Below are 143579 nucleotides of genomic sequence, written 5' to 3' on the forward strand. Positions count from 1 at the left end.
TATATTCATGGTATCAGTATATAGACAGAGTATATTTGTATGCAAAATATAAAAATATCCCCTAAAAATCAATGATACAAAGATAACCAATTTAAAAATGGGCAGAAGATTTAAATAGTCCCTTAAGAAAAAAAAGATACATGAGTGGCCAATAAGCCCATGAAAACGTGCTCAATGTGATCAAGGAAATACTAATTAATACCACAATGAGACAACAGTTCCTTTACACTAGAATGGCTTAATCAGAGACTGGCTACACCAAATATTGGTGTGGATGTGGAGTAGCCAGAACAATCACGTTGCTGGTGGATATGCAAAATGCTACAACTACTTTGGAGAACTCTCTGGTAGTTTCTTAGAAAGGTAAATACATATTTACCTATGAGCTGGTAACTCCACTCCTAGGTATTTACCAAAGAGAAGCAAAGTCTCAAAGTTTGTTCACACACACACACACACACACACACACACACACACACTTTTTTTTTTTTTTTTTTAAAGCTTATTGCCGGCACATTACATTCCCCCCCCGCCCCATCCGTGGGTGGCTGATGGCCCTCCTTGCCAGCATTCTCTTCAACGTTTTTTTTTTTTTTTTTTTTTTTAATTTATTTTTGGGACAGAGAGAGACATAGCATGAACGGGGGAGGGGCAGAGAGAGAGGGAGACACAGAATCGGAAGCAGGCTCCAGGCTCCAGGCTCCGAGCCATCAGCCCAGAGCCCGACGTGGGGCTCGAACTCACGGACCGCGAGATCGTGACCTGGCTGAAGTCGGACGCTTAACCGACTGCGCCACCCAGGCGCCCCCACACACTTTTATAAGAATGTTTATAGAAACCTTACTTATAACAGCCAAATACTGGAAACAAATCCATCAACAGAAAAATACAAAAACAAGTTGTGGCATATGTATACAATGGAATAGTACTCAGAAATAAAAAGGAGCAAGTACCGATACAGCAATTACAAATATGAATCTCACAGACATGATGTTGAGTGAAAGAAACCAGACACAACAGAATGCATACTGTGTGTGTATCCATTTAAACAACACCAAAGGCAGGAAAAACCAATCAGTTGGTATCCAAGTCAAAAAGTGGATGCCTCTGGGAAAGGGTGGAATTGACTGGAAAGGGTTATGAGGGAATTTTATGAGATCACGGTAACATTCTATACCTTACTTTGGGTGGTGGTTAAGTGAGTAAATGCAATTGTCAAAACTCAACGAACTGAACCCTTAAGATTTGTGCATGGCACTATATGTACATTGTGTAGCAATTTTTTAAACGTGACTTTTTTAAAAAAAGAAAAAAGAATGCTAGGATAAAACTGGAAGAAAACTTCCTTTACTTGGTGGAGAGTATGTTCCTGCAATGCACAGCAAACAGCATACTTAATTGAGAAATATTGGAAGCATTTCCATTAAATTCAAACATAAAGCAAGGATTTTTTTTTTTTTAATTTTTTTCAACGTTTTTTATTTATTTTTGGGACAGAGAGAGACAGAGCATGAACGGGGGAGGGGCAGAGAGAGAGGGAGACACAGAATCGGAAACAGGCTCCAGGCTCCGAGCCATCAGCCCAGAGCCTGACGCGGGGCTCGAACTCACGGACCGCGAGATCGTGACCTGGCTGAAGTCGGACTGCGCCACCCAGGCGCCCCAAAGCAAGGATTTTTAATACCATTGTTATTTAACATTATCCTGGAGTTGTTTGTCAAATAATATTGCAAAAAAAAGAAAGAAAGAAGATGTATAAATATTGTAAAAGAAAAGACAAACTTCCCATTTGCCAATGATTGTCTGTCTAAAAAATTAAAGAGAGTCAACTGAAAACCTATTAAAACTAACGGAAATTTTAGTAGGAGAGTCAGATATAAGATCAATATATATAAAAACCAATTTTATTTCTAGCTCCTTAATAATTTCACAACATAATGAAAAACTATCCATTCACAATAGAATCAAAACCGTAAAGTAGCTATGAGAAAACCTGTCAAGAAAAACAAAAGAAAACGATGAAGAAATATTAAGAAAGAAGGATTTTTTAAAAAAGACCAAAATAAAAAACATCGTAAGTTTCTGGATGGAAAAACTCAAAGTTGAAATTGAAAAAATGCCCATTTTCCCCAATTAATCCATAAATTTAACATAATACAGGATAAAGCTTCAGAAAGAATTTCATAAATCTTAACTTTACTGCTAAATTTCATATGATAAAGAAAATAATTACAATCGCCAAGATTAAAAAAAAAAAAAGAATTGTAAGAGGATAGGTGTCTCCTAGATTATTCTCTGAAATATTTGGAAGCCATAGTGATTACATTAATGTGATTTGGATGTAGAAATATATAGATAAATAAAACAGAATAAAACAGAAACAGACTCACATATAAAAAGAACTTCAAAATATTCCATAAAGGTGGCATCAGAATCAGTTAGGAGAGGATATACTCACTGAACAAATGGCCTGAGGATAAATATCTGTATTTGGAAAAAATAAAATAAAACTAGACCCTTATTTCAAATTATACATAGAAAGTAACAGCAAATGTAATAGAGAGCTTAAAGGTGAAAAACAAATTTAAATATTACAATAAAACAACAACAACAACAACAACAACAACAACAACAACAAAAAATAAGGGCCTCCTGGGTGGTTCAATCAGTTAAGCATCTGACTCTTGATTTCAGCTCAGGTCATGGTCTCATGGTTCATGGGATCCAGCCCCACTGATTGTTCAGAACCTGCTTAGGATTCTCTCTGTCCCTCCACCTGCTCATTCTCTCTCTCTCTCTCTCTCTCTCTCTCTCTCTCTCTCTCTCTCTCTCTCAAAATAAATAAGCATTAAAAAAAAAAATCAGGGGCACCTGGGTGGCTCAGTCGGTTAAGCGTCCCACTTGGGCTCAGGTCATGATCTCACAGTTCGTGGGTTTGAGCCCCACGTCGGGCTCTGTGCTGACAGCTCAGAGCCTGGAGCCTGTTTCGGATTCTGTGTCTCCCTCTCTCTCTGCCCCGCCCCTGTTCACGCTGTGTCTCTGTCTCGAAAGTAAATAAACATTAAAAAAAAAATCAGATTTGTAATCTCAAAACTGAAAAGACTTCCTAAGTGATAAACACAAGAATTCAAAATGGGAAAGATTGATTTAATTAAATAAAGTTTAAAAACTTCTTAATGATGACATTGACCATAAATAAAGTAAAAAGACAGTAGTGGTAGAAAATAATAGAACACAAAACACATAGAGAATTACTATCCAATACTGGCAGAAAAGCTATAAATGGCCCATCAAAACCTATCAAAAGGTGTCTAACCAGTAATAATCAAGGAAATACATATTAATATAATATCGTATTTCCACCATCAGTTAATAAGAATTTAAAAGATTTATACTACCGGCTACAAGCAAGGATGCAGGAAACTCGGCACTATTAGTAGATAAATTGGTAAACTCTTTTGAAGGGAATTTGATGGCACTTAATGAAATTTTAAACGCACCTACCTCTGGTCTAGCTATTACATTTCTAGGAATTTATTTTGCAAAAATTTTGCCCATGTGTACAGATAAATATGCATTAGAATCTTCAGGACTATCCAAAACATTTAAAAATAGAACTACCTATTAATAAGGGAATTAATAAGTGAACGGTTAAATAAACCACGAAACAATCATATGGAACTACTTAGTGTGCTATCACCAGAATGAGGCAGACCAAATTTTTTGACACGCAAAAATCTCACACGTATGATGCGATTTGTAGAGCGATGTATACAGAATGAGTCTATTTACACATTAAAATAAATATGTGTGTGTGTGTGTGTATAATATAAATGTTCAGAAGAAGACTGGCGAATATGCTTCAAATTGTTATTTTTATTTTTAAGTGAAAGCAGAGTTTATTGAAGATGTATCTAATAGAGACAGAGATACAGACAGAGAGTCCAGGAGACTCAGAAAGGAAAAGAGCATGTCTTGAGGTCTGGGGTTTTTTACTGGCAATCGTAGTCTGGGGTACGTGTCCTCTTAGACATCCAGCTACTGGTCAGAACAAGGACAGGGTCCAGGTGTCCTCGATAAGTCATGCATTCCCTCAAGTCAGGGGTCTTTGCATCAAGGTGTTTGGAGTCCACGTTCTTGGAGACCATTTATGACAACCTCGCTCAGTCATTCTTTGGATGTTATCTCTTGCGCTGGAAGATTCCAAAGATATCATTATCTCTTTGTCCCTTACACAGAGGTCGTATGCTATTTGCATGACAAGTCACGTGTCGGGTTGGGGATGCCCTGGCAAGAATAGAAGCTGGAGCAAAGTGGGGGAGGGGGAGCCTTTTTAATGGGATCCCTTTAGTTTCCCTGTCTCATTCCCCCGTGGGATTTTTATCCTCTTTACTCTTGAGCTGTTTAGAGATTACTTCCGGGAAGGGTAATGGGAGTAAGTATGGATAGAGAGCTTTTAACATTTTGTTCTGTATAGGGTCTATTGTTTGAACCTTTAGTTAGGTTACACCTCTTTTATTAGATTGGACTATTTGAAATGGCTGGTGTTCTACCATTTTGACTTACAAAAGTAAAAGCTTCATAAAATTCAGCTTAAGCGAGGAAGAATTTTTTATGTGTTGCCTCTGTAATCTGTATAAGTGGATAAGAGGGGCACCTGGGTGGCTCAGTGAGTTAAACATCTGACTCTTGATTCCGGCTCAGGTCATGATCTCATGGTTTGTGAGTTTGAGCCCCACATGGGCTCCATGCTGACAGTGCAGAGCCTGCTTGGGATTCTCTCTCTCCCTCTCTCTCTGCCCCTGCCTGGCTTGTGTTCTCTCTCTCTCTCTCTCTCTCCCTCTCTCTCTCTGTCATAATAAATAAGTAAATATTTTTTAAAAATAAGTGGTTAGGAAAAGGAGTGAAAGACAGAGTATGTGCATGCTTCCTTGGGACTGAGTTAATGAACAGCCTTAAACAGAACTCTAAGAATTGAGGAGGAACTGTCCAGAAAGAGGGCAGTGTTCAGTCCGTGATCACTTAAAACGGCTGCCCATTGCCCTGCTGTCCTTTCTGCTGTTTTGTCCAGGAGTTTTTTGACCTCAGCATTGAGGAGACAGGCCCTCTTGCCTCCTGCAGGCCTGTAACGCTGGCTGCTGAGTGTGACGGTGGTCTCAGCAGCGCCTTCCTGTTTGGACACATCTTGACAGTTCTGCACGCTATAAATAGAAATGCCACATTTTACAAGAAGGTCTGAGAAAGGTGATAGTCGCTATTTCTACGTCTCCATTAGTAATTCTCTAAAATCATCCCAAGTTCCGTGGCAGTTTACTGTAAAAACAATGACCCAGGCATCCTATTTTTTTTTTTTTTGCCATTACCGAAAACCCCATTAGCAATCCCGTTTGAACAGACTTTTTTCCCATAACCACTGCAAACAATTCTAAATCAATCCACTTTTGTTCTTAATAGAATGTGTAGTTGTCAAAAGCCTCATTTATTTGCCTTTAAAAAAAAAAGCATGCTTTTTCATTTTCCTTGCACTAATATACTGAGAATATATAATCTTAGTTTTAGAAAAGGAATCTCTTCTAGTCTCTTCAAAGATGACAGGTATAATAATTCACTTTTTAAAATTTTACCAAAGTAAATTTGTGTCAGGTCTATAGGTTGGTTACATGATCGTATCGGAGTGGTGTTGATTTCCTAATTTTAATAATTGTTCTGTGGCCATGTGGCAGCAATGTTCTTGTTTTTAGGAAATACACATCCAAGTATTTAAAGGTCAAGAATCATTGTATCTTCAACTTACTCTTAAAGATGTCAGGGAAAAAAATTATGCACACGCACATAGAGAACTGTAAAATCAATAGTAAAGAAGGGCAATGCCATGTCAACATGAAATTATATTAGAATAAAGCTCTTTTAAAAACATTTTTTTACTGTTTATTTTTGAGAGAAACAGAGCATAAGCAGGGGAGGGGCAGGGAGAATCAGAAGCAGGCTCCAGGCTCTGAGCTGTGGGCGCAGAGCCCCATGCAAGGCTCAAACTCATGAACCGTGCGATCATGACCTGAGCTGAGGTCAGACGCTTAACCGACTGAGCCACTCAGACGCCCCTAGGATAAAAATTTTTTTAATCTGTATTTTCTCCCTAAGTGATTCATAGGTTATGATGATAACAATTCCTACTGCCCCAAGGCCTCCATGTACCAGACGCTGGGGTGGGCCTTTACAAAGACTGTCTGTTCCAGTCCCTGTGAGGTGATCTGTTATCCCCCCACTGCAGAACGTGTGAGGTTACTGGTCCCCGACGCCTGTGGTCGACCCCCGATCCAGGGCCTTAGCGGCCGTTCTAATCCTTCACCACTCTCTTCGAGCCCCACCACGTGCTCCACCCCCTGAGTGCATTGATTCATTCTTTCGTTCATCATGTAATTATTTCTTTTGTCTTCTATATATTTGGAATCACTGCCTCTCGTTGAAAAGAAAATACATGTGCAAAATGGCATCACTTAAGTTCAGGCCCCAAGTCAGGAAACCAACACTTAATACGTAACCTAACTGCAGTTTCAAACCCCGCACCCCCAATGTAACCTTTAACTGGTCAACATGGAATTTCCTGGCCAATAGTAGGAAGTTTACTGATAGAGACTTCCACCCCACCTTAGGAGAGGCACCCTGCCTCAACAACGCATTCCTTGCTAATAAGTCCTTTTCTTTCGGGGCGCCCAGTGGCTCAGTCATTCGCGAGTCTGACTTTGACTTCAGCTCAGGTCGTGATCTCATGGCTCATGGGATCCAGCCCCGAGTCAGGCTCTGCGCTCACGGTGCGGAGTCTGCTTGGGATTCTCTCTCTCCCTCTCTTTGCCCCTCCCCTGCCCCCATCTCTTGGAACGCTCTCTCTCTCTCCCTTTCTCTCTTTCAAAACAAATACATATTTAAAAAACTCTTTTCTTCTTTTTTTAATGCTCTCTCTCTGCCTTTAAGTGTTTTAAAATTCTTTTCTTCTTTTTTTAATGCTCTCTCGCTCTCTCTCTCTCTGCCTTTAAAAACCATTCATTCTCTGGTTTAGCTCACCAGAGCTTCCCTCTACTTGTGAGGTGCGATACTACCCAATTCATGAATTGTTCCACAAAGCCAACTTTACCCAGTTGAATTTTATTTTGTGACGCTCTCCACTGCCTCCCCTCAGGCCACATATGCATGGTGAAGTTCCTTCCATCCTATTTAAAAAGTTCACCCTGTGGGCCACCTGGGCAGCTCAGTTGGTTAATCATCTGACTTCGGCTCAAGTCATGATCTCCCCCACTTGCGCTCTCTCTCTCTTTCAAAAACAAATAAACAATAAAAAAGCAAAAGTCCACCCTTTGCTCAGTGTCCTTCTCTGGCTTCACCTCAGTCTCTGGCTTCCATTCACAATCAGGTTTTTGGCAATAATGACGTGTGTCTCCCCCTCTCCCTTCCATCCACACAAGTGAAGAGAGGGAATCTACACCTACCATGTGATTGGTGTTTGCCAATTTTTTTTTTTTTTTTTTTTGTATAGGCTTCTAGAAAACAGAGGAACACTGAATTTAGAAAAAGATAAGGATGGGGAGCCTGGGTGGCACAGTTGGTTAAGCATCTGACTTCAGCTCAGGTCATGATCTCATGGTTCGTGGGCTTGAGCCCCGCGTGGGGCTCTGTGCTGACAGCTCGGAGCCTGGAGCCTGCTTCGGATTCTGTGTCTCCCTCTCTCTCTGCCCCTCCCCTGCTTGTGCTCTCTCTCTCTCTCTCTCTCTCTTTCTCTCTCTCTCTCTCTCTCTCTCTCTCAAAACTAAGTAAACATTGAAAAAGAAAAGAAATTGCTGCCAGGTGAATTCGACCCCTGATTCTTTTTTCATCAAAGGAGAGTCAGATAACAGCCTCACTTAAAGAAGGCTTAACCCCCAGGACAGCTGGGGGCTTTGCTCGTTCCTTTGGGCTCACAGTATTCCATGGCACAGGTGGGGCTCCGGTGGACCCCAGCCTCGAGTTGCATGAGCCCCTCTCAGGAGAAGGTTGTGAACAGTCTCCTCCCCATTCCCCAAGGCCATGTCCCCACTCCCGGCGTCTGGACACTTACCACTACTATAGAGACAAGTCAGAGCTGCGGGAACAGGGGGCAACATTCAGCATGGTTGAATAAAAGGATGAATGAGTGGATTGTATCCTCAGTGGCCAGCGCATAGATGAAATGTTATGAATATTTCTCAGATGAGAATTAACAAACGTGATCCAACACATAAAAAGCCGGGGCAGAATGACTGGCCTTTCGCTTATGATCCCAACCTTTCCCCACTGCTCTCCCCGGCCCACCACCACCCCCCTCCCCAGGCTCACTGCATCATTTGGAAATATTTGAGGGGTCAACTGAGGCTGAAGACCGCAAGTTAGTTACATTTTCATCGAAGACTATTTCTGAGCCCAATGCAGGTAAAAGCAGAGGCCACATGCAGCCACCTCAGAGGCGCTGCAGCTTGCAAGGGTTGCCCTGTGCCATGAGACGGTGGAAAAACAGAACATAACAAAGGAAATAAGTAACTCACACAGTATATTGGAACGTGATAAACCCAGGGGGCGGTTAGAGAGAATGGACAAGGAATGCAATTTTAAGTAAGGTGGTCAACGTAGAAGTCGCTGAGAAAGTGATATGGGGGCAGAGTCCTACAGGAAGTGAGGCAGCAGAAGGTCTGGGGAAGAACATTCCAGGCAGCAGGAAACAAACATAAAAGCCCAGGGTTGGGAACGCTCTTGGCGTGTCCAGGAAACAGCAAAGAGCTCGATACGGCCGAAGCAGGACGAATAAGGAGAAAGGGGAAGAGGCGGGTTGAGAGAAAAGGATCCTGAGCCCCGCTGGTTGTTCTACGAGCTTTGTCCTTTCCTCTGACTGAGATAGGAATCTGTCAGGTGGTTTCTAACACGTGTGACTCAGGTCTTTACAGGATCCCTCTGGCTGCTGAAGTAAGAAGAACAGGCTGGAGGGAGGCCGGGGAAGTGGCCTGACAGCCGTGGGGGGTTGTAGGTTGGTGGGAAGGCTCTAGTGGAAACACAGAAAGGGAAGCTGCGAGGAAAAGAGGGGGTAATTGCTAGAGGGACGTCCTTGAGGAGGCAAGGGGGGCGTGGCTCTTGTGCCCAAGGGAAGGGTCACCGAGAGTCACGGAGGAGGGCAGAGCCAAAGGCGGTAGGTGAACACGAGTAAGTAGACGCGGGAGCTGGTGTCATTTCTCTCGCATTTGCCTCAGTGTTTCCGCCAACTGAGACTCAAGACCCGCAACGGAGACTGACGATGAAGCAAGAGGTATTGCAAAGCTGAGGAGAAAAAGGGATCATCCCTGCTTGAACGCAGCTTTAGATAATCCCTTGAAAAACTCGTAAAACAATACACAGAAAAATTTGGCTATAGATGTGGTTCCAGAAAAAAAAAAAAAAAAAAGACCAGAAAATATTTTTACACATACAGCATATGTAAAGCCATCTGAGTACAACCACATGTACAGACGAAGTGACACGATTTGGCACATTTCCATGAAGCAAGGAAAACTGTAAGTCACTTCTCTAAACTCCACGGAGATTTGAGTCAGGCTCAACCATCTCTTCATTACTGGAAGTCTCTGAAATGTAGGTCACTGCGTTAGGAGCTAAACACCGTAGGGTAAAACACGTGTCCAGAGGGAAGCAAGTGAGAAACACCACCGAGGAGCATACTCGGAGGCTCCGTTTCACGCCCCACACTGAATTCCAACTGTCTTTCTCACCGAGTTCCGAGCTGTACCTCCCCCAGAGACGGGGAACCCGGGATTCCCAGGATTTTTTCAACCGTCTTCTCTGGTAATAGCTCAACCCACAGTTCCACTACGGAAGAACATGCTAGAACACACACGGTGCGACTACGAGATTTCAGCCACGGGGCCCGACGGCTTCACAGTGCGACACACAAAGAGTTCAGGCGAATTGAAAAAACCCAAACACAGCTACTACATCTTGTTAAACCGGGAACATGTTAAAGCATTATATGCGCTTTCTTGGTACCTCGGGAGGCTGTCTTCCAGCTCAAACGCTGACGACGTGGCTCGGCACCCAAGGCTGGTTTTTGGTGCTCCAGGCTGGACTTCACACAGCCGCTGTCTAGGGTAGACGGGCACAGCCGTCCCGCAGCACAGAGGACATTTGACCAAGCGGACAAGTGGGCACAGGGGTGGGGGCGGTACGAGCAGTGCCAGGGGCAGGCAGGAGGCTGTACAACCTCGGGCTTGGTCTTCGGCAGTCTGGGGCCCCACCTTGGAAGCAAGTGTCCTCATCTTGGAAGCTTTGGAGGTACGTCCGCGTGTGGAGATGTGAGCCCTGGAGTTGGTATCTCTGACCCATTTGTACTTTCATTGTTAATTCCATGGATTTTAGCTTTTTCAATTTTGCAATCTCTTGGCTTCGTTACATTCTTCTAACATAGGATTATTTTTATCTTTTAAATATCTTCTTTGCCTATAATGGCTTTCTTGTACCTTAGTCATATTTAGCCCATCTGGTCTTCCTTACTGTTTAATGTTTACGTTTGAATGTTTTTCACAATAGTCAAAAGCATATATTTTATCTAATTTTCTAGCCACTTTCAACTCTCTGACCGCTTTTTATGATACCTATACTTGGGGTGCCTGAGCGGCTCAGTCAGTTAAGCCTCGGCTCTTGATTTCGGCTCAGGTCATGATCCCAGGGTCAGGGGATTGAGCCCCACGTCTGGCTTTGTGCCAAGCATGGAGCCTGCTTGGGATTCTCTCTCCCTCCCTCTCCCCATCCCCCGCCACTCTCCCAAACTCCCAGCTAAAGCCTTTCACAGTTCAGGAGATCCCACCACCACTCCTTCCCTGGAAAACAAATTTCCCCTTAGAGCCGCACATACTCGCACATTGGGAATGGGGTTTGTTGTGATGTCCTTCTAGAGCCTGCTGTCTCTCCTGTACAGATTGACAGACAACAGGAACAGGACCTGTAGAGAATCCCCACTCGGCTGCAGGGGGAGGGAGGTGCCAGCTTTCTTTCCTAGAGGAACCGGGACAGGCTGTCCCCAGGGGAGGGGGCGGGGGGGGGCCTATTTTAACGAGGGGGTTGGGTCTCCAACCTTGTAACATCTCTCCAGAGAAGGAGCCGCATCAAGACCAACAAAACCTTCAAAATATAAACTCCCGAATTAATAGGGAGTTTCATTTCAAAGTTTGCTGTTTTTCAAATCTTGCCGTCAAAACTTCTGCTCTGGGGTAGATCTTCCACCCTCCTCCCCCATATTTAAGTTTCCAGGAGAAATGAGCTCTGGCAGGAATTATTCTGAACAGGGTTTGGCTTTGGGTTTTGGTTTCGGTTTCGGTTTGGTATTTCATAAGTATATAAATCTATGTGTGTGTGCACGTATATTCGACTCAGCTGCTCTTTTCTTTGACTCTGAATCACTTCAAGTCCAGAATCTTAGGAAGCAGCCTGGGGCCCCGTGAATCCCAGAGCCCCACAAGAGTGTATAATCTGCTCCTTTCCTTGATGAAAAATGAGTCATTCTTCAACAAAGGAGGGACTAAGGCAAGATGCTTATGTACCAGGGCTTAGTTCCCTGAAAGAAAGCGGGATGCCATCTTGATGGGATTCGACTTTCTAAACACCACCTGATTTATCACCAGGGCCTAGCCCACGTCCACGATTGCCGTAAACTAAGGGAAATGTCACCTGTTAATTTTCTCCTTACATTGCCCGAAGAATATGTTTAAGTAAGAGTCCCTCTATCATGAATCCAACCATTCGTGCTGTTATTGTATTTCCTTTCCTTGCAAAATTTCATTTTTGGGCTTACGGCTCAGCCTTCTTAGAGCCTCAGTCCCCTCTACTGCCCTGGTTTGTAGTGCTATGATTCTTCTCCACCGGCTGGTTCAGGGCAGAGGGACCCCTGCGTGCCTGCTAAATTTCCACTGGTCCCTGGTCTTCACCTCAGTGAGCTGTTCATTGATGCTCTGCTTTACGGACCTCAGGAGAGATAAGCCAAGTCTAGCCAGTTCTGGTTCCCATCTTAGCCAGCAATAAAAGGTCTGTTCAGCCCTTTGCTTTGTTTTTATTTTTTAAGTTTATTTTTATTTACTTTGAGGGAGAGAGAGCAAGTGGGGGAGGGGAAGAGAGAGAGGGAGACAGAATCCCAAGCAGGCTTCATGCTGTCAGCACAGAGCCCAATGCGGGGCTCGAACTCACAGACCGCGAGATCGTGACCTGGCTGAAGTTGGACGCTTAACCGACTGCGCCACCCAGGCACCCCAAGAGTCTCTGCAATTTAAAGCCATGTTAAAGGGTCTGTCACTCATGTCCCAGGATCACATGATAGCAACCCGTTTATCCACACCTGCTCCTGCTTTTCAATAAGATGAGTGTAATAGGCCTTCGGGTTTGCTCTCCTGCCAGGATGCACGCCAATCGCTCAGGTATATGGCCTCTGAGAGATGGGAATTTACCTCCAAAGGCTGCAACGTCAAGATTTCCTCCACGCGCGGCAAAATCTTTCCAGAAGATGGCTTGGACCAAAAGGATTGTTTCCACATGGCATGGAGAGAGTTATTTTAACCTAAATGAAAAAAAAAAAAAAATCCCCTAGAAAGTGTGTAAATTCCACCAAATACTACTGAAGGGCAGTCTCTGGTAATGAGTTTAGTATAAATCTCACTTTATTCTCAATTCTCTTGCATTTGGGGAGGAAGAAGGGCAAAGTACTAAAATCAATGGCAGGTGAAATTTGAAGCACCACAGACTTTTCTGGAAAGCCATCTGGCAATATCTTTAAAAATTAAAATCATATATACTCTTCAATTCATCAGTTCCATTTCCAGGAATCTACCCATTGGACACAAAAGTGCCTGTATAAAAGGATGCTTATGTGAGAGCCAAGAACTGAAAACAAAGAGGAAATCCCGTAGGGTGGCTGAATAAGCGTGGCGCTCGTGGAACACCACACAGCCACGGAAAAGAAGGAGGTAGGGCAATACAAGATGATCTGGGAGGGTCCCGTAAGCAGCTTCTGAAGGAGAAAAGCCAGAACCACAAAAAACAAAGACAGGGAAAAAAAAATGTGTACGGTATAATTTGTTCCCATTAAAAAAAAATTACTCAAATAATCTGTATGCGATAGATATATATAGATAGATCTAATACACCCATATAGAATTATATAAAAGTTGATAAAAATATAAAAAGACGGGGTGCCTCGGTGGCTCAGTTGATTGCGTGTCCAACCTCGGCTCAGATCGTGATCTCGCGGTTCATGAGTTTGACCCCACATGGGGCTCGCTGCTCTCAGCACAGAGTGCACTTCAGATCCTCTGTCTCCCTCTCTCTCTTGCCCCTCCCCTGCTTGGCACACACACTTGTTCTCTCCCTCAAAAATAATAAGTAAACGTTATATATATACATATGCATATGTGTATATATATAGAGAGAGAGAGAGAGACAGAGAGAGACAATCGCTAAGGATTAACATGGGTCACTTGGGATGGACAGTGATCAGAAGTGGGATATGAAAGTCTAGACAGGGTGGGATGATAAGTGTCCATGAGAAGAGCAATTACTGTTCGTGTAAAGTCATACATATATTTTTTAATTTTTATTTTTATATATAATCTTAAAATAAGACATAAAACAATGATCATCAAAGGTTAATGATGGTTACCTCAGAGTAGTAGAATCTTAGATGAACTTGAGTTCCTTTTTTTTTTTTTTTTTTGAAGATTTTTAAGTAATCTTTACACCCAATGTCGGGCTTGAACTTACAACCCAGAGATGAAGAGTCACACGCTCCATGGACTCCAACCAGGCACCCCCCCCCTTTTTTTTTTTGTTTTTACATGTCGTTTGAACTCTTTAAAAAGAGCATGTGCTACTTGGGGCACCTGGGTGACTCAGTCGGTTAAGCATCTGACTTCAGCTCAGGTCCTGCTCTCATGGTTGGTGAGTTCAAGCCCTACATCAGGCTCTGTGCTGACAGCATGGAGCCTGGAGCCTGCTTTGGATCCTATGTCTCCCTCCCTCCCGGTCCCTCCACAGCTTGTGTTCACCCTCTCCCTCTATCTCTCAAAAATAAGTAAACATTAAAAAATTTAAAAAGAAAGAAAGAGCACGTGCTACTTATAGTTTATATAAATGTATTTATATATTATATCTGTGGAAATAAAGACCAACCAAAATAGAAAAGCAAAGCCTACATGTTCAGAGCTTGCTACAGCAAGGGAGACAGCCACTATCCAGAGAATTCTGGCAGAGTCAAAGGCAGGCAGAGGAATGGGAAAGCTTGGTAGTGGACAAAAGGAGTCATCAGGCATGCCCTGATTGAAGGCTGGTGGCGTGGGGGCGGGGCGGGGACAGTAGGCGGGGTGCATCCTATGTGATTGGTTAGGAGTGCACATTTGGCTTTCTCTGATTGGCCCTAAGTTGGAAGCGGAGACAATCAGGGAAGCTGTTACTTCCTAATCAAATTCTGCCCATTTTGGAGTGATTGTTGCATGGTATTGTTTAGCTTACCCGATCGTTTCTAGAGAGAGCCATCTGGCCTCCTGAAAGTGTGGCTTACAGCAGGCTGGCTTCCCGGGCTGATTTCGTAGGTAAATGGGCTGCTTCTCTGGAAAGGTTGCTTCAGGTTGTGCGTCAGAGTTCTGGTTTTATAGATGGTCTGGGCATTGTCCGTTTGTATATTCAGTCTCCACTATTTTATTATATTTATAAGTAAATATATTTTATGTATTGACAAATATATTTTACATTACCTAATTTGTATTTTGTATAAAATGCCAAATTTCCGGGGCGCCGGGGGGGCTGAGTCGGTTGAGCGTCTGACTTCGGCTCAGGTCATGATCTCACAATCAGAGGGTTCGGGCCCCGCGTCGGGCTCTGTGCTGACAGCTCAGAGCCTGGAGCCTGCTTCAGATTCTGTGTTTCCCCCTCTCTCTGCCGCTCCCCTGCTCATGCTGTCTCTCTATGTCTCAAAAAAAAAAAAAAAAAAAACATTAAAAAATATTTTTAATGCCAAATTTCCATTTTATGTAAATATAAAGCTATTTAACTGTGAAAAACAGAACAAAATTTTTTTTAATTAAGGAGGCTAATGAATGATGTAAGAGAAAACAGGTCCTGTCTTCTAGGCCCTGTCATTATATGGTAGTGGTTCCTAAACCTGTTTGTACACATTGTTGCACCTTTTAAAACAGGAGTTTGTTAAACTGCAATGGAAGAATGTTCCTATTTCTGTAGGAATCTTTCCCTTGTAACTTAGAAGAGCTTCTAAATCCCTGTTGCAGTTGCCCTGCCAACTTCCCGCTGCTGGATTGTTAACTGTATCACTTCTCTCTATGGGAGTTTGTGGGGACTGTTAGTCGTGAGCACCAGCCTGGCTTGGTTAGCAAGGTAAAGGGGAACACGCCATCGTGTGCCCATGTGCCAAGCTGGTCTAGAAGCACCATGATCAATTATCCCAGTCAGTTGCCTCCGGTCCTCTCACTGGGGAAGTTAAAGGTGTAAAACACCCCACATGGGGGGAGGCTGGGGCAAAGGAGTTAACAGACAAGAGAGCCAAGCCCCAGAGTGGGGCTGCTACTGGCTCCTTAAATCGACTGGGGCCACACTAGAATGTATCATTTCTTTGCAACCTGAGAGAGTCCAGCTATCACATGTGGGCACTCAAGAAATAATTCTATTTCATTGAAAAATATTAAAAATATGCACATATAAAATAATACAGAAATACATAAAATATTTTTTTTTCAACGTTTTTTATTTATTTTTGGGACAGAGAGAGACAGAGCATGAACGGGGGAGGGGCAGAGAGAGAGGGAGACACAGAATCTGAAACAGGCTCCAGGCTGAGCCATCAGCCCAGAGCCCGACGCGGGGCTCGAACTCACGGACCGCGAGATCGTGACCTGGCTGAAGTCGGACGCTTAACAGACTGCGCCACCCAGGCGCCCCCAGAAATACATAAAATAGGGGTGCCTGGATGGCTCAGTCAGTTTTGCATCCAACTTTGGCTCAGGTGATGATTTCCTTGGTTCATGAGTTCGAGTCCCGCGTCGGGCTCTGCGCTGACAGTTCAGAGTCTGGAGCCTGCTTCTGGTTCTGTGTCTCCTTTTCTCTGCCCCTCCCCCACTAACACTCTGTCTCTGCTTTGTCTCTCTGTCTCTCTCTCTCTCAAAAATAAACATTTTTTACAAGAAATATATACCATAAATATATATAAAATAAATGTAATAAATCAAGACAGGAGACCCTATGCTTGGTTTGCATAATTATAAAGATCTATTTATTGACAGTCTTCCAATGTACAGCTTTCAGAAAAAAAAAAAAAAGAAAATCAGAAAAGAAAAATTTAAGATTGTGGACTGAATGCCTGCTTGAGACACGTTTGTTATCGTTTCCCTTCTCGTTCTCCCTGAAGACGCCCCCTGAGAAGGGACAGGATAGGGATTTAGTGCGGCCATCCTCAGACCCAGCGCAGGACTGCAGGGTTTAGATTGGGCCACCTTGAAAGGAATATGTGAGGATTTAGGGAACTACTCCTCCGGGGGGGACATGGGTAGTTAGGGTGGCCACCTTTAGAAGGGAGGACAGAGCACTGTGATCTGGAAAAGAGGGTGGGAGGAAGGAGGTGAGGTCACCGGAACTAGAAGTGGAGGACAAAACAGTCGTGTCTGGGGATTGGATGCCTGAACCTCATTCCCAGCAAGGTCCTAATTCTACCTGAATTAGCCCAAGAGAACTATGGTGTGGGGCACCGTGGGTGAGCTCTAATGCTGCGGCAGGCTGTTTAAAAGAAGCAATATTAGACCTCCCCCAGCCATCACCAGGATGTGTTTTGAGTCCACACACACCAAGATGATCTGGACACATTCAGGCAACCCCACACCTCACTCCAGGACACATAGAAACCACTGGATACCCGGTGGGGCAAGAAAGGAGAGGCTGTCACATCTGGATTTGGGAACCTGACAGTGGTTCGCTTGAACAACTCTCTCCGGCCAGGAGAGGCAAGAGGGGGCACCTTCACTGCTACCGCCCACAACTTTTAGTGCCCTGTCTCAGCCCTCTTCCTGTGGAGTCAGGAAGTGGCCCTGGGCCTAGCTGAAGGAACTCTGCTTACCCACATTCACACAAAATGAGGGTAGGCACAAGAGACCTCCTGATAAGTCAGACGATAACCACTAGCCGTATACATTCTGGCCCCACATTCATAATTCAGAATTACTTTAGATGATGGGGAGGGTGTCCTCTCTCATATATAACAAGAAGACAAGTATCCTCCTTCTTGCAATTAATAATGTTTTATGATGAGCCAGGGGGTGGATTCACAAACAACTGGGCCTTGAATCTATTGCCAGAAAGAGAAGCTCAGTATTAATTATGCAAAAGCTAAAAATATTGTCTTTGATAGTCTCCAAGATTAAACTCCAAAATTTGACATAGAAAAAGAAAAATACTTACCATAAACTAATGTGATTTGCTATCTGGAGATACATTTTGCCATCAATCAACCCTGGAAAATACCCCAGGAAGGCAACTGAAAAGCTCTAACATCCACCTTCCTCTTCATCAGCTGTGCCACTCTCTTGTCCTTTAATGTTTGACTGGACAACTCTACCGAGTTCTAACGAGTCTCTATGCTTCTGGTCTGTTTCATCCTGGGTACTTCCAATGAACCCATTCTGCCCACAGAAATGTGTGAAAATATGTAGCTGTGCCACAGAAATGTGTGAAAATATAAAAGTCCCACCATATAACAGGGCCTCTGCAGTCCTGGCTTCCATCCTTGGAATTACACATGCTATCTCCTGTTCCACGTATCCCAATCTGGTACTCTCTACTCCTGTCTCTTCTGCACCCCTGACCCCAACCTTGATGGTTCCCATTGGACTTTCCACTCCAACTCAACCCAGCATCTCTGTCAGACAGAATCCTGATACTTGCCTTCCACATTCGCCACCGAGTATTTGGATAAGAGATACTCCTAACCCTCCCCACACCAGTCTTTCAGCAGCTATGCCAAGGGAACCTGGAAAGTTTCCAGCTTTATCTCCTTCTAATCTATCCTCACTGAAGCCAAATTCATCGCTCTAAAATAAAATTTTTATACTGTTTCTCTCCTGCTTATAATTCTTCAATGGTTCCCTGTGGCCTTCAAGATGAAGTCCAAACTCCCCATGGCAAACATAGCGGGCAAAATCCTGCTTGACATTGCTCCAACCACTCTTTCTAGATTCTTACGCTCAACTCCTCAACCACTCTTTCCAGACTCTTACTCTCAATCCTTCTCTACCCAGTTTTCATCTTAACCATCATAATATGCTTGCAGCTCCCACAGTACACCATGATTTCCTGCCTCTGATATCCCCCCTTTCTAGAATGTTCTTTCCTACACTGTTTATCAAGTGAACTCTCACTCAGTATTCAAATATAAATGCTTTCTTTTTCAGAAAGCTTTTTTTTTTAATTCTCAGAAAAGAGCTTAACATGTCATTCTTGGAGGTCCTATAATGCTCTTTACTAAAATTGTTATATATCACTGTAATCATTTGGGGTTTTTCTGTTTGTTTTTGAAGTTAATTTATTTATTTTGAATGAGAGAGCAAGAGCAAATGGGACAGGGGCAGAGAGAGAGAGAGAGAGGGAGAGAGAGAATCCCAAGTAGGCTCCTCACTGTCAGTGTGGAGCCCAACGTGGGGCTGGAACTCACGTACCATGAGATCATGACCTGAGCTGAAGTCGGATGCTCAACCAACTGAGCCACCCAGGCACCCCTGTTATGATTTGTTTTTAATGTTTGTCTCCCCACTTAACTGTCTTTGAAGTCCTAGTCCCTTGTGTAATATCTGACCCATATTTTTTCTTGAGTGAAAGAACAAACAAATGAATTAAGAAATGTTAGAGTGCCTCCAAAGCACGTTCTTGAGAAAATTTTAACATGACTTTTGGATGTCAATCTCTACCAGAGTTGGATAATATCACTGATTTTTTTTATTGTTATTATTATGGTGAAAGAGAAGAAGGAAAAGCCTGTCCTTTATAGCTTGAGCCATATGTTGTGACAGTTTCTCTGTGACCCCGGTGATTCCTGACCATTCGCCAGGAATTCTGACAAGGAAGAAGTTGTGTTGAGAAAGGAAGGAAGTAGAAGGAAGAAATTTAAAAAGAGAGCAGCTAATGGTTCTGCCAGGTTAAAAATGGGAAAATAGGAGCTTTTGCTTTGATAACATTTTCAAATATATGAGCTACCAGGTAAGACACCAGAACAAACCAATTTTGGACAAGTTGAGAGAGAAGGAAAATTTGCACCCAGAGATGTGAGTCTGTAATCAATTCTGCGAGGAAGCGTGCCGGTGGGCAGACAGGACATCTGCTCAGAAGAGATGGAACCGTAGGATTGTTCCTAGTAGTTTAAATTTTTGTTATTGCTGTCTATGGTAATGAAAGAAAAATAAGATTTTGGTACGTGTGGCATCAGAGAATAAATAGAACCCTGAGATCTGTCTTAAACTGACATAGCTGATTATATATGCTTTGGTGGTTCTATTAAATATTTAATTTTTTTTTTAATTCTGAACAGTTGGGTGGGGAGGAAGAACAAATTCTACCCTGTCCCATGTCTCATAGATGCTGTGCTCATGATTCTCTGATTCATTTCCACGTAGGGCAGAAATGATTATCCAAGAGTGTAGTGAACGAGCTTATATATTAATAATAGGATGGCAATCTGGCCTCTCTGCTGTTTTTACTTTCAAAGCACATATTGATCTCACCAGCCACAGAGACCATTGACTTATCAGGCCCTGGACAGAGAAGGCAATCTCTGCTTTGTCTACCTCTTAGCCAACTCCCATCAAGAGCCTCTGGGAAAATGGTATTTTATATAAATATATAAATTTATGTAAATAGATAATATATATTAATATATAATCTATTTTATGTATTTATATAAATATATATAATTATATAAATAATAATTATTTAGATAGTATCTCTTATGATACACAATCTCTCTGCTCTTTTATGTACTATATAAAATTGTTGAATAGAATCAAATGAGATGTTCATCTAGAAAGCCTGCAAGAAACAGTCATACCATTTCCTATTTTTTTTTTAATTTTTTTTTCAACGTTTTTTACTTATTTTTGGGACAGAGAGAGACAGAGCATGAACGGGGGAGGGGCAGAGAGAGAGGGAGACACAGAATCGGAAACAGGCTCCAGGCTCCGAGCCATCAGCCCAGAGCCTGACGCGGGGCTCGAACTCACGGACCGCGAGATTGTGACCTGGCTGAAGTCGAACGCTTAACCGACTGCGCCACCCAGGCGCCCCATACCATTTCCTATTTTAAAAAATCACTGGGATTATTAATGACCATCCCTTAACAGAAAGTTTCATGTGTCATAGGGGTGCCTGGGTGGCTCAGTCGGTTGAACGACCGACTTCAACTCAGGTCATGATCTCACAGCTTGTGAGTTCGAGCCCCACATTGGGCTCTGTGCTGACAGCTCGGAGCCTGGAGCCTGCTTCAGATTCTGTGTCTCCCTCTCTGTCGCCCCTAACCCACTTGCATTCTGTCTCTGTCTCTCTCAAAAATAAATAAACATTAAAAAAATAAATTAAAAAAAAGAAAGTTTCATGTGTAATATTTCTTTAAAATACAGGGAAAAGAGGGGCGCCTGGCTGACTCTGTAGGTAGAGCATGTGACTCTTTTTTTTTTTTTTAATTTTTTTTTTCAACGTTTTTTATTTATTTTGGGGACAGAGAGAGAGACAGAGCATGAACGGGAGAGGGGCAGAGAGAGAGGGAGACACAGAATCGGAAACAGGCTCCAGGCTCCGAGCCATCAGCCCGGAGCCTGACGTGGGGCTCGAACCCACGGACCGCGAGATCGTGACCTGGCTGAAGTCGGACGCTTAACCGACTGCGCCACCCAGGCGCCCCGAGCATGTGACTCTTGATCTCAGGGTTTTCAGTCCGAGCCCCACTTTGGAGGAGGGATTACTAAAAAAATAAAATCTTTAAAAGTAAATAAAATAAAGGAAAAAGAAACAAAACAGGACTCAGACAGTTTTAGCTACTCTGCTTCCTCCTTTTTCAAGTCAAAATCGCAATGCAGTAGCTGACTTCTTTGGGTGCTCTGAGCCCAGTTCGCAGGAAAAGCTAGATTGAGCCACACCAAGTAACACGGCCATACCAGCCCTTCCTTGCTATCTCTTGAGCTTACAAGCCGCCTTCTCTATCTCCTCTGCTTTTCCTCTATTTTCCTTAAGAATAAGCCTTTTCTAGTGGTAAATTCCCGGCCCTATTCTCTTATTTATTCATTCAACAAAATGTATTGATATAGTGAGAGCCCACTATTTGCCAAATACCGTGTCATATATTGCAGGTTATGGAGGAGACAGAACCAGTCATGGAGTTGATAAGCTAAGGTAAGAATCAACCCAGGCTAAGTTATCCTTAGCTCTTTGACAACCCCACGATTCCTCTGGCAAAAAGCGCAAGCTCTTGGCTACCTTCTCGGCCGTCGGATGCCAGGGGTGGTCTTTGTGGGCTGGAGGACTCTGCAGACATCACCAGACACGTGCACATTAAGAAGCACCAGTGGGGCGCCTGGGTGGCGCAGTCGGTTAAGCGTCCGACTTCAGCCAGGTCACGATCTCGCGGTCCGTGAGTTCGAGCCCCGCGTCAGGCTCTGGGCCGATGGCTCGGAGCCTGGAGCCCGTTTCCGATTCTGTGTCTCCCTCTCTCTCTGCCCCTCCCCTGTTCATGCTCTGTCTCTGTCTGTCCCAAAAATAAATAAAAAACATTAATAAAAAAAAAAAAAAATTAAAAAAAAAAAAAAAAAGAAGCACCAGGCGATGAAACATTCCATTTGCAACCCCAGGCCCCACGTTCATAAGGACTTTGGAGGGAGATGCAGTTTAACTAAGGTGCAGATTCTTTTTTTTTTTTTTTTATGGAATTTATTGCCAAATTGGTTTCCATACAACACCCAGTGCTCATCCCAACAGGTGCCCTCCTCAGTGCCCATCCCCCACTTTTCCCTCCCTCCTACCCCCCATCAACCCTCAGTTTGTTCTCAGTTTTATAGAGCCTCTTATGGTTTGCCTCCCTCCCCTCTAGCTTTTTTTCCCCTTCCCCTCCCCCATGGTCTTATGTTAAGTTTCTCAGGATCCACATAAGAGTGAAAACATATGGTATCTGTCTTCCTCTGTATGACTTATTTCACTTAACATCACACTCTCCACTTCCATCCACGTTACTACAAAAGGCCAGATTTCATTCTTTCTCATTGCCAAGTAGTATTCCATTGTGTATATAAACCACAATTTCTTTATCCATTTGTCAGTTGATGGACATTTGGGCTCTTTCCATAATTTGGCTATTGTTGAAAGTGCTGCTATAAACGTTGGGGTACAAGTGCCCCTATGCATCAGCACTCCTGTATCCCTTGGGTAATTTCCTAGCAGTGCTACTCCTGGGTCATAGGATAGGTCTATTTTTTAATTTTTTGAGGAACCTCCACACTGTTTTCCAGAGTGGCTGCCCCAGTTTGCATTTCCACCAACAGTGCAAGAGGGTTCCCGTGTCTCCACATCCTCTCCAGCATCTATAGTCTCCTGATTTGTTCATTTTAGCCACTCTGACCGGCTTGAGGTGGTATCTCAGTGTGGTTTTGATTTATATTTCCCTGATGAGGAGTAACGTTGAGCATCTTTGCATGTGCCTGTTGGCCATCCGGATGTCTTCTTTAGAGAAGTGTCTATTAATGTCCTGTGCCCATTTCTTCTCTGGATTATTTGTTTTTCAGGTGTGGAGTTTGGTGAGTTCTTTAATTTTTTTTTTTTTAAGTTTATTTATTTCTCAGACAGAGAGAGACAAAGCATGAGCAGGGGAGGGGCAGAGAGAGAGGGAGACACAGAATCAGAAGCAGGCTCCAGGCTCTGAGTTGTCAGCACAGAGCCCGACACAGAGCTCGAACTCACAGACCGTGAGATCATGACCTGAGTTGAAGTCGGTCGCTCAACCGACTGAGCCACCCAGGCGCCCCGGTGAGTTCTTTATATATTTTAGATACTAGCCTACAAAAGTGCAGATTCTGCCAGAGGCTACTGACTTTTGAGACTGTTCTGATTCCCATGATACAATCCCTGTCTGCCCCTTACACCCCCTCCCTCCCTTGCACACTATGCTTAACTGATAGTAAACTACTCCAGTTCCCTGAACCCACTGTGTCTTTCAATTCTCCGCATCTTTGCAAACTCTGCCTCTCGTCCTTCCTTTGCCAACCTGTTCATCTGCCATATTCCTATCTGTCATTCAAGTCATTGCTTAAGGAAGACCCCCTCCCTAATGCCTGCTGGCTTCCCTTCTCCCTTCCCCTTCTCCTTTCCCAAAGTAATCCCTCCCTCTTCTGTACTGGAGATGGATGATGCAAAGTTTTCTAGCTGACTCTCTGAATTCTAGTTAATCTGAGTTCATCTCCTGGCCCTACCGCTTAGCAATGGCAATCTTGGACAATTTACTTAACCTTTCTGCGTCTCCATTTCCTGACCTGCAGAAGGGGGCAATAATACTATCCACCTCGTAGAGCTGTTAGAGCTAAACAATGTAAAGAAATACAAGTGCTTGGAGCAGGTTCTGACGCATAGTGAACCCTTCTACCATTGATCATATCACATTGGGGTAGCTACACATTCGGTTTCACTTCACCCCACTGGACTGGCAGCTTCCTAAGAGCAAGAATCATGTCTAATTTATCACCGGGCCCGGCATATGGTAAACGCACAACAAGTGGGCTTTTAGCTGAACCTAATAGTGGTGTAAAATATGAATGTCAGAACTCCTTGCAATTCAATGCAATTCAAATGCAAGGGATTTCAAGTGGCTCATGCTGTACTAACTGCAGTGAGAGATCCTCCTTCCCTATGCTCTCTTTATAACTGCCTTTTCCTTTATGACTTCACCTGAGCCGTTCATCCATCAAGTGCCTGCTTTGGGCCAAGCACTGTGCTAAGACAGTTAAGATTTCTTAGTGAACAGAAGGCAGTCCTAAGCCTCTAGAAAGACACAGACAAGTAAACGAGCGTAGGAACCAGGTCCTGTGAGAGTCACAATGAACTAGCACACAAATGCCAAAGGAAAATCTGAGGAAAAGCAACCATCTGATTTTTGATGTCAGAGGAATGAAATCTGGCTGAAGGTAGGAGAGTGGAGTCTTTGGGAGGTATAGTCTTCACCCACTAAGTTAATAACTGACCAACCAGCTGCCCAGGGGCACCCTTCTCGTGTTGTTAACGGCAGCCCGGAGCAACCCTAGCTTCCTTGCAACACTACTTCCTAAAGAAGACGCCACCCTTAGAAGTGGGTAGAGTTGAAGGCACAATATGTTGTGAGATGCCTGGGGCCATATCCTAGCTCTCCTAGAATTCGCTGCAATAAATCTTCCTGCTTTATGCAACTACGTCTCTTCTTGGAAGGATCCAGGTGTTTTCAAAGCACCAGTTAAAATTATACAGGCATCAATGATTTTTATTATGGTCAGAAAGACCTTGATTCTCTTTGCATGTAACGTGTGCTCCACATCTAAGACATTCGGAGACAATCTCTAAGTTCTTGCATTAGTGAAACATTTATTGGACATCTACTGGGGCACTGTGCGTATTACCGCTACCCCCAAGGGCCAGCATCTCTTGACTTTTTAAATTCTTCATTTCCTTTCTCCATGATCTCACACTCCGTTTCCCCACACCTGTGGGTTCGTTGATGCAATGCAGTAAGTTGAGGGAAGTGTAAATACATGGGAGACATGAAAGTCAACAGAATCCCTCATCGAGTTTTGAGTGGCTTCTGGCCTTAGCTACAGGGACTCCATTCTGGGACTTCCAGTCTGGTTAGCAGGGAGTGCCTTCCTTTATCTGAGCATCACCGTGGAGCAGTCCTCTTTAATTCACACTTTTCCCTCCCCATGTCAAGTACAGCTCTCCCCCTCTCCTATTAGCAACAGAATATAATTCTACATGTTGAATTTGAGTTCATTGGGAAAGGTTAAGGGTTCTGGCGTCAGGCAGAGCTGGGTTTGAATGCTGCTGGCTCCCAACCAGTAAAGTCACTGTGTGCTTTTGGGTAAGTTACTTAACATCTCTGGACCCAGCTTTCTCATCTGAATAGAGTTGTTGTAAAGATTAAATGAGATAACATATAAAAAGTTTAATCATTGTTCTAAGTGCTTTATTGTATGAACCCATTTGTCTTTTACAAGGAGCTCATCCCATAGGGAACTTAAGGGTAAATGTCACCATTTTATAGCGATTTCTGCCAGCCCACACCTCCCTTACATGCCACATTCTGTACTTCCTAGGCACAAAATATAGGCAGCTTTCCTGCTGCGGCTGGCCTTGAGATGTTACTAGCCCCAGGCATCCAGCCCTTGAGCCCTTCTGAAGGGGACCTCTGGCATGCCCACTGTGGCCGCTGGGCTCAGACAGCCTTCAGCACTTTGCACTAGCTGCAAATACATCTTGCATTTTAATCCAAGAGAGCGGGCTTTGCTGACATTAAGGACATGGTGCAAAGCTCAGCTCTTTAGTTTCCAAATGAATGAAAATGACACATTGAAAGCGAGGCTGGCCACAGCATCTCGCTGGAAAACAATAATGACTCACAGGAAAGACAAAGACTGAGTAAGCACTAACGAAAGGCCACTCATCCCTTCATTAGCATCACATGGGACAATATGGTCTTGCTATGGAACAACCAGAAGCATATGGACAAAAATCTCCCAGGCTTTTGAGGACAGTCTCATTCCCATCTGGCTTGTCAACTGCCTGTCTTCCAAGGGAGTTACACTAGGAGTTGACAGAGGATATACAGGGGTCACGGATATACAAATGTTTGCATGTGGCATGCATCTGCATCAGGACTGGCATTGCTAATCAATTGTGAAATGACTATTAGATAGCTTTAAAAAGCAAGCTTATTATTTACAGTCGAGATGTTGGACCACAAAAACATTCCACTGGTGACAAAGAGAGATTGACGTTTCTTTCTGTAAGTATATACTGTCAGAGGTCTGGGCAGAAAAAGAAAAAAATCTAAGCATAAATCAAACATTTAATGTGTGACCCTCTCCTTGTTTATTATTATTACTGTCATTATCATCACCTTGTAATGCATATCTTAAGCACAAAAGCATCTTATAACACGTAAGCTTTTCTTTCAACCTATTCATTATTTTTATAGGTGATCACTTATTCGCTATATTAATAATTATCTTTGTGCAACAACAACAAAAAAACACATCTTGATTTTTAATGCTAGTAAATGTTCACAATTTTGAAGTAAAAAAATTATCTACATACCATCCCACAGGGAAAAAAATTACCTAGGGAAAAGGGTCTCATGAATCGCTGTTGCCTTCACTTTCTTGGGGCCTTCTCAGGAGTTACCAGCAAGGATTGGGAGCTAAAAGGAGATGTCTAGAATCTTTTTTTTTCCCTTAATTTTTTAATGTTTATTTATTTATTTTGAGAGACAGACAGAGCATGAGTGGAGGAGGGGCAGAGAGAGAGGGAGACACAAATCTGAAGCAGGCTCCAGGCTCTGAGCTGTCAGCACAGAGCCCGACCTGGGGCTTGAACTCACAGACCGTGAGATCATGACCTGAGCTGAAGTCAGAAGCTTATCCAACTGAGTCACCCAGGCGCCCCAATGTCTAGAATCTTGTATTAACTAAATCAAGTGTTTGGTTACCAACATCAAGCATTCTTAGAAGACACACTTCATATATATTTTTAATGGTTTTGGTTCCCCAGCATCTAAAACTCTTTGTTTGGCTTGAGAAACCTAATGAGGCAGAGCCCGCCCCTCACTGCAGAAGCTGAACATTCCAGGTGCCAGTCTGCCCAGCTGCCCTTGCAGCTATAGCACTGGCACATGGTCTAAACTGATTGGATGCACTCACATCAGAATTTGAACCAGGAGCTAGTGACCGAAGAAAGAGAGCCCTCATGGGCTACCTTCTGGCAAGAATCATAACAGGGCCAGAAGCTACACTTGTTTTCCAGAGGTGGAGCAATCCTCGAGGCCCCTTCTGGTACCAGCATGGGGTGGTGATAGGAAAGCTGTGGTGTCTGCACCTGTCACCAGAGACATGGCTTCTAGGTCAGCTTTCTTACTCCATGGGACTTTCCCTCATTTTCTTCATTGTCTTTCTACTTGCTCGTCAGAATGGCAGGAAATTGTGCATGTGTAGACTGCTCTTGCTATACTATCTCTCATCAGCTTTAAGGAATTTCTTCTTCCTACACCTCTGAAAGAATAGAAAATCTTTTGTGGGAATTATATCTTTATCCTACTCCCAGAGAGTACTGCTACTTAAGAAAGTTTTCAGCAATTAGCTTAACCCTTCAATTAAAACCTAAGTGGTCTCCTACTAAGCCACCAGGCTGCTTGGGACCTAAGTGATTCAAGGTGGTTACAGTTCACATAGAGCTTTCCAAAGCAAACATCTATGAAATTCTAAACATGTCCACTTGATAAAGGAGATGGTAAGCATTAGAAAAATATACTAACTCGCCCAACACACAGAACTGGTTGAAAGTGGGACTAGATTTCTGAGACTCAAAACCCAGGCTTCAAACTTCATACTTTTCCTCTATGTGACTGTATCTCTCAGCTGTGTCGTTCATGGTGGCCCTCACACTCAGACCCCAGAGTCATTTCCAAGGGAAATTGCTCCGTGCTGAGCCCCTGCTGACAGGATGGCTATTCACACCCCTCTCTGGCTTCTATTGATTGAACAAGGGCAGACAGCTGACCCCAAAGAAAGGCAATCCACAGACTGGTCAGCAGTCTCTGAGGTGGCCTGACACAAGAAGTTTTGACTCAACAGAGGTGACCTGAGTCAACCAGATTCTAGCTGATTCTTATTGCTTCTAACCGGGAGACCATAATTGACTCAACCTTTCTGTAGATAGTTGCTGTAAATGCTATTCTGATAAACGGATTGTGTAGAACAAACTTGTTCAACTTTCTATTTTACCACTTTTACATAAACATGTCCTACAGGACCTCACATGTTTGAAACCTCCCAGTCTTCTTCTTCTCCGATAACTACTTTCCTTTTAGAGATTCTGTTCTGTGGGCTCCTCAGTCCCACACAGTCTCGATCCTTTCTCTGCATGATAGGCAGCACTTTGAGTGTTTTACATAAATTATCTTCTTTTAAGGCTCACAGCAACCCCATAAAGTAAATACTATTCATGTCTCCATTTTACAGATGAAAACACAGAGGGGTGGTGGTGGTCTGGGTCCAGGTGGTGATAGAGGAGAAAAGGGGGCAGATTAACAGATATATTTCGAAAGCAGAACCAACAAAGCCTGACTGCTGAATTAGACGTGGAAGCCAGGGAGGAGAAGAATCAGGGATGATGCTTAAGTAACAGAGGGAATTATGCAGCCATTTGCCCAACCGACTGGTCATCTCTAATTGGATGTTCCAGAAGCCCTTCCAGAAGACAAGTTCACCATGTCTAAAACCGAAGTGTATCATTTTTCCGTAAGACCTGCTCTTGCTTTTAATATTTTCTTTTTCAAAGAGCATCACCACCACGATTATTAAGTGGCAGGTACTTTGCAGAAAGGATTGCAAATGAGAGAAGCCGTTTAAGACTACAGTCCAGATCCTTCTAGATAGTCAAAGTTTTCTCCAACTTACCCATCTGTTTACTAGACTTTTAGCTTCATTGTTTGACCATACACTTCTCAGGGGCGGAGATTGTGTGTATAATTAGAGCTAACAGTTACTGAATATTTGCCAAAGGTCAGGGCTTATGTTAAGCACTTTGCAGGCATCATCCCATATAGTTCTCCCAACCGCCTTGGGAGACAGGGCCCAGGGCACCATGGTTAACAGCCCGGGTTCAAATCCTGCCTCTGGAGCATGCTTTGGGGGAAGTTACTCAACTTTTCTGTGCTGTGGTTATCACACGGGACCCTGGTAGAATAGAGGGGGGACCTCTAACTCAGAGAGACAAGATCAAAGAAGGCTTTCTAGAATGGAATGAATTGCTGTGCTGAATCTTTGTTCACAAAGTATTAGGGGAAATGTGTTGCCAGCAGAAAGAGCACACCAGGTGGAGGCCCAGGAATAAACCAGAGCATGGAACCTTCTGAGAACTGCCAAGGCACTTTACCAAGAGCAAGGAAGGGGGACAAACTCAAGTGCCTACAAGAGCCAGGCAGGTAAGGTAAGTGAGAGGGGCTGGCCAGGGATATGATAATGGGAAGGTGTGAGATCGGGGCAAACTGGAGAGCAAGGGACCATCCACTGGTGCCAGCTTCTACTCCCAATACAGGCTTCATTCTCTTCCCTGACCCACCTGGCTTACACTGCCCTGGGGCTCCTGCACTTGCTATGGCCTCTATCTGGAATGTGCTTTGCGTAGGCTGGCTCCTTTGCATCATTTCAGCTCAGATGGGAGTTTTTAAAAAATTTTTTTAGTTTATTTATTTTGAGAGAGAGAGAGAGAGATTGAGCGAGCACAGGTGGGGCAGGGGTACAAAGAGAAGGAGAGAATTCCAAGTAGGACCCACACTGTCAGTGCAGAGCCCAAGGTGGGGCTCGAACCCACGAGCTGTGGGATCACGACCTGAGCCTAAGTTGAAAATCAGACGCTTAACTGACTGAGCTACCCAGGTGCCCTAGCTAGATGGGATTTAAAGGAATCCTTCCCTGATCACTGCCCACAGCCACCACTGACCTGCTATGCTAGTACTCCGCTCTGATTTCTTCAGAGCATTTGCTAGTATGTGAAATTATTTTCCATTTATTTGTGCCTTTCATCTGTTGATTTAATTGTATATTTTTAAATACAAGTTCTACCAGAGCGGGAAAGTTTTCCAGCACCTACAACAATGGTTGACGTAGTGGGAGCCCCCAAAAGGCCATCTATTCATTTTGAGTAAACAGAAAGTGCGTTTACTGTGCACCTACTCACTGCCAGATACTCTGGGCTGCAGAGATAGATTTGATAATCACCAGAATATAGGTGGCACTTCATGCCACAGGAATGGGTGAGAAAACCCGGGACAGGCATGTGGAGCCAAAATATAATGGGTCAGAGAGGAATTCTATGTAGGAGTAGACAGAACAAAACCCCAAAGAGACGGATCTGGGGAGGTGAAAGGGAAGCAGGAGAGATGTGGTATCACAGAAACCAAGGGAGAACAGAGCCCATGATATAAATTACCACTTGATTAGATAATCTGCTTCTGGCTGATGATTCTGTGCAGTAGCTTCTTGGGATGTGGCTGAGACTTGTTGACTGTGTTGTATTTGTGTTGTGTGCCCATTGGGGACTTCTGAAGAAAGCCTTATCTACCTATCTACTTTCTGTCTGGGTTTCCTGGGATATAGCTCACTAGTGATGTCATATCTGTTCTCCTTTCACCTTAATTCAAGTGAACTTTCCAGAATTCTCCTCTTCGGATAAACAAATGTCCATTTATGTAGGCATCCTAGCTGGAAATAGATATCTGTATCTATATATCTCTGGTATCTGTCTATCTAAATCTGGATCTGGATCTGGATCCGGATCTGGATTTGTACCTCTCTCAGGTGATTATAAGGGCTTTAAAAAAAAAAAGGCAGGGTTAGGGGATGGAGAGTGACCAGAATATACATGAAGGGAGGCTATGTGTGATATTCCAGATAAGAGTGTTGAGGGATGACTTTGCCAATAAGGTGACATTTGAGCAGAAGCCTGAAGGAATTAAGGAGCAAGCCTTGTGGATATTTGGGGAAGAATGTTCCAGAGAGAAGGAATGGGCAGAACAGCAAGAAGGCCACTGTGGCAGGTGGAGAATGAGCAGGGGAGAGTAGGAGAGACAGGGGGTTGGCCATGTACAGGGTGGACTGAAGGCAGCAGCCTTGGCCTTCAGCTTAGGAATTCTCCAAGGCTGCTTTAGGAAATAGGGGGACATCCCAATGGTGCCCAGAATAGAGCAGGTGCCCAAAAAGCACTTGTTAAATGAATGAATCCCTAAGGCGGACAGAGAATTATTTTGAGATCTGCATCCTGGGGTTCACAGCTAACTGAGTGAGTCCCTAACTCAGGCAAGTTTAGCATTTGATTATATTTAATTTAGTGTTTTCCCTGGATTCCCCCCCCCCCACTGCCCCCACTGTATGTCTTAATGTTTCCTTTAAAAATTTGGTGTAGGGTCAGGGTACCTGGATCGCTCAGTCAGTTGAGTATCTGGCTTTGGCTCAGGTCATGATTGCACAGTTCATGGGTTTGAGCCCTTGTCAGTCAGGCTTTACATAGGCAGCCCAGAGCCTGCCTCAGATTCTCTATCCCCCTCTCTCTCTGCCCTTCCTCACTTGTGCTCTCTCTCTCAAAAATAAATAAACATTTAAAAAAAACTTTATTTAAAAAATTGGTTTAGGGGCACCTGGGTGGCTCAGTTGATTGAAAGTCTGAATCTTGGTTTGAGCTCAGGTCCCCATGCTGGGCTCTGCGCTGTAGCATGGAGTGTGCTTGGGATTCTCACTCTCTCTGCAACCCCCCCCCCCCGCTCACATGTTTTCTCCTTCCCTCCACCCCCACTTTCAAAATAAATAAATGAACTTTTAAAAATAAATAATAAAAAACAAAAATTTAGTTTATTTAGGACATAGACCATGTCTTTTATTTTATGATGGAAAGTCCAGTGCTGGAATTCAACACTTGCTTGGCTTAATTAAATCAAGAAAGGTAGTGGAATATAGATACAGAAGTTTAAAAAAAATAATTAGTGTTTATTTACTTATCGGGGGGGGTGGGGGGCTCAAACCCACAAACCGCAAGATCATGACCTGGCCCAAAATAAAGAGACGCTTCACAGACTGAGCCACCCAGGCATCCTCAGCAGTTCCTACTTTTTACTGGAAACCTTTCTAGAGAAATTCAGGAACTTATTTTATTTTGGATAGCTCCAAGAGGCAGTTAAATGTTCAGTAAGTTTTGGCAAGGACAACTTGTTTACTAGAAGGCATGTCCAGATAAAATATATTGTCATCACTTTCTGTATTTACTTTGCTAAACTACGTGTTTGTAACAACATTTTAGAGTGTTGGTAGGATTGAGTCTATACAATAACTTGTATTGTCTTGGGTGGTCAATTCTTTATATACAAAAGCAATAGCTAGGATTTACCAAGGCTCTTTTATATATGCAGCTGGCCGATAGTGAAACTGAGGGTCAAGTACTCCTGCCTCATGGATCTTGAACACGGTTAACCACGGAAATGGTTTTCACTGGCTTTTCTAGTACCGGGTAGTATTCCGATGTATTATTTTAAATTATCACGAGAATACATGTTCATGGCAGAAAGTTTTTAAGACACGTAAAAACACAAGTTTTCAGAAATAACAAATTATCCCTCATCCCATCACCCAGAGATAAACAGCCACCCTTACAATTTAAAAAAATGTGGGAGCGCCTGTGTGGCTCAGTCGGTTACGAGTCTGACTCTTGGTTTCCACTCAGGCCATGATCTCACAGCTCATGAGTTCAGGCCCCACATTGGGCTCTGCACTGACAGCATGGAGTCTGCTGGGGATTCTCTCTCCCTCCCCCCCTCTCTCTGCCCTTCCGCCATTCATGCTGTCTCTGTCTCTCTCAAAATAAATAAATAAACTTTAAAAAAATAAAAAACTGGAGGAGGTCACATGATAACTAAAGAGCTAGAGAAACATTTCAGGGGAATACTGATGTTGTTTCAAATAAGGTAACTGTTGTGACCAAAATGAAGGACCATGAGGGATAGGAATCAATACATGGCTGAACCCTAGGCTAAGGTATTGCCTGACTCTGCCTCTGCTTGTCAAGTGTAAACCTGTATGCTCTGGTCTGACCACAGGATCAGCAAGACAGAACACAAATCGCTCCTCTATGATCAGAGCTCACCTCCACCAAACTCCTGACTGTGATCAGTGACTTCCCAAAACCACGAAAAGCCATCAGATATTTGTATCAGATTTCTCTCTTGAGCCTCGGTCACCTACCTAGGCTTGTGGCACTCACTTAGGGGACCCATAGAGATGTGCTTAATGCTTCCTGCCTGGCGGGACTCCTCGAATCCTCATTTCGGACTCCTGGATGCTCTTTGACCTAATATCCCCTGGAATGTCTACATTCAGACCCAAAGAGCCGAGAGTGGAAATTTCCCTGTGACTTCCACTCTTAAGGTTACAAGTAAATACCCAGAAGCCTGTAGGTTGGCTGTTTTCCCTGTCTCCCTCTGACCTCAGCCACTAGGCTCACTTACCTGTCCCCCATCCTAGACTCTGAAGCCAGCCTAGACCCTACATCAAGGTGACTTTCCCAACCTAACCACCCAACTCTCCAGCAGCACAGTGACTCAGCAGCAAACCCGCTTTGCTTCCTGTGAACTGCAGCCCTAATTATAGGGCTCTCGCTTCCATTTTATTGTTGTGCTACTCGTATGTGTTTGGGGAAGCTGTCTTGTTCTAATTCGTTTGTGACTGGTTATCTTTCTTTTTCCCTTCCTTCCTTCCTTCCTTTTTCTTTCCTTCTATCTTTACCAAGCCCCTACCTGGTTCTGCTATTCAGTAGTTGGCTCCTTGCCCTATTCCTCTATGCATAAATAGTTTTCTACCTCCCCAGTTCTTCTGAGATTTGAATTCTGCTTTGCCCATGCTCCCAGATGCTGGAGGCCTGAGGCCTGGCTCCCCTGGCCATGTCTGTACTGCCTTCTGGCAGATTAATGCCTAAAGAGGCAGCCACGGGCTAGAGAGTCATGGGGTGCTGTGGTCCCCAGAACGGAGCCAGCTTGAGTGCTTTCTACACGTTGGGCACAGAAGAACTGAGGACACTGCAGAGAGCAGGACAGACAGAGCTCCCACCTTCCAGGAGCTTACCTGCTGATGTGAGGAGACACAGTAAAACAGATAAGCAAATACAATTCTAGGAGTGAATACTGTGGAGAGAAAAGAAACATGTTCGTGGGCGCCAGGCCTCCCGCTGATTTTCTGTGATGCCAGCCGCTTACGTGAACTGGGCCTGTATCTGCTCGTGAGAACTTCCCTGAAGGCTCCTTTAAGGTAAAGCAGTTCCCATCAAAAATCCTCATAGAATCTGAGTTTGAAGCTTTCGACAATTAAGTTGTGAAAACAGCGGCTAATCCCACTCATGCTGGCTGGGAATCCTTTAGCAATTATGGGACCTCCCCTTCCACATGACCATAGGAATCTTTCCCTTCACTGGGAAGCCCCAGAACCCACACATGCAACTCACAGGACTCTCAACTTCCTCTTCCTTGTGGCTGGGGTACTCTTTGCAAAAATAATATCTGCCTATCTATAAAATCCAATAGAAAAGGGCAGACAGTAGCACATATCACCAATAAAGGTAGACTTAAAAATTTTGGGGGGAGAGCTAAATCAAGCACCCCATTTAAAATTCAAAAGTTATAAATGGTTATAGAATAAAAAGGGAATCTCTTTTCCACGCATCCTTTGAATAATCATCCAGTCCCCCTGCCCAGGACAACCACCATGACCAGCTTCTTGTGTGTCCTTCCAGAGATAATGCAGGCACGTGTAAGCACATGTAGAAATATTCTGTTTTTCACACAAATGGTAGAATATTATATACACTGGTATTGACATCACTTTTTCAAAAACAATTCCAAATGCATGAAGCCACTTCATTCTCTTTAATAGGTGAATGACAGTCTAATGGATGCAGATACCACAATTCATATAGTCTCCTATGAATAGATATTTAGGTTTATTCCAGTTTTTTTTTTTTTTGCCTCTGCCAATAATGCTACAATTAATATTCTCGTGATACAGCCTTTTAACACCGGCTATACTTTAACCAGAAAATTCCATCATTCTCTTTCCAACTGGCTCAGTTATGTGCGTTTGTAATTCTGTATACCAGTTTCCTTTTAAAACAAGGGAAGCTTGCAGAGGTGACGAGGATGTTTCTGGTACACTTAAAATTGCACAAAAAAGATTTTGTGCAATTTTTACAACAAAAAGTCTTTCAACTTCTGGGCAAGGTGAACTGTCATGACACATGTTGGTCCTTGTCAAAATGGCAACGTGCCACCTTAGGAGCAGTTTTAAATTCAATAGTAAACGTTCGTGATTCTCAAAATTCCTATGTTGACCAAATGTGGTAAATTAGGGCAGCCACGCTGTCTGGTTCAGGTAGAAAACCAAGCACATGACTGTATGACACAGCATATTGAAAACCTTGTGTTCTGCTCTCTGGGGGCCACCCACAAATGCTGGAGAAAAAAAAGAAAAAAAACAAGGAGTCATGCTGCTGATATAGAATCTTGTGGTAACTCCATCAAGAGAAAGAAGTCCTGGGATTGGTCAACAGCACGTATCTCGTGCCCTCTAGTTTCCTTTCCCTACGAACTCAGCATTAAAAAGCAACTCTAAGCAGTCCCTGAAGGACCTGGGCAAGGATGTGTTTTTTTCCCTCTGTGTCTGTCTTATACAGATCATGCTGTTTAGGGGAATGATATTATTAAGAAAACTTTACATTTTGTGGATGGTTGGAATTAACCAGAATTGTCTGGGAGACATGAACCAAATGAAAAGTCACAGCAGTCGTCCGGCTATGGGTGCAAAGCTCTTCAACCAGAGGAAGTCGAGTGCTGGCCAAAGGGCTGGCGCTGAATGAAGTGCATGGACATTGTCTCAGCTGAGTAAGGTAAGTGCTTTGGTGGAAAAGGTGGAGGCAGGAGAGAGAGTTGTCTTGCGTCCTCAAGCATATCCATTGTATACACACATTTTCAAAGAGGAAACTTCGAAGGACATCACTAGGAAAGTTCTGGATAGAATAGAAGCAGTTGCTGAGGGACTGTGACACTTTTCAGTCTGAGAGTGGCTCATGGGCCCTCACTTTTTAAGTCCCTGGAGGTCTTAGAAAAGGCGGCTGGCAATTGGAAGTTCCAGGCTGAGGGTAGTCAGGTGGGAGGTGATGGCCATCTCAAACTGTCTTTTGAAGTTCAAATGTGAATATAAGTGTGCAGCAGTCTACTTGGGAGCTATAGTTTAGAAAGAAGCCCTGCTCTTTTTTTTTTTTTTTTTTTTTTTTTTGGTTTATTTATTTATTTTGAGAAGGAGAGAGAGAGCACAAACAGAGTAGGGGCAGTGAGAGAGAGAGGAGAGGGAGAATCCCAAGCAGGTTCCATGCTGTCAGCACAGAGCCCGATGCGGGGCTCAAACTCACGAGCCACGAGATCATGACCTGAGCCAAAAGCAGACACTTAACCGACTGAACCACCCAGGTGCCCCACGAAGTGCTGTTCTTGTATCCATTCTCTCCACCCTGACCAACCCCCTGTCCCTAATCTGTTCTTTCCAAAGCATTTGCTTTTGACTAGTGACGCTGTCCCAAGGCTTTAACTTCTGTGGAGCTGTGGCCACTCAAATTCTTTTCATTATGTGCAATTCAAAGTCACAGCTCGAGGTCCAAGCTTGATTTTATAACTAAAATACAGATTGGTTGTCTCTCCAGAATTGGTCATGGCAAATGTGCCATAGTTGCCAAATGCCTATTTTGAAATTTTATTGTCAAGACATTCAAAGTTTGATCCTCAATTTCACCATCTGCAAAACGAAAAGTCGGATCAGGCCAAATGAGCTCTTAATTTTCTCTCATCAGTCTTTTTTTTTTTTTTTTAACTTTTTTTTTTCCAACGTTTTTTATTTATTTTTGGGACAGAGAGAGACAGACAGAGCATGAACGGGGGAGGGGCAGAGAGAGGGAGACACAGAATCGGAAACAGTCTCCAGGCTCCGAGCCATCAGCCCAGAGCCCGACGCGGGGCTCGAACTCACGGACCGCGAGATCGTGACCTGGCTGAAGTCGGACGCTTAACCGACTGCGCCACCCAGGCGCCCCTCTCATCAGTCTTATATTCTCTGAACTCATGGATTTTCTTTCCTGTATATTCTTTTGCTTCTAAGTTAATATAATCTGGACTCAAAAAGAGAGACATTCCCTAATACTTATTTGTCTCAGGGGCACAGAAGCATTTTATTTTTGTTAGAGATTTTCTTTCAACTCTTGTTGACTTAAGACGAATAACCACGCCTGATTATTCTTATAATAGTGAGCATTCAAAGTTTTCATACCCTCTCTGTAACATAAAAGTCTCATTTATGTAAGTATTTGTCTCTTCTAGATAAGGCCATAAAACATTGCCACATACATATTCCACTATTACCACAAATACATGCCTAAAACCAAAGTATTCTCAACATTTGTTCAAAAAAGTAGTTTCCCTACCCCTAAGCTTCCTCTTTTGCCCAGTCTGCAATACTATAGGTTTTACATTTACACTCACAGAGTTACTCTGGACTTCTCCCGTTTCTCACATCTGTCTTGGTCAAGTGTATGCAATCATTCACAAAGCCTCAGTACTTTTCAAGTCCCAGTGTGTCACTAAACTGTCCCTTCCTCTCCTTCACTATTTACCTCAGTATTTCATGTCTGTTCTGCCATATTGGCTGTCAAACGTGTCTCCCTGCTCATACCCAGTCCCTCCCCTTTCCAAACCATCCAGTAACCATCACAATATTTATTTTCCTAAAATAGGATGTTCTCCACGTCACCCTGCATTCAAAACTCTTCACAATTCCACAAAACCCTTCCAATTCATTGATATGCCTTTCCCCATCCGCTCTGTTTATCAAAATACTATTCCTCATCATTATCCAGCTTCATTTTCTTGTCTTTTTGAAGCCCAGGCTCTTCTTCTATGCCAGTCTTCTCAACTGCTCCAACTGAAGGCAACCCTTCTGTGGTCTGAAACGTCATTGGATTTATGACCCATGACACACACTAAACACTTATAAATTCTCTTGTCTTCTTTGTTTTCTTTGAACTTTCATGTGTTTTTATTTCCCTAGCTGCGTCGTGAGGTAACTAAGGGCAGTTACCATATCGTATTCTCGCAGTGGGTCCTGATTTCAGAGGGAGACTGTGCTCCCACCCGTGCACTGTTACTGACTGTGATCTTGGTCTCAGTTTTCTCATCTGTGAAATGGAAATAATGATACTTACTTCCTCACAGGGGTTTTGTGTGCCTAATAGGAGACAACACATGCCAAGTCCCTAGAATGGTAAGCATTCACAAATGTTGGCCATTGCAATAATTATTCATGTCTCTTAGCTCCAGACTACCTAATATAGTGCCCTGGTCTGTAACTATGCTTAATCAATACTGAATGGAATTCAGTTGAGTCAATGAGGGAACTAAGACTGTGTGGGTGATATATTGTGGAGTAGGGGAACTCCTGGCATCACTAAAATCATGCCACAGATGCTGTCACTTATTGTCAGCCAGCCAGCCTCTTTTTAGGTCCCCGCCGCTCCCCGATACTGCACAAGAGACTTCTGAGGGTTTGGCTCAGCGAACAGGGGATGATTTCCCAGAGCATCCCTCCCTGCTTGCCAATCAAAACGGACCAGGCTGCAGAGATCAGGGCGCCAGACAGCCTGAGGGTCTTAAAGGTGATACTAGAAATGTGGACCAGAGAGCTCTTGTGTCCCAGAAGAAGCCTACCCGTCTGCTATTTCCTTTAATAGGCCCCAAGCCCGGCCTGCTGGAGCGGAAAGCAGGCTCAGCAAGGTGTACCTTCCGTCTTACAGTTACGAGGATGTCCATGGGCACCAGCCAGCAGGATGCTGTCAGCTGGGACCCCAATAGCTGTCATCAATAGCTAAAGGGCTACAAATGTTGGCCAAATAAGTGGGGACACCTGTACTGCTCGACGGAGCCATAGAGGCAGATTTTTTTTTTAAGAACTGGGAACTATAAAGTTGTAGCCCCAATGAGCGGTATGGATGTCACTACCATTCAGTAACCCAAGCAAATTCAGCAGATCCCGGCTTAAATCACATATGCTCTATTGAAAACAATTCAGAGAGACAAGAAAGAATTTCATTAAAGGTGAAAAGTCTCATCATCAAAGGCATGATGGTCCAGTGAAACAAGGATGTGCTTCGGCCGCAGACAGGCCTGTGTATCCTTCCTGTTCAAACCGTGTCGTTTCAGCAAATTTTTCTAACCTCAATTTTCTGAGGGATAAAGGGGATAATAACACCTAGCTCACGTGGCTGTGGTGACACACACATGAGACAATGCATTTAAAGCGGGCTACCCAGTCTGTGGCGCATGGTAGGGACACAAGCCACATAAATTCCCTTCCCTTTCACTCCCAAGGCGGATTCATCCGGCCCAAGGCTAGGAGTGGGGCAGCCGCTGAGAATTCCACAGGCAGGCGAATACGATTATTTGAACATTACTGAAATGTTGACCTAAATTGTGCCGGCGGTTGGACTACTGACAGGAGAAAAAAAGGCTCTCTGCTCTCAGCGCTCTTCACTCTTGCAACTCAGCGCACAGGGCTGTCCGTCTCCTCCCAACCTCCAGCGGGAGATCTGGATTTATCCCGGGTTTAACCTCGATTTTGACACACTGCCATTTCCAATAAGGCCAGTTTCCTTGCCGAAAGAAGTCCTTCCCCTGGGTGAAATCCCAACAGCTTCATTTGTGTAAGTTCCCTTATTGGTCTTGCTAACGCGGGTGTGGTTTTTCCTCGTTACAGAATTATTGATAATAAGCAGAGGAGCACGGGCAACTCGCCCTAAGTAGGCAGCCTGTCGGTTCCCCTGCCCGCCCAGGGAATGAATGGGCCGCCTTATTGCTGCGAGGACGAGGTGTCGCCGAGCAGAGAGGCGCCCTCCCGGACGGGGCTGGGGGGCGGGCCGGGAGAGGAGGCCAGGACCCCCGGGCCGGGCCGGGGGAGGGCAGGGGTGCAAGGGGAGGAGGCCAGGCTGGCTCGGTGGAGCCCGACAGGTTCCAGCGGCTCCCCTCACCCCTCTCCACGCCTCCCGGGTTTTCCCCTTGGCTCGGGGTTTCCTGTTTCAGTTCTCGGTGATCTCCAGCAGCAGGTGCTGGTTTGCCAACCTCGGCTCCAGAGGAGGCGAAGGAGAAGGAAAAGAGGGAAGGGGAGGAGGAAGCGGCGCGGCGGCTGCGGCTGCGGCTGCGGGCGGGCGGGCGGCCGAGGAGCGAGGCGGCAGGCGGGAGAGCCGGCTTCGCTCTCGCCCGCGGAGCAGCGGCGCGGGCGGCGGGCGAGCCGAGGCCCCGGCGCGCGGCCGGCCGGCCGGGCGGGCGGCATGGGGGAGCCTCCCGCTCGCCCCGCGCCCTAGCGGCGGCCGCGGCGGCCCAGGGCGGAGGCGAGAGGCGGCCGGCCGCCGGAGGGCCCCGGGGCCGCCCCGGCTTCCAGGGCATGTCGTGATGGCCGCGGAGAAGAGACCGCAAGTAGGTTGAGCAACAATTCTGCGTGCGCGCGCGGCCGGGGCGCGAGTTGTGCAAGCCCGGGGGAGGGGGCGCCGGGGCCGCGGTCCGCGGGGAGGGAGAGAGCGAGGGCGCGCGGGCGGGCGCGGTTCGGCGCGGGGAGGGCCGGGGCCGGCCGCCGTCGCTTGCGGGCCCCGCCGCCGGCGCGCCGCTTCCTCGCGGCGTCGGCCATGCCGGGCTGCGGCCGCCAGGTTTGTCCCCCCGGCGGCGGGGGAGGGGGCGGACAGCGGCCGGAGGGGCCCTGCGGGAGCCGCGCGAGGGGAGGGCGGCGCGCCGGGAGGCCGCGCCCGGGCGCCGGGCGGAGAGGCCGGAGCGGCGGCGCCGGGCGAGCTCCAGGCCCGGGCGGGTCTGCTCCCCCCCCGCCCCCGGAGGACGGGGAGTGCGGCGGGGAGGGGGTGTGGGGGGGGCCGGACTGAACGCCCGCGGCTCCCGCAAGCTCGGGTGGGGCCGAGCGGAGAGCCCGGCCCGCCGTCCCCGCGGCCGGAGCCGTCCTCGCAGGCACCTCGGGCCGGGTGAGGCCGGAGACCCGGGCCCCGCGGCCTAGGGCAGCGGTCCACTCCCGCCCGCCCGCCGCGGGGCTCGGCCGCCGAAGATGGAGGCGAGCCCGGGCGCTCCGGACGGAAACGGACCCACGGCGCTGCCCCTGCGGCTCTGGGCGCCGCGCGCTCGCGGGGTGAGGCATCCCCCGGCACCTCGGATCCAGCCCCAGCCCTTAGCTTTCGTGACGCGGCCCCGGCGGAAACCCCTCCGGCGTCCCCGTCCCTCCTGCGCCCCGCGCCCCTCACCCCTCGGCCCCGGGGCGCACCCCGGTTTTCACCTCGCGTTCATTTTAGACGGGCCGCTGCTCCCCACCTTCAACCCCCGACACAGCCCTGTTCCACGTCGAACTCGGAGAAAGGATCCCCGCTTTCCTTCCCTAAACTGCCTCCCCTTTCACCCCTTCAACCCGTTCAGAAGCAGCCTGAGCTTCCAAGTACCGATTACTCTAACTGGGAGTCTTGCCATTTGGGTAACCGTTAACAATACTGGTTTGTGCTCCGTGCTTTGTGATAAAGAGATGAAATCTGAATCCAGATTTAGTCAAAGTTTTCCTATTGGTTGCAAGGCTGGGTTGGAGTATCCCCCAGGCCGGTGAGACGCTTATTGATTCAGATTTCTTTTTTCTTTTCCTTCTTTTCTTTTCTTTCCTTTTTTTAACCATCTTGGAATAGTTACAGAGACACTTGGGCTACTATATTTAGAAATTTGGTAAAATTCATCAATTCTTGACTCATTTCCTCGTTGAGTTTTTCCAGTGCATCTTCTAAACGGGAAACAGTGGATATGCCTCAAACACTTTTTGGGCTTTCCAAGAACCACAAGAAGTCAGCAATACAGCGTTCTATCCATATCTATCTCTATAGATAGATAGAGGTATCTATAGAGATAGATATGTATTTAAGTCTAAATATGTTTAGGTTGTAGAAGTTTGTTTAGGTTGTAGAAGGTATGACTTACGTGTATTTAAACACTCACACTTAAGTTAATTTTAATGGCAGTTTCTTCATCTTGGTGTTACCGGACTATAAACAGAGCTTCGCCAAATATTTGTAAAATTATCTTACTGTCTTACCTCTCTGTTCACCTGTTTGCTTCCAATTTGGCGTTCTTATTTTACGTTATCTATACCTGTCTCTTTGAAGATACCCTTAAATATCGGAATGATCTAGTAACTGAAATCTAGAATTTGAAACGTTTTGAAATCTAGAATCCAAAACGTTTTGAGTTTGAGTATTTTTACTTAAAGAGTGGGTTTTACTTTCCAAGTACTGTAAAATTCAACCTCGGGCATCTGGCCATCACTAAAGTACTGGAACATTACAAAGTAAAATAAACTTTTTAACCAAACGACAACAGAAAGGCCGTTGAATTTAAATCTCCCTTTGATAATGAACATCTAATGAAACTAGTTGATTAACAGTGGAAAATATTAAAGAATAGGAAACAGAAGCGTGGAATGTTTGTATTGTTGATGGGAGTTTTTATTAGTCACTTCCTTTTATTAAGTATTTGTTGTAATTACCAGACTAATAAAAATAACCTATTTTATATTACTGGCTTCTCCGGGAGCTAGGTTTCACGGGTTATATCTGCCAAATTGGACCCCAGGTGCTTCATGGAAATTCTATTTTTGAAGTATTTTCCTCATTCTGCACCTGAGTTACCTTGTCTTCATTCTAGCAGACCACAATGGTTTTTACATTAATTGTAATTACTGTAACAGCCGTAAAAGTGTTGCTATCATTTTATAGCTTTCAATTCCTTTTCTGTACCCTCTTGTAAGTTTTTATACTCTTTCTGGGCTTTTCACTGTTTTTGTGCGTAAATTTAGAAGAATTCTCTCATTCTGATGGGATAGCGATTTTAAAGAAACAAACATAAGATATTAAGTAGATTTTTTTTTTTTAATCCTGTTAGTGTTAGAATGTAGGATTGCAGACCAGTCTCCAGTTACTGCTCCCTGGGCACCAGTAAACTTTTATTCCCTCAGCAGATAATTAATTTAGTGTTGATCTAGGTGCTGTATAAGGCCCCTGACCTCTAGAAGGAGAGAGATTAGGAACAGCTAAAACATGGTGCTGGATGAAATGGACTAAGGGGGACAAACGAAGAATAGGAAATGCAGGTATTGGAGTGGGAAAAGCTGTTGGCCAGGTCTCCAAAGTAAGATTCAAGTAGAGCGGGATAAGAGTCCTTTCCAAGCGAATACTGTGAGGCAAGGAAGGCAGGGCGTGGATGGGCCAATAGGAGCAGTGAGTGGCAAACACAGTTTCCGGGTATAGCTTTTACTGGACAGAGAAATAGTAAATAAGGTCAGTGAATAACAAAAAAAATGTATTAAGTCAGGTTTCCAAATGCAAACCAAAGTGAAACCAAATTTAGAATCCTGAGATGCTGGGGTTTGATCTCCAGTCTACCAAACGTCATAAGAAATCTTGTGTCTCAGAGGTGCCCACATGCCTCGTGGACTTACGACGTCTGAAATACCCTGATTTTTACAAAACTTGAATTTTAAGGTCCACCAGAAGACCTGTTATATTTGCTGCTGTTCATAGTTTGGAGAAATGATGAACAATTGAATTTTTTTTTTTATGTATTTCATCCCAGAATATATCTCCAGTGTCTTGGGGAAGAGACTTTATAGGGTAATTGAGCTATTTAAATGACGTGGCCTGGGAAATGTGTGCCCTGTCTGTCACATCTGGTGCTTTATGGCATAAAGGTAGCTTTCAGATCTGTGATCTGGAGACACCAGTTCTCCATCCTTGCTGTGGTTTTTGTAGCTGACATAACAGCTGTTATGTATTGTGTGCCGATGTGCCTGACCCCATGCTTACACACTGCTCTTCTGGTCCTCATTCTATAGATGAGGAAACCCAGACACAGCGTTCAAATAGCTTCAAGTCACACGGGTAGAAAGTTGCAGAAGGGAGCCGGAACCTTTGCTGCCTGACTCTGAAACCCATGCCCTTAACCCTTGGGCAGTTCTGTCTCCCTGTGATTCTGTTTTTACTTTGTTCCCTAAGACGTGTCATCGTGTGTACATATGTAGACACACATTGTTTGAAAATTAAGAGATGCATGATAGGGGGCGCCTGGGTGGCGCAGTTGGTTAAGCGTCCGACTTCAGCCAGGTCACGATCTCGCGGTCCGTGAGTTCGAGCCCCGCGTCAGGCTCTGGGCTGATGGCTCAGAGCCTGGAGCCTGTTTCCGCTTCTGTGTCTCCCTCTGTCTCTGCCCCTCCCCCGTTCATGCTCTGTCTCTCTCTGTCCCAAAAATAAATTAAAAACGTTGAAAAAAAAATTAAAAAAAAAAAAAAAAAAAAAGAGATGCATGATCATTAGCACTGATGGGTCTGGAAGATGAGAAGACATACACTAACTTACTCTCTGCCAAGTACTCCCGGGTCTGGACAATATGAAATCCCGTCTGGCCGAAATAGTTTGGAGGCAAGGACCGTGTCTTTTCAGCAGATTGCTTAGGGTCCCTAAGAAGACAAACCTGAAGACAGTTTTAGTCTGACATGGGGAACATTTCAACAGAAATGTAGTCCCACCAGAAGGAGCATCTTTTGGCAGAAACCACAAAGGTTTTTATGAGTAGTGAATTTTACTGACGTTTACAACACTTTTTTCTGGCTATAGTAACGTCACATGCTTCCTGGTAAAAGACTCAGAAAATGTAGACAAATGTAAACAATTTTTTAAACCTCTATGACCCAGAGCTTGCTAAAAACACTACGACGCATTTCCCTCTTTAACTTTGCTGTGTACCAGCAAAGGATTGTTTGACTTCGTTAAAATGAAAATGGAAAAATAATCCCCCCGTAAAGCCTAGTGTATGTGGTTTTACATCACAACACTGACAGTAATTCTTAGGCTCAGTGAACTAGCCCACAAGCAGATGTCTGAAAAGTCAAAGTGTTCTGCCTTCAAGGTAATTACCCACTCCTTAAGGGTGGATAGGGAATAAGCAGAAAATCCCAAGGTTGTCCTGTTTGCCTGGAACATTATCTTTTCTTCGGCTCCTGGCTCACTGTTGAGGCCTCTGCTCAGATCTCATTTGGTTTGCTTTGTTGTATTTTTAAGGCTGATGACAGTAGGTAACACTTAATTGTGCCAATCATCGTTCCAGGTGCTATCTGTGTATGTTATACTGCACTGCCCTTGAAAAAGTATTTATGGCCTCTTTTTCTTTCCTCCCCTGATGAAGAAAACAAACCACAATGTGGTAAAGTAACTTAAGGAGGTCTCACAGTTAATAATGGCAGAGCCAGGGTTCCAGGTTGGTCAAGTTTACAACCCCCTGCTTTAAACAAATATTAAGGGTTCTGTAACCTAATGTGTGTTAATAAATTTGGTAATGTGAGATTTAAACAATGTGATGGAATCCTCTTTCTTAGAAGTTTGGTTCTAAAAAGCTTGGTTTCTAAAAAGTTTGGTTCTAAAAGTCTTTTTCTTGTGCAGGTAGAATGATAGAGCTTTGCCCCCCACCTTCCCATCCCCAGGTAGCATACACTAAGGATTTTCTCAGGATATTCAAAGTATTTCAAACATTTTCTTGCTAAGAACATGTCATTTAATCCTTATTCTGTGTGAGTTACACATGTTTTCCCCCCAATATTTTAATATCATTATGCTTTAGCTGAACATCCCAATGAAATGTTTTCTGCCCCTGGGTCCTTAGAAGTCATAGGAGTTATGCTCAAACACAACAAGCTTTAAGGTTTTTGATGGCCAGAAAGCTTTCCAGAAAAGTTGAATGGATACGTATACCTGGTAGCAGAGAGAGAGAGAGAGGAGAGAGAAAGAGATTTGATTTCATCATGTTTGAATGCACTATGGACTTTTTGGGGCGCCTGGGTGGCTCCAGTGTCCATCTTCGGCTCAGGTCACGATGTCACTGTTGGTGAGTTCGAGCCCTGCATCAGAGTCTGTGCTGACAGCTCAGAGCCTGGAGCCTGCTTCGGATTCTGTCTCCCTCTCTCTCTACCCCTCCCCTGCTCACACTCTGTGTGTGTGTGTGTGTGTGTGTGTGTGTGTGTACACTCCCTTGTCTCTCAAAAATAAATAAACATTAAAAAAATTTTTTTAATAAAATTTTTGACAGTTTGCTAGATGAGCATTGATACCTAATTTTATTGCTGGCTTTTTTTTTCGACTTCTATTTTAAATTGTTTAAGTACTACAAGTTGGTTAAGAAAAAGCAAAGAGAGAATGAAAGCCACCTGGAATCTCCTTACCCAGAAATAACTAATGTAAATATTTGGATAAATCCTCTATTATTCCCATAGGTATACTTTACAGAGTTTTTACTTGGGTTTTTAAGTAGAAACACAAGCGTTCCATAATCTCCCAGTTTTGGGCAAAATTATTTGCTTGCTCCCCTGTGTTTTCAAAATTTTACATATTCCTCCCTAATCGTTGAATATTTGTCTATGTTTAACTGTTTACTTCTTTCTTTTCTGCTTTTTGCACCTCTACTCTTCATCTGCAAACAGAAAATACTACCTAGAGCATAGATTTGTCATAACAATATACTGATAATACAAAATGTTGATAACAGTACCTTATATGTGCATATGATTTTTTTTATCTTGTTTTAGGTTCCCTGAGGGCTAGGACTCTGTGGTCTACATTGTTCTAACCCAACTCTTATACAACGCTTGGCACCTAGTAGATATTTCATGAATGTGTTGTTATTGAAGGGCCACATAGCACTTAAAATGAACCTGCTAATGTGGGTGGGATGAACAAAAGCCTGTGGATGGTGAAGAGATGGTCACAATAATTGATTCAGAGCAAATAAGAGAATTGGTGCCCAAACTGTAAAAATTAACTTAGAATGAATGATGAGATTTCTTGAGGGGCCATACAGGTTTGCCTTCTAAGAATATAATTAACCTTATCTACCCCACTTAGCAGGGGAAGGATATTATAAAACTGATTTGTGTAAAACGTTTATTCTTAAAGTCTTCAAAGAGAGAAATGTTTAAACTGTTTTAAGTGGAAGATTTTGTATGTAGACATGATAGTTTTCTACCTTCAAATAATATGCAGCTTATAATTTCACTTACTGTGAAATCTAATAATAGCTAACATTTATTGGGCACTAACTCTGTGCCAGGCACCGGTATTAAGCACTTTACTTACATTATCTGATTTAGTTTCACACAGTTCTGTTAGGTTTATACTGTGGTTGTTTTGCCTATCTGCTAGGTGATGGAACTGATGTCCAGAGATGCTTATTAACTTGGCCAAGGTTATCGAGATTTCTGGTTTATTCTAAACTAAATGGCAATACTTGTTCATGCCTTTTTTTTGTTTGTTTTTTTTTAAATGGCGGGGGCAGCAGGACCTCATGATGTATACTGATTTATATCAGTGAATTCTTTGGTCTTCTTGATGTTATCTGTTCCTTGCTGACACTGTCCCTCCCTCCCTCCCACTAAGCCGGGTTGGACAACTGAAGGCTTATGCTGCAGAGAAAGCAGGTGGGACCTCAAAATTGCATCTCAGCTCTGCCCTTCCCAGACCATGACCTTAGGCAAGCCTCAGTTTCCCTTTGACTTTTCTCGGCCATCGGACACTGTGTACTTCGCAGAGTTGTTTTTACTGAATCAAGATCATGAGCACAGAAGTGTGCCAGGCGCTCAGGATTATTAGAAAATGCTTTAGCTGTATCCGTTGATTTGATTGGACAGAGATTTGGTTTGTTTTTCTGTCTCCTTATTCACAGGCTCTTAATCATGTCCTGAGTGGTTGGGATTCCCAGGTAGGAAAAGCCTGTAAAATCGAGTTTGCCGTTACTGCTTTTTTTTTTTTTTTTTTTTAATTTTTTTTTCAACGTTTTTTATTTTTATTTTTGGGACAGAGAGAGACATAGCATGAACGGGGGAGGGCCAGAGAGAGGGAGACACAGAATCGGAAACAGGCTCCAGGCTCTGAGCCATCAGCCCAGAGCCTGACGCGGGGCTCGAACTCACGGACCGCGAGATCATGACCTGGCTGAAGTCGGACGCTTAACCGACTGCGCCACCCAGGCGCCCCTGCCGTTACTGCTTTTAATATGTCAGTTTGTATTATAGATTTTCCAAAGGGCTTTCAAATCTATTACTTCATGTTTTTTAGGGTGAAGCTAAAATTAGTTTTTGTTCTTTGTTCTTCGTCATCTGTCCTCATTTACTATTCAAAATTATGTGGGTTTATTTTACCCTTATTCTGTGACTTAGTCTGTTTCACATCTTGGCTTTTACTTTCTAGCTCATTTTTACTGTGTGCTTACAGGGAACAAGTTCCCCATGCAATTGAGGCTTTCTGCTTGTTGACTTAGACATTTTTGTTCTACCTTTGAATTGTCATTTTTGTTAATTGCCTCACTGATGTGGCCATCTTCTATATTAGATACCTTCTGGAATTTTGCTATAATTTTAAATGATTAGTACAGACTTAAAAGGCTTAAAACGTGCAGTAAATTATCTATGTTGATAAAGCAAGTATTCCTGTTTTTGCTAAGAGAGAAAAGTACCTTAAGTAGCATAAAAGTCATGGGCATAAAAGTATGTTAAAATTGGCAATAGAGTGCATAGGAAGAAACACTCTGAGGTAGCGGAAATATTGCCTAAACTGCATTTCTATTATTTTGATACTTCACTTTATCTTTTAAAATTAAATTTTGAGTTTGCTTAACACCTTCACTTTATCACATTTTTAGAATACAGAAAAAAAATCTAAAATGATGCTGAAAATCATCTGTGATTCTCACCCAGAGATCATTTTGGTATCAGTGTTGCCATTTTTAAACTTTTAGCCCATATAAACACATTGCTTGTGTTGAGAGAGACAGAGAGAGAGAGAGCTAGCGGGGTAGGGGCGGAGAGCGAGCGAGACGCAGAATCCGAAGCAGGCTCCAGGCTCTGAGCTGTCAGCACAGAGCCCGACACGGGGCTCGAACCCACGGACCGCGAGATCATGACCTGAGCCAAAGTCAGGTGCTGAACCAACTGAGCCACCCAGGCGCCCCTGATTCTGTTCTGTACAAATTCCTAAATGTGTCGTGAAAAGGGCACCATTTTATATTCTTACTGGCGGCGTGTCTGTCCATTCTTTGTACCTGTTACTATTTCCCCACATAGCCTAGCTTTGCTCATTTGAGAGAGAAGAATGGGCATGATGGTGTTAAGCAGCTCATTCTCTGGAGGCAGAGGGACTGAGTTTGAATTCCTTTTCTGACACTCACTGGCTATGTGATCTTGAACAATTTTTTTATTTCCCAAAGCCTCAGTTTTTGGGTTTTTTTCCCTGTAAAATTGTGATAGCAGTACCTACACTCATGGTACTGTCCTCTAATAGTGTGGTTGTGGAGATTAACAGATGGTGTGTATTGAAGCGTACGTCCTTGAGAGATTTTAGCTGTCGTTGTTTATTATAAATGAGATTTCCCATCACTATATTTTATACTTTGGTATGCCTATATTTTATACCTAGTCGTAGCTGGTATAAAGGAAAAATTACTCATTTTTAAATAACCATCTAGCTACCTTCCTGAACTCTTTTCTGCGTATTCTTAAATTGTAGGACTTAGTTCCAGCACCTTTTCAGTCTGAGTCTCTTGGTTTTTCAGAATAGGTAATGGTGATACAATAATAACAATTTTTTTCAGTACTTCAATTCTGCTTTTTCTTCTTGCATTGTGTTGGTTGAATTTAGACAACAGTGTTGATGAATAGTAGTCATTTGTTGATGACTTGGGCTTATTTCTGATTTTAATGTGACGTCTTCTCTGGTATTTCACTTACTAAATGTCAGTGGCTGTTGCTTTCATAGATAGGTAGGAATATATACACATATTCCTGCAAATAACCATAAAAGTCAAATGTGAGAAACTTGAAAATAGATTTATATGTTATGGGAGGATTCTCTTAAGTTACTAAATCCTTAAGTATCTACTAGGCACGTCTTCAAAAATATATTTTCAGTGAAAAATATATTTTCAGAAAAATTATATTTTCAATTCACATTCTCTTCTTTTTTTATTGAACATGCAATCAATCAATTTAAATATATCTTCAATTTCAATAAGTTTGAAATATCACTGCTTTCAACGTACTTAATGATTCGATCCGTGTCTCATTGATACGCCCTTCAAGACCTACTCTTGTTTTCACTATTGTCCATTGTTGTATCATATTTGTAAACTAGTCGTAAGAGTAAATGAAACAGTTTTGCCCCTGGAATAGAACCTTTTATTCAAATGAAGTCTCAGGATCAGGGTCCCAGCGTCCTCGTTATTGAGCCTCTGAGGCCTCTTTTAGAACACTACTTGAAAACTTCTTCCCCTCCGGAAAGATTCAAGTAATTTCTAAATCCCCCAAACTGACAGTGCCACTAAACTGACATTTTCAGAAGTTAGCAGGAGAACTACCTCGTGATCTCATGAGGTTTTATTAGATTTTATACTGAAGTCCTAACTTAGCATGTTTACAGAGATGATTAAGTATGGCAATATGTGCTACAATGAAAATACGGTATTCACAAATCTAGGCAGTATCTTTCTATCATGAGGTTACTGAAATTTTGGTCCTTGAGTCTCTTCTTTTTTCTACGTTCTTCCATGTATCCATCATTACGGTTTAAAACCCCGTCAATATGCCAGGGATGACCAACTTTATCTCTCTCTTATGCAGCTGCCTTGACACAGCTCCCTTTGGATAGCTATTGGTATCTGAAATGAAAATCATCTACAACAATTTCTATCCTTCCAAATCTGTCTCTTTCCAAGCCTTCCCCGCTTGAGTGTCCTTCATTACCTTCTTCTCAGCTGCTCAAACCAAAAATCTACCAAGCCCTTGATTGCCCAGGTCCCTCCTTCCTCTTCCACAACCAAGCCAGCGCATGAGCCTTTAATCCATACACGTAAGGAATTGAGTTAACAAGGTTGTTCAATATTAGAAATATCTATTATCATAGAATAAAGTCTACCCGGGTAATGTGTGTTGTGACAGTTTGAATATGCTATGCAATTCACTTTATATGTAGAACTTCTATGGATAGAAGTAAGATTATGCATATATTTGGTTAGTTTCTGTGCTATTTTTGTTAGGTTTTGTCAACAGCATTATATTAGACTTTTAAACCAGTCACATGCTCTCCATAGTCTCCAGCTGGATGTTTTGAGGTTTTGCTAGAACACACCCATGGAACCTGTAGGCTCAGCAGCCTTCACCAGGAATGGAGTCGAGGGTATAAATCTTTCACAAGGTTGTATTACTTCCATGGTTATTGACACTCGTAACCTTTTCTTAAGTCAGCTTTAATGATGGATTCTTAATTGATTGGCGTGAAGATTTCTGGGAAGAATCCTTTCCATCTCCGTGAACATGACGTGTGTAACATTCCCTATCTGCAGAACTCCCCACCTCTTGGTCACAGTTTCAGGGGGGTTGTCATTCATTCGTGCATTCAGAACCACTCCTCCTTGACTGGTTCTGCTTTTTCCTTTTTGCTTCCTAATTTCTTTGTGCTTTTAATTTTATTCCTTTGTTCAACTTTATTTGGTTCGCTTGTTCATTTTAACCTTTCCAGTTTAAATTTTTAATTCCTTTATTTCTTGTCTTCTATTAAAAACAATTAATTTTTCTTTGAGTTTCATTCTGGCCACATCCCATAGGTTATAATTTTTTTTTTATTTCTTTAACTACAGAGTTATTTGGAAGAGACTTCTAATTTATAGATCGGTGGTTTTTAAAACCTGTTTTTGGCACTCTGCTGCTAACTCCTGTCTGTGTATCATGGTCAGAGTGTACTTCCATTGTCTAGGTTTGGGTTTTTACTAAATGCCTTGAAGAAGGTAGGCTAGTGTCCACGGCTGTCTGTATCTTAACTTTGAAGTCAGGCAGCCTGTGGCGAATTACTCTGTGAGTACTTGAGATAAGGGTCATTGTTACCATCATTGTTATGGCTTAAATACGAATACACCTGGGAGGTTAATGCCCTCATCATCATTTAAGGCCTGTGGATAAGAGAAGTAAATCTAACATTTTGGATTTGGGGGGCTTTCTGTCATCTGTGTGTCTTAACTTCCAAAATAAGCTGTTTTCACAGTTGGTTTTAAAAGTGTTTGAGTTGCTTAAGTGGAGCTCCTCTCCTCCTAGATCTCCACACTTCTTGGCCCTGGTACCGTGCCTTCCTTTGTGCTTTCTAGGATGTTCTGGGGGTAGGAGCTGAGCGAGCACCTGTGGCTTCTCCATGGTCCTCCCTGTGCTCTTCACTGATTTAATGGTATGACAGGAAGCGTCTTCCGAATCCTCCCCACTGCCCCCCTCAAGACTGTAAAGCTTTGGAAATAAAAATGAACTGTTCTTTCCTGACCTGTGTATGGATGGCTGGATAAACTGGCCAAGAGGAATGGCAGAAATTTTTCACATTCTTGAAGGTGGGGAGGGGTGGCAATTCTGGTGGCTCCTGTGAGAAAATTAACAAATTACTCTGTTTCTGAAGGAGAACCAAGTGCTTCAAATTGCTGCCTTTTTATTTCCCAGTAAGCTCCCTGCTGTCCAGTGTGCGCTGAGGTCGTCTGCTTGCATTCGGAGGGCTGCTGATTGGTCCCCACACGTCCGCGCTCTTCCCCTTTGGGAGAAAGATCGCGAGCTGGGAACCAGAGCCTGCTAATGTCTGTACCCCGTCCACAGATGACACAGATTTTCTGTACCGAGACAGACCCTAGACTCAAGAGTGCAGGTAGCCGTTTAAAGTATGATTTTGGAGAAACACCAGGAATCTGCTTCTTAGGAGAAATCTCGCAGAATTGATGCTGCGACTTTGGTCGAGGGAGGCAGTTTTCCTGCTGGCCTGGGCGGTGGGCAAGCACGTGCCAGGCTGGCAGCTGCAGCTCGGCCTGGAGACCACCCCGTGCCGCGAGAGCACCTGAGGGCAGCCGGGGCAGGTGGAGAAAGCACTTTGGAGCTCCTGGGTGACAGCCAGCAGCCAGAATGCCAGTTTGGCAAGTGTGCTGCTGGGTGCTGAGTGTTGGGCCCGAACGCTCCTGCGAATCACAGGTGGATCAGCAGTGTTTATTACCCACCTTGGTAGCAAATGAGCGCTTAGATTCTTTGTGCATTTCAGTAGATTGGGTACCTCTTCGATGATCAGCACCTAATCCAAGCAGGACAGTTCAACGTGGATTCACGTTTGATCCAAATAATTTTTCTTGTCACCGTGTGCTAGCCTCGGACTCGATTTTGTGTGTATTATCTCTACAGAAATAATCCAAACTGGAAGATAAGATAAAAAGATGAGTTACTTATTTTAGAAATACTAGTTCAAAAGACTGATTAATTTGTACACTTGCCAAATCTTTGCTTCCCAGTAAAGTAGCTTTTTGTTTACCAAACCAAATGGGTTAGGAGTCTCTTGGAAGAGTGAGGAACGGGATAAGCTGACCCTGCCCTCCCTGCACCCTCCGCTGACCCTGCCCTCCCTGCACCCTCCGTTCTCTGTGCACATGCGTGCACACGCGAGCAGGGAGGAGGTGAGGTGCGGGGGCAGGGGCAGGGTAGGGGGGCTGAGGACCCACAGTGTGCTCATGCTGTCACATTTCACCGGCTTTCATCAGCTTCCCCATCTAAGTAGTCATTTGCTCTAATGAGCTGTCCTTTCACCCCGTCCTCCAGAATCCTTCTCACTTAGATGTGTGATGACTTCTTGAATTACACAAGCCTCCCAGCGCCCCCAGTGGTCTGTCTTTGGGAGTTGGGGGTTTGGGTGGGGGAGGGACTGAAGCAGCAACATAGGGAGTCTGTAGGCTTAGCATTAAGCCCCAGGTATGGTGAGGGCTGCTCAAGAAGGTGGAAGATGTGTTAGAAAAGGAGGCAGGAGAGCAACAAAAAACAAGCCCCTGCTCCTGAGTTTCTTGCCGGGAGAGGCTTTTTCTCTCTCGCCCCCTGGCAGTCCTGGCCCCCTTGGTTGCACAGCCTGAGAGTTGGGGTAACAGGCTTGTAGTTGTTCTCATTCACTCACACACAGATGTGCTCACCCTTTCTCTCTCTGCCCCACTGACTCCATTCTCCTGCCTTGCACTTCTTAAAGAGGAGAAACCTCATCCTTCTCCAACACGCCCCCCACAGTCTCTTTCTGCGTCTTATTCCTTGCCTGCCGCCAAACTTCTCAAAAGGATACATGTGCTGTCCTTTCCTCTTCACACACTCTGTGGCTGGGAGTTGTAACCTGTGGCCTGCGGTTCCCCGGGGGACCCATGGGCAGACAACGGCCTTTTGTCATGTTGGGCAGGAGGAAGTTTACATCTTTGTGTTCCTAGACCTCCTATGTTCCTGATATTCAGCGTTCCCCCCGATGGTGAATGTAAGCAATAAACCCGGTATCAAGAACAGCCTGCCTGACTTTGTCACCCATAGAAATTGCAAACGTGTCCCTCTCTGTTTCAGTTGAGGTAGATTCTCTGAAATGCCTTTTTCACTGTTAGCTGCAAAATCTCGGTCCGTGTCAGGTCTGCTGCTGCATCTTGTTCTTTGGGATGTATGTTTTTATTTTACGTATTTACCACCACGTCTTTGAAAAGCAATCTGTAGATTTCATTAGCCCGCGAAGGGGAGGTCTGGCACACTTGGAAAAAGCTTCTGCCGTCCACCCCTCTCTCCGTCGCCCTGGAGTAGCTCCCTGCGAGGCCGCTAACTGCCTTAACCCAGTGTCCTCAGCCTTTTTGCAGGGGATGTGTGTCATTTGCTGCCCTCAATTTTTTAATATTTCTTCTTGGTCTAGACCCATTGGCTCTAATTGAGATAACATATCCTGTTTGTTTCTTTTCTTTTTTCCTGTGTAGCTTTAGATACCTGTCACCATTTGCTTGGCCTATTATAATACCTTCCTGACACGTCGTCTTTGAGTTTCTTTTACCCCCCTCAAAACCAATGCAGCTGGAGTGATCCTAAAATGTAGTTAGAAACACATCATTCCCGTTGTCAGAAACCTTCAGGGGCTCCCCATTACCTTTCTAAATCGTGGGAAGAAATAGACCAGTCCCTTTTAAAAATTTTTAATTCCCATATAGTTAACATGCCATGTAGTATTCATTTCAGGTGTAGAATATAGTGATGATTCAACACTTCCATACATCACCCAGTGCTTGTCACAAGTGCCTCCTTAATCCCCTTCACATATTCTGCCCCCCCCCACATACACCCCCATCTACCTCCAATCTGGTAATCATCAGTTTGTTATCTGTAGTTAAGAGTCTTTTGCTTGGTTTGTCTCTTATTTTTCCTTTGTTCATTTGTTTTCTTTTTTTTAATTAAAAAAAATTTTTTAATGTTTATTTTTTGACAGAGAGAGAGAATGAGCAGGGGAGGGGCAGAGAGAGAGGGAGACACAGAATCTGAAGCAGGCTCCAGGTGCTGAGCTGTCAGCCCAGAGCCCGATGCGGGGCTCAAACCCATTGGCTATGAGATCACGACCTGAGCTGAAGTCAGACACTCGGGCAACTGAACCACCCAGACACCCCCATTTGTTTTGTTTCTTAAATTCCACATATGAGTGACGTCACATGGTATTGGTCTTTCTCTGACTAACTTATTTTGCTTAGTATTTTACTCTCCAGCTCCATCCATGTTGTTGCAAATGGCTAGATATTCTTTTTCATGACTGATACTCCATTGTGTGTGTGTGTGTGTGTGTGTGTGTGTGTGTGTGTGTGTGAGAGAGAGAGAGAGAGAGAGAGAGAGACATATTTATTCATCAGTAAGTGGACACTTGGGCTCTTTCCATTTTGGGGGGGTGGGGAAATACCCACTAATGAAATTCGTGGGTCATAGGGTAGCTCTGCTTTTAACTTTTTGAGGAACCTCCATTTGTTTTCCATGGTGGCTGTACCAGCTTACATTCCCACCATCAGTACATGAGGGTTCCTTTTTCTCCACATCCTCGTCAACATTTGCTGTTTCGTATGTTTTTCATTTTAGCCATTCTGACAGGTGTGAGGTCATATCTCACTGTGGTTTTGATTTGTATTTCCCTGTCGATTAGTGATGTTGAGCATCTTTTCATATGTCCGTTAGCCATCTGGATGTCTTATTTGATTTGGAGAAATACCTGTTCAGGTCTTCTGCCCACTTTTTAAATGGGATTATTTGGTTTCTGGGTATTGAGTTGTATAAGTTCTTCACATATTTTGGCTACTAACCGTTTATCAGATATGTCATTTGCAAATATCTTCTCCCATTCTGTCGGTTGCCTTTTAGTTTTGCTTCCTTCACTGTGCAGAAGCTTTTTATTTTAATCTCGTCCCTATAGTTTACTTTTACTTTTATTTCCCTTGACTGAGGAGATACATGTAGGAAAATGTTGCTATGGCCCATGTCATAGACATTACTGCCTGTATTCCCTACCATCATCACTGTTTAAAAAATAAAAAACCTTCAATAGTTTCCCAGTACCAAAGTTGAAACTCTAGTATGGCCTCTTTCTAGCCTCTTCTACGGCAGTAGAATTAATCAAACAGCAGTATTAATCACACAGTGTTCTGCATATTTTATTATCTGTCACATCTCTGGGCTTTCGATCCTGTTCTCTGGGCAAAAATCCCTTCTCCTCCCACCTTACCTCGCTCACCACCTTCCCCCCAGCCACAGACACATACACCATAGTCTGGGTGGGACTGACATCACCATCTGTCTGTACTCACCTCTCAGAACCTTCTCAAATCATAGCCAATGTCCTTGTCTCTTGTACCCTTATGTGTTAATAGCATTAATTTTGACATACCCTCTACTACACAGATGGTCATTTATCGGGTTTCCCTAGTACAGCTTTATATCCCTTAGGGAGCACTTGTATCCATGTTTATATCGTCTCTCATCTTCGCTCAGCATTATCCCTTTGTCACAGCGGGTTTTAAATACACACTTGTTGAGTGAGCACGTGGACTCCTGGAACCCAGATTTAAGCTCTCATGCAGTGTGGTTGGGTGCTCACAGACGATGCTAGTTCCCCGCCTTTCATCAGAGCATTACTTCTTAAATGTATAAATGAAATGTGATCAGCTACCTAACTTCTATAAAAATGCCCTAAGAACCGAGGTACGCCATAATTAATGATGTTACTATCGATAAAATCCCTCAGTCATAGGAATTCTTTCTTTTCATAAAGATTTTGTTCAATAGCAATTATTTAAGGGAAAAATTATCACAGCTTTAATTGTTCAACAGTTAATAACTTCTAGGTCTTAGGAGAAAGCTAACTCTGAAAAGTGAAGCAATTTATTACTTTAGGAAAGTTCTGTGGAACTTTTAGGAAATTAAAATGTTAATGAAATTATGAGAGAGGTGGGAGGGGATCGCCTTGTCTAGAGCCATTTATTTCACAGCCCACCATCTAAATTGTTAAACTGAAGGAAATGCTTTCTTATTTTCTACAAGAAAAAAAAAAAATCCTTGTTTGTTTTCAGGTGCCTCTCATTACTTTCTTCTAATTATGCTTCCATTTTCTCCCTCATCCGTTTACTCCTGCCCACCTTCATGCCAGTGTTTTTCTTCTGAATCACTGGCTCCCAACCACCTTTATCATCATGTTCCCTTTTGGCTTTCCCTCAGCATCTTGTAATTATTTTCACTGGCCAAGATATCATGACCCTTCAATCTTCAGCTTTTCTTACGAAAGCTTGGGTATGTTTGGTTTTTCCAAACTAAATGTTTGGAACTAAACTAAACTAAGTGTATTAACTCATTTAATCTGTATAACAACCCTGTGCTGTTGGTGGTATTGTCCCCATTTTCTGGTTAATGAAACTGAGAGCAATTAAATAACTTGTCCAGGTTACTCAGTTGTTGGAAGAGGGCATGGTATGGTGTTGGTTTTTATATTCATAAATTAGGAGGTCAGTCTCTTTTTCTTTGGACCCTATGCTGGAACAAACTCTGCCCTGGAATTTATAGTCAAGGTTCAGGGACGTGGTTCAGAATAGCACTAAACCAGATCTGTAGAAATAGTGGTTCCTCTATCGGAAAGCATGGCCCACCCAGTCTAGTCAGGCACTTTCTGGTACACTGACCGTATCCCTTTGCTAACAGCAAAATTGTGCCCAAATATGGCAAAGCAAATACATTAAGGAAAGCGACAACACAATCTTATTATTGATACAAAAATTCTTGGGGAAATGTAAGCATATATAATCCACAAAATGTAATTGTGTTTCCATATTAGACAATCTATTAATATAATTCATAATGTTAGTAAGCCAAAGAAAACAGTATGATCCCTTTAACATATTAATGCAATCCACATTCCTGATTTTTTTCCCCGTATCTTTCATGTAGGAGGCAAATGTATTTCTATAAGTGATTTTTCAAAGGCTCTATATAGCGTGATGTGTATATGTATAGTTGCATATAAACAAAGAATTGCATATAGCTCACACTTGCTGAATGCTTACTATGTGCCTGACACCATTCCAAGTGTTCTATATTAGCTCATTTAAATTTCAGAGCAACCATATCACATCTTTTTTTTTTCTATTGAGAAAAATGGGGCCTGGCGTGGTAAATAAGCTCAAGGTGAGGTATGTATGTGTTGTATATCTGTATGTGTGAACACCTAGCCGGCAGTCCATATATGCTTAATAATAAACTCCCAGAGGCATTCCCATCAGTATAGGGAAAAACACAAAATAGCCATTGTTATCTAATAATACAGTGTAATTAGACAAAAGGATGGAGTAAGAGATCTAAACATTGGTAAGAAAGAGGCCATGTGATGATTTTACGTTATTGTATGTATCTGGAAATCCCCAGAGCCTCAGGGAGACACTGATGGAAACATGCGGAGTTCACGGAGGTACCTAGTTCACTGAAGTTTTATGTGAATAAAATAATATTTTAGACACCAGCAATAACTCGTCAGTAAATATGACAGAAGAAAAAAACCTTCATTCACAGCAGCAAGAACAAAAGCAAAACATTTTAAGACAAGCTTAGTAAGAAGATTGTCTTTTGTGAAGAAATCATTTTTTTTTTTGCTGAGGTATAATTTACAGTCAATATCGTATGAATATTAGGTGTACATCATAGTCAGTATGTTCATACATTACAAGATGATCCCCATGAAAAGTGTCATTACCAACTGTCGCCATACAAAGTTATTACAGTATTCTTGACTCCACTCCCCAGGCTGTGGATTACATCCCCGTGGCTCATTTATTTTGTAATTGGAAGTTTGTACCGCTTAATCCCTTTTTTTTTTTGCCCCTCCCCTGCCCCCCCCACCCCTGCCCCTCGTAACCACCAGTTTGTTTCCTGTATCTCTGCGTTTATTTCTGTTTTGTTCATTTGTTTTGTTTTTTAGATTTCATATGTAAGTGAAATTCCATGGTATATTTCTTTTTCTGAATTATTTCACTTAATCTCTCTAGGTCCATCCACGTTGTTGCAAATGGCAAGATCACATTTCTTTTTATGGCTGAGTGATATGTGTGTGTACCAGATCATTCTTGATTCAACAGTTCAACAAATCAGCAGTACTTTTTAAGCAAGTCCTACCATAGCACAGTCTCCCTCCAGTTACCAACAGCTTTTTGATTAAAATCTGTCAGAACAGTTCTAAAGTATCTGCATGTACATGTAAAAATAGCCAAGAAGAGAATAAGAAAATGAGAAAAAAATGTAATTGGGGCACCTGGGTGGCTCAGTTGGTTAAGCGCCTGACTCTTGATCTCAGCTCAGGTCTTGATCTCAGGGTCGTGAGTTCAAGCCCCGCATTGGGCTCTGTGCTGGGCGTGAAGCCTGCTTAAAAATGTAATGATGGAAGCCTTGCACATTCAGGGTCCCCAATATACTATCAGTCTACAGTCTTAATATATGGTATAGGCACAGAAATAGAAAAAAATCAATGGAACAGAATTGATAGTAAGTAAGCCCAAGTTTACAGGACATTAGTATGAAATAGGGTCCTATCACTCCCGTCTCAGATGAAAAGCCAAGGCTTTAGTGTGACCTCCAGTCTTGCTTCTCACCGTAGGGTCAGTGGGCCAACAGCCGTGGCCTCAGCTGTGAGCTTGTTAGGATGCAGTATCTCAGACCCCAGCCCAGACTTCCTCAGTCACAGTCTCGAAGAGGTTCATGGTGCAAGTGCTGTGTAAAGTCTGTGAGGCACTGCCTTGTAGAGCTCCACTTGACCTGGCTTCTTATGTGGGTCCCTTTCCGTCCTCATCTTCTCAGTCCTCCCCCTGCTCACTTGCCACCCGTCCTGCTGGCCATGTTGCTGTTCCATAAACACACACTCCTGTCAGGCTTTTGTACTAAATCTTCCCTCTTCCTGTGCACGTTTTCTTTGCTGTCTGTGCAAATATCACCTTAGCAGAGAAGCCTTCCCTGACTGAAAGTTTCTTTGTAGCCTCTTCCATCGCCTGACACTTATGTATTGTATATATTCTCTCCCTGTCCCCCAGCCACACTACACGGTAAGCCTGGGGAGAGAAGGGGGCTTCCTTCATTCCTACTATCTCCCCAGCACCTGCACCTCAGAGGTGCTCAATTACTGAGTGAAACTGGCATTAAAAATACCAGTCCTAAAGGTTCTGAGGAGAGGGAGAAGTTACACTCAGCTCTTGTTTTTCATTGTACTTTTGTAAAGTTGCTGCAAGTCCTGAACCATTGCTCCTAGAGGAAATAGAGGAGTAAGTTCCTGTGAGCCTCCAGTCAAAACGCTTCCATGGACCAATCAACACATAAACCTGTTGCCAGTGTGTTGCTGTTTAAAGACTTTTTTAAAAAATGTTTTAACATTCACTTTTGAGAGACACAGTATGTGTGAGAGAGGGGCAGAGAGAGAGGGAGACCCAGAATCAGAAGCAGCTCCATCCGGGCTCTGAGCTGTCAGCACAGAGCCTGACGTGGGGCTCATAGTCCCAGAGCACAAGATCATGACCTGAGCTGAAGTCAGATGCTCAACCAACTGAGCCACCCAGGCGCCCCGTAAAGACTTGTTATTTCATATATAGTGTTGGTTCGTTCACCCACACCAACCTCACGGCCAGCAGCGCTTGAGGTCGGGCCTACCTGGGGCGCGTGCTTTATATGCAAGGCCTTCCTGCGCTTCAGGACACTGGACAGCGCTTGAGCGCCAGGCTGGAGAGCCATTTAAACTGCAAATCCAACAAAAAGCACAAGATGCAGAAGACCCAGCAGTAAATAGTACTTTTCAGAAGCCGTGTTGACAGTAGGAGAGCTTGAAGGAAGAGGCACAGCCTCACTAAGTTCAGCCTCAGCTGGAATGTGCCTCAGGCAACTCCGATTTTCCACCTCTCCTCACACAGGCCCGCCAAACGGCTTTGAACGAGTATGAATTTGGAGGGAACAAATATTTCTTTACCAGGAGGCAGATTTGCAAACACAGAATCTGCCAGTAACGAGGACCACCTGTACATCAGTCTTTCAATAAATATGTATTGTGTTTCTCTGTGCTCTGCTCCTGGAATGATCTACCGCTCAAACATTTATCAAGTCCTGGCCATAGGCCAGGCCCTGTGCAAAACTCAAGTCCTCCAAAGATAAATTTAACTGTGTTCCAGGAAAGGTTTCTGCAGATTTGGGGCTTAGCTGAATCTTCAGTAGTAATGGGTAGGATTTTAACACATGAAGCTGTGAAGAAAAGGTGTTTTAGAAGAAAAAACCTGTAAGTCACTAGCCATTTTAAACTTGGGTACCCATTAGACGCACCTGGGCTATCGCCAGTTCAAAATAAATAAACAACTAAACCTCTCTAGGCATGAGATTCTGGCATCCATATCTTTTAAAACTCCCCAGATGGTTCTAGTGTGCAACCAAATTGAAAGAATCATTGCTTTAAATACTCATGTTTGGGAAGAATATAGGTTATGTGACAGGAAGATCAAATCAATCTGGAAAAGGAATTTTGGCCCAGGTATTGAAATGCTATCAGTTCTTTATTGCATATGTCTTGAGTGCCTATTGTATGTGGAGCACTTGGTGGGGTACGGGGGATCCATCAGCAAGACCCCAGGAGTCCCTGCCATGCTAGAGTTGACAGACGCTGTTGGCAGCTGTTGAGGGTGATTCACATTCTAAATTTAACTTCGTATAGTATATGGTGATTGGTATGGAGGAGTTTTGTCAGGGAGGCTCAGAAATCCAAATTTAGTATCTAAATGATTACATCTCTCTCTTATGGAATAGAACTCTGTAGAGAAAAATGTTATGAACTCCTGTGCCGATTTCACTCGGCAGCGTCTAACACAACCGTTCGGTTGGCTAGCCTCTCCGTCTTGTTCAGTTTCTTGAATACCAGGACAGTTGGCTAAAGTGAGTAGTGCAGTACTTGGAAGTCACTGGCGTGAGGGCCTTACAGGGCCCTAGCTCCAGCATTTCATTTTCCCGTCTTAGAAGAATTGGTATGTCAGGAACTATTTCTATCATGACTATTAATGAGAATTTCGATGGAATTCTTAATAAAGAACTTTGGTTGGGTCATAGTTAGTTTGTAGTTACTTTTGTGTCATTTTCTGCATCCCATGCTTTTCTCTCCTCAGTTCCTTTCTACTCCGTTCACTCTTACACACTCTTCTGGGCCATTCGTAAGATCAGACCTTATGACAGAGCTTTCTTTTAATTCTGTCTGATAGTTATTCTTTATAGCCTGACTCTGTCAGTCTCACTTTTCAACAATGCTCTTGACCTAGCAGTGTTTGAATTAGTTTGCTGCGTGGAATTATTTAACACCTAAAGAACCGGACCCATGTCCGTCCTCCCCTGGGATGCACAGGCTGCAGGTACCATGTTGCACATGAACGAGTACACAGTGGGTGGAGCGGGGGTAACGGCAGAGACAGTGGTCGATAGGGGCCCCCACAGCATCAGGAGAGAACAGTTCTGACTAGGCTTTGATAATGAGGTTGCAAATATTGTCATTACTGTAAGAGGTAAGGTGTCATCAGGTTGTCCTAATTCGGAGAATGTCTTACCTGTATTTTATATAAAATTACACACTTTGGGTCAGCCTTTCTTGGGAGTTTCAGTTATATTTAATGTAATTGTGTATTTTAATATGGATGATATCAGATGATTTCTACCTCTTTTAAAATCATTTGTGGTCTTTTATGCCCATGAATTTTCTCTCCCTTTACTCCCTTTTACATTAGCCGCTTTAGGAACCTGTGACGTGAGCATTCAGGATGTCATTTGTATTCACTGAGCTTTTCTAAAATTCCTTGTTCCTTGATTATTTACAAGTTTGATAAGAATTGAAGATCATCTTCTTAAAGTTTTTTTTTCTATTCATCTTTGAGAGAGAGCAAGAGAGCGTGCGAGTGGGGGAGGGGCAGAGAGAGAGGGAGACACAGAATCCGAAGCAGGCTTCAGGCTCTCAGCTGTCAGTACAGAGCCCTATACAGGGCTCAAACTCACAAACCGTGAGATCATGACCTGAGCCGAAGTCGGACACCTAACCGAGTAAGGCACCCAGGCATCCCGAAGAGCATCTTTTTAAAGACTTACTGCTTAATGAATTTTCAAAAATACTGAATAAGAAGTTAATACTGGGAAATAATTGAAGCCTTACACTGTGGAGTATGTTGTCACTTAAAATGACTGCAGAAAAATTTTTGCTTTTAGTCTACAGGGAAGAAATAACTGTTTTTTGTGTATTTGCTATTTGTCTCTGAACCCTCTTAGTGATGTAGCACTGAAAGATTGTCAGACCCTTAGAATTTTGATATTGAGGGACATTATCTTCCCTCTTTTAAAAAAAATTTTAACATTCATTTTTGAGAGAGAGAGAGAGAGAGAGACAGAGCATGAGGGAGGGAGGGGCAGAGAGCAGGAGACACAGAATCCAAAGCAGGCTTCAGGCTCCTAGCTGTCAGCACAGAGCCTGACAAGGGGCTCGGACCCACAAACTGCAAGATCACGACCTGAGCCGAAGTTGGAAGGTTAACTGACTGAGCCGCTCAGGCGCCCCTTATCTTCCCTCTTATTACAGGACTTTTTCTTCTGTAGAACTTTTTTTTTTCAAGTTTATTCTGAGAGCGAGCATGCCCGTGCATATGGGAGGGAGAGGCAGAGAGACAGAGAATCCCAAGTACAGGGCTCAGTCTCATAAACCGTGAGATCATGACCTGTGCCGAAATCAAGAGTCAGATGCTCAACCAACTGAGCCACCCAGGTGTCGCAGAATTGTTTCTTTTTTAAAAAAAACTTTCCCATTATATGTGTTTTAACAGTAGTCTGATCAGAGTTAATTTACCTAAGTCTTCTTACCGTTTTTTGTTCCCCTTAATAGCTCTTGATAGCAAAAGCTTTTGTTGAGTGTGGTTTGAGGGGGTGTTTTTCCTGCCTTAGTTCTGAACCAATAGCCCTTTTTTTGGTGGAACCATGGCAGAGCCCAGCTTGGAGGGCTTGATAACCTTGAACGTCCAGACTAGAAAGCTTTAACCGCCCAGTCTTGGGCAGTGCTGGGGAGCAAGGCAGCCGTGTACTCTCTGTCCGTGCGCAGATGCCCAGGGGAAAAGGGCAGAGGAAGGGGCCAGGCTTTGCTTGCAAAATTCTTCTTCCCAGACTCCCCCACCGGATCAGTCCTCCTCCAGTGAGGAGGCAGAGGCCAGATGGAGTGCTGTACCCAAGGAGGCCACTGTAGTCGGGAAGTTGAAGCCAGAGCAGGAGACGCCAGGAAAAGACCTCTCATCACAGAGAGGCTGATGTGCCCTCAAGCCACCGCTGCCTTGGATGTTGACAGCGGCCTCAGTGGCAGAACCAGGGCTACAGGAACACTGCAAAGAGCTGAGGGCTCTTGGAGAAGCTCACCCTGTCATGAAAGAGAAATAAAACTCGCCCACGAGCACTTTCGTTCACATGCTGGTACCTGATTGATTTTGCTTCATTCTCTTACCCTGTGTGTGTAGATTAGGTTTTTGTAGGTTGGTTATTTTGTTTCTTAGTTTAATTCTCAAAAATTAGAGAAGAGTTTCGGCTGAAATTTTAACCTTTGAACCTTTGGGAGACAGTTGGGAAAATGTGACATGGTAATTTCACTTCCATGGTGTTACTGTTAGGATCAAGGAAGATCGCGTACTTTGGGAAACAAATCCACATTGGGGGAAGGTACTGGGAAGCGGGCTTGTATCACCAGTGATAAAGAGAATTGATTTCCAGACATCAGCATCAGAGCCCACGTGTTCACATTCAGACTTGAGCAAACAAGGTCCTAACATTAGACACCCCCTTGGCATTGACAGATTTCAGCGTGCTCCCCAAATTACAAATGACACCTGCCTTGTTTTTTCCTGTCTTAGCCGCAGGCCTGCTCAGCCCTGGTTTGCGACGCCCCGGAGAGAGCCCAGTGCAGCTGTTTGTATTGGCTTTGGGGTGGGGCGTGGCGTGGCGGGCGGGCAAGTGGACCAGGCAGGGCCTATGACTAAGAAAGCCAGACGGGCTTTTCACCTACAGATGTTTTAATGTGCTTAACATTATCCAATACTAGCAACCAAGATAGTCTAAATACCCCAGCAGGATCTGATTAGCTTTTTCAGATCACTGCCTTTATTTGCTGTTTGCAAAAAAGCTTAATCCAGTGCTAGAGATCAGGCTCCCTGCTGAGCCCTTGGGTAGTTTTCTCTCATTCTTTGTGTTCACAGTGGCAGGAATTAGTGAGAAGATTCCTCCTCCTCCTCCTGAATTAAAGCTATAAAGTAGTAACTATAGTAGCAGGGGATAAAGAGAAGAAAGGAAACCCAGGGGAAAAGAGAGGACTTTCTATTCATACTAAAGAGTTTCCTTTTTATACACACAAAAAAGTTTTAATATGAATTCATAAATATTGACCTGTCTCTCTGAGTGCATAGCTTAGGTTTTATTAGGGTTTAGTTGTAACTACTTTGCTTTCGTGTATGTTATATTTTTTGTTTTTTATCTTGCTAAATCAAACTCCATTTTACCAAAAGAAGTACATTTGCTAACCATCCTAGTGGCCTTGATTTATGTTTCTTACTCCTTTAGCTCATGAAATTTTGAAGAGAAATACCACCACGTCACTTTTAAAAAAATTTTTAACTTTCTTCACTTCTGTGACATTCATATGCTTACCCAAGACATAAAGTCTAAACTCTGTGTAATTTACCTTATAACTTGCAGTAAACTACGTTAGAGATGCTTTATCTTTAATGCGCTTACAACATTAGACCATAGGCTCACCTCACTGCAGAAACATTACCGTAAATAACCCTTGGCAGAAAAAGAATGGTTTCTGCTTTAGACCTAATAATTACATTTAGTTAGAAAATATTTGGGGCGCCTGGGTGGCGCAGTCGGTTAGGCGTCGGACTTCAGCCAGGTCACGATCTCGCGGTCCGTGAGTTCGAGCCCTGCGTCAGGCTCTGGGCTGATGGCTCGGAGCCTGGAGCCTGTTTCCGATTCTGTGTCTCCCTCTCTCTCTGCCCCTCCCCCGTTCATGCTCTCTCTCTGTCCAAAAATAAATAAAAAACGTTGAAAAAAAAATTAAAAAAAAAAATATTTCCACAGATTTTGAACTTTTCTAACATTCAGGAATGGTATACCTTAATAAAATAGTAAACTTTTGAGAAAAAATATAGACAGTGGTCTAAAGTATACTCTGCGTTTTTATTTTATTTCTGATAACAGGACTTTTTTAGGCTTCTGGTAGGCGTAAGGAATGTTTTCTTCAGTGAGATAACTGAAAATTTGTAACTGTATGGAGTAGGCCTTCCTCTTAGGTTGTAAATAGAGAAAATCTCATTGACAATTGAGTGGACACAGTAAGGGCGTGGCCAGGAGTCCCAACTGGCACTTTTCGCCCAAGTGTTCACAAATGACCCTAACGGAGAGCAGCTCCGGTATTTGTGATTGGTTTCTATCGTTAGGGGTGCTTTAACCAAATTTTACATCTTGGCTCTCATAATGATACAATGATAAATCCTAGGCTGTGCATAATTCAGCCTGTATCAGAAAGTCGAGTTTTAGTAGCAGCTCCTGCTTCACCTGGAGGAAAGTGCAAAGTGGGTGCGTGCTTGTGTGGGCGGGTGGGGGCGCGAGTTCACAAAAGTAGGTGGTGCGTCGGAGGTAGGTTTCCTTTAGCAGGGGAGTATTTTCACAGCACCTGAGGGGTTTTAAATTTTGGTTGAACTTCTTTCATTGAGGCCACTCAGGACGAAACTGCAGCCCTCAAAAGCAGGTAGTGGTAGCATTGTAAGTACTGCATTCTGGAAGTTGGAAATAAATCTGGGGTAACAAGCTTCCTCCCTGAGGAGGTCCATTTTGGTAATTCTCCCCCCCACATCTCTTCTTCATAAAGTTAACTTGTTCCTGAGCTGGAATTTGAGCTGAAATACAAATCCCTTTAACAGGTATGATAATGTTGTATATTAGAACATAATGAAAGCTTTTATTTAATGAGACGAGTGAGTGGAATCCGTAATAAAAGAGTTTTACGTGGCGTTGCACATGTGTAAGGTGAGCCGTGCTGGCGATTTTAGGCTGAACGTAAGCAGTTTTGTCTAAATGTACAGTTTGGATGACACATTTGGCACACAGTTGGACCACACTCGTTTCGTCTTCCCACACTACAGGACTAGTGAACTCACTTTTTAAAATTCTGTTTGTAAGCTCTTATCGCTCCCCCTCCCTTTTTTGTCTTTTTATTGCCTTGCAACAAAGAACCAATACCTAAAAATATTTTGGATTTCCCGGTGCTTCCAGGGAAATCGTTTGACTGTAGCCTTCTGTCTCATTTCACTAGTCACTCATTTATTAAAGAAAGGGATTACTGCAGTAGGGAATCGCTACTTTGACACACTTCATTTTCTTTATTTCTCAAAACCCCAAAGCTAATAGACTGGAGTGGAGCCTCAACTTTTTGGAAACATGCAACTCTGACTACTTGAAAATAGAATTCGTTTCTTTGTTTGGTGCATGAAAAGCAAGGAGGAAAAGCCGAAGGCCGCCCAAGCCAGGTGTTTCTTGTTGGCAGCCTGCTGCCTAATGACTCGGCTCCCAAAGAGCAGCTGCCGGCGAGTGGCCTTTGTCTGGCCTATTGTTGCCCGCACACCCCTCGTTAATACACACGCTGCCCGGGGCAGGCCCCGGGAATGACATCAACTCGCTTATCGTAGGAACCTGCGAACCTGACGCAGGGAGCCGAGCTTGGCCCGCATCTGCCCAACTAATTGTGAGCTCCCGCGCCGTGATTGGCTGTCCCTCCACTCGGTAATCGGTTCAGCAAAGACATTGCCATTGCATCTGTCCAACCATTCATTGTTCTTCCTGGCTGCCTGCACGTCTGCGGCTACCACTGTGTTAAGGAGTTCCCGCTGAAGCTGCTGCAGAAACGTCTTTGTATTTTCCTGCCGCCGTGAGTATCTGCGCTACTTAATGCCTGCCTTCCAAGTTCAACTTGGATAAATACCGAGAGTACTGACTTGAACTTTGTAAAAGAGAGAATACGCCTCAAACGAAAGCCTACAAATTATTACGGAGTGCCAAAATACAAGATCATTCTCTCTGTAGAATACGTGCAGCAGATTTTTTACAGGTTTATCTTCTGGAGTCCGATCAGTCATTACAGCCTCACGCACCTTTGCAAGGCGCTGCGCATGGCACGTGATCATTCGGTACTTAAAGATAAGTGATGATCACATGTTCTGATATTTTGACAAACAGTGAATTAGGATTTTATCTTGTCACATTCTTAGGTTCCTTAAAGTGTCACTGTCAGACTTAGGTGCTCTAAGCTGATAGTAAGATATGATCGATTTTCCTACTGTCGTAAAAATCTAGCTTGGGGAGATGGACCGATGCACAGGTAGATGTTTCAGACAGCTTGCTGTAAATACAATGACTAAGTGTTCACCTGCTCTGTCAGCGGTTTTTGATAGCAACATAGAGTTCTGATTTCTCCCATCTCTTTTTCCCTGCAGTGGTTTCAAACATTAGGCTGAAGATGTCGTTCCAATAACTTTTGCTTTCACGAGTTGTGTAATGGGGAAAAGAGGAGGAGACAAAGACTTTCATCTATCAGTTGGGAGGGAAAGAGAGAGCATAAAGGGTTAAAAAGAGGTTTTCCTTTCTACCACATGCCCTATTGTGTGAACATATGCAGGAGTCTATTGAAAGTTTTCAGAAGATGGGCAGGCCACCAGTTGCTGGTCTCCTGCAGTTCCAGTAGACATCTGCTGCCCCAGAGCATTAACCAATCTGTTGAAAGGGACATCCTTCCTTTGTTAGCTAGAGGGATGCGGACAACAGCACTCACTGAAATACAATGGTAATTAAATACACAGAGACTACAGCAGTAGGTATTTATTACATATTCATTATTTTATTTTCATTGTTCTCATAGTATTACCATTTGGATAACAACCAGAACCCACTTTATGGCATTGTAACTTTACATTACAAACAAATAAATTGATTTAACAACTTTGTGGTCTAATATTCCGGATCTGTGAGGCTCTTTAGAATAAAAAAACAAAAACAAAAACTTTTTTACCGGATTTGAGGTGGAGGATTATCCAAGTCATCTAATGAGAACTTTCAAAGATCTCACCAAATGGGGTAATTCGTGTGTATACAACACATTTCTAGTAAATAACCGTTCTATTATAAACCTACTTTCAGCTAATAGAAAGTTTCTTTTTGACAATTAAAATAGTTACACTTCATCATCTACAAAATTAGCATGAAAATTTGGTTATTTTTCAACAAATAATATTATTTGATTTTTAATCTATTAGGCCTTTGGCAAAGAAAATTATTTCTGTGTCCAGTATAGTATCTGGACGGAAGCTATAGTTTTGTAAGTGTAGAAATCTGTGTTCAGACCATTATATTTTTGCCCAGTGCTTTTTGTATTCATGAATATAGTATGTAAAGGCCAATTACAACAGATTCCTGATATAAAGCTTAAAAGTTAAGCCATATTTTTTGTAGTTTTTTGATAATGATGGGAGTATAAACGCTGACCTGTTTTATGTGTGAAATTTTGTCTACGTTGCTTCTTCATGAACTGGGGGAAATTAGCCTTATTGGTTAATAGTTGACGAAAGGTGGTTTACATATGTTTGCATTTGAGTACATGCAAACCTTAAAAGTCTAATAAGCAATTCAGAGTAAGGGAGAAAAGTATTTTCTGTCTTACATGTAATAAGAAATGTGATGTTATTGAAGTCTTTGCTGTCTTTTTCAACATTACGTTGATAATTTTGAAGGCCCTGAACGAGAGTAAAGACGCTTTACTGTTCTTTGTCCTAAGATTTCTTGTAATAATTCCTTTAAGTTTTGCACATGACATGAACAAGTACTGCAGCCTATGAAAATATTTTTTCAGCTTTTAAATCTTAAGACTAGCCTTTAATATTTTATTGAATGATTTCAAGATCATTTGTGAAAAAAATTTTAACTGCCATATTAAGTCAGGGCAGTCTTTTACTAATTACGAATGGGTAAGGAAGCATTTCAGAGGTGAAAGTTTTAAAAACCAAATGTTTGCCATTTGATCGGTACAAATAAGGCTGCTTCAGATTTGGATTATGCAGTGAAGAAAATCTGTGTGGCTTATAGGCCTGGTAACAACTCCTTTGCCCTTATTCTTACTGTTTCATATTTAGTCTGTTGATTGACAGGAACTAAAAATTATTTAACTGCTTGTTTAGGGAAGATGACGTTGGAAAACTCTGAAGTAACCAGTTGAAATATGGAACATGAAGAGAGAGGCCTGTCACTGTGGAAAAAAAGGTTCAGTGAGAATATTTGAAAAGAAAAAACTGTTTTGCCTAACAACATAAAATGTTAGTTTTTTTTTTAAAGTAGGGTAGATCAAGCTTACTTTTATCCTTAGTGTTAAAAATCGTGTTAGCCCAGTTATCGTAAACTTTTTATTTAAATAGGATATATAAATTACATGAGTGATTATAAGTTAAAGGTGTGTGGTATTCACTACATTTGTATACAGTTGCGTTTTCTGTGGTTTAATATTATAAAAAGTAAACTATTGGCAATCTCATTTTTTTCTCCCTATTTTATCATTATAGCTGTAGAATAAAATTTAATAATAGAGCAGTTTTACATTGTGTCATGAACACTTTTTTAGATTAGACTGAAGTGATATAGAAAGATTTAAATATTTGTTTAGGGTGGATCATTTATGGTTTAAAAATCTTTACAAAAAAAAAAAAAAAAAAAAAAAAAAAAGAAGGGGCGCCTGGGTGGCGCAGTCGGTTAAGCGTCCGACTTCAGCCAGGTCACGATCTCGCGGTCCGTGAGTTCGAGCCCCGCGTCAGGCTCTGGGCTGATGGCTCGGAGCCTGGAGCCTGTTTCCGATTCTGTGTCTCCCTCTCTCTCTGCCCCTCCCCCGTTCATGCTCTGTCTCTCTCTGTCCCAAAAATAAATAAAAAACGTTTAAAAAAATAAAAAATAAAAAATAAAAAAAAAAAATCTTTACAGTATTGGGTTTCATTTCTTTGGAAAATGGGAAAATTCAGAATAATTTCACTTACTCTTTAAACATAACATTTCATTTCCCTGTTCCCCAGTGGCTGTGTTTTTGATAAAGTATTCATCTTTTCTGAAACTGTCCCAAAGGAGGACACTACTGCTCAATATTAAAATAATATCTCCTACTTCAAGTCGGGGATTGGGTCAGTGAGTCATTACCATGAAGAATTATCCCACAACAGCGCTTGTGCAGAACCCAAACTTTTCGGGGGAGATCAGCAGCGTGGCCCATTAAATACACTTCCTGTAGTCAGAACAGATTGCGGGGTTTACAGAACAATGATGTGGGAGCTTCCAGATTGGCCTGGCAGCTGCATTGTTCTCGGAGGGTAAACCAGACGCACTTAAGTCCCAGTCTCTTTTATAGGCTTTTGTTCATACCAAATTATTCTTTGACTGTGCTAGCATTCATGATGGCATGTTAAAAGAGTGCAGCTTAGCAACCAGCTTCTGGTTGCCAGGCAGCCCAGCTTCCAATAGGGTTTTCCTTGTTCGAGATACTTTTGGTGGGAGCTCTGCGAAGGCCACGGTGCAGATTTTTCTTTTAACTGTATCCCTTCATTAGGATTCTGTTGTGATTTGTTACTTGCATTATGGTGTCAGTATATTACAGTAGTTAATAAATCACTGGGTGTAAAGATGTGCTTTCAGAATCCCTTCCTTTAATTCTAAATAATTGGGCTCGTGCATATCCATATTAATAGAAAAAAAATGAAATAGATATGGCTCAGAGCTCTCCTAAAGAGTGTTTCTTTTTATCAGTTGTGCCGTCCCAGGCCAGGAGAACTTGATGTTCCTTTAAGACGAATGAACGCTCTATTAATAGAACAACGTTATCTGTCTTCTCGAGGGATAAAACCCGGAGAAACTCCTGTAGAAGTGTGTAGGAGTTCCACACGGAAGAAATGTTAAGTGTGTGGTTATCAAGCTAAAGATTCCATGTTCTGTTCTCTAGTATTTACCATACTTAATAGAATTTATTTCATTATGTGGAAATACTTCACTCTCTAATAAGTTCACCAAGTATGCATTCAGATGTTTGACTTCTTAGAAGAACACTTAGCATTTTTCTCTTAACATTTATATAATAGCTCCTTTCTAGTGTAAATAAGATGTTGAAGAGCTTTAGAATAAAATGTTTTTTACAATTTTCTTTTTTAGATTACTTAAATAGGTGTTTTATGACAGTCTCAAATTCACCTACCCCTGCCTTACTAATCTCCCCAGATGCAACACTGGAATTGCCTTAATAAGTAAATTTACAGCCCTTGCACTGAAGCACAAGAACAGATAATTTTATTTTGCTAACCTGTTCCTGGTAGAGAAATAACAATGATTCCCAATAGACTTTGAGGAAAACTAGTAAAACAGCAAAAGCATTTTAAACAGTAAAGCATTCCTGGGGGTGGCAGGGGAGGGAGTAGCAGAAAGGATGACTTTTTTTTTTTTTTTTTAATTTTTTTAACATTTATTTATTTTTGAGACAGAGAGAGACAGAGCATGAACGGGGGAGGGTCAGAGAGAGGGAGACACAGAATCTGAAACAGGCTCCAGGCTCCGAGCTGTCAGCACAGAGCCCGACGCGGGGCTCGAACTCACGGACCGTGAGATAATGACCTGAGCCGAAGTCGGCCGCTTAACCGACTGAGCCACCCAGGCACCCCAGAAAGGATGACTTTTTAGCGAAACGTAGATAATGGTGAACTAATTATCTGATATAATACAGGGAGATATTTTCTTCTGTAAAATGCAGGAAGTTAAGATAACGGTCAGTGTACTTAACTGTATGCTGCTAATTTTATGAGAACGATTTCATTTCTGCGCTTTCTAGCAATGTGCACAGAATAAAAAAGAGCTCTTTTCCCCTGGAGTGAAGTAGATGGTAGTGTCCTTGACAGTCAGGGTGGCGCGTCATTAAGATTTGTATTCGTTACTGTGTTCAGTAGTCACAAAATAAAGATCGTTAGGACAAAACTGTTCATCTCCTAAACGGAGTAGAATTCACTCTGTAATTATTTCATTCTTTGTTGGCCGTTGTACACTTGTGCTTTTACAGCACACCACGTAAATTTTTTTTGAACTGTCTTTAGGTTGTCGTTAAGCTTGATCCAAATTAACGTCAATTTTTCAATTACAGTAAAGTTAATATTTTCCTTTCTTTCCGTATGGCTTTCTCTTTAATCTTTACAGATGTTTATGAACTCTTTTAGAGAACTTGTACAGAACCTATCCTGGTATATCTAAAACATGCTTTTGGGTAATGTTCTAGGTGTCGCTCTGGAAACATTGGTCTTTCTGACAGTGGAAAGATCTCTTCCGTAATGGTCGAGAAGCATCATGACACAGTGGGCGAAGCATGGGTTTGGGAGTCGGGCAAAACTGGGTAAAAAAAAAAAAACCCAGTTCCACTGGTTATTTTCTTTGTCACCTCAGAGGGATCGCATGGCATTCTAATTCCTAACTTCTTCATCTGAAAAACGGGGCATGATGCCATCTTGGGCAAAGGTGTTCCGCGGGATGAGAAGATGTAGGTAACTGCAAAGTAGGTATTCAGTATAGTTTGGTAATAAATAATCTTTCAACTTCTTCACTGAAACAGGAATGAAACTGTACATAAGAGATTCTAAATATTTTGCATTTTTTCTCTAGGAATACGGGGTGCTTTGCATTCAGGAATACAGAAAAAACAGCAAAGTGGAGTCAAGTACACATAACAGCTTCATGGGCTTGAAGGATCATCTGGGGCATGACCTAGGCCACCTTTATGTGGAGAGCACTGACCCACATTTAAGTACATCTGTACCTTGGTCAATGGTGGAAAAGCCAACAATGGATAAAGTTAATTCCGGGAAGGAAGAGAAAGAGGTGTCTGAAGAGAATGTGAGCTCTGGTGACTCTGAAGAAAGCACAAATTCCGATAATGAGTCAGACCAGTCGAGAAGCATTTCAGCAGAGCCATGCTTATTAACCAAGACTCACAGACAACTGTGTAGGTCTCCCTGCTTAGAGCCTCACATACTCAAACGCAGTGACATTTTGCAAGACTTTAAACCTGAGGAGTCCCAGACTACCTCCAAGGAAGTGAAGAAACCCCCCGATGTGGTGCGAGAATACCAAACAAAACTAGAGTTTGCACTGAAGTTAGGCTATTCTGAAGAACAGGTTCAGCTTGTGCTCAATAAACTCGGTACCGATGCTTTAATCAATGACATCTTGGGAGAGCTCGTCAAGCTTGGAAACAAAAGTGAGGCCGAACAGACGGTTAGTACGGTCAACAGTCTAACGCGGGAAGCGCCTTCCCTGGAGTCTCAGCGGTCAGACTCTCCGATGCAAGAGCTCGTGGCGGATGACGGGGAGAACCTGAGACCCGTAGTCATCGATGGCAGCAATGTGGCCATGAGGTAAGTGCCAAAGTCTTCACTGGGTATTACTAAACCATCTTTGAGAGGTGTTCCTAGTGTCGTGACCAATTTCTCTTCTAATAGTCACTGAAGTCAAGGTTATTCTGCATCCCCACATTAGCTTATGTATTTTTTGAAAAATTTTTAATGTTTTTATTTTTGAGAGAGAGAGAGAGAGCAGGGGAGGGGCAGAGAGTGGGGGACACAGAATCCAAAGCAGGCTCCAGGCTCTGAGCTGTCAGCACAGAGACTGACGTGGGGCTCGAACTTGTGAACCAGGAGATCACGACCTAGGCTAAGGTCGGCCGCTCAAGCGGCTGAGCCACCCAGGTGCCCCTAGCTTACATATTTGGAATCGCATCTCTTTCACTTTTCTTCCTCCCAGCTGCCAGGGGGCTCTGCCAGTTCTCCTCCCGTTCATCCTTAGATACAGACCCTCTTTCCCCAGATACATGTCTTTTTGTTCCTCATCCGGCTAAATTACTGTGCCATAGAAATCCATGTATATTCCTGGTTGAGTGTTGACCACTAGTTTTAAACGAAGAACTTGACTGTGATAATATTCAACAATTTTGGAATCAGATAAACAGTCTATTTCTAGGTGAAGTCAAATAATCCTAGGGGAAAACACCAATTCCTTCAGAAAACTGTTTATATTGATTTGGGAACAAATCAAAGTTAGAGTTTCAAATTTTTTTGTTTCACTTAAGGAATGTAAATTCAAAAATAATTCCTTACAAGCTGGGGATAAAAAAGCCAGAGCGAAACTTCTAATGAAATTCTTTCTATGAATTTTAAGAACTCAAAATTTTAAGTGCATCTAAATTCAATTAGTATAAAGTAAATAACCCCCAATGTTCAGAACACTATGAGGCTTATAAAGATGTGTAAAGGCATTGATTCTTTCAGAGAGCTTAGCATTTCACACATGGTTTCTTAAAAAGTGATCTGAGGATACCACAGAATCGTCGCAGAACTTATTAGAAATGCACATACTAGACCAGGGCTGTTCATTGGAAATGCACTGTGAAGCATGTGCATCATTTAAAATTTTCTAGTACCTACACTAAACAGTTAAACAGGTAAAATTAACACGGATGATATATTTTATCTAGGCTTATAGACCCCAAATATCCTTTCAACATGTCATTGATAACGTTATTATTAGGTATTTCGCCTTACTCTTTTGATACTAAGTCGTAAAGTTGGCTATCTTACACTCACGGCACGTCGCCGTTCAGACGAGCCTTACTTCAAGTCCTCAAGGGCCACCTGGAGCTGGTGGCCACCATACTGGGCTGTGTAACTCTAGAGACCTGCCAGCTCTCCACGCGGACTGCCCAAGTCCAGACCCAGGTGCAACTCACACATCTCCTTGTGTAACGAGTATGCCAGCTACCAAGAATGTGTACTGACATTTGAGAAGCACTGTTTTTAGCGGGTGAGGGTGAGGACTTACACACAGGGTATGAGAAGGACCAATTTGTAAGCCTCAAGATAACCTTCTCAGGTAGGACCAGCATTATCTTTCTTTCAGTTATAAGCCAATGAGACTTGCAGGATTTGCATTGCTCCTCCCAGGTAAAGCATAATTCAAACCCATGTATACCTGATTTCGAAGTCTGTACTTTTTTTCGGATAATGAGAGATAAAAACAAGTTGAAAAGGTTCAAGTCAGACCTTCTAAGGCCTTGAGTGCCAAGCGAGAGAATTTAAACTTGACCCTAATCCAAAGATAATTGAAGATTTTTGAGAAGAGGACTATAAGAATACAGTTGTGCCTTAGACTGATAATCTAGCAGTGATGTTTAAAGTGGATCATAGGGACACCTGGCTCAGTTGGTTAAGCATCCAACTGCAGTCGCTTCTCGGCCTTTTGGCTAAGGTCAAGTGTAGTGTCCAACTTCAGCTCAGGTCACGATCTCACAGTTTGTGGGCTCTAGGTCTGTTTCGGGCTCTGCGCTGACAACACGGAGCCTGCTCGGGAGTCTCTCCCTCTCCCTCTCCTTCTGTCCTTCCCTGATTCCCACTTTCTCTCAAAATAAATAAACTGGAAAAAAAAGAAAGTGGATTATAGGAGGTAGATCAATTTGGGTGCAAAAAACCCTTTCTAATGGGATAAAGAGGGCCTAAAGTGGCAGAGAAGTATGAAGTGTACGTACGGCCTTGAGAAGTCTTTCAGTAAAATAACCTACTGTTTACTCTTTCCCGAATGAGTGGTTTTTTTTCCCTTGTAAAAATCCAGAACTAGCGAACAATTACTTTAGCAGAGTGATCATTTGTAAGGTCTAAACATCATGGAATCTCCAGGGGAGAGCCTAACGAAGGAAGGTTCTGGAGGGTCACCTGTAACTATAGCCAGATATGACAATCACCAGGGCAAGTCTTGGGCTCTACGCTTGGAGAATCTGAATGAACGGGGCTGTGGTAGAGCCCACATGATCATATATTTTCGAAGGGTGAAGGTATTTCGGATGTATAGCCCTTGTCAAAAATCACTTAGCATGAAATGTGCATATTTACAGAGCAGGAAGCAGAAGAAAGTGGTAGTTCAGGGAAAGAGTAGTGTGAAAAGCACAAATGTTAGAGAAAAGTAAAATGCTAGAAAAACCAAGGATGCACAAAGGCCGTCAAACTCGAAGAAGAGCAGGCTTTAAGGGGAGAGATTACAGGACACGACAGCCAGGAAGTCACTGTCTTCAGGAATGCCATGTGGCATTAAAGATGGAAGCCCGGTTACAGGGATGCCAAGAAAAGAAGCACTGGGGGTGTCTGGCTGGCTCAGTCAGTAGAGCGCCTGACTCTTGGTCTCAGGGTTGTGACTTCAAGCCCAAGAGTGGGCATAGAGCCTACTTGAAAAAAGAAAAAGGAAAGAAAGAAAGCAATGAAGAACTACAGCTAAATCAGTATTGTAGAAAGTTGACAGAGGAAGGGGAAAAACAGGATGAAGGAATGTTGGGGCAGGATTTTGTTTCGTTTTCAGTTTAAGAATGAACCTAGATAAGGAGGGGGTGGGAAAGAGAGTCTCCACAGGAGACAAAAACAGTAAGACTAGGACGGTTTGGCCTTCAGACCGAACCAACTGCAATTCTGACGGAGGAAACAAGAAAGGCACAGGTGGAGTATTTGGCGTTAGAGGGGAACGCACTTTTAGAGAGGCGCAAAGGGCATGAGATTTATAAAACCTGGAGCCCGCAGAAATGAATTTCTGAGATGGGTGTCCTTTAGATAAATGATGTCACAGTTGGGTCAGCCTCACATCAACTCATATGACCCAAACCGGCTCCCAATGGAAATGAAAGGTACTTGGATAATGGAAAATTTACGTAAGACTCTAAACTTTACTTCTCCCACATGGTGAAAATTATCCACAGGAAAACTGATTCAAAAATAGATGGCATAATGAAGTCATTTGAACAATCTATTCTTACATAATTATGAAAACAAACGTCTACCCCCACACCCTTTTGGCACCCCCCTGTATCGCTTGCTGTAAAGACGGGACAGTGCAGATTCTGTTCTCCTCTCCGTCATATATTTTAATCTGACACTTAAACGAAAGTGCTTCAGGCATTTCAGGACAGAACAGGTTGACAGGAAATTTTTATTATAGCAGAATTATACTGTCAGTCACAATAAAATGTTGTACCACGTCCATAACTTTGAAAGTGCCAGAACTCATGAAAATTCATAGTAAACTTTCATATTCTGCCATTTATAAGATCTACATAAAGTAAAAAAAGTCATTTAAAAATACATATCTACTTCAGATTCATAATCTTATTTTAACAGAAATGTAGATAGATTTCATCCATGTCATGTCTCATAAAATATAACATGGTTTTACTTTTCAGATTAATTTCCCACTCCTGATAAGTTAAGCAAACCTATTACATAATAAATTCATACACAAAATAAGTAAATACAAGCATGAGTTAAGAATAGAGTACTATTTTATTTTCTTTCTGATCTCTCAGGCAGAATGATTCCATATATAAGATGAGTATATTTTAGTTTCATTTAAATGCTAGCTATAGAAGTGATAGAAAATGATTAGATAGAAGTTAAAGGTAGAAAAGCCAGGGCATTTTTATTGAAATTGCCAAAGGAGACTTTTAAAAAAATTAGTTCTCGGGGCGCCTGGGTGGCTCAGTCGGTTGAGCGTCCGACTTCAGCTCAGGTCATGATCTCACGGTTGGGGGGGTTCGAGCCCCGCGTCGGGCTCTGTGCTGACAGCTCAGAGCCTGGAGCCTGCTTCGGAATCTGTGTCTCCCTCTTTCTCTGCCCCTCCCCCGCTCGCATTCTGTCTCTCTCTCGCTCTGTCTCTCAAAAATAAATAAAAATTTTAAAATTTGTTTAAATTAGTTCTTTACATCCCACTTTTGTGATTCTGAATTGTTAAAACTTTCCAGCCCCACTTTCAGAACTGAAAAAGGGGGAAGTCTTACGGGCTTGTTATTAGACTTAAAGGTAATTAATACCAAGTGCCTGGGATGTAATAGGTGTTCAGTAATTACGCTTATACTGCATTAGCTCTAGATTCTAGATTTCAATCCAGAATATAGTAACTCATGTAATGAATACTTTGTTATCCCAGGGTTTTATTTAAGTGTTTAATAAGCATAGCAATTTAGCAGTCCATTTTGTTCCTATGATTTATAGGAATATTTTAATTTTTGCCTTAATTTTATATCGGTGGTTTTCTGTGATGATTTCTACAGTTTCATAAAGGAGCCTTGGGTCTTAGATCTGGGTGCCTTCAAAGTTGCACAGAGACAAGCCGCATAACCAAGATAGACCCCAGAGGTCCCAGGGTTGCAGGGGTCCTACTGTGTTGCCTTGGAGGGAGCGTGCTTCTACTTCCCATTGACCAACATGCTTTATTTTCCTTTATGTTTATTTATTTTGAGAGAGAGAGCGAGAGCACACGTGTGCATGAGCAGGGGAGGGGCAGAGAGAGTGGGAGAGTCCCAAGCAGGCTCCATGCTATCAGTGTGAAACCCAGCTCGGGGCTCAAATTCATGAACCGTGAGATCATGACCTGAGCCGAAACCAAGACACTGAACCAACTGAGCCACCCAGGCACCCCTGATTAATATGCTTTTTAGAATGCGCCACATGGATAGAAGTTCTGGGTAAGTCTGTTGAATAAACAATTCACCAAAAATTGACAGTTACCCAGAACTTACTGTAGCATAATTTGTGATACTATTTCACTGCTAAGTATGGAGGACGTCAGTGTGTTAAAATAGAAAGGTGAACTAAGTTTAGAGAAAGCCCTAACCTTTTGCATATAAAATAGTAAGAATTCAAAACCTGTTGGGTTTCTGAAATATGAAACAGAGTGAAAGTTGTATTGAGTGGAGCTGGAGTAACAAATCCTGACAAAAAGTGCGGTTGGTTTTAATTCCTTAAAAAAAGAAAATCCCTCTTTAGTAATTTAGCAAACTGGTCATTCAGTCAATAGGCCTCTTTCCTTAATGGGACAGATACTTGATAATGTAGATATTCCATGAAATGCATGCCTCAGAAATAAAGCATGATTAATATTTATCATATTTCTGAAATTAAATTCTTAGGATACTGAGATTTTCATTTCCTCCAAGTAGCTTTACAACTTTTCAAACCCTATGATTCCGTTAAACTGGAATCAGCGGAGTTGAATTCGTCTCAGTCCACATGTATCCAGTAGTTTAAATTTTTTTTTTTTTACATTTATTTATTTTTGAGAAACAGAGTGAGACAAAGCGTGAGCGGGGGAGGGGCAGAGAGACAAGGAGACACAGAATCTGAAACCAGCTCCACTCTTTGAGCAAGCGGTCAGCACAGAGGCCGACGCAAGGCTTGAACCCACGAACTGTGAGATCATGACCTGAGCCGAAGTCGGATGTTCACCCGACTGAGCCATGCAGGTGCCCCTGTGTCCAGTAGTTTAAATTCATATTTTTCCTTAAAGAAATCCAGTGCTCTTTTCTTTTACATGTGGCTTGAGTTACCAGGTGACTTGTCCTGTCATTAACGAAGTACAGTTCTGAGAACTGTCATGGATGGGAGTATGATTAACTTGGGGTCAGTGTACTTTGATGCCTCAGATTCCTTGATTTCCTTTTTCTTTTTAAAAAAATTTTTTTTTATTTCCTTTTTCTTGAAGTATAATTCACAGACCATGTTATATTAGTTTCAGGTGTACAACATACCGACTTGACAATTCTATATGTTGCTCAGCGTTCACCAGGATAAGTGTAGTCACTGTGCACCGTTATTACGATAATATTGACTGTATTCCCTATGGTGTATTTTTCATTTCCATGACTTATTTATTTTATGTCTGTAAGTTTGTACCTCTGAATCCCCCTTATCTGTTTCACCCGTCCACCACCAGCTTCCCCAGTGGCAACCACCAGTTTGTTCTCTGTATTTAAGTGTGTTTTTTTTCTTTTGTTTAGTCGTTTGTTTTGTTCTTAGATTCCACATATAAGGGAAACCATAGGGTATTTGTCTTTCTCGGCCTAACTTATGTCACTTAGCCTAATACTCTCTAAGTCCATCCCTGTTGTCACAAATGGCAAGATCTCACTCTTTATGACTGATATGCTTGTGCGTGTGCGTGTGTGTGTGTGTGTGTGTGTGTAGGTGTGTAATTATATCTTCTTTATCCATTTAACTCTAGATGAACACTGAGATGGCTTCCTTATCTTGGCTATTGTACATAATGCTGCCATAAACATAGGGGTGCATGTTTTTTTTTGAATTAGTGTTTTCCCTTTCTTTGGGTAAATACCCAGTAGTGCAGTTACTGCATCGTGTAGTGTTTCTATTTTTAATTTATTGAGGAACCTGTCTACTCTTTTCCTCGATGGGTGCATCAGTTTGCAATCCCACCAACAGTGCACAAGGGTTCCCTTTTCTCGACATCCTTGCTAGTTTGTTTTTTTGGTGTTGAATTGTATGAATTCTTGAGATATTTTGGATATTAACCCTTACCAGACATATCATTTACAAATATCTTCTCCCATTGAGTAGGTTGCCTTTCATTTTGTTCGTTTCTTTTGTGCAAAAACTTACTTGGATGTACTTGCAATAGCTTATTTTTGCTTGTGTTTCCCTTGCCTAAGAAGACATATCTAGAAAAATGTTCCTACAGCTGACGTCAAAAAACTTACTGCCTTTGTTTTCTTCTAGGAGTTTTATGGTTTCAGGTCTTAAATTTAGGTCCTTAATCCATTTTGAGTTTATTTTTTGTGTAAGGAAATATTTTATTTAGAAGTACAAATTTTGGAGTAAGAAAGTGGTCCAATTTCCTTCTTTTGCATGTAGCCATCCGGTTTTCCCAGCACCATTTATTGAATGGACTGTCTTTTCCCCATTGTATATTCTCTCCTTCATTATAAATTAACTGACCATGTAGATGTAGGTTTGTTTCTGGGATCTCTAGCCTATTAAACTGATCTGTTTGTGGGCCAGTATTATACTGTTTTGATTCATAGAGCCTTGCAGTATATCTTGAAATCTGGGGTTGTGATATTTCCAGCTGTTCTTCTTTCTCAAGATTGCTTTGGCTACTCAGATTCTTTGGTGGTTCTTTACAAATTTTAGTATTCTACTTTTGTGAAAAATGCTACTGGTGTTTGATAGGCCTTGCATTGAATCTATGGATTGCTTTGGATAGAATGGACATGTTAGCAATATTCTTCAAATCCGTGAACTTGGTGTATCTTTCCATTTGAATCATCCTTACTTTTTTTTTTTTTTTTTTTTTAATCAACCTCTTCTAGTTTTGTGAGCATAGGTCTTTCACCTTCTTGGTTAAATTTGTTCCAAGGCATTTTACTCTTTTTGGTGCAGTTGTACATGGAATTGTTTTCTTAAATTCTCTTTCTTCCCCTTTGTTTTTAGTGCATAGAAATGCAACATATTTCTGTGTATTAATTTTGTATCCTGCAACATTACTAAAATTAGCAGTTCTAGTAGTTTTTGGTGCAGTCTTTAGGATTTCCTATGTAGCATACTAAGTCATCTGCAAAAAGTGATAGTGTTATTTCTTCCTTACCAGTTTGAATGCCTTTTATTTCTTGTATTTGTCTGATTACTGTGTCTAGAACTTCCAGTACTATGTTTAATAAAAGCTGATGAGAGTGGACATCACTCTCTTCTTCCTGATTTTAAAGGAAAATATTTCAGTTTTTCACCATTGAATATGATGTTAGCTTTGGGTTTGTCATATGCAGCCTTTACTATGTTGAGGTATGTTCCCTCTGTACCCACTTTGTTGAGAATTTTTATCATGAATGGATATTGTATTTTATCAAATTGCTTTTTCTGCATTTATTGAGAATATCATGGGATTTTTATTCTTCCTCTTGTTAATATGATATATCATGCTGATTGATTGCAAATATTGGACCACATTGGCATCCCTGGAATAAACCCCACTTGATTATGATGAATGATTTTTTTTAATGTATTTGTTAATTCGGTTTGATTATATTTTGTTGACAATTTTTGCATCTGTGTTCGCGAGAGGTATTGGCTTATAGTTTTCTTATTTTGTAGAGTCTTTGTCTGGTTTTGGTATTGGGGTAATGCTGGCTTCATAGAACAAATTTGGAAGTTTACCTTCCTCTTCTATTTTTTTGGAATAGTTGAAAAGAGTAAGTATTGACTCTTCTTTAATGTTTAGTAAAATTCACCTGTGAAACTATCTGGTCCTAGACATTTGTTTGTTGGGAGTTTTTTGATTACTGATTCAATTTCATTAATAGTAATCAGTCTGTTCATTGTTTCTTTTCCTTCCTGATTCAGTCTTGGAAGATTGTATGTTTCCAGGAATTTATCCATTTTTCTTGGTTATCCAGTTTGTCGGTGTATAATATTTTATGATATTTTTTTATAAACCTTTCTATTTCTGTGATGTTCGTTGTTACTTCTTTACATTTCTTATTTTATTTATTTATGTCCTCTTTTTTTCTTGATCAGTGTCCCTAAAGATTTATCAGTTTTGTTTATCTTGTCAAAGAACTATCTCTTAGTTCCATTGATTTTTCTCTTGTTTTTTTTTTGGTCTCTGTTTCATTTATATCTGCTATAATCTTTCTTCTTCCTTTTCTTCTTCTAGCTGTGGGTTTTATTCTTCTTTTTCTAGTTTTTTAGGTGTAAAGTTAGGTTATTTGCTATTTTTCTTGTTTCTTGATAGAGGCCTGTGCCATTACAAACTTGCCTCTTACAACTGCTGTTGCTGTGTCCCAAAGATTTTGGACCATTTGTCTTCATTTTTATTTGTTTCCATATATTTTTTAATTTCCTCTTTGATATTTCAGTTGACCCATTCATTGTTTAGTAGCACGTTTTTTAGTCTCCATGCATTCTTGTTCTTTCCAGATTTTTTCTATAATGGATTTCTAGTTTTATGCAGTTGTGGTCAAAAAAGATGCTTGATATGATTTCAGTCTCAGATTTATTGAAACTTGCTTTGTGGCCTATCATGGTATCTGTTCTGGAGAGTGTTACATGTACACTTTTAAAAATTGTGTATTCTGCTCTTTTGGGAGAAAATGTTTTCTGTCTGTTAGGTCCATCTGGTCTGATGTGTCATTCAAAGTCACTACTTCCTTGTTGATTTTCTGTCTGGGTAATTTGTCCATTCATGTAAGTGGAGTGTTAAAGTCTGTTACTAGTATATTACTGTCATTTTCTCCCTTTATGTCTGTTAATATTTGCTTTATGTATTTAGGTTCTCCTATGTTGAGAACATAGATATTTATAATTGTTATATCCTCTTATTGGGTTGATCCCTTTATCATAATGTAGTGTCCTTTGTCTCTTGCTACAGTCTTTGTTTTAAAGTCTTATTGTGTCTGATGGAAGTATTGCTACCCCTGCTTTTTGGGGGGCTCCCATTTGCATGGTATGTTTTTCTACCCCTTCACTTTCAGTTTGTATGTGTCTCTAGGTCTAAAGTGAGTCTCTTACAGGCGGCATAGAGAATGGTCTTGTTTATCATTCAGTCACCCTATGTCTTTTGATTGGAGCATTTGGTCCATTTATATTTAAAGTAATTATTGACAGCTGTGTACTCATTGCCATTTTCGTTGTTGTTTTCTGGGTGTTTTGTTTTTTTGTTTTTTTGATTGTTTGTTTGTTTGTTTGTTTTAGTTCTTCTCTGTTCTTTTTCTCTCTTCCCTTGTGGTTTGATAGCTTTCTTCAGTGTGCTTAGATTCCTTTCTCTTTATTATTTGCATATCTCTTATACATTTTTGATTTGTGGTTATCATTGGGTTGATATATAACATCTTATGTGTATAACAGGCTATATAAGTTGATGGTTACTTCAGTTGGAACATATTCTAAAAGCACTAAATTTGTATTCCCCCCACCATGTTTTATATATACATTTCATATTTTCCAACTTTTTTTGTATATCCCTTGACTAATTTATGTGGATATAAGTGATTTTACTGTACTTTATATTTGCTTTTACCTGTGAAGTTTCCTTCCGTAATTTTCTTCTAGTTATGGCCTTTTCTTTTCACTTTTAAAGGATTCCCTCTAATATTTCCTGTAAGGCTGGTTCAGTGGTAATGGTCTTTAATTTTTGTTTATCTGGGAAACTGTTTCTCTTCTTACTCTGGATGATCTTGCTGGGTAGAGTATTCATGGTTGTGGTGGTTTTTTTCTTTCTTTCAGCACTTTGAAACATATCATGCCACTCCTGCAGAATTTTATCCAAAACTTTATCTCACCTGTAAAGTTTCTGCCCCCAAATCAGCAGACAGCCATAAGGGATTTCCCTTGCGTGTAGCTATTTTCTTTCTTCTTGCTGCTTTTTAAATTCCTCTTTAACACTACTTTTTGCCATTTTAATTATTATGGGTCTTGGTAAGGACCTTCTTGGGGGCCGTCTCTGCTTCCTGTCCTTGATGTCTGTTTCCTTCCCCAGATTAGGGAAGTTTTCAGCTGTTATTTCTTCTTATAAGCTTTCTGCCTTCTGCTGTCTCTCTTCTCCTCCTGGGACTCCTCTAATGTGAATGATATTACTCTTGATGATGTTGTTGAATTTCCTTAACCTACTCTCATTTTTTTATTATTTATTTATTTATTTATTTATTTATTTATTTATTTATTTAATTTTTTGCTATTCAGCTTGGTTGCTGTCCATTACCCTGTCTTTCAGATCACTGATCTGTTCTTCAGTGTCCTCACATCTGCTATTTATTTTCTGTAGTGTGTGTTTTTCTTAGTTCTGTTATTGAATTCTTCAGTTCTGACAGGTTCCTGTTTCATATTTTCTATCTCTATTTCTATCCCTGTCTCTATTTCTGTAAGTTCTCACAGATCATCCACTCTTTTCTCAAGTTAGTACCATTACTTTGAATTCTTTCTCAGGCATATTGCTTATCTCCATTTCATTTCGCTCTTTTATTGTCTTGTTACTTGTCTTGTTCTTTAATTTTTTTTTTTTTTCAACGTTTTTTATTTATTTTTGGACAGAGAGAGACACAGCATGAACGGGGGAGGGGCAGAGAGAGAGGGAGACACAGAATCGGAAACAGGCTCCAGGCTCCGAGCCATCAGCCCAGAGCCTGACGCGGGGCTCAAACTCACGGACCGCGAGATCGTGACCTGGCTGAAGTCGGACGCTTAACCGACTGCGCCACCCAGGCGCCCCACTTGTCTTGTTCTTTAGCAGATATTTCTCTGTCTCCTCATTCTGTCGGACTCCGTATTTGTTTTCCTGTGTTAGGTAGGTTCTCTGGGTCTTCTCGTCTTGCAGTGGTCTCGTGTAGAAGAGGTTCTGTGTCCTGTGTTCCCCGTGTGGACTGCATGTTCGTTGCTGTCGTGGCTCATCTGGATTGCTTTCGACCCAGCAAGCGGCATTGACCTGCTTTGTCTAGTTTGGGCATACTGGGCAGGGTTTGGTCCCCATACTGTTGAGAGGCCGGAGGCCACTGCCGTGGTTGCTTGGTGGGCAAGCCAGCGGTCAGACTCGATATCTGCAATTAGCTTCTCTGCCACAGCCACAGGGCGTGCTCCCCGTGTGACAGAGGGGCTCTTGTTGGTGAGCGGAGCTGGCTGTCAGACAAGGCGCGTGCCGTTGTCCTCTCTGCCATATCTACAGGTGCACTGAAGAGCAGGGCTTACCCCCCTATGCCGCCAGCTAAGAGGCTGGCCTGCTGGAGCTGTGGGCGCACCAGCGTGTGGGGTTACCTCCCTCCCGGGGACAGGAGTCACTTTGCAGTGGTGCCGGGCCCTCTGGGATTGCCTGCAGGGTGTGGTGGAACACAAGCAGCTTTGGAGGCCTGCCCGCCGGGGTGGGTGGATGAGACGGTGCAGGTCCGCAGGGGATGCCGGGGCAGGGTTTGTGGTGGTAGCGAGGTGGGTGTAGAGTGGCTAGGGCTGGCTCCTGCAAGCCTCTGGCTGTCTGGACTGGGCATCAGAAATGGCACCTGTCAGCACGTTGGCCCCCGGGGAAATCCACAGTTCTCTCCCCCTCCATCACACGTTCTCGGATTAGCCAATAAATCTCTTACGTGTATACCATAGGCGCTTTTCAAACTGCTGCTACCATGCTGTGCCTTGGGGGGGGTGATTTTGCTCCACTGGCTCTTGATGGGTGGGGACTCGCTTTCCTCTTGCCCTCTGGCTCTACTGGCATTAAGCCCACTGATGTTTGTGGTTCCCCGAGTTGAGCCCTGCTGCTTTTTAAAGCTCCTGAAGTTAAGCCCCACTGGTTTTCAAAGCCAGATGTGGGTGGCCTCGTCTTCCCAGGACAGGTCCCCTGGGGCCATGGGCACCTGGCGTGGGGCCACGTCGTCGTCTTCTCCCCACTTACGATTCCCTCCCACTTGTGGGTGTTCCCACCAGAGGTTAGGTTCCCAGCCGGGGCTCCACCCCTCCCACCCTTTTCAATGTAGCCCCCTTCCTATGACTACATGTAAAAAGGTCTGTTCTGCCAGTCTGAGGGTCATTTTCAGAATTAGTTATATGGGTGTGGCCGTTGGTGTATCCATGGGACAAGGTGAGCTCGGGGTCCTCCGAACCGTCTTCCCGACCCTAAGAGGGAGAGAGAGAGAGAGAGAAAGGAGAGGGAGAGGGAGAGCGAGCGAGAGAGGGGAGAGAGATCCCCCCCACCTCCGCTCTCGCTCTCCCCACCCCCCCAGTCCTTGAGTTCTTCAGCAGGCTTCCATGACCTGGTCACCTGATGACTTCGTTAAAATTAACTGTATCTCCACATTTTGCTGTAGTTTCTATCCGTGATGTGAGTAGTGAACAACAAGAAAAAAACCAGACCGTCATCAGTCCCCCACATGATGATGTAGTACAGATTCTCCTGTTGAATGGAATGAAAACGAGGCACACCAGCCTTTTCTTTCTGATATGAACGAATTATTGAAAATCCTCCATGTCCCTTCCCCCGCATCATGGCAAGTCCTCTATCTTGGTCAGGGAACCAGGATTCCTGGGTTTAGATCAAATCTCCTGACTGGTAGGTAACCTTTATTGGTGTATTTTTGTGCAGAGTATTAAGATAAATATTTTCTTTGATGCTAATTTCAGGTAGACCACTTTTGGCCAGTAGGGTCCATGCTTGTATTGCCTCACTGATAATGATAAGGAGCCACCAAAAAAAATTACATAAGGGAAGAGCGGTATATGAAATTTGCCTTGAAAAAGTTCACTCTGTAGAGAAGTTTAGAGAAGGATTTCAGCACTGAGACTGCAGAGAAGGGGACAGAATTATATTTGAAAATATATGCAAAGGTTAAATTATGGACAACTGGAAAAAAGGATGAACTAAGAATATTCATTGCTTTCGTACACTAATCAAAGGGCAGAGAATGGAGACGTTAACCATATCTGCCTCCATCCCCAAATAAGGCTTGTGATCGGAACCAGCTGGTGTTAGTTAACAGGGATGTAGACAAGCTCTCCAGGTGAAACACTGAAGTCGTTTCCTTAAAGAGTGAACGGAAATCAGATACAGATTTTAGAGTCAGAGTGTGAGCAGAGAATATGTGTAAGTTGTGATAACTTTTCTTTACATCAAGACTAATGGGGTAAACCCAGGTATTTATAACCTACAAGCAGAGTTTAGTATTCTTGATAAATGTGATTTAGCTTCTGATCTTTTCAAACCACAAAGGCTTTCACGTACCTAATCTGGTTTGTGAGGTTTTGTGAACTTGAGAACTGGTTTCAGTTGTCAGTTTGAATACTGAAGGTCATTTTACCCAGGCTCTAAAATTTGCCTCCACTTATCTGGTGGATTCCTTGTCCTCGGGCCTGTTTGCCATTGAAGTACATCCCCCGATTAATAAAGTAAAATCCTCCTGGACACCTAGTGCAGGTGTTCAGTTTGCACTAACAGAGAGACTGCGAAATGTCAGAGTTCATTTGTATTTGGTTTTGGTTCTCAACACAAATCAAAATTCTGTGCAACGGACCTGTGTGGCTTTGAGCACTTGTAAAGTACCTCGTCCAAATTGAGATATTCTGTAAACGTACAATACATAGCACATTTTGGAAAAGTATGCGAAATTTATTAACTTCTGTGTTGGTTATGTTAAAATGATCATTTTTGATAAGTCGAGTTAAATATTGCTAAAATTGTCTCAGCCGCCTTCTCCTTTTAAAATGTGCTGTATCATGCCTTTTAAAATGATGTATATGGCTCACGTGGTATCTCTACTAGATAGCCTCTCAGCGGAATGCTTTTTACGCCCCAGCTCAATCAGGGTTTACCTTTAATTAAAGGACAGCTTAATTTCCCCCTAAGTGAGTATCCTCGGTATTACTTACAGGCTAGCTGGCCGTGTCCCATTTCTCTTACTGTTAAAGAACATCCTTAGCGACTACAAAAAGAATCGAAGAATCATGACTAGTTTTCTGTTTTTAATTCTATCAGTGTGGAATACGACAGAGACAAGAACTAGTTATATTCCACTGCATCTCTTTATAATCTTAAATCTGCAGATGTGGTGGTCATCGGTCATGAGTTTTAATAGGCCAGTGGTCCATAAACTTTCGTGTTATCTCAGATGCGCTTAAACCGTAACCTAGCAATCAGCAACCTTAGTAATCCTATTACCTGTGAATGAAGTTAATTAAAGATCACCTAAGTAGTGTTCCCAATGATAAGACATGGGAAATGTTACCCAATTATATGAAAAAGGAAAAAGTGATTAGGGTCTATGTTCCCTACTTTTGCTGAAATTGAAGACCTCTTTACATGTACTTAATAGATACGTTCTCTTCAGCACTTGGATCGAGATTAACTAGGTATGCTTCCTGTTACTAATTTTGGCTTCAAATAATGGACCTCATAAAGTCAACACAGTCTTTCTCCTTCCCTTTTTCCTTACACTTCTCCATTCTCAAAACTCTCTTGGTCCCCCTGCCGTTAAATCTGTAACCAAGTGGAGGGTAATGATAAACTGTTTTACATTTCATATATTTCATCGTAATTTGGGCATTGAATATTTTCCTTATTCCATCAGTGATTTTTCAGACTTGTATTTTCTTAAAAGCAGTATAGCCCTGCAAATCTTGCTGGAAGCCCATTTTCTTTTTCTTTTTCTTTTTTTTTTAATTTTTTTTTTTAACGTTTATTTATTTTTGAGACAGAGAGAGACAGAGCATGAACGGGGGAGGGTCAGAGAGAGAGGGAGACATAGAATCTGAAACAGGCTCCAAGCTCTGAGCAGTCAGCACAGAGCCCGATGCGGGGCTCGAACTCACGGACCGGGAGATCATGACCTGAGCCGAAGTCGGACGCTCAACTGACTGAGCCACCCAGGCGCCCCAGGAAGCCCATTTTCAAAACCGACAAAATCAGAGTTCTGTTTGAATTGAGTGGTATAGGCAGAGCTTTGTTTCCCACTTAAAAATCCTCTTCCCTGCTGCCTCGAAGGGTCTTTGAGCCACACTGTGGAAGTTGGGCATTCAGTCTGGTGAACACCGATTAAGTACTCTCTAACAAGGGAGAGATGGTTAGAGATTACTAACAGTCTCTAACAATGTAGTTTCCGGTGGTATGTGCAGTATCCTCAAGACCAGGTTTAGCTTCCAAGTGATCTTGGCCTATCGGAAAAAAGATCAGAGACCATAAACTCGAGCAGCTGTACGAGTGCCAAAATCGGTCAGTCAGTCGTATGAACCTTCAGGATAAAAGAAAATTTTGGATTCCTGTGAGGCAGCACCTGGAATTAATTAGACATTCTCATACAACATAAAATTTAGACTCCAGAGTGATAGAAAGCAAAACTTTCTCTTCTTTCCATATTCAAGGTTCTATCCAGCTCCACTCTTTTCTGCCTGCTTAAGGAACATAGGATAGACGTGAGACATTCTTTTCCATAATCAGAAAACGATGAAAAAAATATGTTAGTGAAGAAGGTCTTAAAGCCATTTTTTAAAGAGTTCTTTAAAATTAAAATCTGTTTTCATATGTCCAGTATGGCCTATGTACGATCAGGGCCTAAAAATTGAGAAAAAAAAATCAAGTAGTCAAATATTTGAAGAGTCCCTGACTATATTAATAATTTAGTGCTCGATATTTTTATTAGTTTTATCATATTACAATTATTCTGTCATTAACGTCCTGTGCACCCTGACTTCTTGCAACATAACTAAGTCTAAACTCCAAGGACGTAGTACAAAAGATTCAAATATGGTTTTCTAGTTTAAAGGGATACCTTTGGCTCTTACATATTTCACTGTAGGCACTTGACTGACAAACCCTGCTAACTTGTATCCTTGCAGGTAGCTTGATATAATGACCCATTAAAGCCGTAGGAGTTTTATAATCCTCCCTGGACCTTCCAGGGGAGGGGAGAGCATACTTCTAGGTCATATATTATACTTAAATAAAAAATGATATACAGAAGGTTATAAAAAAAAAAGGCAAGTGTCCCTTTTCAGTCCTCTGATTGATGAGCTTGATTACTTTTTGGTTTCTTTTGAAAACTCAGTGTGGTGATCTCTGTACATCAAATACATTTCCCTCAAAATCACAATTTACTGTTACTGGTGAGATTATTTTATCAGTTGCATTTTCATTCCAAAGTAAGTGTTTTCCATTTTCTACAAATTAGGACTACAGGGACACGAGAGAGTAGAGGCACTGGTTTGTCGCCACCAGTGACGTGACGAGGGCTCTCTATGCACCTGGCGCCCTCCTGGGTGCCTTACGGACGCCGCCTTGTTCGTCTCCCACCCGCAGGGTACACAGGTTGGCCTCCGTTTTAAACGTTAGAAAATTGAGGTTCAGGGTGACTCACTGCGGTCACACAGAAAAGCGGTAAAGATACCTGATCACCTGTCTCATCCCAAAGGTCGGTCACTTTCACCCTATTGGCCCACTCCCTAAGAGCCATCCCTGTTGAGCAGTCCTGGTATTATAACTGCTGTTGTTTCTGTTACAATAATTAGCTGTGCTACTTTATTACTAGTATGACCTTCTAGGTATTATTTTTATAATTAGATCAGTTATGGAAAGACTTGTTTAAGCGGGAAGAGCTTTCCTTTGATCCTGTAAGTCCTATGCTTGCTACATCAATACCAAAACAAGAGAATAAAAATCACCTATTTTTTTTATTGAAATATAGTTGCCATATGCTGTATTCGTTTTGGGTGTACAACATAGTGACCCCACAATTCTACACATTAGAAAAGGCTCCCCACACTCAGTGTACTTATCATCTGTCACCATACAAAGGTATTGGGATATTATCAACTCTATTGCCTGTGGTGTACTTTTTTCCCTGTGACTTATTTTATAGCTGGAAGTGTGTCTGTCTCGGTCCCCTTCACCTCTTTTGCCTTTTCCCGTAAATCTCTTCCCTCTGGTGATGACCAGTGTATTCTTTGTGCACAAAGAACGTGTCTGTCTGACTTATTTCACTTAGCATAATACCTTCTAGGTCCATCCGTGTTTTCATGAATGGCAAGGTTTTATACGTTTTAAGGCTGAGGAATGTTCCATTGAATTATCTCCCCCACATCTTCTTTATCCATTCTTCTGATGGACATTTAGGTTGCTTCCCTATTGTAAATAGTGCTGCAATAAACATAGGGGTTCATGTATCTTTTCGCACTGGTGTTTTCTTTTTCTTTGAGTAAATACCCAGGAGTGGAATCAGTAGACTGTATAGTACTTCTTTTGTAATTTTTTTGAGGAACGTCTATACTCTTACCCATAGTGGCCAGATTATGGCAATTTATAATTCCACCAGCAGTGCTCGAGGGTTCTCTGTTCTCTGCTTCCTCACTAACACTTGTTCTTTCTTGCATTTTTGATACTAACATTTTTGAAACTAGCCATTGTGACCGGCTTGCGGTAATCCCTGATTGTGGTTTTGATTTCCCTGAGGGTTAGTGATGTGTTCAGCATCTTTTCATGTATCTCTTGGCCATCTTTATGTCTTATTTGGAAAAATGGCTGCTTAGCTCCTCTGCCAATTTTTTTAATTGGATTATTTGTAGAGTTTTTGTTTTTGAGTTGTACAAGTTCTTTATATATTTTCGATAGATGTAAGATATATTCTTGTACACATAACTTCTCCCATTAGGTAGGTTGCCTTTTTATTTTGTTGATGGTTTCCTTCTCTTTGAAAAGGATTTTTTTAATGTTTATTTTTGAGAGAGAGAGAGAGCACAAGTGGGAGAGAGACAGAGAGCGAGGGAGACAGAGAATACGAAGCAGGATCCAGGCTCTGAGCTGTCAGCACAGAGCCCGACACGGGGCTCGAACCCACAAGCTGTGAGATCATGACCTGAGCCAAAATCAGATGCTTAACCGACTGACCCACCCAGGCACCCCCTGCAAAAGGTTTTTAGTTTGATGTAGTCCCAGCTGTTTATTTTGAGTTTGTTTCCCTTGCCTTGGAGACAAATCCAGAAAAATATTGCTGAGGCCGATATCCAAGAGATTACTGCCTATGTTTTCTTCTAGTAGTTTTATGATTTGGAGATTTAAATTTAGGTCTTTAGTCCATTTTGAATTTATTTTTGTGTACGGTGTTAGAAAGTGGTCCAGTTTTCCCAGCACCATTTACTGAAAAGTCTGTCTTTTCCTCCTTGTATATTCTTGCCCCCTTTGTTGTAGATCAATTGAACGTAGAAATGTGGGTTTGTTTCTGGGCTCTGAACTTCGTTCCAATGATCTATGTGTCTTTTTTTGTGGCACTACCATGCTATTTTGAGTACTATCGCTTTGTAATCCTCAAATCCTCAAATCTGGCATTGGGACACCTGCAGCTTTGCTGTTCTTTCTCAACATTGCTTCGGTTATTCGGGGTCATTTATAGCTGTAGACAAATTTGAGGATTATTTTTCTAGTTCCATAAAAAAAATACTGTTGGTATTTTGATAGGGATTGCATTGAACCTGAAGACTGCTTTGGGTAATATAGACATGTTAACAATATTTATTCCTTTATCCGTGTCTCACAGTTTTCAAAGTACAGATATTCCACCTCTGTGATTAAATTTCTCCCTAGGTATTGGGGCACCTGGGTGGCTCAGTTGGTTAAGCTTCCAACTCTTGATTTCAGCTCAGATCATGATCTCACAGTTTGTGGGTTCAAGCCCCGCATCGGGCTCTGTGCTGACAGCACGGAGCCTGCTTTGGATTCTCTTTCCCCCTCTTTGTTAAAAATAAACATGTAAAAGAAGATTTCTTCTTAAGTATTTAATTCTTTTTGAGGCAGTTGTAAATGGGATTGTTTTTTTGTTCTTTATTTATTTTTGAGAGAGACCTTGAGACAGAGTGCAAGTGGGGGAGAAACAGAGAGAGGGAGGCATAGAATCCGAAGCGGGATCCAGGCTTTGAGCTGTCAGCACAGAGCCCAACGCAGGGCTCGAACTCACAAACCATGAGGTCATGACCTGAGCCAGAGTTGGACACTCAACCGACTGAGCCCCCCAGGTGCCCCAAGTGGGACTGTTTTCTTAATTTCTCTTTCTGCTAGCTCGTTATTAATGTATAGAAATGCAGCTATTTTATATCATGCTACTTTACTGAACTCATTTATTAGTCTGATGGGTTTTTGATGAAGTCTTTAGGATTTTCTGTATGTAATATCTTATCATCTATAAATAGTGACTGTTACTTCTTCCTTACCAATTTGGATGTTTTTTGTTTTTGTTTTCTTTTGTTTTTGTTTTTGATTTTTTGTTTTTGATTTTTTTGTTTTTGTCTAATTGCTTTAGCTAGGACTCCTAATACTATGTTGAATTAAAGTGGTGAGGGAGTGGACATCCTTGCCTTATTCCTGATCTTAGAGGGAAAGTTTTTTGTTTTTTTTTTCTTTACCATTGAGTATGATGTTAGCTGTGGGTCTGTCACAGATGGCCTTTATTATATTGAGGTATGTTCCCTCTGCACCCGCTTTGTTAAGAGTTATCATGAACAGATGTGTATTTTGTCAAATGCTTTTTCTATATCTATTGAGATGATTGTGTGGTTTTTTTATCCTTCGTGTTGCTAATGGGGCAAATCATCCAGCCTTGCATCCCTGGAATAAATTGAGGTGAATGATCCTTTTAATGTATTATTGAATTGTTTGTTGATAATTGAGGATTTTTGCATCTCTGTTCAGCAAGGATATTGTTCTGTGATTGTCTTTTTTTTTTTTTTCTCTTTTCTTTTTTTTCTTTTTGTCTTTTTCTTTTTTCTTTTTTCTGGCTTTGGCATCAGGGTCATGCTGGCCTTGGTAGAATAAATTATGCTAGCTTGTTTAAAACAATATTATTGTTTCAGTAACTGGGAATGATAAGGGATCAGGTCGCAGTTGTCCAGGTGGGATTCAGGAGTCCACAGTTTGTCAGTGACTCTTTCTTTCCCATGATCCTTTGGTTCTACTTTCTCCCATGTAACCGTCATTCTCAGACTCTTTCTGTAACAGCCCCACAAGCTACTTGGCCTTTCCTCATCCTTAAAAGAAGAAATAGGTGATGGTCTTTTCCTCAGAGCTCCAGAGAAAATAGTGAAAATTCTCACTGGCCTAACTTGTGTCCTGGGTCTATTCCTAAATCCGTCAGTGTGACAGCAAACACTGGTCCTCAACTTGGGGAGCTTCTGTCTTGGGCCTGCGTCCCGGGTAGGGAGAGGGAGAGAAGGGTGCAGGAATTGGGTCAGGTAAGAGTGGCTAGAAGCCCATCCTTAAATGAAAAGACCATTAGCCAATCAGGAATAACAAGCCAACACCTGGATGTACCTCATTTACTGGGTATTAAAAATAGCGAAACTGTATCTTACTAACAATTTTAGTTGATGTTTAATGTGAATGAAAAACAGGTTTTCTCAGCTCTCTTGTTTCAGTAGTACTGTGGTATTTAACAATTAGTGAGACCATATACAAATGTAAAAAAAATGGGGGTGGGGGGTAAAAGCAGATGTGCTTGTCTTGTTCTGATCTTAGAGGAAAAGCTTTTAGCTTTTCACCATTGAGTATGATGTTAGCTGTGGGTTTGCGGTATGTGGCCTTTACTACATTGAGGTATGTTCCCACTGTACCCATTTTATTGAGAGTTTTTATCACAAACGGGGATACTAAATTTTGGCAATGCTTTTTCTGCATCTGTTGAGATGATCATGTGGTTTGTCTTCCTCTTTTTGTTAATGTGGTGTATGACACTGATGGATTTGTGGGTATTGAACCATCCTTGCATCCATAGAATAATTCCCACTCGATCATGATGGATGATCCTTTTAACTTAGATTTGAATTCTGTTTATATTTGGATGATGATTTTTACATCTATTTTCATTAGGGACACTGGTCTATTTTTTTTTCTTTTGCAGTGTCCTGATCTAGTTTAAGAGTAGGGTAATGCTGACCTCATAGAATGTATTTGGAAGCATTCCTTATCAGTTTTTTGTAAGAGGGATTTACTGTTCTTTATGTGTTTGTTACCATTTATCTGTGAAGCCATATGTTCCTGGACTTTTGGTTTTTGACGGTTTTTTGATCACTAAGTTTCATTACAGTAATCAGTGTGTTCAGATTTTATGTGTCTTCCTGATTCAGTCTTAGAAGATTGTATGTTTCTAAGAATTTATCCATTTCTTCTAGGTTACCCATTTTCTTGGCATGTAATTTTCCAGAGTAATTTCCCATAATCCTTTGTATTCTGGTGATGTCAGTTGTAAACTCTCTTTTCTGATTTCATTCATGAGTCCTCTCTTATTTCTTGGTTAGCCTAGCTAAGGTTTTACCAATCTTATCTTTTTCAGAGAACCAGCTCTTAGCTTCATTGATCTTTCCTATTCTATTTTAGTGTGCATTTCTGATCAGTATTGTTTCCTTCCTTCTTCTAGCTTTGGGTTTTATTTGTTCTTTTTTTTTTTTAATGTTTATTTTTGAGAGAGAGAGACAGACAGACAGACAGACAGACACAGAATCCAAAGCAGGCTCCAGGCTCTGAGCTAACAGCTGTGGGGCTCGAACCCATGAGCTGTGAGAGCATGACCTGAGCTGAAGTCAGACATTTAACCAGCTGAGCCACCCAGGTATCCCTGTTTGTTCTAATTTCTTTAGGTATACATTTAGATTTTTTATTTAAGACCTTTCTCATTTTTGAGATAGGCCTATATTACTATAAACTTGACTCTTACAACTACTTTTACTGTATCTCAAAGATTTTGAACTGTGGTGTTTGTATTTTCACTTGTCTCCAGGTATTTTTTTTTTAATTTTCTCTTCATTGTTTAAAATTTTATTTTTAAGTAATCATTATTCCCAGGATGGGGCTCAAACTCACAATGCTGAGTTCAGCAGTCACGTGCTGTACCAACTAAGCCAGACAGGTGCCCCTCTGGTTGTTTTTATAGTACTTCTCTGCTTTCTTGCTCTTTCCTTGTGATTGATGATTTTCTTTATGCTTCGGTTTCCTTATGCTTGGATTTCTCTTTGTGTGTATTTATTACAGGGTTTTGGTTTGTGACTATCATGAGATTGCTATATACTTAGGATGCTATATATGAAGCTGATGGTCACTTAAGTTCTAACACATTCTGAAACACTACACTTTTACTCCATGTTATGTTTAGGTCCTATTTTACTTCAAGTGCCTTGTCTAATTTTTGTAGAAATAATTTTACTTTTAATCTTTGTACTAGCTTTGTAATTGATTGATCTTCTACCATTAAGTTTCCTTTTACCAGTGAAGTTTTTTCTTAATTTGCTTCTAGTTAGGGCCTTTTCTTTTCACTTAAGGAGTCCCTTTAATATTTCTTTTCAGACTGGTTTAGTGGTGATGCACTCCTCTAACTTTTCTCTGTGCAGGGAAACTCTTTTTCCTTCAATTCTGATCTCCTTGGGTTCATCTTGTTTAGGGCACTTTATGCTTCCTGGAACCCGGAGGTCTGTTTCCTTTCCCAGGTTAGGGAAGTTTTCACGTCTTCTTTCTTGTAAATTTTCTACCCCTTTCTCATCTTCTGGGACCCCTATAAAGCAAACATTAGTGTATTTGATGTCCCAGAGATTCCTTAACCTCTCCTCATTTTTTCAAATTTTTACTCTTCAGCTTGGGTGCTTTGCATTGCCTTGTCTACCAGCTCGCCCATCTGTTCTTGTGCATCCTCTAATATGCTGTTGATTCCCTTTAGTATGTTTTTAATTAAGTCACTGTATTTGTCAGCTTTGACTGGTTCTTTTTTTGTATTTTCCCTTTGTGGAAGTTCTCATTGAGTTCATGTATTTTTAGGACTCTCACCCATTGAGCGTCTTTAGGACCATTACTTTGAACTCTTTATCAGGTAGATAGGTTATCTCCATTTTGTCTAACTCCTTACCTGGGGTTTGTCTTTTTCTTGCTTTTGGATCACATTCCTCTATCTCCTCACTTTGTCTGAGCATGTGTGTTACTATGTGTTAGGTCAGCTACATCTCCTGGCCTCGTGTACAAGGTGTTCTGTGGTGTCCAGAAGCACAGTGCACCCTCCTGCTGTGGCTGGGCACAACTCCTCTGGATGCTATGGTGAGCGGAACTGCCTTTCAACCCAGCTGTCTGCAAAGACTACCAGCACCACTGCTGTGGGCACATGATCAGTAGGGCTTGTCCTTGGTGCCTCTGAGAGGTCTGGCTGCAGTGTAGGTGCACTGGTTGGTGGGGCTAAGTGGCCCATCCCCGGGGGAAAAACTGCTATGGAGAGGTGCCAGTCCTGACCAGAGCTATCCGTTGGGTGGGGTGAGTCCTCAGGGGAATGTCTGGGCAGGAAGAGTAGGGCTGGCAAGGTAGGTGCAGTGTCCAACTTGGTTCCTGCAAGCACTGGGCCAGCTAGAGTGAAGGAGAGCAAGGAGACCGGTGCCCAGAGCACCTTCAGATCCCTGCCCCTTACGTACACCTCCCACATTAGTAACCCTTCGCATGTATCCCAGGCACTTTGCAACCTGCCGTTTCTCTGCTGTGTCCTGGGCTAAGAAATACAGCATGCTGACATTTTAAGGGAGGAGGCACGATTTCCTACAGCCCTCCAGCGCCCTCCCCCACCCCCACCAGAGTGAAGCCCCACCAGTTTTCAAAGCCTGACGTTCCGGTGGCCTGACTTCTCAGTGCAGGGTCCCAGGGCCAGGTATGCCCTCCTTGGTCGCCTCCCTCCTCAGGGAATAACTGCTCCTGTGGTCCCCTCCCACTGGGGGGTTGCCGCCACACTAGGGTGTCTTTCCCCATGCCTGCCTGCTGTGTTGGTCTCCACGAAGTGGAGGGGTTGTGTCAGTGCCTCCCGGGAGGGGAACGTGCTCAGGATCCTCGTGCTGCGGGCTGTGCCTTCCTCGTCCTCCTCCCTGCAGCCTTCTTTACAGGCAACACAAATAACATGTTAATGCAAAACAAACACTCAAACGGTAGCAGAATCGATGTGGAAGAGATAAGATAATGAAAAAGGGACTCATTTGTTTTCCTTTCAGTGCCATCAAAAGAATTGAAAAGCAGTCCCTTTTAATAGATCCCTCATTCCACTTTTAGATTTCTGTGTTTTTCAGTTAATCCTCCTGTCTACCACTGATGACAAGTTAGAATCCTAAACTTTTATTTTTTAATGTTTATTTTGAGAGAGAGCATGAGCAGGGGAGTGGCAGAGAGGGAGAGAGAGAATCTCAAGCAGGCTCCACACTGTCAGCGCAGAGCCCAATGCAGGGCTAAAACTCAAAAACCGTGAGATCATGACCTGAGCTGAAATCAAGAGTCAGACACTTAACCGACTGAGCCACCCAGGCATCCCTAGAAGTTAGAATTCTAAAGTAACCCTTCCTATCCTTGGGTTAACCCAGTTAATGATATGTGCATATATAACTTGAGAAATAATATAGGACATTCTATTTCCTGCATATTGCTGATGGAATGGTTGGCCCATTAGCCCCTTCTTCTCAGTCTTGTTTTGAGGCAAACTACATTACAATACGTAGTGCCCTGGTTTTTTCTATTACAAAGTATGCCTTTATAGCCCTTTAATCATCAGAGGTGACTAATCTAAAGACACATCAAGAAGTATACTATAATTCTCCATTGAGAAGCGTATGTGGTGGTGTTACATAGCAAGTCATGTTATTTCGAGTGTTTATGGAATTGTCCTGTTGAAGACCAAACTGTGTACTTTTCAAATTTGTTACAGAGGTACATATGAATAAAGATAGTTCTGTTAGATATGGAGACCGTGAATTTACGAGTGAAAAGTTAGGACAGTGCCAGTCTTAGGAAGAATATGCCAAGATGATCTGCATCTATTTTAGCTCCCCTTGGGTTCCAGGGTCCAGTTCACAGGGGGTTGCTCGTGTCTGTGAGTCAGAGTCCCTCCACAGAAGTCTCTGGGCCTCCGTCACCTGGGCCCGAACTTAGTATCCTTCTCTGCTGTTGGGTCTGCAAAGTGATCTCTACAGTGAATTACACAGAGCTGTCGGGGAAGTTGCAGTGACTAAGAAATCTGCAGCTTGTGGCTTATTAAATTGAGGCTTAGTAGTTGCCACTGATGTTACAAAGCCTGTCTTCTTCAAACTCTGCCCACAGCCTGGCAGACACTCCCCAAGTATCTACTAAGTCAGGTGCCTGGTCTCTCGGGGGCTTCCAACTTTCAAAATACTCTGCCTGTAGTACAGAACATGGCAGCCCTTAATACTATACAGCAGGTCTCTTCCCCACAGATTAATGGCATTGGGGGACACCAGAGGGACACGTGCTGCTCAGGATCCTCACAGGTGAAAGAGCAAGTGGACAGGTGTCTAGGTATACCCCCCATCGTGTGTGTTTCTGGGCCTGGGTGAAACAGGAAAAGTCCATACAAATTGCAGACACGAGCAAGGACAGGGAAAGGTTAAGGTTGGATAAAGACATGTTTCTTTTCTATTTTTATTTTTTAATTTTTTTTTTAATTTACATCCAGATTAGTTAGCCTATAGTGCAACAATGATTTCAGGAGTAGATTCCTTAATGCCCCTTCCCCATTTAGCCCATCCCCCCTCCAGTAACCCTCTGTTTGTTCTCCATATTTGTCTCTTATGCTTTGTCCCCCTCCCTGTTTTTATATTATTTTTGCTTCCCTTATGTTCACCTGTTCTGTGTCTTAAAGTCCTCATATGAGTGAAGTCATATGATATTTGTCTTTCTCTAATTTGGCTTAGCATAATACCCCCTGGTTCCATCCACATAGTTGCAAATGGCAAGATTTCATTCTTTTTGATTGCTGAGTAATACTCCATTGTGTGTGTATGTATATGTATATATGTATGTATATATACATGTAGGTATGTATATGTGTATATATGTATACATACACATACACCACATCTTCTTTATCCATTCATCCATGGATGAACATTTGGGCTCTTTCCATACTTTGGCTGTTGTTGATAGTGCTGCTATAAACATTGGGGCACATGTTCCCCTTTCAAACAGCATACCTGTATCCCTTGGATAAATGCGTAATAGTTCAGTTGCTGGGTCATAGGGTAGTTCTATTTTCAATTTCTTTTGAGGAACCTCCATACTGTTTTCCAGAGTGGCTGCACCAGCTTGCATTCCCACCAGCAGTGCAAAAGAGATCCTCTCTCTCCACATCCTTGCCAATATCTGTTGTTGCCTGAGTTGTTAATGTTAGCCATTCTGAGAGGTGTGAGGTGGTATTTCATTGGTTTTGATCTGTGTAACCCTGATGATGAGTGATGTGGAGCATTTTTTCATGTGTCAGTTGGCCATCTGGATGTCTTCTTTGGAGAAGTGTCTATTCGCGTCTTTCGCCCATTTCTTCACTGGATTATTTGTTTTCTGGGTGTTGAGTTTGATAAGTTCTTTATAGATTTCAGATACTAACCCTGTATCTGATATGTCATTTGCAAATATCTTCTCCCATTCTGTCGGTTGCCTTTTAGTTTTGCTGATTGTTTCCTTTGCTGTACAGAAGCTTTTTATTTTGATGAGGTCCCAGTAGTTCATTTTTGCTTTTATTTCCCTTGCCTCTGGAGACGTGCTGAGTAAAAAGTTGCTGCCACCAAGATCAAAGAGGTTTTTGCCTGCTTTCTCCTCGAGGATCTTGATGGCTTCCTGTCTTATATTGAGGTCTTTCATCCATTTTGAGGGTTTTTTTTGTGTATGGTATAAGAAAGTGGTCCAGGCTCATTCTTCATGTCGCTGTCCAGTGTTCCCAGCACCACTTGCTGAAGAGACTGTCTTTATTCCATTGGATATTCTTTCCTGCCTTGTCAAAGATTAGTTGACAAGGTCCGTTTCTGGGTTCTCTGTTCTGTTCCACTGACCTATGTGTCTGATTTTCTGCCTCCACCTTTCTCCATCATTTCCCGACGCCAGTATGTGAGGAAGTGTATATATCCTTATCACCCAAGAACTTTGTCTCTTACCTGTGCCTGCATTTCAGTAACAAGGTAACCAAAAAAGCGAAGAGGGTTAAGGGTGTCTTCTGATCTGCCCCTGAATCCATGCCCATGGGTCTGGAAAATGCATCTGTGAATCACAGATGAAAACGGGTGGAAGACTCATCCAGCCGCAGCCCCACGGCTTCTTCCAGGTCACCTTTTCAGAAAGATTTCAAAGACTGCCACCAGCAGTGCCTCCCAGCAGGTGTGTGAGGCTTCAGGAACAGCCTGCATTGTCGGAGATGCCCGAGGCCAAGGCATTCGGTTGTGGGGGGGAGGGGGGGTTCATGTTTAGCCCCCGTCATTCCTGTTCCATGCGTCAAGCAGAGCCGTGCAGGGTCACCACCCCAGGCAGGCAGCCAGTATCCGTCTTCCCGCAGAGGGCTGTAGGACTGAAGACCTGCTGTAGAGGACTTTGGTACATGTCTGCACGTATCTGCAGAGCAGGGGAAAGTAAGTGAAGATGGAGAATGTCAGCCATGAAAAGGGCACCTGGGCTCTTTCCCTGTCTGATCCACCCAGCAGTGCTGGGTAACTTCTTAACACCCTTGAGTCCTTGCAGCTCCGAAGGGAGAAGGCTGATCTTCCCCATGTTGAGATGAAAAGTTGCTTTGTATGGCTCTCCAGCCAGTTTCATCTTACTGTTTGGTAGCCTGACTCCTGTCTCCCCTTTCTTTCTAGTTATCAGGGCAACCGTTTGCCAGCCGGATACTTTATCTTACCCCAGTTCACAAGACTCCTTGTTCCTTCCTCTTCATCATTTCTGCTGCCCTGTGTTTTACATGATGAATGTAGGGGATCTTGGAGGTAGAGTTCACATCAGAACATTTGGGTAAGGCCAGCAATTTTCCTTCTTCCAGAGGGAAGTTATCCTCAGACCCTGAAGCCACTGCGAAGTATCCATCCAAAAAGTTGTCTCCTTCTTCTCAGTTCCAGACAAAGAGGGGAAAGGAGGAACAGCAGAGAAGGCTTTGAGAACTAGGAGAAAGGAGCCTTGGGTTTCTTATTCATTCTTTATGGCTGTCCCAGTTCATCTTTTCATTAATTTCCTGATGTTCAGAGATACCAATACTCCTTTTATTATTTTCAGTAAGGTTTTTCTAAAAATCCTTATAAATATACCAATTTCTCTACTTCATCTGAGCCTTTCTGTGGCCACTGCAAAGCAGGATTTTTATAAGCATGCTGATTCCAAACATGACAGAGTAAAATAAGCCTTTTAAGAAAGACACCTGCTGGTAGGCCCCGGGTACTGGTGAATCACCTGTGAACTTTGAGCCTGTATTACACGTTTTGCTCAGTAGTAATTCAGAATTTGCAGTAAGAGTTTCAGATTCTCCCTGGGAACCCAGTCGAACTGAGTCAAAAGGACACCTTCTGTCAAACACTCAGGCTCTCTTATGTAATCACAGGTGGCCACAAATGTTCCAACAAATTCAGCATTACAAAGACTCTCTTGAGGTATGCCATGTTTATTGCCAAATTGTTGAAACAAAAAAAAAAAATCAAGGCCCAATGGAATATGCCAATTCATAAATATAGAATTAGCTATTTTTATTACAGAGAAAATGCATGCAGACATAGCCCATAAATGACTACAGACTGTAATGAGTCTTCTCTATTTATATGGAATTAAAGCTTCAGTTCTTAAACATCATCCTACTTTCTTCTGGTAAACATTCAACAGATAGTTCATTTGCCCTAGTAGCTACATTGTGCTTGCTCTGACGTCCTGTTTTGCATATATTTTTTCATCAGGCTTACTCTGTTTTTCTAATTCCTTATCAGAACCTCCTACAGTTGCCCTTTCTGTTGTATCCAGCACCTGCGATTAGTCACATCCTTCAACAAGCCTCAGGAAGGTTACCTTAAGTTCAGTCTCCTGAAGCTCTCCTAGTCTGTACAAGTCCCATCTGCACTTGGGAACCACCGAGTCGTTCTCTGCTTGGGCTTTTAATAATTCTGGGGATGACTCTGGGCCTTGGGGGCTGGAAGGTACTTCCAAGACAACAGCCACCATTCCAGGGATTTCGTGGTTAGCATTCATTTCTTTGTTCTGATCAGGAGACGACCGGCTGAGAAAAGGGCCAGAGGCTGGGAGACCCACTGTTCACATCAGCACTTGGACTGCCTCTCCCTGCCCCCACGTGAGCTCTGATCTGGGTCAAGCATGAGAGCCAATTGCTAATTGCATTAAATATGATTTCACATTAGTGTGGGGTGTTACTATACCTGGAGATGGAACTACTATGTTTTAGGAAAAGCACGCCTTCAACTTTACCAAGTATTGCCAAATTGTTCTCCTGAATAGTTGTACCAATTTACACTCCCACCTGTAATGTATGAGTTCCTACTTTCACACATCCTTGGCAACATCTGGTGTTTGCAGACTTTATTTTTTCCAATCTGATGGGTGTGAAGTGGTGTCTCATTTTTGGCTTTAATTTGCATTTCTTCACTATTGAGCATCTTTTCATATGTTCGTTGGTCATTTGGGTTTCCTCTTCTGTGAATTCACTGTTCATATCTTTTGCCCTAAAAAAATGGTTATTCTCAATGTATAGGAATACTTTACATAATCTGAGTCCTAGCTTTTTTTTTTTTTTTGGCTCTGTATGTTGCACATATCTTGTTCTAATCTATGGCCTGTTTATGCATATGCATTTTTGTTCATGCTTTTACATAAAAAGTCTTATGTACCCAAGTCTATCCATCTTTTCCTTGATAACGCACAGTTGTATGTCATCTTTAAGAAGTATTTCCCCATCGTAATGTCAGTGTATCCTGTAATTTCTTTCAAAGTTTTATAGTATTTTTCATATTTGAATCTTTGATATATAGCTTATTTTTGTCTATGGTAAGAGCTAAAAAATATAATTTTATGGTTTCCATATAAACTCCCAGTTCTAGTGCCATTTGTTAAATGGTCCATCTTCAAATTAATTTCTCATGTCATTTATACACAAGTCTCACCTTCAGCTTGATTTTGTTACATGTTTTTTTTAATCTTTGCCCGTATCAATATAACCTTGACTGGGTATTACTAGTTTTATGCTACATATTGATCGTTAGTGGTGAAGTTCCTCCCGTTTTGTTCTTTAATATTCTTGGCCTTTTTCTTCTCCCATAGCAATTTTAGGATGAGCTTCTCAAGTTCCCTAAAAATCCTTTGGAGGGCTTTTATTGGAATTTCAGTGAGCTTGCAGATTCATTTGAGAATTGTTGTCTACATAAAGTGAGTCTTGCCATCCATGAAAATGGTATATTGTTCCTTTCATTCATGTCTTCCCTTTGTTTAACATTTATTTTTGAGAGAGAGCTTGAGCAGGGGAGGGGCAGAGAGAGAGGGAGACACAGAATCTGAAGCAGGCTCCTAGCTGTCAGCACAGAGCCCGACACGGGGCTTGAACTCGAGAACCATGAGATCATCCCCTGAGCCCATGTCCGACACTTAACCGACCTAGCCACCCAGGTGCCCCCAGGTCTTGTCTTATGCCTTCATTATAGGCTTTCTCTTTTTGTTTTCTCTATAAAACTCTTGCCTCTCTTTTTCCTCCTTAGACTTTAGTTTTTGTTACTTTTACAAATGGGATTTTTGTTAATTAAAACTTTAAATTGGCTTGCTACTGTATAACAGTACAAATTTTTTAACTACAACCTTGCATCTTCAGTGTAATAACATGTTGTAAAAGAATATTGTCTGTAGGATACAGTCCTGTCTGTGGAAAACTGTTTGGTGGCATAGTACATAGCCAATTTTATAAATCTTCCACGTGGTTCTCTTATTCTCTGCAGGGTCTTGTGCATGTCCATGAGATCAAGCTTGTCATGGATCCAGTCATCTATATTCTTACTAAATGTTTTCTGCTTCATCGTTCAATTACTATTTTTTCTTCTAGTAATCCGTTCATCATTTCCATTACTCAGTTCACAATTAGGATAGCTTCCTATCCTAAATTCGTTTTTACTGTTCGTTTTTGTGAATTCATTTTTACTATTATTTAATAACTTGTTTATCCCTCTGTTTTTATACATTAAAAGAGCTTTCCAAGTTTTCTTTAGTTTATGGTACAACTAAAAAAGCAGACAAGGTTGTCCTTAGCTACAACTAACAGAAAACTTGACTACAGTTTCTTAAAATGGGGGAAGTATTTTTTCTGAAATAACAAGGTCCGAAAGATAGGTGCAGGTCTTTCTGCTCAGAAACCAGGCTTTCTTTATGTCTTTGTGCATCATTCACAGTGTGGTCCCCTCCTGCCTTGGGCCAGTCAGATGGCAACGGGGGTTGTGGGACAAGGAGAAGACAACAACCTTTACCATCAGGATTGCGGGGCCTGATACCCCTTTGAAGCATCTGGAGAATCTCTGTTCTGTGACTGTAAATGATTTGCTGTTGCCACACATTTTGTGAACTTTCTTTAATTAGAAGATAGAATCTTCTATTTCTGCAGTAAAATGTGACCATTTCCCTTCCCAAGTGAAGTCACCAGGGAGTAAATGCTCATCTAGAGCCAGAAGCAGTAAAATGCACAAGCTTCAGTAAACCAGGTGTCATTTGGGACTAGCAAAGTACAACACACTTAGATTTCAAAGCATTAATAAAAAATAAAAATACGGTCAGTTTTTAGCAAGTGTTTGTATTTAGGAACGGTATATATAGTCTCTTAAGAGATGATCCCATTCTTTCCTATAGCTTTTCAAAAGACTGATTTCAGTATATTCTATGAAACTCAACATCACTTTGTCCTTTGCTGGAGCATCGGCAGGACCATCGTGTAGCCCTTCTTACCTAGGAAATAGGACCTCAGACTCCCGCTTCCTGTATCCCTTTCTCTGAAACTTTACTGCCTCTGATTCTGTCCCTAACCTTGCCCCAGCCCAGTTTTTGGAACATGGAGTGTTAACACTGCAGTTTGCATCTCCAGCCTTCAGTATCTACAGAGCAGGTCGGTCTATCTCTGTTTTATCCTTAAAAGGATGATATAGATGGTTCTAGTACTTCCTCGGAGGAGTCTACGAGAATATATTAATACACCTAAAGTTCAGTTTGTGCTAAAAATGAACAGAGCATTTACTTACCTTACTTGATTCACCCCCTCCTTAGCACCAAGAAGTAAAGAATATTTGTCTCCATTATGGAGCTCAAGCTGCAAAAAAAAAAAACAAAAAACAAAAACAAAAAAACAATCATTACATTCAAAGTTTTAAAAACTGTATCAATGTTATTTTTGAATTATTAGATTAAAATGCACAGGCAGAGCCTGGTGCTAGATAAGTATTTATTGAGTGACTGCACTTTTATTTGAGCATTTTCTTTTAGGCACTAAGACTGCTTAATCCAATTTTGAATGCCCTTTTGTCATCATTAAGCCTTGTCGGGCACAATAGTGTTAAACAGAAACCAGGTGTCTTTTCATTGAAGAACACGGGAAGTGTCTCTTGTAGGAGATTAAGCATTGTAAGCGTGATTTTCCGTTTATAGATATTATTCTGTGTGGCTTCTTTTTACATTTGACTGAAATGCTTGCTGTGGTGGTGAAGTCTTCCCTTTTTCCTGTCCTGATTTAAAAGAGCTTGTAACTTTCAGACTAGTTAACCTTTACAACTGACATTTAAAAACTTTTTTTTTTATTCTCCACCAATTAATCTCAATTTTCCTATTTCTTTCTCACAGATTTTCAGCTTTTCAGTTTACCTTAATGTTTCTCTGAGCTATACAACTCCATCTTCAATTTGAAATGCATTACTCTTGTCATTAGGGAATCATTTCTATTTACAAATTTGAATGAAGTTGTAAATTTAGATTTTGTTGTGTCTTAACGTGTTCTCCAATAATGTTTCAGCCATGGAAACAAAGAAGTCTTTTCCTGCCGGGGAATAAAATTGGCAGTGGATTGGTTTTTGGAAAGAGGCCACAAAGATATTACAGTTTTTGTTCCCGCTTGGAGGAAAGAGCAATCCCGACCTGATGCTCTTATCACAGGTAAGCCCCGTTTGCTGTTGGCTTGTAGCTTCCACACACACCTGTGCAGGTGTCGGGCACTATCAGGTGTTTCACTGAGACGCTCATCTGTTTCTGGTTCCTCAGTGCGTGTGACCGCCACACTCTTGGGTGACACCTCAGAGTTGCCGGTGAGTTTACAAGCTATCTGATTATGTTAAGAAAACAGCAATCCTTGCTCCATAGCCAGTTATTTGGGTTTGGGGTTTTGTTTTTAACTTGGAAGCTTTTTACTGCAAATTCTGTGAAATTTTGACCTTTAAAATTCTGGCTTTGCCACATACTTACCAGCCATTGACCGGGAGCATCATGCTGAATGAACATCTTTGGACCTCCGTTTTCTCATCTGCTGTATGAAATTAGTGCCTGGTCAAAACAGACCTGTAACACCCTGGAGGTATGCTCTCTGGGGTCAAGTAGAAGGAAACGACTTGATCTCAATAAAGTATCTGTATTTCGCACTGTTTTGTAATTTTTAAATGTGTGAGTTTCAGGCAAAAACTGTCAATGACTGTTGAACATTTTGCTCAAGTGATTCTCTGTCCACGTACAACCCTTCTTACCCCTCTCTTCACCTCCAACATGAACAAAATCTAAAGAGCCTGTGTGAAGAAAACGACATTTTCAAATCAAAAACAGAGAGACCACATACCACATACCTGAAGGGAAGATTAAAGACTCTAATTTTATCTGTAATCATGAAACCATTATTAATCTAGCCTAAGAACAGATAGACAAGACATGGAGGAGTCCAGAGCTGTGGAATGAGATCCTGCTGTGTATAAACTGTCAAGGGAAGAAGGTGCCATAAATTCAACCAGGGGCACCAAGACATTGGATAACTCTTGGGGAAAATATACATATTTAGATCCTTCTCTTATACCATGTGACAGTAAACTCCAGACGGTTGAAGAATTTTCACAACACTATCGTCTCCGAGTGGCTGGGAAGACCTTTCTAAATGTAACATTTTTAGAAGACAATAGGAAGGAAATGACACGTACTTGCATTAAAATTTAAACTTGCAGGGGCGCCTGGGTGGCGCAGTCGGTTAAGCGTCCGACTTCAGCCAGGTCACGATCTCGCGGTCCGTGAGTTCGAGCCCCGCGTCAGGCTCTGAGCTGATGGCTCAGAGCCTGGAGCCTGTTTCCGATTCTGTGTCTCCCTCTCTCTCTCTGCCCCTCCCCCGTTCATGCTCTGTCTCTCTCTGTCCCAAAAATAAATAAAAAACGTTGAAAAAAAAAAATTTTTTAAAAAAAAAAAATTTAAACTTGCATGTTTTGGGAAATCTTCTGAGGCAAATAAGAAAAGTTACCGTGTTTAAGGGGAAAAAAGTACAACAAATAAAGAACTTATGTCCTTAACACATCAAGAGCTCACACACATTGGTAAAATCAATGCAGAGCCCTCCCAGAAATGGTAATGTGGTGGGAATAGTCTGCTCACAAAAGAATTCAAGTGCCCCATAAGAGGAAAAAGTTCAGCCACATTCGTCGTTAAAGAAGGGCAACCTCAAACGACTCTTATTTTTCAGCCAGCCAATTGGCAGAGATTGAAACACTGGTCAGACTCAGTGCCCGACGGGAGCTGTTCCCTCACTGCTGTGGAAACGGAATTTGTGACAACTTTTCTAAAAAGCAGTTTGGTCTTAAAATATTAATACTCTCAGATGTACTATTTCCCCTTCCAGGAATAAGTCCACAGAAGATAAGCAGAGTTACAAGCAAAGATTTACAACCACAAAGTTACTTGTAGTAGAAAAAAAAATAGAAATAAACCCTACCTTCGTTAGAACGGTTCAGGGAGTCAGAGTATGCGAGTATTTGGGCAGAACTTCTAACGATCCGAGGAAGTGGTCTTTTACGTGAAAGGATTTATTACTGTGTGCGTGTACATATGCACATATACACATGCATGTGTGTACGTAGATCACCGATGGAGAGGACACAATAACCAGAAAACGACTAGCCGAAGTGTTAACGGTAATTGACTCTGCGTCATGACGTCGTGAGGTTTTGTTTCTCCCCACTTCTTAGTATTTCTCTTTACCTTTCCTCATTTTGCTCAAGGAACTTGTAATACTTCAGTGATCGGGGGAAAGCTAAATGGAAAAAGAAAACATATTGAAACATGTCAATGCCTGGAAAGCTTGAGCACGAAAGGAACATGAGCCCAAGAAGAAGGGGAAATGATCACAGGGAGGGGGAGAGTGGCTGGGTTTAAGAGGCCAGCCTGCCAAGCCTCTGGAACCCTCAGGCTGCGGCTGACTTTGTAAAATGCACGCAACTACGGTGGGCCCTTGACCAGCACGGTTTGAGCTGCGCCGGTCCACTCCGAAGCCGACCTTTTACAATACGGTCTTGTAATTCTCACGGGACCGTCTTCACTGTGGCTTACTTGAAGAATACAGTGTATAATACACACAACAAAGAAAATACGTGTCGACTGGCCTACAGTAGTCATGTTTGAGGGAGTCCAAGGTTATGTGGATTTTCGACCGCGTCTGGGGTCAGCAAGTACCCTAAGTCCTGTGCTGTTCAGGGGTCGCTTAAAGGTCGTTAGGGGTTTTCTCCCTCAGGGACATCGTTCTAACGAAAACCTGTAACCAGGTCATACCTGGTAAACAGTCCGTTATTTTTTCACCGTCTTAAAAACATGACACATCTTGCAACGTGTCACCTGAAGATTCAGACTGGTGTGTCTGCCAGCCTTCCGGCAAGTTAAGACTTAACTTCCCAGGCACCAAGCTACGTATCAGGGACTGTGTGAGGAATCTGAGAGCCACTTAAACTTACTAACCATACTGAACCCATATTTATTTAAGGTCGGATTTCTTTTCCTAATCAGTGTCCTTTTTACCTCATTAGCTATTACAGAAAAAGCAGATTAAGCAAGATGACTGTTAGGCCACCACACTTGTTTCTTCAGTCGCTTCGTGGCATACCACGTATGAGGAAACACTCCCACAGATAAAGTACCATGGGTTATTGATGAACACAGTCAGGAACCTGGAGGACCCCAGAATATCCATCTCTAGAGTATCTCATGTCTTCATTCTGCAGACGCTTACGGAGTATCTGCTACCGTGCCGAAGGCCATGGCCATAAACGTTCTGAGGGCAGGCACCACGTCTCTTTTATCAGGGAAGCACAAATAATTAGAGTAGGATAAATCCTATAGTTGACACCAGGCTTCTGATTTTGTATTGGTTTTCTGCGATTTTTATCTCTTAAAATTAAGTTGAAGAACGGTGTTTATTGAGAACTCGCCAGGCACTGTGCTAAGTGCTTTTCCACATGACAACTCACTGACTCACTGACTTCTCCCACCCGACCGACTGCCTCTCCGGCTCAATAAGATATGACTGCCGGATACAGAAAGTGCCAGAACCTGAGATTTACTTGCTGATGATAACACCCCCGTTTCCACCACTTCTATTCTGCTGCTTTTCTACACCAACGTTCTGGTCTCGGTGATCTCATGTCAGGAACGTCATTGAAATCCGTATGCCACCGTCAGAGCCAGCAGCCCCTAATGGCTCTTGTGTTCCCTCCTCCCGGGTCCCCTGCTCATCCTTCTGTTGTGGCAATTCCAGCCTTTGCTTACTTGGTTTGCATGTTCCTCCGGTGACTGATGGCTTCCCGAAGAGAGGTCCTTCTTAATGCTGGTGGTGGCTGATGCTTCACATACCGTAGCATGGTATCATAGCACAGCCGTGATCAGTCGCTGGAGAGAGCGATTTTTTTTTTTTTAATTAGTCATTCCAGTTAATAAACATGGAGAAGCTGCCTTAAAAAAAAAAAAAAAAAAAGTCATGACCTCATGACTCTGTGCCAGTATAAACAATGGTGGGAAGACACGAAGTGTGAGAGCAAAAGTAGAAAGAAGGGATGGTTGGGGGAGAATCTTTATCACGAATCACAATATGAACTCTGGCACCTTTTTAAAAAAAAAAAAAAAAAAAAAACACCACTACACGGGTCCATTACAAAGGGCCGTAAGAATGTTCCAACACAAGACATTGGGAGCCTTCCTCTACCTTTTCTTTTTCTATGGCAGCTCTCCCCTAAAATCCTTTTTTTTTTTTATGTTTATTTTTGAGAGGAGAGAGAGAAACAGTGCCAGCCGGGGAGGGGCAGAGAGAGAAAGAGGGAGACACAGAATCTGAAGCAGGCTCCAGCTCAGAGCCTGACACGGGGCTCAAACTCACGAACCGTGAGATCATGACCAGAGCCGAAGTCCGTCACTTAACTGACTGAGCCCCCCCGGGTGCCCCTCCCCTGGAATCACTTCTGATCTCTTCTCATTCAGTCCAGCCCCTGTCAGGCTGTCGTCATTTGTTGCCACACGTTTCACAGGAAAAGACGCGAGACATGTAATGGCCACATCTGTAACCACAGCTCTGACTCTTGCCTCCTCTGTGAGCCTTCTGCCTGAGACCCTCCCCCTTGCTGCCTCTGCTACTTCTAAAGCTTCTGAGACTGTCCCACTTAGTCCCACTGCTTAGAAGACAAAACTACAAACCAACAGACTTGTGGGGGGCAGGGCCGGGGCGGGGGGGACTCGGTTGCAGAGCTGCTTTGTCAGAATAGCGGGTAGCGCGAGTGTGAGAGAAGCCAAGTGCCTGCCACAGCCTGGGGCCCCAGCTCTCCAGCAAAACCTTCTGTAGTAGCAGACAGCCCAGCACATTCTCATTAAGCTTTATTCTTTCCAAGTTTTAAACCGTTTTAAGCTCACTTTTTTGGGCTCTTTTTCAAGCCTTGCAACCCTGAGGGACAAATACAGGGAGATACAAGTAAGTTCTGTCCACACAGTGCAGAGTATCCTAATTAAGTGAGGACTTACGGGGCACCCGGATGGCTCAGCTGAGTGTCCGACCTCAGGTCATGGTCTCACAATTCTTGGGTTCAAGCCTTGCATCGGGCTCTTTGCTGACAGCTCAGAGCCTGGAGCCTGCTTCCGATTCTGTGTCTCCGTCTCTCTGTCCCTCCCCCACTCATACTCTGTCTCTGTCTCAAAAATAAACGTTAAAAAAATTTTTTTTAATGATTACATAAATCCATTTCCTATTTTAAAAGCTCACGTTGCACAAAAATAGCCCTGTGTGTTAGGTACGTGCTGATTCCTGAAATCTCACCCTGATTGTTCCTGCAGATCAAGAAATCCTGCGCAAATTAGAGAAGGAGAAGATCCTGGTGTTCACGCCCTCCAGGCGAGTGCAGGGGAGGCGAGTGGTGTGCTATGACGACAGGTTCATCGTGAAGCTGGCTTTCGAGTCCGACGGGGTCATCGTGTCCAATGACAACTACAGGGACCTGGCCAATGAAAAACCAGAGTGGAAGAAGTTCATTGATGAGCGGTTGTTAATGTACTCATTTGTCAATGACAAGTAAGCAAGACCCTTCCCTTACCGGTGATCCTGCTTCCCTGAAATTCCCTGAAAACACACTACCCTGGCAGCCGCTCCTGGAGCGCCCCCCCACCCCACCCCACCCCCCAATTTCCCCTCTAATCCTCAGTGGGAGTCAGGAAAACCGCGGAGTCCTGCCTCTGGAGGCCGTGTGTGAGCAACAGGTCGTGCCCTGTAAAACACGCACAGAGCAAGTCTGTCATCACTGACAGGGACAGTGTCCATCTTCAGAGAAAGCAGATCTCGAACATATTGACCTCCAAAACACTGCCTTCCAAAATCTACTTAAAGCATTGATAGCTTAATTATTTTTCAAATATATTTGTTAAATGCATGATTAAGTTGATAAACGGACAGATGACATAAAAGCAATTCTCCTGAGAAATATTTACAAATATGTGGGGAAAGTTCACCTGTTGATAATCAAAAATGCAAACCAAATCTATCAAGAACATAGTTTTTGCCCATTTAATTCACAAAAATATTTTTGCACGTGCTTTATGCTGTTAAACATGTAGTGAAACTGATAGGCAATTCGGTTTGGTTAGCAGAAGCCTTGAAAATACGTACACCCTCTCAACTCAATCATCTCATTTCTTGGAATCTACATACTGAGGGGAAAAAGACCAGAGATGCTCATTTCTGTATTTATAAACCCAAGAATTCAGAGGCAGCTAAAGGTACAACAGAGCAACCAGTTCAGTCGCTGGAATATTCCATCCTGTGGAATATTCTTCAGCCCTTCAGCATTGTGATTACGGAGACTCTTAAGGAACGGAAATATATTTGTTAAGAAGACAAAGCACAAAATTGTATTTGTGTTTGTGAGATGTGTTTGCATACAGAAACAACTAAAATGGAACACATAAGGGGAAAATAATTGTATTAAGGTTACAGGATTGAGCACCTCTTCTATTTTTAATAATTTTGCCATATTGGTTTGGCTAATAGTAAACACATATCCGCTAAGTGTTCTTACCCGGCCACGTGGACGCTCTCTTAAGAGCTCATACGACATTATTCACATATTATGGGTAACTGCTTGGCTCATTTGAACTTCAGTGACATAATTAGCACAACTCTCGAGGTGTAACTTCCTTTTGTGGTGCTGTGTGTGCCCTGAAATCTTGCATCCATGAGATTTTTTCCGTCTCCGCTAAGAGGCAAAGAGAATGGACTGGGGGGTTAAACATGGAACCCTGACTGTGCCATGTGAACTCAGGTCAAAAACCTTCCTTAGGAAAGTGTATTAATCTGCAAAATGGAGCTCATACTTCAAGGTGTCACGATCAGGAAGAAGAGAAAGGGGGGTACGCCCAGCATCGGGCATGGAACACGGACCGGGGTGTGGTGGGTATCACATCTTCCCATCATCCGCCCCACCTTCCCCTCTTACTACCGCACCAGGTCGAGGGTCATGAAGCCCTCCTAAAACTTCAGGGTGTCATTTTCTGAAGCCCTTACAAAATCCCAAGACTGACAGGAAGAAAGAATTAATGAGGACACGCAAGGCTCAAAACTTACTTGAATTACAACAAATACAAATTTGGCTTGACACATTTTGTTTTCATTAAAAAAGTTTCGTGTACTGATTTTTTTTTATCCCATACACGTGGAATCAAAATATTGGATTGTAAATGACAAATCACGGGAGTCTACCCCCAAAACCAAGAGCACACCGTATACGCTGTATGTTAGCCAATTTGACAATAAATTAAAATTAAAATTTTATAAATACCTTAGAGTGAATCAATGTCCACCTTCTGTCTTTAGAATTAAATGATCAGCCTTCTAATTAGGTATCTTTTCTATTCTGTCCTTGACAGGTTCATGCCTCCAGACGACCCCCTTGGCAGACACGGCCCAAGCCTCGATAATTTTCTGAGGAAGAAACCTATTGTTCCTGAACACAAAAAGCAGCCTTGTCCATATGGTAATGGTCCAAATGGACCATATGGTCCATTTATAAGTATTTATGCCTTTTTGGGGAGGTTTTGTGTGTGTGTGTGTGTGTGTGTGTGTGTGTGTGTGTGTGTGTGTGTGTGTGGTTTTTTTGTTTTCTTTTGGTTTTTTTGACAGAGAGAGAGAGAAAGAGAGAAAGAGAGAGAGAGAGAGAGACCGGGCATGAGAGGGAGAGGGACGGGGAGAGAATCTCAAGCAGGCTCCGTGCTGTCAGTGCAGAGCCCAACGCGGGGCTCAGTCTCACCAACCCTGAGATCATGACCTGGACCAAAATCAAGAGTCGGACATCTAACCGACTGAGCTGCTCAGGTGCCCTAATATACGCCTTTAGTGCGCAGTATGTTGCTAAACTCCTGTTAATAAAAATATTTTAAATTTCAGGGGCGCCTGGGTGGCTCAGGCGGTTAAGCGTCCCACTTGGGCTCAGGTCATGATCTCGCGGTCTGTGAGTTCGAGCCCCGCGTCGGGCTCTGTGCTGACAGCTCGGAGCCTGGAGCCTGTTTCAGATTCTGTGTCTCCCTCTCTTTCTCTCTCTCTGACCCTCCCCTGTTCATGCTCTGTCTCAAAAATAAATAAACGTTAAAAAAAATTTTTTTTTGATATTTTAAATTTCAGACGGCATAGTGTGTGGTGCTTGTGATTGTAATTAAATTTGAGGAAACGCGTTAGCGCTGAAAAATTCATCATTTTGACCTATTTGGCTTCAGTGCAGATGCCCTTCCCAGAGTTTAAACACGGTTCCAAAAACTCAGCCAGTGCTACGTGAAGTTAGTCGTCAGGCGGCTCAAAACGTGGAGTTTCTTCCATCCACGTGCACGTCAGACTGGCCTGGGTTTATCACATTCCCGCGGGGTGGTTTGCTCTTGGAAACCACGTCCTGCCTGATGGGGAAGCCGTCCCGAGGAGAATGGGCAGGGAGGGAGGGGGTTGGGGACTCTGGAAGCGACTCGATAGGACTGAGGCGGGAAGCACTGAAAGGCGGCCCTTCTCCCAAGTAAGGAGCAGAGGGGCGGCCCCGCGAACCGACGCGCCGCCTGTGTTTCTTACCCGAGGTCCAGCAGCAGCGCCACGCTGAGGGGCCGGGGGCAGGCGGCGTGCTCCTTTGCCTGACTAGCTCTCCTGTCCGCAGGGAAGAAGTGCACCTATGGCCACAAGTGCAAATACTACCATCCCGAGAGGGGCAGTCAGCCGCAGCGGTCGGTGGCTGACGAACTCCGGGCCATGTCCAGAAACACGGCAGCCAAAACGGCGAACGAAGGCGGGCTGGTGAAAAGCAACAGCGTCCCCTGCAGCACTAAAGCGGACAGCGCCTCGGATGTCAAACGAGGCGCTCCCAAGAGGCAGTCGGACCCCAGCATCAGGACTCAAGTCTACCAGGACCTCGAGGAAAAGCTGCCCACCAAAAACAAATTGGAAACCAGGTCCGTCCCTTCTTTAGTTAGCATCCCGGCGACTGCCACTGCAAAACCCCAAAGCGCTACGTCTTTAAGCAACGGCCTTCCATCCGGAGTTCACTTCCCACCTCAGGATCAAAGACCACAGGGGCAGTATCCTCCGATGTTGATGGCAACCAAAAATCACGGCACGCCAATGCCTTACGAACAGTACCCCAAATGCGACTCGCCTGTGGACATCGGGTATTACTCCATGCTGAACGCCTACTCGAACCTGAGCGTGTCCGGCCCGCGCAGCCCCGAGCGCCGTTTCTCCTTGGACACGGACTACAGGGTGAGCTCCGTGGCTTCCGACTGCAGCAGCGAAGGGAGCGTGAGCTGCGGGAGCGGCGACTCGTACGTGGGCTACGGCGACCGCCCGTACGTCAGCTCTCCCGACCCCCAGCTGGAAGAGAGTCTCAAGTGTCAGCACGTGCACCCGCACAGCCGCCTTAATTCCCAGCCCTTCCTGCAGAACTTCCACGACCCCGTGACCCGAGTGCAGAGTTACAGTCACGAAGAACCAAAGTACCACCCCAAGGCGCCTCTCCCGCACCTGGCCGTGCACCTGCAGCACCCCGCCGTCGGGGCCCGGGCCAGCTGTCCCGGCGACTACCCCTCGCCGCCCGGCTCCGCCCACTCCAAGGCGCCGCACCTGGGGCGCGCCCTGGTGGCCACCCGGATAGACAGCATCTCCGACTCCCGGCTCTACGACGGCTCTCCCTCCCGCCAGCGGAAGCCTTACTCGCACCAGGAGGGGCCGGGGGGCTGGGAGCGGCCCGGCTACGGGGTGGACGCGTACGGCTACCGGCAGACTTACTCCTTGCCGGACAGCTCCACGCAGCCCTGCTACGAGCAGTTCACCTTCCAGAGCCTCCCCGAGCAGCAGGAGCCCGCCTGGCGCGTCCCCTACTGCGGGCCGCCCGCGGAGCCCCCGAGGTACCAGGACAGCCGGGAGAAGGTCTACGTCAACCTGTGCAACATCTTCCCGCCCGACCTCGTGAGGACGGTCATGAAACGGAACCCTCACATGACAGACGCCCAGCAGCTCGCCGCAGCCATTTTGGTGGAGAAGTCCCAGCTGGGTTATTGAGAGACGATGCATCTTTGTGGTGTTTAGTAGTTTTTTGTTCAGCTCAAACGCTGAGGGAGGTTTGCTACAATAGCACATGTGATCTCCTTCTCGGCAAGGAGGTTCTATAGTATCCATTTCTGTGAAGTACTGTATCATGGAATCTGTATGTATCGCCCCACCTAGTGGAAATATCACGGGATTGCTTTACATGGAAACTTTTTTTTTTAACATTTCCTTTTTAAAGCTCTCTCCTCGGCTGGAGATTTTTCCAGTTTGATTTCTTAGATGTCTCTGTGATCTTTGATATTCCTCTTTGGTGCATCAGGGGTTTATATGCAGCACTTTTTATCCTTGTTTCGTGTTTTCTTAACTTGGTGTTTGTCTATCAATCGCGAGCAATTACGATACCTTCAGAACGTTGAACATTTGACTAGACCCTAGCCGACTATTTTTTCAAGCCAAGCTTCATTGGAATCTTTTACAGCTTTTTAAGTTATTTTTATTTGGGGAAAGTGGGCTTCTTTGTGCTAGAATCATTATTTATAGAAACAAAGATATACTACCGCACTGACTTTATATTTGAAACAAAACGGAAGTTACCAGTTTATGTTGAAATGGGTAACCGTCTATATATTAGAATGATTTACAATATGGCACTTTTCATTGTTCTAGTTTTGTTCGGTTTTTTTTTTTTCTGTTAAGTAATGAGTTAATTTAATATGGTTGATTTAAAGGAAAGCAGATGCAATCAATGGAAAGAATGGTTTCCATTTTATTACTATTTTTCTTACCCAATAAGGCAAAAGCCGCGTGTGCTCCAGCGTAGAGCTGTGCGACCCAGCTATGATGTGCTTCTAGACGGTAGAAACGGAATTGAATTCCCAGATCCTCCTTCACCTGTATTTTTCATGTGTTTGTCTTTTTCTTTTGGGGGCACAACAAGACTGGATAAAATGACCCTTTCACAATACTTGCCTGTTTTTAATGAATCTAATTATTCTCAATGCAACTTTTATATTTAATATACTCTTTAGCTTTCCCGCTATTTATCAAGGCTGGCCTGAGGGGGGGGGTTGTGTGTTGAGCATATGCAAAGCTGACTGGTACTGCACTAGAGGGGAGGTGGTGGTGGTGGACTTGTAAATGGTAACTTAAAACGTTTGTAAGATAGTGTATATTTCCCATTTTCCTGAAGGTAGGTTTTTTTTTGGGGGGGGGGGCCTGTTATATTACTAAGGCCAGATTCTTGCCACAAATAGTGTAGTTTTAGCTACAGACTAAAGTCTGTTCTAGTATTAGTAAGGGATATTTCTGGTTTCAAAGTCATGGGTTTTGCTAGATGCGAATTCATGTTTGTCTTTAAAGGGCGGACCTCGCACGCGGGGGGCTGACGGCGGGGGGGTGGTGGGGGGGGTTGTCACGACCTCCACTGTTGCCTCCCGGCTCTGAAATTTTCTTCGTGTGACAGACTCCTCTGATCTCTGCCTCGAGGCCCTGGTCGTTCTGATTACCCTACATGCTACAGTTTGAAGTAAAGCCCTGAAAAGCCAGAAAGTACCTTTTACTGTTGATACAAATTGTATCTTTTTAACTCTAAGAACTATTTTGATTTGTAGATCTAGTGAACACACCAATGTGTAACTATGATTAGACTTTTGGGCAACATTTTATCCCTTATTTAAATACAAAATTTTAAAGTAAAATTGAGGTTTAGAATAGGGTAGAGCATAAAAAGTAACAATTTAGGTAAATAAAAGTGTCTGTGTTAGTTTTATATAATACATTAAAATACATTAAATACACTTATTGGCATTTTCTTTCTCCTAAAACTTACCTAGTGAGAACTTAAAAAAATAAAGGTAAAATGCTGCCTGAAAATAACGTCCGAGCACCTTTGACTAGGATAACATTTTCACTACTTGTGTGACACTGTGTGTCACATCGAGTAGGAATCGGGTACACAGTAAATGCTTCTAAAAGGCATTGTGCATATTGACATATCCAATAATCTGAACCGTGTTCAGCAAACTTAATTCAGGAAAGTGGCGTTCTACATAATTATTGCTGTTGTTTTTGAGGTGAGGGTGGCTCCCGTCTGTGCCCGGAAACCGTACGGACGGTGCCACACCTGCCATTCTGAGGGGTGTCTGAGCGCGACCCTGCTCACTCGTGACTCCGTTCTCCTCGATTCCGTCGGTCAACTATCTGTAGAACAAGTTTCAGTGTAGAGGCTAAATGAGTGCCAAAAATAGGGTCACGAGTGTGGAGTACCTTTTACTGTAGTCCTGTTCTAAGCCTTTTTTGTTTTGTTTTGTTTCTCTTAAGCGTGCAAGCGTTTGTAAATTCTAGGTTTTGCTTCCATTTTCTTAGTGTTAGCATTTCCGTTAGCTGAAGATTCTGCCACACTTTACTGCATTTATTGAAATGAGGTCTTCGGTGAAATGTAGGTCCTACTTTTTACGTGGCCTGCTCACCGTTTGTAGCCGCCTGTCATTGCTTCCTGGCTTCTAGATTAAGGAAAAGTAGTTGTAGCTTGTGAGCACCTGTCCTGAAGTGAATAGCTCTGAACGACTCACACTGAAATCCTTCAGTGTAATTCACTGTGAGTTGAGAAATAGCAGTTTTCTTAAGAGGACAATTTGTCCCCCCCTCCTTTTTGTTTTGTTTTGGTTTTGTTTGGACACCCATGTGGCTTTCAGAGCTTAAGAATGAGATGGTTGGCAGACTTTAGATACAGCGAATTCTTGATGATCTAAAGCAATAAGTAAAAGGATCCATCATTCAATTAAATCCGTAGCTGATCCCAAACCTTCATTGTCGCCAAAACTTTCACCTTAATCCTGTCTTTCACCAGACTTGCTAATAAATAACTGGAAAGGGAGGGAGGTAGTAGGAAAACTGCCCCAAGGGGTCAGCTGAGAGAAGAGAACGAATTCAGATTGGAATCTTCTGCCCCGAGTAACTGACAGTTGATGGTACTTTGCACAGTCATTAGCCGGTTCCTTGTCTCTGTGTCTTACTACAGAGGGAGTAGCACCCAGCTGGCCAGTTACTGGCCGTCAGTATTTCCTCCTTTCTTGCACGTGATAATGTCAGTTTTCAGTCTGTTGATGATCTCTGTATCCTGATAGAGTTTGTCATTGACCTCAACATTGAATGAAATGCACACCAGTATAAAATGTTTGATACTGGTAGAAACTTGAACTTTGTGCTTTTATGAAATTTCCTTTATGAGAATATGTAATATAACTAATAAGCGCGGTTTTCTATGTATATATACACACATGCATACGTATTTGTTATCAAGTATTAAAAACAGGAGGGTGGTAGGCTTTCGGTGGCTAACTTTCCCTTCGTTGAACTATGTATGTTTCTGAGTTGCGGACGACCAAGCCTGGAGTCTGGATGACCAATGATAAGATTTAGAACCACTTGAATGGAAAGCAACTCTTCAATGGTTTTATTCCTGGTATTTTTAAAGAGTTATTTTGATAATTTTAATAGAGTGTGTAATTTTAAAACACACACACACACACACACACACAAAAAGTAGTATTGATTATACAGATAATTATTTAACATGTCTTTTATGGATGTATCTATGTATATGGACAGTAATATATTTATAAAGCAAATATACTTTGATTATGTCGTAGCTGTTAGTTTGTGATAGGTTAGAGGGTGCCTCTGGGTACAGAGGTCTGTGTGTTTTGCAAACTCTCAAGCTGTTTTTCCCCCAATTTAATGGCACTGACCCTAAGGTATATTTGGTTGTCGTTCTCATTTTTGCTGTCCGACTTCCTTATATAAGATGAGCTTCCTAGGTATACACCAGCCAGTCAAATGAAGCGTAAAATACATGAACTGCACACGTGCATGAGAATAAGAGAAAGAGTTAATAAAAGTAGAGAAACGTGCGTTATTTTTGATTGGTCTGGGCAACTCCCTCGGGCAGAGGTTGACAGGCGTTTTCTGTAAAGGGTCAGACAGTAACTAAGTCAGAGTTCAAGAATCATACACTCTGTATAAACTACTCACCTCTGCACTTAGAGCATGAAAGCAGCCACAGACAGGAACGTCAACGGGCCGTGTGGCTGTGCAGCAACAGAACCTGACTTAGGGAAACAGGCGGCCGGCCAGTCTGTTCATCTCTGTCCTAGAGGGAGAAAAACAGGTGTATGAAGCAGTACGTTCTGATCCGTGTTAACGTAGAAGTGAGAACGGTATTTCAGTTGATGCTGTTGATGGCTTTCAAAAGAAGATTTTGAGCCTGTCCTATTAAAGCATCTTTCTTATTTATTCAGTCACACCCATTCTATATTAGCGACATTTCTTAACTAACGTTGAACCGCACACAAAGAAAGCATTTGGTCAACAGATATTTTACTAAGTATCCAATTTTTTTCACGAACTTTGTATTTCTATTGATAAATGGGAACACCTTACCTACATTTTGTGTTTTAAGGGCCTCACGGACCAAAAATTCTGTTGTATTTTCAAAGTTAGCATGTAATTAGCCACAAAACATTTTAAAGACTGCATTTATCCGTTCTGTTTTTCTGCTGGTTTTTTGACTTCTAAAAAAAAAAAAAAAAAAAAAAAAAAAAAAAAAAAAGACGACAGATGTGCCCTTCTTTAAAAGTGGTTTTAAAGAAGATAAACATACTGTAATTTCACATACTATATAGCTTTATTCTGTAAGATTTAAATTGTGACTAGTGTAACTGTAGAGATAATGTGAGTGCATTTGCTGTATTGTGGCTCTCTTTACAAGAATCCAAGTGTACCCCTGCTCTCTCTGTCCAGATCTTTAGTGTAGCTTCTTGAGACACCTTAGGACTGTCCTTGGTGAATATTCTTAACACGGTCACGTGTGATTTTAAGTCTGTCGGCACCACACACGGTCGGGCACGTTCACTCACAGCACTGTCATCGGTGGTGGTCACATTTTCACACCGTTTCTCTGGGAACAGTAAATGGGGTGGAACACCACCGTCCAGTTTAGTTACTTTATTTTAAAATTGCAACACACCTCTAGCTCTTGACCGCATCCACTGTTTAAAACGGTCACTTCCCCCGGCCCTTTAAGGTCATCCACTCCCCTGCTTTTTGTTTCCCTTACAATAACACGGTTATGTGCTAGGAGTAGCTTTTCCCCTAAGGTCCGTAGCCTCTAAGATTTAAAAACAATTTAAGGTTTTGACCATTTGGCAGTTAAAATTTTTTGGAGAATTTGGTGCCCGTCTTCATTTAGTTTTATAAAATTTTAAAGTTCTGCTTTTCAACCACATATCCAATCTGTCAGTCGTCCGTCTAGGTATTTCAAAAGAATAACCAATTGTTTGCTGTCCATTAAAGCTTCTGACCCCTCTTGTAAAGCAGCTTAGGTCTTTAGGGAAAAAGACCTTGAAAAGCAGTGGCTTGTTTTTTTTTTAACGGTTTAGGTTTTAGATTTTTTTTTTTTTTTTTTTTATGTTTCCTAGCCAACACAAAATACCCACAAACATGCTAACCTCCTCAGAGACGTAAACATAGTGCTGTACGTGACCAGAGACTGATCTCATCTTCTCCTGTGAGGTGGTGTTCTTCCTGAACCCTAGACGCGTGCCGATAGAATTTCCAATTCAGCCCTTCAGACTTTTCTTCTAGGAAAATAAAGTCAAGAATGTTTAGAACAACCATTGGACAAAGTGATGTGATTCTATTTATCCTATGTCTGCTCTGTGTGTTTCTGTATTGGAATTTTTACAACTCCAAAAAGCAGTATTTTAGACCTACTGGAAATCCCTATCAAAACAGCTATGTGATTCTGCCACTGAGAAAAAAAAAAAATTAAAAAGTTCATTTTTTTATGGTGGTTTGTTTTTGTTTCCCAAGGAAACGGACCTCCTGCAGAGGCACAGATGCTAAAGAAATCAGAGCATCTTTCTCTTGGCCCTTGGCCTGCCGACATTCGGCCGCGGTAACAGGGGTGTTCCACAGGACACCCACCAGCCCGTTATGGATACAGTGGAGCCAAATTAATGCCTGTGAAAATTGCAGTTCAAGGCCACAGAGACCTACTGGCCCTTCCCTACCATTTTAGTAATTGCCCGTCTAGGCTATTCCCAGCCTCAACTGTCTCTGGCTTTGGGCCTCACCTCTTGTGACCCGAAGACCTCTTCGCTGTATAGATGTCTGCTGCCTCTCTCCTTGCAAGGACCAGCCTTAGTACCCTACCCGGGCCTGCTCGCAGTAGGTTCCCTTCCCTTGTGACCTGCTGGGAGTTGAAAATACTCTTAGTTCATCATGTGGTCACAAACCCAAACTGGTGTCATGATCTTCATGACTTTAGCGTATTCACGTTCTCTGTCAGAGTCGAAGAAACTTTTCTTTCCACATCAGATGGGTTGTTTTTTGTTTCCTCTTGTCAGATGTTTGCGTGTATGCGCGCGCGCGCCTGTGTGTGTGTGTGTGTGTGTGTGTGTGTGTGTGTGTGTTTGACATTTGTCAGGTATTTTCTTTACCCCTTACCCCTCCCCTTAAGCTCTCTACCTGGGGTGTGGATTTAGGTCCTTCATTTCATCTCTGTCAGCAGACTTCACTCAGCTACAGTCGGTGGAGAACCCAACACGTTCTGTCAGTAGTAGGAGAGGTCAGGCAGGATCTCGGGGGTATCCGAGGAGCCTACCCCGTGGGCCAGTGCTAGTTTATTCCTCCCCCACTGCGTCCCTTGGTCCACAGAGGATTCACACACCTTGCCGAATCAAGTCAAGTCAAGGGCATTTGGAGACGGCAACTAGAATCGTGTTTACTCAGAACAAATGAGTCTCCCTGGGTCTCTCGTTAGTTGAACGTGTATTTATTAGCATCTGATGCTGGCTTCGAGTCAGTGACGTTCCTTTGGTGTTTTTAAAGATTTTTCAAAGCTTTTTAAAAAATCTTTTGACATTTTAAAGGCTTTCGGGTTTTTTAAGTAACCTTTTTAAAAATCCATTCCTCTCTGTGCAACTGTCATTCTGGCCATTAAGAAGACAGCCCCTGGCGGCCAAGTCCCACACACGCCCTATGGGCAGAGACGCATGTTACTGAATGGAGGGAGTCCCCATTGTTACTGAATGACGCATGTTACTGAATGACGCATGTTACTGAATGGAGGAGTCCCCACCTCTTAACCCCCCCATAAAAGAGTGTTGTGAGGACTGAGACCCTCTGCAAGGCACAGCCAGGCCTCAGCCCACCCTGTCATTGTTATGTAAATGTCAGGTATTTAAATACACAGTCCTGGGCACCTGGGTGGCTCTTTGGGTTAAGCGTCTGACTTAAGCTCAGGTCATGATCTCACAGCTAGTGAGTTCGAGCCCCATGTCGGGCTCTGTGCTGACAGCTCAGAGCCTGGAGCCGGCTTCAGATTCTGTGTCTCCCTCTCTCTCTGCCCCTCCCACGCTCATGCTCTGCCCCCCCGCCCCCAAGAATAAACATTTAAAAACAAAAAAAATTTTAACGATAAATAAATACACAGTCCTTTCCAGATGTTCCCCCCAGAGCCTTCTGATTCACAGAGCTAAAAATATTCAAGAGTTTTGGTTCCAATAAGCGCCTGTGGTGTGATGTTTTCACTGGCGGGGTCTATTTCAGGAATGACCTTTCAACCTGTTTCAAGAGGTCTTGGCACCCCATATCCATGCAACCCCATTTTCAGGCCCTTCATGGCTCAAGAGTTTCCTATATATCAGAATAGAGATGTAAACGGAGTAACAAAAATGATAAAAACCAGGTACACCTTCCAGAAGCTCGCAGCTCAGTAGGTCAAGTATGGCATTACTGCCCCCCAACCCCCAGTTCCGCTTTCACTCCTGGAGGTGCCGCTCAGCAAACCAGGCCACACCCTGGCCCCGGGGCCTGAGTCAAAGGGGATGTCACTTCCCGGCAACGGCAAACTCCAGAGCCGGTCCGGACACAGCCGCATGTGCTCAGGTAGACCATGCGCGTTTGTGGAAAGATGCCAGATGAAATCGGGTGATTGCTTTTTTCTCTTTGAGCACTTCCTTCTTGTTTATAACTGCTCCTCTCAAATCCGCAGAGCGCTGACCGGCAGACCATTCACATCTGAGGGTTCGGGACTGTACTTAAACCGCAATCTTGTGCAATGGGCATTATCCCTTTTTAGAAACGAGAGAATGAGGCCTCAGAAAGGTTCAAGCACTTGCTCAAAGGCAAATCCTTCTGCTGCTTCCAAAATGCTTGTTTCCGTTTACTATGCTGCAAGACAGTGCTCAGAAAGGTGCCCGTGATTGTCCTTAGTGTGGGTTCCTGTCTGAACGTTTAGGAATGAACCCTGTGCTCTGACTTCACCAGGGGCAGGGAAAGACTAGGAAAAACAGAAATTAGAACTCTGGCTTTTGTACTCCACTAGACCCACACACATTCACCACTCTGCTTTTAGGCACAACTAGGCATAACTAGGACGTCACTCATATTGGAGGGAGAGAACACCCAGAGATCCGCCTGTCCTGAAGCCCGTGCTGATTGCCTGAAGCCGTGCTCGGCTCAAGACCCAAGCCGCCGGAGCAGAGCTCCCTACTCAGGGCCTTGGGAAACCCACGGACCCCCAGCCTCTCTGATAAGCAAGACTGGCCGGTTCTGTGCTACCAAGATTGGAGGCTGGACTCCCGACCCCCTCCGCAGCGCCCCTTGTGGTCTTAGTAAGAGGCAGTACCTTCACTGCTAACGTTTCCAATCATGCACAGAGCCCTTCTGGGGTGTGCTGTGCAAAGCCCCCACTTAGCTCTAGGACTCTCACTCTGTCCACTGCAAACAACACCTTGCACGCGAAGCAGCTGCCATTTGCAGTTCCCAAGCCTTGTATTTGCACAAATTCAGCATGAGATTAGAGCCAGACAAGTTTAATTAGGTGGTCCAACACATTCCCTTCCGTTCCCCTGGAGAGCTCAGGGAGGGACCCAACACTCAAAGCTTCACAGGAAATACAAGGATTAAGTGCATTTCCCATTCACCGAACGCCCTGCCCTCCCCGCTCTTTTCCAGAAGCCTGTGCTGGCAAGCGTCAGCGTGTCCCAGCCACCCTTTAACTGCTCGGGACCCACCAGCACCGAACACTGCAACACTGGAGTCCCGGGGCACAGGCTTTTCCGTCCCCAGCCTTCAGAACTCTCTCCCCAATTCACTTTCCAAAGATGGACTTATCATTCCACTTGAATAACGGTTTCAAACGTGCAAATGAAAAGGTTCAGGGAAGGACAGTTTTCACTACATGAAAAGCGATTCTGTACACTCCAGAGATTTATGGGTTTTCTAGCTCTGTTACCCAACTAACAAGACTCGACAAAGCACGTTGCAAGTGGCGAATGCCGTGAATGTTCAAATGCCATGAATTCTGAATCTGTCGGGTGAGGACCAGAGCACATGCACGTTCTAGTCTCAGCTCAATTCACGGCTGATATTGCACACGTGGAGGTGGACAGCCGTGGGAGGGGGCCAGAGTGCGACTGGAGGCCACCAGCGGCCCCAGGGCAGTTTAGCCAGGATCCACCAGCTCCAGGGTCTTAAAAAACCTCCCTGCCTCCATCGGGCCCTTGACCTCACGGGCACCCTCCCCACCCCCACCCTTGCCCCATCTCTCCCCGGTTCCCAGACATCCATCAAGGTCCAGATTCTCAGCTCTGCCCTGCCCCCTCCCCAGCCAGAGGTTGCCTGGTGACACTGAGCTCACCAGGTGGCAGTGGTCATGGGGGAGGGGAAAGAGGAAGGCGGCAACTGGCTTTGGAAGACCCTGACCCATGCAACAGGAATTTAAGACGCAGGCTTCCTATACCACTTTCCAAATGGGTAGCAGGGAACGCCAAGTGCATAAGGGGTGGAGAAGGGAACATTTGAATCCGGCCACAAGCTTTAGGGATGTTGCAAAAATCTATGTGCCTCAAGGACTGAGCAGCCAGGCTCTAGAGGCCCCAGCAGAAGCTAGGGGACGGTCGTCACAGCTTGCTTCCTCAGCTCCTGAGGAGACAGGGGCAGGTATATGTCCTAACTGACCATCTCTCAGGGCTGTTTGTCCATCTCAACATGCAGCAGCATCGCCAGACCGCCTTCGGAGCCTTCTCTGCTAACCTGGGGGGCAAGCATGACTTCCCGCCATCAGCGTGGTCAGGGTCCACAGCCACCCTTGCCACCGCCCGGTGACTCTGCCCACACGACCCTCTGAGCCCCAGCGTTCCTGAGGCTCACCATCCCAAGGAAAAGCATGCATCCTGACATTGGCTCTTTCTGGCTGTGAGAAGATTGCAGTTCAAAGCAACACGTGGGCAAAGAAGCAAAGTAACAGCAGGAGAGGCGGGTGGAGGGAACCGGAAGCTCCTGTGGGTGAATTCCATTTTTCCCACCTGCAAACAGGGACCGGCGATCTGATCTGGTGAGTGTCCAGCTCCTCTCTGGCTTAGAGCACAGCAGGGCTCACTCCTACCGGGTGGAGGGGAGGTACCGGGGTACAACGGGACATGCACAAACTTTGCAGCCCGATCTGAAAGCCAATCACCACACGGACGACCTTGAGCAGTCAAGTCCTTCGTGGTCAAGTTCAGCCACTTCCTCTGTTGAATAAAAGGAGTATTTTGACCCAGCTTCCAGGAGCACCAGGGTAATAAAATAGCCGTGCAGAACGTCCTGCACCAGAACCTATGACATAATGGCGCCTCGCCCCCTGCCTTTCCTTCCCTCCCTCACACCACACACAGCGGTTCCCAAGCTCTCCATTCAGCCCACTTTCTAGATGTCAGGTTCATCACCGCCTGCCCAAACGCTGCGTGGACTCAGGCTTCTGACCGCCTACTCAGCCTCCATCAAACTCCTCTCCCTTCCACTCTGTAGCTCGAGTTAACCTAACAATACGCTTCCTAGAAGCCTTTGGCTGCCCACCTCCAGCTCATCCCCCCCCAACACACACACACTGCCTGCATGACGGAGACAGATGCCTCGTTACAACATGCGGAGCCCCCCGATCACGGTGACCTCCGGGTCCACCGCCCGCCCCTCCACCCATCACAGACCCTGGACCTCCGACCCCGCCCACGCTGGGCACGGTCCACGCTCTCAACCCTCCAGGTTCCAGCACCTGCTGCTCCACTTTACCAGCAGAAACAGAATACCCGGCTCCACATAAAGGCCAGCCTCTACCTACAGCTTTCTCCAGCCTTTCTGACAGGAGGGAGGCTCATACCCTTTGAGCGCAGCCCTCTGTTGGGGTCCTGGGGCCGGCTTTAGAGGAGCTACCGGCTCACCGTCTTTCTCCCTTTTTCCGAAGCATGTGTGCCACAAGACCGGTGGCTGTGTCAGATTCCATTTTTCTCTTTGACTGACTCATTCATTCATTCATTCATCAATCGCTAAATTAGCTGCTGCTGAAGGAGGTGCTGAAGAAGAAACTACGCGGAGAGAACTGACGATGACCACCACCTCCTTCACATTCAAGGCTACGCGTTAGCTAGCAGGTTACTTGGCTTCTGCCCTTGAGGAGGTCATAGTCCAAAGAGAACAGAGGAAACAGTGCGGGATGCTTGCAACCTGTGATAGTGCTCTGGGAAGACAGGACATTTTCATAGAGACAGTGACCTTGAACCCGGCTCCCAGAGGGTGATTGCTGTATGGGGGCAGAAAACATAAAAGTCAGAAGAAACCACACACAGAGGCAAGGGGGTGTGACAGAGAGCCTTCTGGGGACAGTGGCCTTAGATGGCTAAATTACTGCGTGCATGGGCGGGGGGGCAAGCTGGGAGACCCAAAGAGGCCAGACTGCAGACATCCTTATTGAGCAGCTCGGAATTGGGGCCTTTAAAGCATTACCAACAGGGGCTGCAGCAGCCTGAGCAAGCAACAGACTTCATCCTTGGCCAGCACAGCGTTCTTGTTTCACTGCTGTCCGAACACCCGTGGCCCGGAGTGTGTTCTCTCTGAAGCGGCCCCACCGCGGGGCTGCCTCCTCGAGAATTTGGGCGTGGGATCCCTGCACACAGGCAATACAAGGGCCACTGAAAATACTGGAGATTTTTAAATAACATCTAAATGGTAGAACACAATTTTGAGGAGGTGGATAAATCTAGAAGAGGGTCAGCAATGGGGCACCTGCCTGCTTGTCCCTCCCCGTGAGCACGTAAACAAGACCAATTCAGTGGGCAGAAGAGGGGCCCGTGTGAGGGACACGCCTCTGAGGTCAAATGAAACCCGACTTTCAACCGGGGGGAAGCTGGGCGAGGGTTTCGCCACATGGCCATCCAGGACACGTAAAATCCTGTACCCGTCACAGAGGGCCAGCCAGTGCCACTGCCCTGGCCTGTAAATAACCTGTACGACATTAAGGCCCCTTCTTCCCAATCCTCCTCTTGCCCCGGCCAGCCCCACTCTCCACAGAGCAGCAACCAGAATACTCTCTCAGGGTCATGACAAAGGTCGGTCTGTCCCATGCTGAAAACCCTCCAGTGGGTTCGCAGATCCAGATAGGACACATTACCCATCAGGTCTCACTCCCCTGCTCCACGTGAAAGCCGTCCAGCTGCAAAATTTGAGGCCAGATGCGTGGCTCTGCCTGGCCCTCAAGTTCTCTCTATTCTGCGTGCCAGGAAAGCTGGACCACAGCCTGTTCCCCAAACACGGCTCTTCGCTCCTGCCGCCGCCCCTGCTGCAGAGAATCTTCCCCCACTCCCAGCGCAGGGGGAATCCCCTGCTGAGACTGATCCCACCAGGAGTGTCCCCTGTGGACGTCACCTCTTCCGTCACCTCTGCCACCTACAGTGTTACCTGGCTCACCCCCCCCCCCCCCCGTGCCCCACAGCAACAAAGAGCACCATCGTCACCCTTAGAAGGCCGTGTTTCTCTGTGGAAATCCAACCCCTTACCCCGGCCTTCTGACAGCTTCTCAACGACTGTGCTCCCTCCTCCCCTCCCAGGGCATTCCTGTCCATCATTACCCTCAACGCGCTTTTAGCCCTCCTGGTCCCTTCCCTCGCTTCTTCAGGTCTGTACTCAAGTGTCACCTTCTCAGAGAAGCCTTCTTGACCAGCAGTTGTAAAACTGTAATTCCGAAGACGGAGGGTCCAAGATGGCAACTCAGGAGACCCTGAACGCGCCTCCTTCACGGACACACCACATCTTCCCCAAATCCACACCTGCATACAGAGCAGTCTCTCCTGAAGAACCACTGAGGGCTGAATGAACAGCTCCTGTGTGACAGAGGACAAAGGGACCACAGAGAGAAAAGTGGGAGAGACGGACCCCACCCTGGTGTTGCCAACTGCGGCAGGACTAAGGAACCTGGAGCAGATCTGTCTGCCCTGTGGCGAGAGAGGAAAAAAACCCTCCAGTGTGGCAGGATTCTCGCACAGAGGGACGGGACACTGAGGTCTTTCTATCCAGGAAGCAGCTTTATTCGTGCCAGCATCGGCTCAGTGGGTTCATACCCCGAAAACTGAGCCCCCAGCGTGGTGAGGTGTAGCCTTTTATAAATTTTCTACTTCTTGGTCTCGCATACATGGTAATACACAGACATAAGGTCTGATCAGGTGGCCTCATGTTACAGGGTCTTGAGGAATGTCATGTACAGATGGACAGCGTCGTGAAGAATGTCATGTTCAGTCAGAGAGCCAGGTTGCGTTCCCTTATCTTGAGGGTTTTTTTTTCTCACCACATTCCTTAGGTAGGGGACTCTATGACAACACTTGATTTTTTCTAATCATTCATTTAAAAATTTTTTAAATGTCTATTTATTTATTTATTTTTGAGAGAGAGAGACTGAGCTGGGAAGGGGCAAAGAGAGAAGGAGAGAGAGAGAAGCCCAAGCAAGCTCTGCACTGTCAGCACAGAGCCCAACTAGGAGCTCAATCTCATGAAACCTGAGATCATGACCGGAGCGGACATCAAGTGTCAGACACTTAACCAACTGAGCCACCCAGCCGCCCCCCCAAAAAAGCCACAGTTTATAAAAGGAACCAGGGGTCGATCATCTGCCAAATGGCAAGGGGGCTGCTGGGACTAGGTCCAGCGTCGGGTGAGCTGGTGGGTAAAACAGGTGATGTTCCCCTCCACTTTGATGGCAAGGTCCTAGTGCCCTGGCTGGCCTGCCACCACGCCCAGCCCCGGGGCCCTAATCTGCACCAGCCCCGGCCCCATACCCACACCTATCCAAGCTCCAGCTTTCCCATCACAGTGGTCCCAGTGGGGCCAACACTGGGACACCCCCACCTCTCCCCTGGCCCATGCCTGTGAGCTATTCCATCAGGCAGCCAAACCCAACAGACACACATGGTCTACACAGGCGATGTCCCTACATAAGGCCATTCCTGAACGGCTAGAACCAACTATTCCACCTAATTCATAGCAACAAACACTAAGTCAGAGTGAGGACACAAAGGAATATGCTCCAAATGAAAAAATAAGACAAAAACTTCAGAGAAAGAGCTAAACAAAACAGACATAAGCAATAGGCCCAATAAAGAGTTCAAATCTACACAAAGCAACCTACATATTCAGTGCATTACCTATCAAAGTAACACCAGCATTCTTCACAGGGCTAGAACAAAAAGTCCTAAAATTTGTATGGAACCAGAAAAGACCCCGAATAGCCAAAGCAATCCTGAAAAAGAAAACCAAAGCTGGAGACATCACAATCCCAGACTTCAAGCTGTATTACAAAGCTGTAATCATCAAGACAGTATGGTACTGGCACAAAAACATACACAAAGATCAATGGAACAGAACAGAGAACCCAGAAACGGGCCCACAAAGGTATGGCCAACTTATCTTTGACAAAGCAGGAAAGAGTATCCAATGGAAAACAGACAGTCTCTTTAACAAATGGTGCTGGGAGAACTGGACAGCAACATGCAGAAGAATGAAACTAGACCACTTTCTTACACCATTCACAAAAATAAACTCGAAATGGATGAAAGACCTGAACATGAGAGAGGAAACCATCAAAACCCTAGAGGAGAAAGCAGGCAACAACCTCTTTGACCTTGGCCACAGCAATTTCTTACTCGACATATCTCCAAAGGCAAGGGAGTTAAAAGCAAAAATGAACTATTGGGACCTCATCAAGATAAAAGCTTCTGCACAGCGAAGGAAACAATCAACAAAACTCAAAGGCAACTGACGGAATGGGAAAAGTATTTGCAAATGACATACTGGATAAAGGGCTGGTATCCAAAATCTATGAAGAACTCACCAAACTCCACACCCCAAAAACAAATAATCCAGGGAAGAAATGGGCAGAAAACATGAATACACACTTTTCTAAAGTAGACATCCAGATGGCCAAGAGGCACACGACACAATGCTCAATGCCACTCATCATCAGGGAAATACAAATCAAAACCACACTGAGAGATACCACCTCACGCCAGTCAGAGTGGCTAACATTAACAACTCAGGCAACAACAGATGTTGGTGAGGATGTGGAGAAACAGGAACTCTTTGGCACTGCTGGTGGGAATTCAAACTGGTGCAGCTCTGGAAAACAGTGTGGAGGTTCCTCAGAAAATTAAAAATAGACCTACCCTACGACCCAGCAATAGCACCACTAGGAATTAATCCAAGGGATACAGGAGTGCTTATGCACAGGGGCACTTGTACCCCAATGTTTATAGCAGCACTTTCAACAATAGCCAAATTATGGACAGAGACTAAATATCCATCAACTGAAGAATGGATCAAGAAGATGTTATTTATATATACAATGGAATACTATTTGGCAATGAGAAAGAATGAAATCCTGCCATTTGCAGCAACATGGATGGTACTGGAAGGTATTATGCTGAGTGAAGTAAGTCAGAGAAAGACAAATATCATATGTTTTCACTCATATATGGATCTTGAGAAACTTAACAGAAGACCATGGGGGAAGGGAAGGGGAAAAAAATAGTTACAGAGAGGAAGGGAGTCAAACCATAAGAGATTCTTAAATGCAGAGAACAAACTGAGGGTTGATGGGGGGTGGGGGAGAGGGGAAAGTGGGTGATGGGCATTGAGGAGAAAACTTGTTGGGATGAGCACTGGATGTTGTATGGAAGCCAATTTGACAATAAATTTTATTTGTAAAAAAAGTTAAAAATAGAATTACCCTATGACCCAGCAATTGCACTACTAGGTATTTATCCAAGGGACACAGGTGTGCTGTTTCAAAGGAGCACATGCACCCCAATATTTATAGCAGCACTATTGGCAATAACCAAAGTATGGAAAGAGCCCAAACGTCCATCTATGGATGAATGGATAAAGAAGATGTGGTATATATATATATATACAATGGAGTATTACTCGGCAATCAAAAAGAATGAAATCTTGCCATTTGCAACTATGTGGATGGAACTGGAGGGTATTATGCTAAGTGAAATTAGTCAGAGAAAGACAAAAATCGTATGACTTTACTCATATGAGAACTTTAAGAGACAAAACAGATGAACAGAAGGGAAAGGAAGCAAAACTGATATAACAACAGGGAGAGGGACAAAACATAAGAGACTCTTAAATACAGAGAACAAACTGAGGGTTGCTGGAGGGGTTGTGGGAGGGGGGATGGGCTAAGTAGATAAGGGGCATTAGGGAGGACACTCGTTGGGATGAACAATGGGTGTTAGACATAGGGAATGAATCACTGGAATCTACTCCAGAAATCATTATAGCACTATACGCTAACTAATTTGGATGTAAATTTTAAAAAATAATAAAAGAAAAAAGTAAACAAAAGTATCCTCCAATACTAGTGTAATTTATTGAGTACTTAATAATATAGTGTTAAAAAAAAAACTGAAGGAGAGTTTCCCAGACAAAAAGTTAAAAGGAGTTTAACACCATTAAACCAGACTTAAAAAAAAAAACAAAAAAAAAAACAAAAAAAAAAAAACTGTTAAAGGAACCTCATTAAGTGGAAAGAAAAGGTCAGAATTGGAAGAAAATTATTTTTAAAAATTTCATGAAGAAAAACAAACTGATAGTAAAGATAGGTCAATTATTTATAAAGCAAGTATGAAGGCTAAAAGACCAAATCAATTATATCTAAAAAACTGGTTATAGGACTTACAAAATAAAAAGATGTAAAATATGACAACATATATATATATATAATGTGGAGGGGATAAAAATGGAGTTCTGCCAGAATGTTATTGAACTTTAGTAATTATCAATTTCATACAGACTACAACATACTTAGGATGTGATATATGAGCCTCACAGTGACCTCAAAACAAAAATCTATAGAAGATATACAAAATATAAAAAGAAAGAGACTTAAGCATTAACACTCAAGAAACTCATCAATTACGAGAGCAAGAAAAACAGAACAACCAGAAAGCAATTAACAAGATGGCAATAAGTAAATACCTACCAGCAATAAGTTTAAGCCGTTTCAATGTTCCAATGAGAAGACATATGGTAACAGAATGAATTTTTCGAAAAAGACCTACATAGGGGCATCTAGGTGGTTTAGTTCGTTGAGCAGCTGACTCTTGATTTCAGCTTAGATCATGACCTATTAGTCTTGAGGGCAAGCTCTGCATCTGTCTCTGCACAGAGCATGGAGCCTGCTTGGGATTCTCTCTCCCTCTCTCTCTGCCACTCCCCTGCTCACGCACATGTGATCTTCCTCTCAAAACAAACATTAAAAATTTCTACAAAATTATAAAGACCCATCCATACACTGCTTATAAGAGATTCACGTCAGACCTGTATGTTCAGAAACACACAGACTGAAAGTTAACAGATGGAGTAAGATATTCCATGCAAATGGAAGGGGGAAAAGACTGGGGTAGGAATACTTACATCAGACAAAATAGATTTTAAAATGTAGTGTGTAACGAGCGACAATGAAGAACATTACACAATGATAATCAATCCAACAATAGTATATAACAATTATAAATACAAATCCACCCAATATTAAAGCAAATTTAAATGCCTAAGAAAATATCATACAAAAAAGGCGAAACCGACAGTAATCCAATAAAAGTAGGGAACTTTAACTCACTCACATCAATGGATAGAACATTCAGGAAGAAAACCAAGTGGTAAACAGTATCCTTGTGCTGAAAGGTAACAATCTGCAACCAAGAATCCTCTATCCATGAAGACTATCATTCAGAATAGAGGGAGAGAAAAAGAGTTTGTCAAACAAAAACTAAAGGAGTTTGTGACCAATAAACCAGCCCCACAAGAAATACTCAAGGGGACTTGCTGAGTAGAAAGGAAAGACCATAAGTGAGAGTATGATAAGTAAGAAACAAAAAAGCAGTCAAGGTAAGTATTTCTGTTAAAAAAAAAAAAAAAAAAAAACATCAGTCAAGGAATTCTCAAAACAAAAGGATGTAAAATATGACACCATATAAAACCCAAACCAGAGGTGGTATACAGAATGGCTTCAAACTTAAGCGACCACCAACTTCATATACATTGCTATATGGAGGTGTTATATACAAACCTAACGGTCACCATAAATCAAAAACCACTGATAGATATGCAAAGAATAAGGAGAAAGGAATCCAAGGATATCGCTAAAGAAAGCCAGCCAACTATGGAAGAGAGCATGAGAAGGATCAGAGAAAAACTACAAAGGCAACCCCAAAACAAGTAACAAAAGGACAGGAACACGTATCAACGATTACTCCGAGTGTAAATCAACTACAGGCTCCCATCAAAAGACAGTGGGTAAAAGAGTAAATAAAAAATTAAGATCCATCCATATGCTGCCTACAACAAACTCATTTCAGACATAAAGACACTTGCAGATGTTAAGTAAGGGGATAAAGAAACATTTATCATGCAAATAGAGGTCACTGAGTTCTCCAAGTCCTGTATCATGGTCTTTTGCCTTTGTTTCCCTCTTTTTTTTTTTTTCTGCTTCGTTATTCTCCATAATTTTACATCCGTTGTAGCATCCATTCAAGACTGCATCTCGGTTACAGCAGTTTGAAATTTTGGCCTGACTAGATTTTATTTATTTTATCTCTACAGAAAGGGATTCTCTGGTGTCTTCTATGCTTTTTTCAACCCTAGCTAGTATTCTTATTATTGTGGTTCTAAATTCTAGTTCAGACATCCTGCTTATATCTGTGTTAAGTCCCTTGCTGTCATTTCTTCCTGTTTTTTCCTTTGGGGTGAATTCCTTCATTTTGTCCTTTTGAAGGAAGAAAAGGATGGCTCAGTCGGTTAAGCATCCAGTTTTAGCTCAGGTCATGATCTGAACGGTCCCCGAGCTCGAGCCCCACGTCAGTCTCTGTGTTGACAGCTCAGAACCTGGAGCCTTCTTCGGAATCTGTGTGTCCCTCTCTCTCTGCCTCTGCCCTGCCCGTGCTCTCTCTTACAAATAAACATTAATAAAATTAAAAATTAAAAGCAAAAATCAACTAAAGGGAGCTAGATCCTAGGTGTGTTTCAGTCTGCTTCTTGAAAGAAATTTGATACAACAGAGAAAAAAAAGGAGAGAAAAAAAAAGGTAAGAAAAAACTTAAAAATTAAAAGAAATTTATAGAATAAGATGAAATAAACAAATTTTTAAGAAAAATAAAGTAAAAAAATAAAAATAAATTTTTCTCTTTCTGGTGAGTTTTGTGGCTCAAGTTATGCAGATTGTTGCATTGATCCTCAGGTCAGTTTCCTAGGTTTTCAAAATGGTTTGGTGCTGATCTATCGGCGTTTCAGGGACAAGAAAGGTCAGGGTCTCCATGCAGCTCTGCCATCTCAACTCCTCAGAAACAGTGGCTTTGCATGAAACCCTGGACCAGATGGGCTTAGCAGATATATTCAGAATAGTCCATCCTAAACCAGTAGAATACACATTCTCTGCAACATTCCCAGAAAAAATCACGTATTAGGCCACAAAACAAGCCTGAACAAATTCAAGATCAAAGTCATACCCCCACATCTTTTCTTACCACAAGGCTATGAAACTAGAAGGCAACCACTAGAACCCTGGAAAGACTACAAATATATGGAGGTTAAATGACATGCTGCTAAGCAATGAATGGGTCAACCAAGAAATCAAAGAACAAATTAAAAAGTACATGGAAACTGAAAACCACAATGGTCTAAAAGCTTCAAGATGCAGCCAAAATGTTTCTAAGAGGGAAGCAAATAGTTAATATAAGCCTAACACAAGAAGCAAGGAATTTTTTTAAAAACCTAATCTTACACTGAAAAGGAACTGAGGGGGGGGGGGGGGTGGAAACAAACAAAACCCAAAAGCAGGAGGAGGAGGAAATAATAAAGATTGGAGCAAAAATAAATAACATAGAAACTTAAATAGCAAACGAATAGATCCGTGAAATCAGGAGCTGGTTAAAAAAAAAAAAAAAAAGAAATCAATAAAACTGGGGCACCTGGATGGCCCAGGTGGCTCAGCCCTGAATCAGGGAAAAAAAGAAAATTTGAACAGGTTTATTACCAGCAAGGAGAATTAATCAGGAATCAAAAAGCTCCCAAACAGTCCAGGACCAAACAGCTTCACAGTCTAATTCTACCAAACATTCAAAGAAGTCTTAACACCTGTTCTTCTCAAACAATTTTTTAAAAATACAAGGAAATTGGAGTGCCTGGGTGGCTCAGTTGGTTAGGCGTCCGACTTCAGCTCAGGTCATGATCTCACAGTCTGAGTTCAAGCCCCGTGTCAGGCTCTGTGCTGACAGCTCAGAGCCTGGAGCCTGCTTCGGATTCTGTGTCTCCCTCTCTCTCTGCCCCTCCCCTGCTCACGCGGTCTCTCTCAGTCTCAAAAATAAATAAAAACATTAAAAAAAAATTTTTTAAATACAAGGAAAAATTCTAAACTCATTCTATGAGGCCAGTATCACCCTGATACCAAAACCAGATAAAGACACCACAAAAAAAGAGAACTATAGGCCAAGATCTCTGATGAACATGGATGTAAAACTCCTCAAAAAAAATACTAGAAAACTGAATCCAACAATGCATTTAAAAAAATCATTCACTAAGATTAACTGGAATTTATTTCTGGGATCCAAGAATGGTTCAATATTTGCAAGGCAATCAATGTGATACATCACATCAATCAGAAAATGGATAAAAAACATATGATCATTTCAATAGATGAAGAAAAAGCATTTGACCAAGTACAACATCCATTCCTGATAAAAACCCTCAACAAAGTAGGTTTAGAGGGAATATACCTCAAGATAATCAAGTCCATGTAGGAAAAACCCACAGTGACCACTCTATTCAATGGGAGAAAAACAGAGTTTTCTCCCAAGGTCAAGAAGAAGACAAGCCTGTCTCCTCTTACCACTTTTATTCAACCTAGTTCTCAAAGTCCTGGCTGTGGCAATCAGACAACAAAGGGCATCCACGCTGGTAAGGAAGAAGTAAAACTTCCACTTTTTGCAGACGACATGATACTAAATAGAGAAAACTCACAAGACTCCACCGAAGAACTACTTGAACTGGCAAATGCATTTAGGAAACCCCAAAGATATAAAAGCAAATGTGCAGAAATCTGTTGCATTTCTATACAGTAATAATGAAACAACAGAAAGAGGAATTAAAAAACAAACCCATTTGCAATTCCACCAGAAGTAATAACATACTTAGGAATAAACTTAACCCAAGAGGTGAAAGACTGGCACTCTGAAAACTATAAAACATTGATGAAAGAAAGTGAAGGAAACACACAGAAAAAATAGCAAGATATTCCATGCTCATGGATTATAAGAACAAATTTTTTAATCTGTCTGTATTACCCAAAGCAATCTACACATTTTATGCAATCCCTATCAAAATACCAACAGCATTTTTCACAGAGCTAGAACAAACAATCCTAAAACATATATGGAACCACAAAAGACCCTGAATAATCAAAGCACTTTTGAAAAAGAATAGCGAAGCTGGAGGCATCACAGTTCCAGACTGTTCTATTACAAAGCTTTAGTAATTTAAACAGTATGGTACTTGCACAAAAATAGACACATAGATCAATAGAACAGAATAGAAAACCCAGAAATAAAGCCACAACTATTTGCTCAATTTATCTTTGACAAAGCAGGAAAATATATCCGATGGGAAAAAGACAGTCTTTTCAATAAATGGTGCTGGGGAAACCTGGACAACTACATGCCAAAGAATTAAACTGGACCACTTTCTTACACCATACACAAAAATAAACTCAAAATACAGACCTAAATGTGAGGCCTGAAACAATAAAAATCCTCGAAGAGAGCATAAGCTGTCAACTCTGACATCAGCCGTAGCAACAGTTTTCTAGGTATTTCTCCTGAGGCAAGAGAAATAAAAGCAAAAATATACTATTTTAACTATATCAAAATAAAAAGCTTCTGCACTGCAAAGGAAACAATCACCAAAATTAAAAGGCAACCTATGAAACAGAAGATATGTGTAAATGACTTACCTAATAAAGGGCTAATATCCAAAATATATAAAGAACTTATACAAATCAACACCAAAAAAAAAAAAAAAACCCAAATAATCCAATTTTAAAATGGGCAGAAGGGGTGCCTGGGTGGCTCAGTCAGTTAAGCGTCCAACTTCGGCTCAGGTCACGATCTCACTGTTCCTGAGTTCAAGCCCAGCACTGGGCTCCGTGCTGACAGCTTAGAGACTGGAGCCTGCTTCCAAATATCCTCCCTTCCCTCTGCCCCTTCCTCACTCATGCTCTGTCTCTCTCTCTCCCTCAAAATAAATAAACAAACACTGGGAAAACATTTTTAATGGGCAGAAGACATGAACAAACATTTCTCCAAAGAATACATCCAGGTGGCCAAAAGACACATGAAAAGACATTCAACGTCACTCATCCTCAGAGAAATGCAAATCAAAACCACAATGAGGCATCACCTTACACCAGAAGAACAACTAAAATCAAAATCACAAGAAACAAGTGTTGGCAGGATGTGGGGAAAAAAGGAACCGTCTTGCGCTGTTGGTGGGAACCCAAACTGATACAGCAATTTTGGAAAACAGTATGGAGTTTCCTCAAAAAGTTAGGGGGTGCCTGGATGGCTCAAGTGGTTAAGCATCTGACTCTTGATTTCAGCTCAGATCATGATCTCATGGTTGGTGAGACTGAGCCCTGCATTGGGCTCCATGATAACAGTGTGGAGCCTCCTTGAGATTCTCTCTCCCCCTCTCTCTCTGCCCCTCCCCTGCTCACACACTCTTTCTCTCTCAAAATAAATAAACTTAAAAAATAATTTAAAGGGGCGCCTGGGTGGCTCAGTCAGTTGAGCGTCTGACTTCGGCTCAGGTCATGACCTTGCAGTTCGTGAGTTCTAGCCCCACGTCGGGCTCTGTGCTGACAGCTCAGAGCCTGGAGCTTGCTTCAGATGCTATGTCTCCCTCTCTCTCTGCCCCTTTCCCGCTCATGCTCTGTCTCTGTCTCTCAAAAATGAATAAACGTTAAAAAAATGTTTTTAATAAAGAAAAAATAATTAAAAAAACAGAACTACCCTATGATTCAGTAATCACACTACTGGGTATTTACCCCAAAAATACAAAAACACTAATTCAAAGGGATACATGCACCCCTATGTTTATGCATCTCTATATTTATTGCAGCATTATTTACAATAGCCAAATTATGGAAGCAGCCCAAGTGTCCACTGATAGACAAATGGATAAGGAAGATGTGTGTGTGTGTATACTAAGGGCACACATACACACACAATGAAATATTATTCAGCCATAATAAAGAATGAAATCTTGGATGGAGCTAGGGAGCATAATGCTAAGCAAAATTAGTCAGAGAATAAATACCATGTGATTTCAGTTATATGTGGAAATTAAAAAGCAAAATGAATGAGCAAAGGTGAAAAAAACAGAAAGACAAACCAAGAAACAGGCTCTTACCTACAGAGAATAGACAGTTACCAGAGGAAGGGGGGTTGGGCAAATAGGTGAGGGGGATTAAAGAGTGCACCTGTCTGATGAGCACTGGGTGATGTGTGGAGGTGTTCAATCACTATATTGTACACCTGCAACCAATAAAACACTGTTGACTACACTGGAATTTTTTTAAAACACTAAAAATTCAAGATTTACATATATGATACTAAATTTCAATCTGGACTGAGCAGTATCACAATGGTGTTTAAAGGTACATGTGACCACATTGCCCGTGTCTCTAAAAGTTAACTCCCAAGAGGAAAGATACTATGGTTGGTGAGTTTCCTTTAACTTTGCTTCTTCATATTAACCTTTCCTAGGACGTTTGATAATTAGAAGTAATTTGTTTTAAAATTTGGTGCCTATCATCATTATTGTAATTCGTTATCAACTTATGTTTTGAATTTCATTACTGAAATATGTAAATGGTGTCCTATAGCTTCATGACAGAACTTGTAATGAGCTATTCTGGACAATTCCACTAGATGAAACTAGAGATAGAAAATAAAAAATAAAGTGAATTTGAGACATTGGCACAGGGCATATTTGGATAGATATAATTAATCTTCTCTAATAAAGTTTTCTGGTTGCAGAAATTAAAATGTCCACCAGTAGTGCAAGAATTATCACTACCCGACCTCAGGAGATACTATATAAATCTACAGTATCACGAGTGTGGTACTTTTGACAGGGTCCACAGATAGGTTAATGGAATAGGGTTTGAAAGTTCAGAAACAGATTCAAATAGAACGTGGGAAATATTTTTAATTGATACATTTGTCTTGATTATACAATGAAATAATATTTGGGCCACTGAATTAAATAAAATATTAAAGGGGCGCCTGGGTGGCTCAGTCGGTTAAGCGTCCGACTTGACTTCGGCTCAGGTCATGATCTCACGGTCCGTGAGTTCAAGCCCCGCGTCGGGCTCTGGGCTGATGGCTCGGAGCCTGGAGCCTGCTTCCGATTCTGTGTCTCCCTCTCTCTCAGCCCCTCCCCCGTTCATGCTCTGCCTCTCTCTGTCTCAAAAATAAACGTAAAAAATAAATAAATAAAAAATAAATAAATAA

General features: G+C 42.9%; 1 protein-coding gene across 5 annotated transcripts; it reads left to right on the plus strand.

Moving 5' to 3' along the window:
* Positions 1-35508: 35508 nt before the first annotated feature.
* Positions 35509-119599, plus strand: ZC3H12C (zinc finger CCCH-type containing 12C). 5 transcript variants are annotated; one of them, XM_058686700.1, is made up of 6 exons: positions 35509-35769; positions 74136-74887; positions 108592-108731; positions 113904-114138; positions 115986-116092; positions 117251-119599. In XM_058686700.1, the coding sequence occupies exons 2-6, from the start codon at positions 74208-74210 to the stop codon at positions 118645-118647; spliced, it is 2559 nt and encodes an 852-aa protein (XP_058542683.1). In that variant the 5' UTR covers positions 35509-35769; positions 74136-74207; the 3' UTR covers positions 118648-119599. The 5 variants fall into 5 exon arrangements, with proteins under 5 accessions (XP_058542683.1, XP_058542684.1, XP_058542680.1 ...); XM_058686701.1 differs by lacking the exon at positions 35509-35769 and adding an exon at positions 39383-39624; XM_058686697.1 differs by lacking the exon at positions 35509-35769 and adding an exon at positions 39715-40393.
* Positions 119600-143579: the final 23980 nt, after the last annotated feature.

This window comes from Neofelis nebulosa, chromosome 10 (assembly GCF_028018385.1).
Source record: "Neofelis nebulosa isolate mNeoNeb1 chromosome 10, mNeoNeb1.pri, whole genome shotgun sequence".
Lineage (NCBI taxonomy): Eukaryota > Metazoa > Chordata > Mammalia > Carnivora > Felidae > Neofelis > Neofelis nebulosa.

Excerpts from the sequence above, each read along its gene's own strand:
- ZC3H12C (XM_058686697.1), top strand. The coding sequence starts at position 39,761 with ATGGGCCGCCTTATTGCTGCGAGGACGAGGTGTCGCCGAGCAGAGAGG. Across the intron at positions 40,394-74,135 it reads CCGCGGAGAAGAGACCGCAA|GAATACGGGGTGCTTTGCAT; the intron begins GTAGGTTGAGCA and ends TTTTTTCTCTAG. Across the intron at positions 74,888-108,591 it reads GGCAGCAATGTGGCCATGAG|CCATGGAAACAAAGAAGTCT; the intron begins GTAAGTGCCAAA and ends ATAATGTTTCAG.